This window comes from Eschscholzia californica, unplaced genomic scaffold (genome assembly GCF_041429995.1).
Source record: "Eschscholzia californica isolate CP2 unplaced genomic scaffold, dmEscCali1.0.p SCAF_1, whole genome shotgun sequence".
Taxonomy (NCBI): Eukaryota; Viridiplantae; Streptophyta; class Magnoliopsida; order Ranunculales; family Papaveraceae; genus Eschscholzia; species Eschscholzia californica.
Genome location: NW_028238198.1, coordinates 34,992,137 through 35,136,315, shown reverse-complemented (window position 1 = coordinate 35,136,315; position 144,179 = coordinate 34,992,137). Strand labels below are relative to the sequence as shown.

Genomic DNA, 144,179 nt, shown 5'->3' with positions numbered 1-144,179 from the left:
TATGGCCTTAAACAGGCTCCAAGAGCCTGGTTCACAAGGTTTGCTACATTTTTATTAGATTGGGGTTTTCAAAAGAGTGCCACAGATCACTCTATGTTTGTGTTTCAAGCTCATGGTCCTACTCTAGTATTACTCCTTTATGTTGATGATATTATCTTGACTGGCTCTTCCACTGATTTGATTCAATCATTAGTTAAGTCTCTTCAACAGGAGTTTGCTATGAAGGATTTGGGCTTCCTTCACTATTTTCTGGGCATTGAAGTGTCTCCTCTTACTTCAGATGGTCTTCTTCTCACTCAGAATAAGTATACATTGGAGTTGTTACAGAAGGCTGAGCTGCTTGATACTAAGCCTATTTCTACTCCTATTCCATTTGGTAAGAGGTTGTCTAAAGAAGATGGAATTTTGCTAAGTGATCCATCTCTTTACAGAAGTCTTGTGGGTGGACTTCAATACTTAACAATGACAAGGCCAGACATCTCTTTTGGTGTTAACTATGCTGCACAATTTATGCAAGCTCCAAGAGATTCACATTTTCAACTTGTCAAGAGAATTTTTCGATATCTCAAAGGGACTCTTGGTGCAGGTATTACTATTACTCCAGGGGATGTCTCTCAATTAACTGCTTATAGTGACTCTGATTGGGCTGGCTGCCCTGATTCGAGGAAATCCACCACTGGGTACTGTGTCTTCTTAGGATCAACCTTAGTGGCTTGGTGTTCAAAGAAGCAATCGACAGTAGCTAGGTCTAGTACAGAAGCAGAGTACAAGGCTCTAGCAATAGCCTCTTCTGAGCTTCTTTGGCTCTCTTATGTTCTCACTGAATTGGGGATTTCTACTCAATCTCCATTTATTCTCAAATGTGATAATGTGGGTGCTCGACAACTTGCAACTAATCCAGCCTTCCATGCTCGAACTAAGCATGTGGAGATTGATTATCACTTTGTGAGAGATCTTGTTGCCTCAGGGAGACTCATTCTTGAGTTTGTACCTTCTCTTCACCAACTTGCTGATGTGTTCACTAAAGGGTTATCCGATCCTCTTTATCATTCTCTTCTTATCAATCTGATGCAGTTTCTCCCTGCTTCAGCTTGAGGGGGAATGTTAGAGAAGAGAAGTGTAAAAGAAGTGTTAGAGAAGAGAAGTGTAAAAGAGGTGTAAACCGAGTTATTTCTAGTTAGTGTAATAGGAGTGTCATTTTAATATTTTCTGTTTAGGTAGTTATGAAAGTCTGTTACTTGATTCACAAGTAACGACTTCCTCTAACTAACCTCTCTCATTTCATGTATAAGTATGAGATTTCATCTCATTTACTAAATAACAGAAACTACACTTTCTCTCTCTTATTTCTTCTAAATTCACTAAAGCTAAGACTTGTTATCCTTATTTAGACATCTCTTAAATTGCTTTTCATAACAAGGTAACGAGGAATTAGGATTTGTTTCTATTTCATGAACAACAAGAAAAGCTATTCAAACTTTCTATTTTACACATCAAGGTGGACCCTTTTCTTCACTTTTTTTATTATCTCAACAAGAACAACAAAAGGTGATTTTGACTCGTTTGGTTTCACTCAACAACAAGGCCAATCTTGGTTCATTTATTTCATTTTTCAACGTCAACGCGTCTTAAGGAAGACAAATAAGAAGTAGGATAATCTCACATAAAAATAATATATCAGAAACCTTTTTCACTAAGCGTTAACCTCATATAATAGTTACACATTCAATGATATCGTCATTTCTTTAAATTATTGCAATTCTATAATAGTTACAAATACATATATCTTCGAAGATGAACATACACGTTCCAAGTATCTTGAGACGAGTAAAATGGAGTTGGGAAAAGCTTTCATTTTTATTTAGTTTGATAAACAACCAAACCACAAATTTTATTTAATATCTTTTATATATATGTGTTGTTGAGGGAAGAACTAAATCATACTTTAATCGTGTTAGATGGAATATTTCTTGATGGGATAGGATTACGGCTACCAGGAGATGGTGGTGGTTTTCTTGGGTCATACCAGAAGCGACCCTTGGTCTTCTCTGGTAGGGGTGGAGGAAATCCTGCACTGGAAGTCCTGCACAAAAAGAAACTTATATTCATGTCAGATGGCGGCAGGCAAGGATTCTCTTTCACATTACACATGAAATTGTGAGTTAGATAACGGTTGATCAAAAAAGAAAATTAATAGTAATAAATTATATACTTATATTTATAGTATACTACTTTGAGCTCAGAGATTTTATTAACTTTAAGGTACCTGGCCAAGACTAGAGGGATTAGGAGAAGGATGAAGCAGCAAAAACTCAATACTGAGGACAACCCCATTTCTAGTTTTGCTTTTCTTAGTGAGGATGCATACGTATATATATACATATCGTAATACCCTCGTGTATATACTATATAAGTAATATATAATGTCAAACATCAACTTGGTAATTGCATCACTCCAAATCTCCAATGACTTCTAACATCACGCCTGGGCCCGAACGCGCAAGTGACTTTTCAAAGTATAGTAATGACTTGAAGACGTTTTAGTTGAAATACCTAACAATTTGGGAAACTTCATTTGTGAAATTGGGTTTTCATTCTTCAAGTGTCACATTCATCTGGAATTTCTTTGGGGGATATTGAGTTACCTCAGAGCAAGGAATGAAATTTCGATTTCGGTGGAAATCTCGGTCGGTCCAAAAGTGGAAACGTTTCGTAGAAACGTTTCGGTCAGTGTGGAAATTTTACAAATTTACAGAAATGATAGAAATATGATACAATTATGTATAACAAGATTATTAAACCATAATGAAGCATAAAAATGATGTTTCTATTAGTTTGAGGGAGTATTAACAATTACACAGTTACTTCCGCGGGTAAATTAAATAAATTTTGGCTATAACACCTAAAAGCTAGCATTCTTATTTATAATAGTTAATAGTTAACAAACTATGTTAGTTTGAGAAGGTATCGTCAATTACACAATTATATCAGGTGTGGTACTAAGATAAAATCAATTTAGGCAGTTTAAGTCAAGGCGTAAATCATTCAAATAGATTTAGAAGCCATTAAAAACATAACATAAAAATCAAGAGAGCTCTAAGAGAAATGAAGATGAAAAAGGCGAAGGAAGGGATATGTTTCTAGTATTAGTTTCTCTGGTGTTTTTTGCTAGATTTCTACTATGTCGGTCGGAATTTCCATCATGTCGGTGGAAATTTCGATATTTCCAACAATTTCGGTGGAAATTTCGATCATGTTGGTGGAAATTATGCAGGAAACAATTGTAAGTGTTATTTCGTGCACCTAATCTCATTTTAGGAAACGTTTCGCGAAATTTCCGTGAAATTTCGGGAAGTTTCATTCCATGCCTTAGAGGGCTAATTGATAGTTGAATTTACTTGCAATTACTATCGCAAATTGAGTTTATAGAAAATTAGGAATCAACCCCAAAAAGTATAGTTTTAGTGTGAAATCAGTCCTAAGTTGAAAAAGAAATCAGCCGAAAAAAGTCAAGTTAGGGAGAAAAAAATATCTGATTTGTGCCTGACTCACGTTGCAAAAACCAAACTAATGTAAAATGCCATTGATATGTGAATGTCAGCTGCAAATGGATATGTGCGGCCGCATAATATCAAATGACACGGCACATTTTGAAAGATGAATTATGAAACAGTATTTTGTCCGATGCAATGACATTTGATGTTACGTCTACTTTTATACACAAGCACTGGAGTTTCACGAGCCGAAAATTGGAAATATCAATTACATTTCTGGTAGTGAACAACTGAGAGCCTGAGAATATGGTGATGAAGAGAAGACCGACAAAAAGAAAGTTCAAACTCAAATGATCATGTCATATCAGCAGCTCGAGATTGAGACTGAAGTGTGTTCAAACTTAATAGAATTGTCGGTAGAACAAGAAATATGTACAATCTTATCTTAGTATAGTAAATTAGTATAATATCATCCAACACATAGTATATATAACTTGTATTGCTTACAAATCAAATTGAACAAGTTTTTACAAGTCCTAAAATCAACAAGTAAAAGGGAGGAGAAGAAAGGGTTACTACTGGGATGGATTTTGGACCAGCTTTGGATGATTAGCTGCATAAACGGATGAATTAGGGTCAGTCCTTAAATGGGACAGAAGTAGTTGCACATCTGGTCTTAAATGTATCATTAGTTTCGCACATATAATTAGTATCTCTGGTCTTGGTTTGCTGCTATTTTGTACAGGTCCTCCTTGTCCTTCATATAGGACAACATGGTGGCTGAAAATACAGGAAAAGTGATTAGAGATGATGGGTTTGAATGAAGAGAGCAATTAGAACTAATGATATAAGCGAAAGGATCGAGAAGGATCATCTCACAGGAAATCAATAATATCTGTTATTTCTGAAGCTTCAGTTGGAGAAGACGCCTGTGAGTTCCTCCCGAAGACGTCAGCCATTACATTGAATAGCAACGCTATGAACTAAAATATGAAAAACAAATAATGAAAATCATTATCGTGAACAATATGGGGAAGATGGATTGTCCCTGCACACACATTTAGAACCGACTGATTGAAGGATTGAACAAGCAAATTTGGTCTTAACGGTGATAAATTTGATAGAGATCAATAACTCAATAGAAGAGAAGGAACCATAAATGTTGTCTGATTTATGTACCTTCATGAATGATTGGCGAGCAAAGGAGAGCCTAGGAAGCAATGGCCCCATTATGCGGAAAATTATTCTCAACATTGCCACGGAAGTTACGGGTCTAAGATGCTTAACGATTGCATGTGTCCCTTCAAGCCATTCATGGGGAAGGTTACTGAAGAAAGAATGCAGCAAAGCAACTATATTGCCTGGAAATAAGACAGTTACGTAATAAAGGTCAGACTGACTTCATATATATATATATATATATATATATATATATATATATATATATATATATATATATAAATATATATAGAACTAATACATAAAAACAACTGCAAGTTTTCTATCAGAATTTCAATATCAATTAGGCCTCATGGGGAAAACGCTAGAAAGGTTGAGAGCTCTAGTAGCGACAATGCACCTACTTCCTAATGTATTTTCTATTTTTTTCTTGTTCCGTTGAAGAAATCTATCTTAAAAGTACAGAACTTCATGGCACCAAGGTAAGAAATGGAAGATATTTTGCGTTTAAAGTCATAAACTGAGACACTGAAGGCCAACAATAAAAAAAATACTATATCACCTAAAAGTTTACCTATACGGAAAATACAAAATAAATCGAAGTGTTCAGTATATAATTAAGGTTTGAGAGAGAGAGAGACCTATGCCAGTCGATGTGTTATCTTGAGCAGCCCATGTTGGATCCAGCAAAGCATATCCAACAGCAGAGTTTAGCTCACTTAGTGATTGTTCTCCATCTGTGAGCCACCAACACTCTTTAATTACACGTGAAGCTTCTAAATAAAGCTGGATATGAAAATCTGGAGGAAGCTGAGCTAATAGAAGACCGCAAGCTTGGATCATCAAACAAGATAACTGTTGGCATGTATAACCACTTCTTGAAACAAAGTTGGACGCGTTAATCCCTGAAGTTGAGGGATTTGATCTACTTGTGTTCATTGAATCTGTGCTTCCACCAGAAGGGGAATTAGGTAAAACGGAACCTTGACTAACAGCACTCTGTGTTCCTTGGAAGCCATTGCTGGACTGAATCAGTGTCGACTGAACATGAACAACTATATTAACAAGTGCAGATACTATCTGAGAAGCGGGTACTGGAAGCGAAAGGATTTCTATGGCAGCGGTTTCCAGAACAAGCTGGGTATAAGTACCAGGATCCTGGATTTGATAAAATGGTTTCTGACCCTCCGAAGCATTTGTTGTATCTGACTGAGACGGTGTTGGTGTTTTGTTGTTTGAAGCACGAAGAGGAGTATTTGTAGCATCTCCCATTGGTCCGGATCTCGATTTGCAACTTAGAGGAGGTATAATTTTATTCACAAGACCCAATAAAAGAGTCGCAAAATAATCTGGAGGTGGGCATGTTGCAGGATTTGATGAACCGATGTGCTGAGGGAATGATTCCGAAAATGGGATCTGGACATAATTTGACAGTCAGAACAAGGCAGAAAAGAGAAGAGACGAATAAGCAGAGATAACAGTACTAATACCTTGGACAGATCAAGTACGTTTAGTATTCGTACAATCAACTTGCTTGGAAGATGACCATAAAAATATGCAAGAATATCCCGAACAAATGTGAATCTTAGGGGGTGGTATGAAAGAAATGCAGTATAAAGAGCCAAAACTTTGTCAGCTATATCTGTTGCATCATTCTCGATGAGCCTATAAACGATTAGAGGAACTACTGGAAGCAAACGAGCTGCAATATCATCAAAGAAGGGAGGGTACCTATTATGAACAATAAACACAAGTTAGTGATGTACTTATGCATGGTTGTATGTGTGCTTCATCTAAATCATAAAGGACCATACTGGTAGAGTTTAGACCAGAAATGCAAAATTGAATCAGTGAAAAGGCTGCATGAATAGAAAAGAAAATAGCATTAACTGCATGCACTTTAAAACTGAAGTAGAGTTAGTAAGTTGGATAGCTAAAAATGTCACTGACTAGTACCTCTATTGTTAGAGTTTCACAATTTTGAAGAAGGCGGTGAGAATAGACCACATGGACCAAGGGAAGTCTCGTGATCAAATAATTAGTGTATCTCCCATCTAACTGCATATTGGTTTTGGTTTGAGCGGTAACAAACTTAACATGGTACCAGATTTAAGCCCTACACATAATAAGCCTAATAGCTGTATGTCCTACAGGTAACATGCCCAATGCTTTTGATTTGGGTGTAACGACAAGACACGTGGGAATTGTCCCACATGGACTAAGGGAAGTTCCCTGGCCAACACTCAACAATAATCAATATATAAATATACAGGACCTCTCCCATTTATTACCAATTGGTTTTGAGTTGGATGTGTACAAACTCCACAAACACATCCTTCACAAGATCAGAGATTTTCTCCAATCAGCTTGATTGATGTTTTTAGTTTCAAATAACAAGTATAAAGATTGGTGCTTGACATATGTGTGCATGAAATAGATAGTAGTTTGTAAGTTATACCGCTCCTTCCAAGAAAGGTGATTCCCAAGAGCTTTTTGCAACTCAACACGCTTGTAAAGTCCTGTATGAAGCCAATGCTCGGGAAGCCCACGATTCATACAGAATAACTTGATTCTTTGTTGAAGTTCTTGCCTGTCAAGTAGACTTATCTACAAAATGCGTTGCCATAAATATAACTTTCTAAGTTTTCCATAACCATATATCTGAGTAGTGAGTAGATGAAAGCAAATATAGAGATTTGCACTTTGAAATAAAAACTGAAAATTTCAAGTAGAAACAACAAACAACTCCAAAACTAGCATTTAAAGGAGTCTCTAGATACATCGGAATTAAAATTGAAAAACAAACTTCAATAACTTGAACAACCCTAACGTAAATGCAACTCAAACTATATCCTAGAAATCATACTAAACCATAAGGAAATACTTGATTGAGAAAGTAGAACCGCGCTAATTGTAGCTAAACAAGCCTGTGACATGAATAAGACGAGGGGGGCTCCCCATGTGTTTGAAACCACTCCAATGCGTGCGGGTTTGCTGAAGCCTAATATGGAGGTTTACATGTGATAATAGTATCTACTTTTCAGAGTAGAACCAAAGAAACCTTCACATATAAATAATAACGTAAAAGTCGAACTCTAAAGAACTAATAACTAACTTAATTATAACTTACAACTAGAACCAAACAAACCATTAGTGGTATGAAACAAAAAATATTAACTTATAAGTTGAACCTAAACAAAATTCTCCCAACAGCTATTACGGAAAAAATTTGCATAAACTTTCTGAACTCAGAAGAACTAATAAATAACAAAGAAAGTAAATAAATTTTCTCCATGGGAATAATCATAAATAATTAGCATTCAGGATCACAGTTGGGTGCATTATAGGAGATCGGTTTACATCATGTTCCCCTACTTGACTAGGTTCCACCTCGAACTTAAACCACAAGGAAATATTTAATTGCCAAAGTTGACCATGCTAATAATTGTAGCTAAACAAGCCCTTGAGATGAATAAGATGAGGGTAGCACCTTGTGAGTTTAAAACCACTCCAATGTGAACGTGTTAACTGAATCTTAATACAAAGGTTCAAATGTGATAATATTATCTAGTTTTCTGGCTAGAACAGAGTACCAAATAAACCTTCAGTGGTATGAAACAGAGAAATAAAAACTTATAAGTCGAACTCTAACCTCAAATTACTAAGAGCTCTTCATATTGATTAGACTAATAAGACATTAAAAAAAATCAGATCTAGTAAACCTTGGCACCTTGTTACCTCAGATATGATGCGTTTTATCTTTTAGATTTAAATATACCGAAATATTTCTGTTTCCATGCCTACAGAAATTTCCATTGAAATCGATATTTAACCAAGTTTCTCTTAACAATGCCTTATCAAGGAATTAAATTTCGAAATATTTCGGTTGAAATGATCGAAATATTTCAATTTCCATGTCTACCAAGATTTCCACCACAAACCAAAATTTCATGCTTTGCTCTAAAGCAACATGTAAACAAACTAAAGTAATTTAAACATGGTTTAAAAGTAAATAATTGAATGCTTAAAGTGGAGTGCATCTAACGGAGTTAGTTAGGGTCATCCAACTTCCGACAAAGCTAACTAGGGTATATCGTAGGAAAACGATTTATATCAACGTCAGATTTTTCAGCTAACACATTTCAGTAGACATTACTCAACCACTTGTACAGCTTTAGCTATTCTTTTAATACAAAAGGACATATAAAAAGAAGCTTGGTCTTAGTTAACATACCCCAATTCGCAATGCATGAGGATCGTCATCACGGTCTATAAGTGCTAAAAGCAAAATATCTAGCGGAAGTAGCTCATGTGTCCAAATAAAGAAAGCAAGGTTCGCGCTAGCTTTCAATAGAAGGTCCTGAAAGGGAACCAGAAATGAAGCAAAATTAGTTGCGACTTGTGAAATTCATAATCTTCTGAAAGTTTGAGACTGGAACCATAATCTTCAGTCCCCTTCAAACCTCATGATTACCCCTAGTAGGTATCTACATATAATGGTCCCCTAGGACTCATTTACTTATCAACAATTGCAGTTAATAGACCTGTAGGAGATGCCCCTGCTGCATTTCCATATGAATATGATGAAGAAGAACATCCACCATCATGTAAATATTTGATGTCACTTCTTCAGGTGAAAATTCTCTCAAAACACGTCCCTGCAATTTAAGTACTTAACTAAGATATTAGTAGAAAGCAAAAGGATTAAGTTACAAAAGAACGTGTATGCAAAAGTGAGACAAGTCTGCAGAGTCATACAAGGTTTAAGCTATTAATGCTTTCAGGGTGCCCTTGCATAAGAATCCAAGCACCAGCACACAGATATTGTCGATGCTGAGGAAAACTACGATTAATATAGGTCACAACATATGTCGGATCAGCAGAGGGCGAAAGCAGCTGTGTACATTGGTTAATGACAGTTGTCTCGGCCTGCCAAAGTAACAAATGCATAATTGTGATGAAGTGGCATCTCCAAAAATTAAGATAAAAATCATTATCATAGCCTTAATCACAACCATTTGATCAATCTTAATGAGTCATGTTCATCTCAGATTTCTAAAATATGACAAGTACCAACTTTTTTAGTAGGATATGTTGATCTTTAAATGACTTCGAACCTGATAATTTCTCTAGAACAATGGGTTCAAAGATATTCATTGTTAACTTTATCCATACAAACCTGCTGCCAGGCTTGAATAGACTGTCCTCGTTTGTCCATACGTCCCTTTAAAGCATCGCGAATAAGAGATGGAAAATAACGCAATGTTTTCTCTGACCACGTGTGTTGACTAGTCGCCATTGCTTGCTCCAAAAGAGGTTGAAGGAAAACCATATGCTCAACCTCGGAAATGCCACGAGTCTTAATAGTGATGGCAAGACTCATTATTGTTATTCTATTTAATGTTTCTGTAAAATCAGTTGGACCCTACAAAAAACAAGCCAATTATTTTACCAAAATATAGAAGAGAACTACATAGATCGAAGTCCATAAAATATTTCACCTTCAAATCCTTTTTAACCAAAAAAACATCGCGTAGTGACAAGATGAGATTCATGCATAAATTTTCAGCCAATCTGAATACGCGGTGTTCTCCACGTTTCCCTTTTAGCATAGAAATTAGTTTTGCGACATCATACATTAACCCCTTGCTTCTTCCATGGTACCTACAAAAGAAAGGACCGCCTTAAGAAACAGCGCACGGAACAAGTTACAATCTTCACAAGATGGTTTTGTTGTCAATCCTTTACAGAAGCATGGAATAGGATAACCATAATTTTTAGTTAAAAGATCACCTGTAAAGAGGAAGTAAACGATAGTTAAGTATTTCCAGCAGGAGTAAAGATACTCCAGGCTTGCTCAGTATGGAGGGATTCCTCTGCGCCAAACTCTGCAAGATGAGTCTGTTGGATTAAACTGAATGAAACATAGTCAACGACTAATAAGGAAAAAACAAAATGTGTTGTGAAGGGAACTTGACAAGTGTATTTCCAATAGTACAAACAATAACATGATAAACTAACAAATTTTAAAAAGATTGATGTAGACTAGGAATATGATTTGCCACTTAGCATCGCACCTAAATTGTTAAAGAAGAAACTTTCTTCTCTTTCACTGCTAAAGAAAGTTGGCCATGTGTTCAACATGTTCTTATGAAATTGGCATTAGCAAACAAACAATCACTCATGTTTGCTTCAAAATACATAAATAATGATCATTCGCCAACTAAGAAATATCTCACTGGCCAACATAGAAGTAGATGAAATTACAGCGAAATGAGGCCGAAATAAAGATTGGGGGTGATTTAGCAACAATCTGACATATGTTTCCACCATTGAAATGCTCGGGATGACCTGCAAATAATTTAAAATGAACAAAAATTAGACGCTGAATGCTACGTGATACAAAATTAACACTAGAAAGAAAGAGTTTTGTTGAGAGACTAGAGCTTCACAACAAAATAAAGTTCAGTTGCCGCAAGGTAGTTGCATCACAACTGATTTCCCTTTCAAATAGAAAAATGAGAACATGTTATCGTTATCAGAAACCAGCATGTGATAGTACCAAGCAATGAAACTTCCCGAAATTTCGCGAAGCGTTTCCTAAATTTAGATTAGGTGCACGAAACAACACTTAACTATTTCCTGCATAGTTTCCACCGATATGATGGAAATTTCAACCGAAATTGTTGGAAATTTCGAAATTTCCACCGACATGATGGAAATTTCCACTGACATAATGGAAATCTAGCAAAAAACCCGGAGAAACTAAAAACATATTTATTCCTTCATCTTCATTTTCTTCTTCATTTCTCATAAATATCTCTTGATTTTTATGTTATGTTCTGAATTTTTTTAAACTATTTGAATGATTTACCCCCTCACTTAACTGCCCAAATTGACTTTATGCTTCATTATGGTTTAATAATATTGTTATAAACAATTGCATCGTATTTCTATCATTTCCATGGATTTGTAAAATTTCCACACTAATTGAAATATTTCTACGAAACGTTTCCATTTCGATACTGACCGAAATTTCCACCGAAACCGTAATTTTATTCCTTGGATAGTACTACTGGTTAAGAATACCCTTACAGCAGCCAGATTACTACAGAATTTACCGACAGTAAGTTCACCCACTCTAAGTTGTTAGTGAGTCACAACTGACTACTCTTCATAACTGCCATACTGGAGTTATGATTTTTCTCTTAGAACCCTAGAATGCTGAGCACAAATCAAATGCATATACCCAGCGTATTAGGGGAACAACTACAGAATTCCACAAACTAAATTATATGCAGTAGGGGTAGGCTAACAAATATTAGCTACCCGTTTACCAGAAACACTACTTACGAAACAAGAAGATATGAAGATAATCATTTCACAAAATCTGTACAAACTATGAACAATAGCTGAAAGAAGATGCAAAAGAGAAACCATTTGACGACTAGTCGGTATTTAAGAGAAAATAAAAGATGCTCTTCTTTCCAAATGGCTATGGAGGTCTGGCACTGAGAAAAAAGAATTTTGGAGATGAGTCGTCAAAGACAAATATGGAGAACACAAAGGTGGGTGGGAATCGCAGAAACCAAAAGAGAACTACGGCAGCAGAGTGTGTTGAGATATCCACACCAGACATCCAAAGGCGAAGCGCATCACCAAATGGAAGCTATGTAGAGGCAACACGATTTGTTTTTGGATAATATTTCGTGCATGGAGATTAGCCGAGAGGACAGATTTCCAGCGATTTACTCTATATCCAGCACAAGCAAGGGACAGTACACTAATTTATGTCGACATCCATACAGGGTCTCATTTGGAACCTGAATACCATGAGAAACCTTAAAGAAAGGAAACTCCAGTCATGGCTGCGCTTCTTACAGTTCTAGAGGGATCACTGTTGCAGAAGCAGAGGATATATTGGTCTGGAAAGAGAAAGAATAAGATGATCTTTCGTCTTCTGGTGAAAAACTGTTACAAGAGACTATACTCGGACACCTTAGGTAGAGACTTCCCCACCAATCATGTGAATTGGAGAAAGCCGATTCCCCCGAGGGTAAGTTTCACGCCATGGACAGCTGTGCATCAAAAACTTCAGACAGTTGACCAGCTTAGGAAACGGGGAGCAATCTAGATCAACAGATGTGATCTCTGCAGAGTGCGGGAGGAAAGAGTCGATCATCTCCTCATTAATTGCAATACTGCCTCGTACATCTGGAGCTACTTCACGCATTTCTCTGAATTTAAGCTGGTGCTACTCAAGAACCATTTCAGATATTCTTGAACAATGGAAGAACCTCAAGAAACCAAAGGTAGGGAGAAAAGTATGGAATCTGACCCCACGGCCATTATGTGGTGCCTCTGGAAAGAGAGGAACAAAAATATCTTCAAGGAAATATCCCTTCCTAAGACAGAAATCATAGATTGCACCAAGGGAACCTTATTCGAATGGGCTAGGAACATCCTGTGACCCACACGGACTTTTTTGTAACTGGGACTCCTAAGGTTTCACTTTCACACATTAACTTATATGTTATCAGAGTAGCCTGACCTACCAGTACCAGAATTTGTTTGTAGTCAGGCTCAACCGTGTGTACTATTCTTTACTTTGGATTTCTTATTGAATGTCTACCTCTTCCAAAAAGTATATCTTTTGTTAAACACAAGTACACAACCTTTAGAAGGTGCTTCTTAGATTAGATAATCATCATGAAATGAATTTAATGAACTTTTATCACAAAATATACATTGCATCATCCAAAAGTAATAATCTAACAGGCAAGAAAGGAAGCACAATGAACTACGACTGAGAATACCTGGTTAATAAATATAGATTCTTCAAGTTGCATACTCAGCTTTATACACAAATTGATTGAAAGGCCAGATAACAGTGACATTGGAATTGGGCAACATTCTCGCATTACCGTTACTCTCTCATTTGTCTGCACATTTGATCCTGGTAACAGTTCTGTAACTCCAGAAGAGTTCAGCCAATTCATAACAGCTTCACAGGCAGGCTGTGCCATTGTATATGAAAGAACCCAAAACATTCCAATTGATCTATCATCCAAATTCATGTAATCAAGCATACGCTCTCCTGCAATAGAAAACAAAAATGTCTTGAGTCTGATATAGCTGTAGAGTTAAGAAAGATTGTACAATTACGTCATGCTTCAACCCTGGCAAGAAGTTGATCCTCGAATAGGAATGTGATCATTCTTAAGAGGACTGCGAAAAAAATTTGTATTGAACAACTACACTTGTATTTTGCAAAGTCAAATATTTTGCAGAAATAAAAAGACAGGTACTTAGTGTTAGTTCCCAATATCCTGCCATAGACATTTCTTAAGCTCTGGTATGGAACGGAACCAATTCTCATTCATTGGGAATTGAGTATAAAAATACCAGTTATACACATTACATACAAGCATCAAAAACAGTAGCCAAGGATCATAGTTACTCAGGCTTGCAATGGAGTTCTGCACAACATAAAGATCGTGAGGAGTTTTTTCATGACATTTTATTTGACTTAGCTTTCTCTGGTTAAATGCAACCATAACAAGAGCAGTTTAGAACTATAAAGAGAGTGTCTTTTTCTATTTTCCAGCCGTATTCCAGTACAACAGCGTCAAGGTAACCACGATAAATAGCAGATCACTATTACGCATTTCTCAAAGTGGGAATGGTTTCAAGACGAGTTCAACCAGCCACGTGTCGCAAGACAGATTGTGAGATACCAGTACAAACCTGATTTGTTCCATTGTAGTCACCGTGAGAATGAAAGGGGTCGTAATTCATAATAATATGGTCTCAAGAAGTGAAGAACAAGCATGGGTCCCCAAACGAATTAAGATATTGGAACATAATGAGAACATGAGAAGACAAAATGCATGCAAAATACTGATTCAATTCACTCTTAAATTAACACATTAATAGCAGAGACAGGAATGGCACCAGATAGGCGAAGCCACAAGAAATATTCTGATTCAATTTTCACTCTTAAATTAACAAAATAGTGTCCCAGCACTTAACACAAGTATACCTTTAGTTACTTGCTTCCACCATTCATCTATCTGCTTGCCTTTCTGAAGCTGCTCATGATTTAAATATTCTCTAATTGAAGTATTGAACGACCAGATGCGAAGAGTCTGACTACTGCTTATAAAATCAAACAGTGTACTTTGAGGCGTAACATTATTTGGATCAGAGTTTCTATCTTCTTTATGAAAAGATAGGATCTTTCTTATACTTTCCACCTAACAAACAGAATTTCAACACACAGTTATATTGCATCAAATATAATAAATTGTGAAAGGGACAACGGCAATCCAAAGCATGTCGATGAGTAAGTTATTATACTTGGGCTTACTATGAAGAAAAATAGGAAGTCCTTGTAATTGTCTTCAGTCTTTGTTTTTGTTTCTATAACTCAATAAGTGACATTATTCTGAATAAGATTGTTATATACTCATTACAGCAGCAAAGTCAAGAAACAGGTAGAGGCCAAAAACGTACATGTCAAACCCATAAATCAGAAAGACAATGAGCAAGGGTATGTAATTAAAATAAGGTTGGTGTGAACCTTCCTGGGGTCGGTATTTAGGGCACTTGTGACGATCTCAATACGAATTATTTGTGTAAGCAGCCAAGTGACATGATTACTCCGAAGAATCTGAGGATCACTCTTTAGAATTCGAGATGCAAGCCTATCCACAAAATCTAGAAAATCAATACAACCGCTCTTCATGAGAAAGAAAAATGTGTCTGAAAATATAAGCCACTCTTGCCAGCATAATGTATCTGCAAAGAATCAATTGGGAAGAAACCAGACTAAAATTAGTGGTAACATGGAAGGGAGGCCTATGAAGTATTAGGGTGCATATGTTTCTGTTTTATCTATTTTCAGACAGACAGAATTAGAGGAAATTCTAACGTGCCAAGGATTTACATCATGTGGAAAATGCAAAAAATTATATAAAGTTAAACACTATTGCAAGGAATTGTCAACTTCAGCAATTCTCTGGTTATACCGATGGTTGCCACAGAAATCATTTCTCCTTTACAATGGCAGAAACTCACATATCAACACTTGCCTCAATTAAGGTATCAAACTTTGAGTTAGGTGTATCAGTAATTCAGTATATGTTCTGGTCTCGCTGGAAAGAGAAATATTTTGTGGTAATAGTTTGGTTACGAATGGTGAGGAAACCAGTAACAAAATTACATACATATTGGATATATTATACTCCGAGACCTCTGCATCATCTCATGGTAGGCCCATAAACAATGTAAGCAATTGCAAGATTAAAATTGTTTCTGTACTACGCAAAAAAATTAAGGATGAATATCTTCACTGTAACTATGGACTTGTATGTTATTGAAAAAGTTCACATCTGGGTTCTGCTATTAAGACTCAATTAGTGTGTTATCAATATTATAGGTAAAAAAAGATGTAGAAGATGAAGTGAATCAATTCTTCATGTCTTGTCCACAAACAAAAGAAGTTAAAGGATATATCCTTAACTAACCAACACATCAGAAAACAGTTTGTTCTTTAACGAATTAGATATGGAAGGTGATGCATAAAACTTGAGATGAGGATGGAGATAAAATTGAAAGATAGGAGTTTACGAGGCATTTTTTGTCTCTTTACAGGCTACTGTACATTTGGGTTATTTTGCATTTCTCTCTCTATATTATGTCAGAGAATGATTATTTAGTAACCGAACCTCTTCTCCATTGCAGCTTTTTGTAATTTTTTGCTCAAATTTGACATAGTATCCAATTTATTGAAGTTTTATACTCTTTTCTTCGACGATTTGTAAAAGTTATTATTCACTGAAATGTTCGATCGCTTCAGTCAGTCAGGGATCAAACAAATACAAAGGAAAATGGTAAGTGAAATTTCCTGTCAGTTGACCGGGAATATGGAAATATTTTGGTCAGTTTGGTGGAAATATGCCATACTCAATATAATAGCAGAAACGCCAAAATGTTTCATTTATATTCAAACAGAATTAGGAAATAATGTTAACTTCAAAATTTATGTCCAATGAACGCATCAGGTAGAAAGTGAGGAATTATTGCCTGAACTTGTCAACTTCAGCAGTTCCATTGTTCTGTCGATGGTTGCTTCGCAAATCATTTCGGAAGAGAAAACTGCACCAGGAGTTGGTCCTTGAGCATTATTTCGATAACTAGGGACCACAACAAGCACACGCCTCCACCAGTCAGGTGATGGGGTAGTACGAAGAGCATGTCTCACACAACGAAGAGCTCTTTCCCAGTCCAGACTCCCTCTTTGAATAGAAGACGCAAGGTCCTATATCAACATTGTAGAAAGGAAAACTACTCAATAAACAAGCCAGTCACAACTCACAGGCCTATCAAATGATTAAAAACTCGCCCTAAATCAAGCAGCAATAATTGACGTATTCCTAGTAAGTTCCTTCAAGAAAAACAAAAAAAAAAAAAGACAAATTACTATTAAATCTTACGAATTACCATCTGTTACCAAGAATCCACTCTCAAAATTGAGGGAATATAAATACTGTTGGTAGGTCATTTGAGTTGTCACCAGCAATTTCATCTCAATATATTAGTTTGAGCTTATTTTGGTGGATACACTTACATACAAATTTTTATTCTTCCAAACTCCAAAATGCAAATTAGCCTCTAAGGAAAGGTCTACCTCTCTCTCGTATTACCAAACATTTTTTTACGTATAATCAACGAAGCACACAATGCACAACCACATGAACAGTCTTATTAAGGGTAACTGATATTCTGGGGAGTTAGAAAACATAGATTTCAGTCTTCTTCCTAGAAAAATGAATTTCCAGGATATGCGCCTACTTATCAAAGAGATCTTAAATTCTGTCCATGCTACAACGATGCACCTGGATACCAAATTTCAAAATTATGGGATAAAGTTATTCCTTTCACTAAGCTCCTGCCATCCTGTGTATTGGACTCTAGTAGTCTAGTAATCCACGACACAACGTGATCGAGATGGATGGCAACACCAGCCATTAACGTTGACTTATGTGGGCCTAATCCACATGCGTCTTTGCGGAACTGCTGCTGCTTTCTAAATATTCCGGTATTGTTAGGTGTGGTCAAAAGTATTTAACGCCCTAACTCACAAGAGTTCATTGCCCAAGTGTAGTATTCAGCTTTCTAGTTTGTGTGATGCAAACCCGCCCTTAGGTGTGATATCTAAGGCATCAAGAAGTGATTTCTAGATTCTACTTGTGTGATACTAGTACTTATCTATCTTATTATATAAATGTTTTCTAGTCCTCAATCAATGCCTTTTCCCTTTTCTTGTCCTACATCACAATGACTTTCCCCGGAAAGTTATAGCAGTTGTTCTTGTTATTTGGAATAGTAATGGGACCAAACTAAAATAACGTCCTGAAAACCACTTGGTTTTTCACATAAAGAATCTACTACAGCATAATTTCTTCTCGATAGACATTTTAAACTAATAACCTAACTGTTATAAGAAATATAACCTACAGATAACTAAAAAAAAAATTATTTAGGGTGATATGAAAAAGAATAAAATGAAAAAGAAAAGGGAAAAAAGGAAAGTTCAAGAAAAAGGGCTACCACCTCTCCATGTAAGGGTTCTCCTAGAACACTGGGATATGTGATTGGTGAATATCGCAGGTTTGTCGATGGTTCCCCTGCAATACTTGGATAAGTTTGAGATAAAAATCGATATGTACCAAAAGTTGGGCAGTGAATGTGCTGATCTGACATTTGCATGTGCATAGCAACCATATCTCGTCTCCTGTGGATTTCCAAAATAAGAGTAAATAAGGCTTCATCATCAGGAATGTTTTCTATGAACTGCAAGCCACTGCGAAGTAATTCATAGAAAGGAACCCGGCATATATCTTCGTCAACCAACAGCCAAATGACATCAAGACAACTATGTAACCATTGCCTCAGAGATCTGTCGGGAGTCCGAACTCTTGCACCATCAAATTCGTCAACCCCTTGGTGTATACGATCCCAGTTAATCAGCCAATTTAGCATATGGGAAAATATGTCTGCATGAGTAACTGGCTTTAAGTTGGATTCAAGCCCAGCTAAAATAATCTTGCAAGACACCTGACGTAGATGGCTTATAGCAGTATCTCTAAGTGATGGATTGACCCTCTGTCCTGAGGATTTTACGGGCGATCCATTTGCACAAGCTGATGGTTCTGTGGCAGACTGAGCCGGAGATCCAATGCCATGCATCGAAGGCAAAGGGGATGCAGGATTTGAAGGATGAAAAGTAGAAGAATAAGGAACTGCGTTCGAAGACGGCATAATCAAAGATTGTGCTAAACCACTGGATGAAAGGGTAGCAGGTCCTTGTTGACTCCCTTCTCCAAATGAAGTCTCTGCTGAAGAGACAGAAGAAAGGAGAGAAGGCAAGAACGTATCCCAGTTTACATAATCTATGCTGTACAATCTACGTATCGCGAAAAGAAGAAACTCTGCTCTTGGTATGTGACTGCTATATTGCACAACTAAAGAAGTAAGAACCGACTCAGTCGCCACACGAAGTTGCTCCTGATCCTACAAAATATGCAAATATGGATATAGCAGTCAGAATCTTTCTTTTGTTTTCAATTGTTTCTCCTTTTGAGAAAAATCATAATTCATTGATAATTCAGGTTAGAGCTCCTGTTTTCAAGCACTTTAGAGCCAGTTAATACTAGAGTGGCCATCCCGCCTACACGTTGCTTAGATGGTGTTTCATTAGAAACTCTAATATTCTATTTTCCCTTCCATTATTAATATTATTATTAAGTTAAAGTGAGGAAGAAATTTCCTCAGACATTAACAACATAATAACGTATGAAAATCGTGTCTTGTCCTTGTGACTGCTTTACATTGTGAGTCATGACACACATGAAATGACTTCTCCTTCCTCTCACCAAAACAACTTAACAATGTTTATGGGAGAGTAGTCCCACCTTGACAAAGAAAATTCTCGTGACCAAGGAGTACTCATGGCCTAACGATACAATACGTACTGCCTCTCCACTCCTTGCAAATTGCTATTCAATTGAATGTGCAGTTGTGCACAAACTAATAGTTTCTCTAAATTTAGTAAAAGCTGGATTTCAATGTCTAATAGCATTTCTGTTAAATAGGAGAACTAATAAAACATGGAAATGGGGATTTCATGGACAAGATACAACATTAACAAATTCAAGACTTACTGGGAACTGGCTCTGAATTTGCTGAAAATCAAAAAGAAATTGCTCATCTGGTGGAGGAAGCTCTCTGTTAAGAGCAGTCACCCTCTTTTGATATTTGTTCCTAAAAGCAAATTTTTGTTCAGAAAAAATAAATTATCAATACATTCACTAAAGCAAGTAAATTTAAACAAGGTTCATAAACATCACAGTGATCAATTAAATTTTTGAGTTAAAGCAAACAACTTTTTCTCACTCAATCACTATTTCACTTGAAACTTATTGAAACCTAAACCCCCAAACTCAATAACAAAAACCCAAATCACCAAAATCAAATTAAAAATGGTTACTAAACAAATTAAACGATGAAAGAAACAGTAGAAGAGGGAATTAACAATACTTACGGTGTTTCACCGACTGAGTCTTCAGAAATTTGGCGCGAATTTCTCTGAAGACAAAATCAAATAAATACGAATAAATGATTCATCTTAGAGGTAGAGAGAGAGAGAGAGAGAGAGAGAGAGAGAGAGAGAGAGAGGAAGAAAAGTTGCATACCCCAAGGTAGAGGTTGAAGAGATCAATAATGGCAGTACGAGCAGGTTGGAACTGGTAAGTTCGAGGAGGAGCTGGTCTTTGCTTTTGATCCATAATTTGTTGTTCCCCACTTCAAGTTGGCGATGATGAAGAACTGATACAGTCCAAGTACTGAGAGAAAGAGAGAGGGAAAAGAGAACTGTTTATTGTTTACGTAAAAGAGAGAGAAGTGGAGAGATTACACGAGAAAAGGGTGTAAATTGATTTCCCTTGGGAAATATAGCCTAAAGGGGGATTCTCACCCTTCAAAATCAATAAAGTCAAGTATTGTGTTGAAAGTTCAACAATGACCCAATAAAGTCTAAGTATTGTGTTGAAAGTTCAACAATGACCCACTGTCTGGACTTTTTAAATCTTTTCGACATTGGTTCAGTAAGAAAGATTGAGAAATAGAACCATCTGGTTTGTTTCGTTCTTAATAACCATGAAATAATTATCTTAGGGTGATTTTTTGTCGATGGATGCTCCTCTCTTATTCGTACTCTATGACCAAATATAGCATCTACATCGAGAATTAAAGTATTGTATACATCATTAGTCTGATCCTAAACTACTGTTACTAACGAACTCATTCTCTCTCTAAAAAATAACGAACTCAAGAAAGGCATTTGTTTATCGTAAATGTTGGTGTTGGAAAGTAGCTTCCTGGATTTCCTAAAGAAATTCAACCTTGTAATGTTTTAATTGCACTTTGTTGCTGTTAGGATGACTTAACGGGAGATTTACAAAGACACTTTGAAGCTAAAGTTTGTTTTGAGCATTGGTTAAAAATTAAGAGGGTGCAGTCAATGATGACTTTGAATGACATTCCAAAGTCTGGGAATGTCGCGGCTTTCAATCACGGACATTTCAAAGTCTGCAATTGTTCGAGACATTCAATCACTGACATTTTAAAGTCTGAAAATGTTTGAGGCATTCAATCACGGACATTTCAAAATTCGCGAATGACAGTGGCATTTGCAAATTCATGGATGGTAGATTTGGACTTTCATCGACATTTTGGTGGATTCAAGTGCAAAAATAGAACCAAATTTATCAACAAAAAAAAATGAGAAACTTTCATTGACATTTTGATGATTTTTATTTTAATTAATACAATAAGGGTAATTAATAATAATAATTATTAGTATTCTTCCTATTATCACTTGAAATGACATATTTTTACTAATATTTCAAAAGTAGCTTGATATTTCAAAGGTATATAATGAACATTCTAACTCGTCTTGTTTATGCGGCGTGTGAGAGGCGGTTTAGGCTTTCCTAAACTGATTAGGTTTTCCTAATTGGGTCGGTTTAGGATTCCACAAATTAGAGGCGGTTTAGGCTTTCCTAAACAGTTTAGGATTTCCTATTATGAGGTTTAATATACTATATATATATATAGGAGGTTTGAGTGCTTGTAACAACAACACATACAGTAACTGTTCGAGAGAGAGAGAGAGAGAAAGAGAGAGAGAGAGAGAGAGAGAGAGAGAGAGTAGGTGAGAGAGATATAAGGTTATTTTCTATTCAGTACTGTCTTGGGGCGAACTTGTGGGTTGTGTGAGTCGTCTTTCGTCTATCCTTCAATAAAGTTTTCTTGGTCGCCCGAGGACGTAGGCTTTACGCCGAACCTCGTTAATTCTGTTTGCATATTTAGTTTTGGCGTAGCTTTTAGATTAATTTTCAGAAGCAGATCAATTTCTAGGAAAGGTTTGATAGCTTCCGCGAACTTTTAGTAGTAACAATTGGTACCAGAGCCGTGTTGAGATTGAACGAAGAAAAGATGGGATCGAGAAGTGGTACAGTCAAAGCAGGGAAATATGGGATAGAGAAGTTCAATGAGAAAAACGATTTCTTCTTATTGTTAGATGAAGAATCTGCTAATCTCGCAGAAATTACACAAGACGTTAATGGGAAAGAAACCAGGAGACATGTCAGATGAGGATTGGGAGGAGTTAGATCTCGAAGTACGGGCAACCATTATGTTGTGTCTTGAGAGGGACGTGGTGTTCCTAGTACACGGAGAAACAACGGCGGCGAGTGTGTGGTTAAAGCTAGAAAGCAATTTCATGACGAAAACTTTAACGAATCGGGTCTACTTAAAATCCAAATTATTCACGTGTAGAATGGAAGAGGGTTCTTCTATTCAAGAATATGTGAACAGGCCGGATTGACAGGATTATCTCAGATTTGAAGGATATTGATGTTAAGGTTGAGGATGAGGACCAAACCCTCATATTGTTACTTTGATTGCCTAAATCCAATGAGAACCTTGTTCAATCTTTGATGCTTGTTGGTGATAGATAGTCTAAGCATGGAAGAGACGAGAAATTCATTATTAGCGGATGACCTTCGTAAGGTTGCTACTAGCGGTATGACCTCGGGTGGAGTAAACAAAGATCAAGCACAAGGGTTGTTTGCAACGAGGGAAAGGAGTAATGAAAGAGGAAAGGGAAAAGGCGGGAAATCTAGATCCAAATCTAGGGGCTCTTTCAAGAAATCGTGCTTTAGTTGTGGTGAGCTTGACCACTTTAAAGCGGGATGTCCAAAGACAAAGTTGAAGCAAAAGAACGAAGGCTACAAGGAGAAACAAGAGACGCAAGAGGCGGGATATGTGTCAGGAGACTATGACGAATGTTTCTCGGTGAGTGGATGCTTGATTCAGGGGCGTCACACCGCATGTGTCCTAATAGGAAGTGGTTTTCTACCTATAGGAGTATAGATGGTTGTTGATGTCAAAAAATGACCTTCCGTTATATCAGTATGAAAAAAGGAGTTGATGCATGACAGCCTCCGTTACATATGATTGTTCTGTTAGGTTGAGTGTTGCTCAGCCTGATGTTCCTGCTTCCTACTCTGTTTCTCCTTATATCAACTCATCGTCCTTTCTTCTTACTCCCGCTCCTTGCTTCTGCTCCTTGCTTCTTGCTCTTTGCTCCCGCTCCTTCCTCTACTATTCCTGTTCGTTTGTTCCCGAGGGAGGAAAACCTGCAAAGGGTTCGAAAACCGCTCCGACGCTCAAGCTAGTCAGGATGCTCTTTGCAGTAAAAGAATGAATATTGATCAGAGGCGTGGAAAAGGGGGTGCGACTGGTGCCGTCGCACCGAGCCCCCCTCTTTCTAGGGCCCCATTTTCATGTTGTTACTATTACGAATTATTACATATAAGATAAATGTTGACGGATTAAACAAAAGAGCTAGCAGCTTAGTTGATCTTACACCTTGTCAAGTATTCAAAAAGTCTCGAGTTCGAGCTTCGGCCCCTGCAATAGAGAACTTTTTTAAATGTTGTATATAGGATTCAAATATCTAAGGGCGCTCTAGACAACTTATAAGACCCATATTCTTATGATTTCATGGTCTAATCCATATTTTAAAAGAATCTCTTTCTTTTGTTGCTTCTTTATATTTTTATTTTTTTTCGTTTCTACAATTTTCGTTTCTTTTCTCTCTTGCTCCCTTTCTCTCCATTTCTCTTTGATTCTCTCTTTATTTTCTTTTCTTTTCTTTTCTCTCTATCTCAGCTACTAAAACGCAATAGGATTATATGTCTTTTTTATTAAATGTGTATATTTTCTTTGTCTTCTAATTAATTTCTTGTGCAAAAAATTTTACTTTTTGTTGTTGAATTTGGATTGTCCGCTATAAGAATACTTCTTTCATTCATGTAATTGTGTGCTATAAATATTAAGTTACAATGTGTTCTTGGATATATTTAATTATATCAAATATACTTTACCTATTCTTATTGGCATTTTGTATGCATTGCATGCATTAATACTTTTGTATAAATATATTTTTGTCACTATAATATTGTTTTCAATTAAATTGTTTGAATATTTATCGAATACATTGCACGTAAATTTGTTTTTTCGTTCTCATTTCTTGAGAAGAGCCCCAGTTCTTTTCAGCAAAAAAAAAATGTAGGGTCCCGGTTAAAATTTCACACCGAACCCCCAAAATCTCAGCCACGCCACTAATATTGATTGATCCTTTTAGAGGGCGAGATATGGGAACTTTGAGTTTCTTGTGATCTTTTTAGGGTAAAGAGATCGTGTCTAGTATAAGACGATGTGGGGGGCCTTTTATAGGCGATGTTAGGCCGACTATGATTAGCAGCGGTGATGAGGCGGTTGCCGTCAATCCAAAGGGAAAGTTTCCTCCCTTGAGTATCTAGGGTTTCCCTTAGAGTCTATCTCGGATCTTGGATAAGTGGAAGTTCTTAAGTTCAAGGATCCTTCGTAGATATCGTGCCGGTGTGATAGATTCTAAAGGAGTTCAAGCTGGCTTAAACACTTCGAGATGTGTAGCCGACTGAGATTTTTCTGGAAGATTCGGGATTAAGTCAGTAGATCGCTTAGTGCTGTTGCCTCCCCAGTTCTGGGCGTAAGACATTGGTTGGACCTGTTTGGACCCCGTTTTCTCCTCTGAAGTCCCCAGGGCTGATCTGTCTGTGCCAAGGGCGTATTGCAGGGCTGGTTTCTTCTGGCCGACCTCCCAGTTAGGGGAATATTCGGTGGACCATCAGGGGCTCAGCTGTCATGCTACCTTCAGCCGGGTTGACCCAGTAAACTTCAGATCTGATCTTGACTCTTCAGACGTTAGTCAACGTCTGGGCATTTTATGCATCATCATAAGTCCCGCCACTCCTTAGCCGAAAGTAATGAGACTGAGGAGTAGAAGTAACTCGTGTGGTTTAAACATTGAAGACCTTGTAGTCGAGGATTTTACCTGGACCAGAGCTGTTTCGTGAAGCTTGGCCCTTTTTCCAGTTTCCCAAAGCTGCGTATTCCTGAGCTGATTTGTACTGAGCTAGTAAGGACTACTGGTAGTAAAACTTCTCCTCTCTGAGGCTGTATTTGCCAGAACTAATTCGGGTTGTGTTTGTCTTGGACTGATGGACACGTGGTTTGTTCTCCCGAGACACGTTTCGACTTTTGCTTGAGCAATTAATTTCCTTTCCATGCGTGATTTTGTGACGTCACGTTTTTGATCTTCTGATCACGCGTTTTCGACGCGGATCTTTTGGGTTGTTGTACACGGCAGTCCTTTCGGCATGCGTGGACACGTGATGCCTTGTCAGTGGTGAGACTATCACATCTCCTTGACATCCGCTGGTATCCTATCAGACCTGGTCAATCTCGAGCGATGTGTATCCCTTGGTCATCATTCCTTTGTGTGTTCCCTAGATGCGTTTGGTCTTCGTCTTTAATGACTGTTCGTCCGTTTTCAAGAAGTCTCTTGGCTATTCTTCTTCTAGTATAAATAGCCGGTTTTTGTTCTTCAACTCCCCATCATCGAAGGTCAGAGAAAAGAAAGTCTTTATTTTCCCAACTCTTTTTCCTGATTTCTTGTTTCCACCGTGGATCCAAGATGAGGCCTCTGTTTGATTTCATACTAGTTACCTGCTTGGGGGGTGTTTTTCTGACGATGGAGATAGTTAAGGGTGGACTTCTCCATAATGGCTGTGGTAACCCCATGTCCCATTTGGGTAGATTCCACAAGGAAGTAGGGTTACCAGTGTTGCCTCCAACTGGGATGCTCAGGGCAAGGTGATGACAACAAGAGGGTTATTTTTTCCTTGGTTGTCTTCTTGTCTTGGTTGCTCTTCTGGAAAGGGGTACCTGGTAACTGCTGCGTTTTTTCCAACAGAAATCCGTCTAAAAGCTAAATCTTGTGTAAAAGTGTTTTACGAGGATACAAAAACTAGCTAATATCTGACGCAATTTCTTTTAAAAGAAATTTTGGGCTTCTTCCACAACCAATCAAGAGAACAAACTGTTTGTTGCTCATGATAGTATTCTTATAGTAAGGAGCATTTCCCGAAGAAAAGTACTACAAGAATAAGTGGGAGAAAAGTACAAGTCGAATTAATTCGATCATAAGAAAAATCATGAAGAGTCATGAAGAACAATCATAAAACTTGTACAGGACGATTAAATTCGACCAAGAGCAACAAACTGCGGCTCCTCGGAAAAGGAAAGGTTAAAGATATGATCTTATAAACCCACCGCACAAAAGCGAATGTCGATCGCAGGAGAACTCTCAAGCGACTGAGAGTACACCAAATTGTTGTTCAAAACCCTTAAGGTCAAAAGTAATCTCAAAGACTAAAAAATAAAGGTTATTTCTGAAAAGATAAAAGACCTGCGCAGAGACGAAAACTGACTCTAGATTATGGCTAGAAGCCAAAATCATCATGGAATCAATATCTCATCAAAACATGAAGCTTGATCATTTAAGTTAACGGAAGACCTAAATTAGTTTTGCACAGTAGAAAACTGAGAAGGATGGAAACATTCATGTTTCCCGAAACTAGACAAGAAGAATAAGATTCTTCCAATTAAGTTATGTCCATAAGCATGCTCGAAGAATCCATCGTCGGATTAAGCACGCAAGAGTCAGAATCTTCGATTCACAGAGAAAATCAAAATGGTTTTGATTCCTGAGGAATGGAGAAATTCTTGAATCACGAATTTCAAGAAGGTAAGTGGGAGCAACAAGCCTCGTTAATAGTAAAAATCTAATTTAGACAGTGACCCTAGGGTATCAAGCTCATAGGACCTTCATAAACAACCGAGGAACTCGATTTTTATCTGGGCATTCTCAGAGGAAAGCGTGAGAGCAATTCTTGTCAAAAAGGCCGCCTCGAGAAGAGGAAACGTTTGTCAAAGGAAGACGGTTGTTACAACGTTCATCGTTGGTTGTCTTCCTGGAGAATTGTTTACCGTCTACTCTGATTGAGTAACCTTTATAACAGTCAGAGTTCAAGTGTTGTGGCGAATTAGGAGTTGTCTAGATTATTAGGCAAATCTGACAAGCCATTCACTAAATCTATATCTAATAACTTGTTGCTAGATTATGTTTAGGTTGCTTGGTGGAGTCAGCTTGATTGTGTTTGTTTCCTTAGGATCTTCGTAGTGATTCCGTGGTTTTCGAGAAAGAAAAAAAAAACAGTCTATTTGTTTCCGTGGTCATTGGTCTCTAGTTTATGCCCGATAGATATCGTGATCAGAGAGGTCGTTTCATTAGTAGAGAAACCCATTTAAGTCTTCTAGAAAAACCCTCTGTGAGTGACACTATGGGTGAGAATCTGAACCAAGAACGGGAAGGAACCCAACCTATGACACTCAAGGATTACATGAACCCCACTAGAACGTGTCAGCCATCATGTATACGGTTGCCTCAGGCTACAACTCACTTCGAGTTAAAGCCGAGCATAATCCAAATGCTCCCTATCTTCCATGGGGTTGAGAACGAGAATCCCTACTACCATATTGGAGATTTCGAAGAAATCTGTGGGACCATGAACTTCCCAAATATGTCTGCTGAAGTCCTGAGACTTAGGTTGTTCCCTTTCTCTTTGAAAGAGAAAGCAAAATCATGGTTATACGCCTTACAACCTCAGTCCATTATTACATGGGAAGAATTAAGCAGTTCGTTCCTTCTAAAATTCTTCCCTAAGCATAAAACTACTTTTTTAAGGCAAAGTCTTAATAATTTAATGCAACAAGAAGGAAAATCTCTCTATAAATATCTTGAGAGATTTAAAGAACTTGTACTTCAATGTCATCACCATGGGTTCGATCAAAGGAGGTTAGTCCAGATTCTTTATGACGGACTAAACTATCCCACTACATCCATGGTCGAGGCATTCTGTGGTGGTAGCTTTACCCATAAGTCTGCCGATGAGTGCATGGCGTTTCTAGAAGATGTAGCCAAGAAATCCCAGCAATGGGAAACTTCCAGAGGACCCCCCACTAGGACAAATCCTACTCCAAATCGAGGTGGCGTCTATAGAGTAGATGATTCAGAACTAAAACTGTCCACCCTAGCCAAAAGGATAGAAGCCCTAGAGCTTGGTCAGCCTAAAGCATTCAGGGAAGATCCCACTCAAGCCATGAGTGTTGGAAATGAACCCATTTCACATCTGTGCTCCGTATGTGAAGACCCATCTCATACAGGGGACAAGTGTCCCCTATTCTGTGGTTCTGATGACAGAGAACAAGCTAATGCTCTTTATCAAAACTTTAGGCAAGAAAATCGTCAGAAGTTTGACCCTTATTCGAACACTTACAATACGGGATGAAGAAATCACCCTAATTTCTCATGGTCCAAACATCAATATATATCAAGGTCAAAACCAAAGTCAGCCTAGCAGTTCTATGAACCCACCTGGTTTCAATGCTCCTAGGAATCCTTATGATCAAAATCAGGGCCAACCGAGTACCCAATACACTTCTCAGAATAAGGAATATGTAGAGGAGACCGTGAATAGACTAGCTAAGACCCAAATAGAATTTATGCAAAAGACCACCCAGTCTATAGCTATTTTAGAAACCCAGGTAGGCCAACTTTCAGAAGCCCTTAGCCAGAGGGAAAAAGGTATATTTCCCAGTCAGACTGAACAAAACCCAAAAAGTACTCTAGGAAAACAGTCAATGGGACAAGCTAATGCAGTAACCACCCTTAGAAGTGGTAGGGTAGTTGACAATAAGGTAGGAGCAGATCCTGAATCCTCCTCCTTACCAACCAACATCCCTAGGGGAGAACCTGAGAAGGTACCTGAGCCTGAAAACCCACCTGTGGTACCTGAGTCCTATGTCCCTAAATCCCCGTATCCTCAACGACTGGTAGAGCCAAAGAAGAAGTCTCAGTTTGAGGAAATAATGGAATTATTCAAACAGGTTAGCATTAACATTCCATTACTAGATGCAATTAAACAAGTCCCAGCTTACGCTAAGTTTCTAAAAGACTTATGCACTAGGAAGCGTAAGATGAATGTGCATAAAAAAGTGTTCCTCACTGAGAAGGTTAGTTCATCATCCAAGATAATATCCCACCAAAGTACAAGGACCCAGGAAGCCCTACACTACCTTGCACCATAGGAAATTTTAAAGTAGAACGTGCTTTACTGGATCTAGGTGCCAACGTCAACATTCTTCCTTACTCCGTGTATTTACAGTTGGGATTAGGGGAGATCAAACCAACCTCTATGGTTCTCCAGTTAGCAGATCGCTCTATTAGACACCCACGTGGCGTTGTTGAGGATGTTCTGATTAAGGTTGGGGAATTCATATTCCCTGTTGACTTCATTATCTTAGACACGGAACCTGTCCATAACTCTAATAGTCAAATCCCAGTGATACTAGGTCGACCATTTTTAGCTACATCAAATGTTGTCATCTATTGTAGAAGTGGTCTTCTAAGGTTGTCATTTGGAAATATGACTGTAGAGATGAATATTTTTAATGCTGGACTTCACCCTGATGATGTGAACGAGTTTAGTGAGTTGAACTTGATAGACTTACTAGTTCAAGATGCATTATCGACCACTCTGGTAAGGGACCCATTAGTGACTCTGATAGAGTTGTTGGGCTTAGATGTTGATGATGAGGGTAGTAGTAATGAGATAGATACTGCACTAGAGTCAGAGCCAATTGTTTGGCCAGCCACAGAGACACCACTTAAGTCTATTGCTGATTCTGAGATGACACTCGAGCCACTTCTAGAGGAACCAAGAGTTGAGTCTGTAGTATCTCATGTGCATAAATCTTCTGCTCAACTTACCCATGATATTATGTTGGAACAAAATGAATGGGAAGATGAACTATGGCTAAGGGAAATGAGTGACGACTCACTCAATGTAGGTGAAGCCCTAGAGTTCTTTAAGGACACTGATGACCCAATAATGAGAGAAATTTAGAAGGTTTGTCCGAATCTTTACCTGAGTTAAAACCTAAGGAGCATGAACCTAATGTAGTGGCTAGGCCCAATGCTCATATTTTAGAAACTCCCAGTTTGAATATAGATCCAAGTCTTATGAAGAGTCCTATAGGTTGTTTTGCAAACTTAGTGATTTTACAATCATCTAAGTTTGGGGATGGTATCTTCACCCTGAAAGTCTCTCTTGTTTTGTCATACTATTTCATAAAGGAGAATTTAGGTCTCACTGGTGATTTTGTATTCTGGGTTGATCCTCAAGTTTTTCGATTATTATTTTATGGAGAGTCAGTAGCCCCTCATCCAGTAGGTTTTCATGAGCTTTTCTTCAGAATCCTCATCGTCTGGTTGAAGACGTTAAACTTAGCGCTTTTTGGGAGATAACCCAAATATAGGACATTCGAATCTAGTAATATCTTTCCCTCATTCCATTATTTTTGCATAGTCTTCAGAACATTGAGGACAATGTTCAGTTTAAGTTTAGGGATGAGGATTGAATTTTTGTCCTTCATTTCAAAAATTAAAAAGGGTCAAATTTTTAATTTTCTAGATTTGTGAATCTAGTTATTTTTACTTGTTAATAGTTATAAAGTCTAGTTGGTTAAACTGCCTGCTTGCTAAGGGTTTGTTCATGAAAGTTGAGTCTTGAAATTGTTTGTGCACCAGCCATGTGAGTGTTAGATAGGTGAAGAGTAGACACTTCTGAGAGAACCTGATTAATCATTAGTGGAGACTTAACCCGTGTGAGAATCTGAGCCTTTCTTTTAGCTTTGAGTGATTTCTTCTGCATTAATTCCAAGTAGAATGAAGAGCTACTCAACCTCGCAATACTAAAGAGGACTCAGATGATCTCCTGAGTTTAAATTTCACAACCACTAGGGGTGTCATCAGGAATGCGGACCTTTCTCTTGTAGTCTGAGAAACTTGATAACTGTGTCAACTAGAGGAAAATAGGAACTCCATCCACCAGTTAGAATCCTGAGAATAAGGCATGAAAGTGAAAATAAAGAGAATTGAACTCAAGGAGGAAGCAATCAAGTCAAAATCAAAATCAAAGTCAAAGTCAAAGTCAAAAAAAAAAAAAAAAAAAAAGTGGTTATCCCTTGAAGAAAGAAAAAGAAGGGAAAAGTGTTTGTTTGATTTAAGTATTTATCCCTTGAAAAAGTTTTGAAGATTTGAAGAAATCGAGTTCTCAGGAGTTCTAGTTCATCTTTAGTGTCTATTGACCTCTAGGAAACACGGTTAGAAAGTAGATCAGGTGAGAAGAGTAGGTTAGCTTTTCCATCCCGTATTAGTGGTTGTTTCCTTTCTATGAGATCAGTCGTCCATCATAAATTCTAGTCCAGCTTTTGTAATGTGTTGAGTTTTCTTTCGTACTCATACTCACACATTGTGAACCAATTCTGAGTGATTTGAATTTTTGAGTGTATGACCGTGAGGCAACAGTCGAGGCGAAATGTATTAAGACGGTAATCGAGGTCTTGTCTGTTCAGAATCGGAATGATATTCACAATGGCTGGTCACGTGCACTTCGAGTCTTGATTAGTAGTGAATGGATTTTTAGCTTTTGGATGGTTTGATTAACTTAGATTGCATTTCTATTAGCCTCCAAAAATCTCTCGGATAAACAATTCTGGATCATGTGTTTTTGCACCCTTTTTTATTTTTGAAATATTGAATTTTGTGGGTGGTAGATTCACTGCAAACCCTCACGAGACCACACTCGTCCTCTAGGGGTAACTTAGGGGTTTAACGGCTTGTTGCACGTGCTAAGTGCAATCGTGATTCCCTACGAAAGTGGTGAATTAGGTTTAGTTTTATTTTTCTGTTTTGCTCGAGGACTAGCAAAATCTAAGTTTGGGGATGTTTGATGAGACATGAAAATGTCCCATCTGAGTCTCTTAATTTGGAAAGAAAAGTTAGTCTATCTAGGGCAATTACTCTCATGAATTACTCCTTTTTCTACTCAAGTACCTTTTTCAGAGTAATGTGTGCAAAACAGATAAAAGTCGGAGAAAATGCAGGCTAGGGGTATTTTGGTCATTTGTTAACTCTGATTTCATGGTCGAGATTATTGTTTGGATGGAAAGTAGAGTCCAAGACGAACCCGTAGGCGAAAACGGAAGTCAAATCGGAGTCCGGAAGAGTAAAATAGAGCGAGTCAAAGTTCGGGTCAAATTCAATGGACCAAAAGTCAAGGGAAACACGTGGCGCACATTCAGCAAATAATCGGATGGACCGGAGAAGTCGTGGGCCACTTTCGGTTACGCTAGAGGTACGCCAAGCTATTTGAGCGACCCGGGATGATCTAACGGTGGGGAGATTCGAGCAGCATGTGGCCACATCCAAGAACTTGAGCTGCAGTCCTTCTCGACTGGCCGCAAAGCACTGGAGTTGGAGCTTTTAAACTCCAACGGCCATCGTCTTCTTATTTCTTCCTCTTTCCCTATTTCTAAAAACATACACCGACTGAAACAAAAATAGAAAGAGAGAGAAAAGGAAATCGATGGAAAACCGACTCGAATGATTTAAGGAAAGAGAGCAAGATAGAAACCGACTCAATCAACCCTATATAAAGGAGAAGAAGCCGGATGGAGATGGCATCCTCGGCCATTGAAGCAAACCCGAGCTAGAGAGAGAAAGTGAGTTAGAGAGTTTTCTTCTTTTTTTTCTTCTTCTTCTGATTCTTCTCTTTGTGAGAGAGAAGGTTAGATTGAAAGAGTTAAGAGAGAGAGAGATACTGTAAAGAGAGAGAGAGAGAGAGATTTTGAATTAATAAAATCGAGCTTTTAAATCTTTTTTTTCTTCTTCTTTCTTTGTCTGGTTCGGTTAGAGAGAGAAAGAGAGAGTTATATTATTGTTATAGAGAGAGAAATAGAAAGTTTAGAGTGAGAAAGAAAGAGAAAACAGTAAAGAGAGAGAGAGAGAAATCAGTTGAGGAAAATAATTTTCCACAGAGAAATAGTTTTCGAGAAGACGAGAAAACTATTTTCTCTAAGGGTCTGTTTGGCTGCACAGAGTGAAATTTCGTGAAAAAAGGTGTTTTCTTCTCCGATTCTTTTTCTTTCTTTAATGTTATTATTTTTCTTCTCTTTAATCATTATTATGCTCCCATCCATCATGAGTAACTAACTTTCCCGATCTAGGGTTAGGGTTAAACTTTAGTTTTGTGCGATTATCTGACTTAATCACTTTTAAGTACTTAATACTTGATTTCTTCGCGTATCTTTCACGATAACCCCTTTCATTAGTTATGCTTATGTTTGATGTTTCATATTTAGGCTTTAGGTCTTTAATGTTTCATGCTTACGTTTGATATCTAATAATTAGAGTACCCGTGAGTTTACGTACCGAAATTGAAAGTGTAAAAGTAAGTGTTTTGAAAAGTCAAAATCATCCGAGGTTGGTTATTATTCCTTGAGTTATATAAGAAGAAGATCTGAATTGCATAAGTTAGATGTCATACTTGCTAAAGTGGATCCTGAAACCCTAGATTCTCCCTTCTCATAAGTTTCCCGATTATCAACTTTTTATTGTTTCTGTTTTAGTTATTTCACTTTAAAACAATCTTTAAAAGAGAAATCACCATAGATACAAGTTTTAGAATAGATTATACTTAGTCCATGAGGATTCGATCCCGGTCTTATCGGGTTTTACTACTTGAGACGCCCGTATACTTGCGGGTGTACCTTTTCGGACACATCAAAAGTCGTTAAGGGTTCTTTGGTGGTGATGAGAGGTACTCGTTATGGTAATTTATATTCACTTTTGAGGACAACAATTATGGGAGATGTAGCAGAAGGAATTAGTGGAAGGGATCCAACGGCTAGTACGAGGCTTTGGCATATGCGCCTTGGGCATATGTCAGAAAATGGTCTATCTTTGATATGCGGGAAAGGCTTATTGAAGGACATAAAGAAGCCTTGCATGGAGTTTTGTGAGCATTGTGTGTTCGGGAAGACACACAGGGTGATGTTCTCTTCAAGCAAGCACATAAGCAAAGAGGTATTAGACTACATACATACCGATGTCTGGGGGACCGGCAAAGTTAGCTTCCAAGGGTGGTTCCAAGTATTTTGTTACATTCCTTGATGATTATTCGATATTTGTCTGGCTTTATTTTCTAAAGCATAAAAATGAGGTATTCAGCACGTTCCTAGTGTGAAAAGCAATGGTTGAAAACAAAACTAGTCGAAAGTTGAAGACGTTAAGATCGGATAATGGGACCGAGTACACGGATGGGGCATTCAAGGAGTTTTGTAATCAGACAGGCATTGTCAGGCACTGGACAGTAGCAAACACACATCAGCAGAATGGAATCGCAGAGAGATTGAACCGTACACTACTTGAGAAGGCTAGATGTATGCGCTCCAAGTCGGGATTAGGCGTAGAATGGTGGGCAGAATCTGTTACTACAACGTGTTATATTGTGAACAGGTCTCCACATTCTTCTTTAGATGGCGGCATACCTTACGAGGTGTGATCAGGTGAACATGCAGATTACGGGAGACTTAGGGTTTTCGGTTGTACGACCTATTACCATGTTAAAGGTAATAAACTTGATAATAGAGCAAAGAAGACAATTTTCTTAGATATGCTACAGTAGTCAAGGGTTATCGGCTATGGTGTACGGAAGACAAGAAGTTTCAGCAGAGATGTGGTGTTTGATGAGTCATCTATTGTAGCTATGGCGAAAGCTACGGTGCCTAGTTGTGGTGATGTTGGGTCTACTAAAGCTCAAGTAGTGGAAGTAGAAGCCAGAGACCAACGAGCTTCTAAGAATCATGATCAGTTGGAGCATCAGGATAGTACATAGGATGAGGAAATTGATGAACACGGTCATAAGGAGGTTCAAGGAGTAGGTACACAAGCTTTACAACAAGAACAGCAGGCTGGTTTGGTACACACTAGGTTGAAACGGTTATATAAGCCGGTACAAAGGTTAGGGTCAGACAAACCTCTTAGGCATTACGGGCAAGCAAATGTGGTTGAATATGCACTCTTGGTGGAAGACGACGAGTCGGTCCCCTTCAAACAAGCTATTACCGCGGAGGAAAGAGAGAGTTGGTTGTTGCTATGCAAAAGGAGATGGAGTCTCTTCACAAGAACAAGACATGAGAGGTTGTCCCATTGCCCGAAGGTAAGTCTGTTATTGGTTGTAAATGGGTGTACAAGAAGAAAGTGGATTCTTCCGAGATCAAGGGTACAAGGTATAAGGCAAGACTAGTGGCCAAGGGTTATGCACAGAAAGAAAGGGTCGACTACAATGAGATTTTCTCCCTGGTCGTGAAACATACTTCTATTCGGGTCCTATTGAGTATTGTTGCTCACAATGGTCTTGAGTTGGAACAACTCGATGTTAAAACCGCCTTCTTGCACGGAGATTTGGAAGAAGAAATTTATATGGCTCAACCTGAGGGATACAAGGTTGAGGGTAAAGAAAATCAAGTATGTCGTTTGAGGAAGGCTCTTTACGGATTGAAACAATCCCCTCGTCAATGGTACAAACGATTTGATTTTTTCATGCTAAAACATAGTTTTCGCAGAAGTGACTATGATTGTTGTGTATACATTAAGAAGCTTCGCGAAGGTGACTTTATTTATCTCCTTTTGTATGTGGATGACATGCTTATTGCTTCTCGAAGCATGGTGGAGATAGATAAGTTGAAATCTCAACTCAGTCAAGAGTTTTAGATGAAAGACATGGGCGCTGCAAAGAAAATACTGGGAATGGAGATTAAGAGAGAGCGGTCAAGTAAGAAATTGTTCTTGAGTCAGAAAAGTTACATCGAACGAGTAGTTTCTCAGTTCGGGATGCAGAATGCGTAGGCGGTCTCAACACCTTTGGCACCACACTTCAGGCTCTCGGGAAGATAATCTCCCACTACTACGTTGGAGAAGGATCATATGGATCGTGTACCGTATGCTAGTGCAGGTGGCAGTTTGATGTACGCTATAGTGTGTACTCGTCCGGATATTTCACAGGCGGTTAGTAGGTTTATGGCAAACCCGGGGAAGACACATTGAGAAGCTATGAACTGGGTCTTGAGGTACTTGAAGGGTACCGTTGATACAGGTTTGTGCTTTGGTGGATACACATGTCAGGTAAGCGGTTATGTTGACTCGAATTATGCTGGCGATCTAGATAGAAGACGATCTAGTACGGTTATGTATTTAGGGTACATGGTGCTCCAGTTAGTTGGCGATCGATGTTACAATCTACCGTTGCGTTATCTACTACGGAGGCCGTGCATATGGCTATGGCCGAGGGTGTGACCGAAGCATTGTGGTTGTGGGGTCTTCTGGATGATCTAGGGTAAGCAGGAGTGTGTAGTTGTATGGTGTGATAGTCAAAGTACGATCCACTTGGCGAAGAATCAGGTTCATAATGCTCTAGTAAGCATATCGATGTCAGGTATCACTTCGTGCAAGATGTCGTAGAGCAAGGTGATGTTTCTCTCATGAAGGTTCACATAGATGAGAATCCCGCGGATATGTTGACTAAAGTGGTAACTTGTAGCAAGTTTCAGCATTGCTTGGAATTGCTACAAATCGGCTCGTGTTAAGTTGCCCGAAAGAGCGTAATGGCGACAAGGTAAATTTTATGTGAAGGGTTGGTAGAACTACGATAGGCTTGATCCTGTAAAAGGGTACGTAGGCAGCCATGGTCATATTGGTGCAGTCAGATGAAGTTACAAGAAGCAGATATATCTTACAAGGAGCTGGTGTTCGTCCAAAAATTTGAAGTATATCAAATTGTGTACGAGGTGGAGAATTGTGACAGGCGGTTTAGGCTTTCCTAAACTGATTAGGCTTTCCTAATTGGGGTCGGTTTAGGATTCCACAAATTAGAGGTGGTTTAGGCTTTCCTAAACTGTTTAGGATTTCCTATTATGAGGTTTAATATACTATCTATATATATATATATATATATATATATATATATATATATATATATATATATATATATATATATATATATATATATATATATATAGGAGGTTTGAGTGCTTGTAACAACAACACATACAACAACTGTTCGAGAGAGAGAGATCGAGAGTAGGTGAGAGAGATAGAAGGTTATTTTCTATTCAATACTGTCTTGGGATGAACTTGCGGGTTGTGTAAGTCGTCTTTCGTCTATCCTTCAATAAAGTTTTCTTGGTCGCCCGAGGACGGAGGTTTTACGCCGAACTTCGTTAATTTTGTTTGCATATTTAGTTTTGGCGTAGCTTTTAGATTAATTTTCATAATCGGATCAATTTCTAGGAAAGGTTTGATAGCTTCCGCGAACTTTTAATACTAACACGGCGGAAACCTAGTTATAGTAATATGCCAATAAATGTTCGCCAATTGGTTGCGCATCCACCCAGAAATTTGGTGGTCACAAGTTTGACTCACAGTGAAGATGGAATCCACTATTAATTGAATTGAGCGAAATGGCATAAACAAAATAAATAGTAGAAATGAGTGTTCATACAGCTAGAATGGTCTTGAGGGTATATGACTTTAAAATCCAAGATGTCTTTAGTGATAATAGTTAATTTATGTACTTATTCATTATATTTTCACACTATATTGAATGTAATGATTGTTGGGATCCATGACAAAAATTTGAAAAAAATATCATAGTAACATATTTTATATAATATAAGATATAATAATATCACATTAATTATTAATCTATTTATTATAATATATTTTACTTTCATTAACATGAAATCCATGAAGTCTATTATTGTCTATACAATGTCAATAGAGATTTCATTGAAATGATAAAGAAAAACTATGGACTCTCCATTGCCCGTCTTGATTGCCCCCCTGGTCCCCTCCCCTGTAAATGTATTTCAAAAATTAACGATAGAATCTCGTTTCGAAACAAACCTGCGACGTTTATATAAGTTTGAATGACGGTCATTAATCACATGCTACGATTTTGCGGTGGTCAAAACCGGCTTGATGATAGTCATGTGGCATGTCCATTAATAGACTGTGTTTGGCACGATCATATCTTCGTTTTGCTTGCATCTTCTAATATGGAAACCAAATTTCGACTCTATACATTCCGCGTAAATGCTATTTTTTCCGCGCAGAGCAGAGCTCAAGGTGTCAAGTTTACTTCTCTCATCAATTTTTTTTTTGTTGAGAGACTTCTCTCATCAATTGAGAAATTAGTATATAGCCAATACATGAAGCTAAGCTTGCAAATTGTGGTATGTCCCTATGTCGGGCCTAATCGGGCTTTATAACAAGACAGGCTCGGGCGGGTAGCCGGCACGAGGCTGCAATTCGAGCTCGCCCGTTTTTGCCTAACAGTACGGGCGGGTACTGCCCGTTAGCGGGCATCGGGTCCCGTTAACCATGGCGGGACACGGTAGCCGCAGGCGGATTCGGGGCCACGGGTCTTTCTCCCACCTCTAGAAATCACTCACCTAGCTAGAAGGTCTGGTAGTTTGGGGTACAAATACGAAATTATAAAATAAATAAAGCATCTACCGTATGATACAAGAGAACATGAAACAGATACTCTAAATCTTTTTGTTAAGCCATTTAAATGCGTTCTTCCATTTTTCGATCTTGGAACAAGTTCAGAGAAAATACAGTATGAAATTGAAAAAATAATCGGCAGAGCCAATAATATAAATTCTCGAGTTCAGAGAAAATACAGTATGAAATTGAAAAAAATCAGCAGAGCTAATAATATAAATTCTTGTACGATTGAAATATAAACGATGTAAGTATTTACTATATGAAGCAGATCAACCTTATATCAAAGCTCCAACTTGATTTGTGAGTTTGATGTGTCAGCATATGCCATTACTCTTTTCGGTAGACTATTTAAAACAAGAGAAATGTTGGTTGGAGCGACATTGGAATAACAAATGACTAGCGATTAGGGACTTAATACAAATCTTTGGAACTTAGCGGACTGAAAACAAAATATTTGGAAATCACTCTTTACAGCACGAGAGGGACACGCGTCACTCTTCTATTGAGTCGCTTTGGTGTCGCTAGAAACAGTCGCTCCATGTAGCATTACTCTTCATCTGGAATTTCATTGGGGGATATTGAGTTACCTCAGAGGGCTAATTGATAGTTGAGTTTACTTACAATTAACATCACAAATTGAGTTTATAGAAAATTAAGAATCAACCCCAAAAAGTATAGTTTTGGTGTGAAATCCGTCCTAAGTTGAAAAAGAAATCAGACGAAAAGTCAAGTTAGGGAGAAAAAAATATCTGAATTGTGCCTGACATGTCACATTGCAAAAACCAAACTAATGTAAAATGCCATTGATATGTGAATGTCAGCTGCAAATGGATATGTGCGGGCCACATAATATCAAATGACACGGCACATTTTGATAGTTCAATTACATTTCTGGTAGTGAACTGAGAGCCTGAGAATATGGTGATGAAGAGAGGACCGACAAAAAGAAAGTTCAAACTCAAATGATCATGTCATATATCAGCAGCTCGAGATTGAGACGGAAACTGAAGTGTGTTCAAACTTAATAGAATTGTCGGTAGAACAAGAAATATGTACAACCTTATCTTAGTATAGTAAATTAGGCCTTCTATTATCGATAAATATCATCCAACACATAGTATATATAACTTGTATTGCTAGTCCTAAAATCAACAAGTAAAAGGGAGGAGAAGAAAGGGTTACTACTGAGATGGATTTTGGACCAGCTTTGGATGAGTAGCTGCATAAACGGATGAGTTAGGGTCAGTCCTTAAATGGGACAGAAGTAGTTGCACATCTGGTCTTAAATGTTCCATTAGTTTCCCACATATAGTTAGTATCTCTGGTCTTGGTTTGCTGCTATTTTGTACAGGTCCTCCTTGTCCTTCATATAGGACAACATGGTGGCTGAAAAATACAGGAAAAGTGATTAGAGATGATGGGTTTGAATCGAAGAGAGCAATTAGAACTAATGATATAAGCGAAAGGATCGCGAAGGATCATCTCACAGGAAATCAATAATATCTGCTATTTCTGAAGCTTCAGCTGGAGAAGACGCCTGTGAGTTCCTCCCGAAGACGTCAGCCATTACATTGAATAGCAACGCTATGAACTAAAATATGAAAAACAAATAATGAAAATCATTATTGTAGACAATATGGGAAGGTAGATTGTTCCTTAAATATAAGACCACACACATATAGAACCGACTGATTGAAGGATTCAACAAGCAAAATTGGTCTTAACGGTGATATATTTGATAGAGATCAATATCTTGATAAAAGAGAGGGAACCATGAAATGTTGTCTGATTTATGTACCTTTATGAATGATTGGCGAGCAAAGGAGAGTCTAGGAAGCAATGGCCCCATTATGCGGAAAATTATTCTTAACATTGCCACGGAAGTTATGGGTCTAAGATGCTTAACGATTGCGTGTGTCCCTTCGAGCCATTCATGGGGAAGGTTACTGAAGAAAGAATGCAGCAAAGCAACTATATTGCCTGGAAATAAGACAGTTACATAATAAAGGTCAGCCTGACTTCATATATATATATAAAGAAATAATATATAAAAACAACTGCAAGTTTTCTATCAGAATTTCATTATCAATTAGGTCTCGTCGGGAAAACGCAAGAAAGGCTGAAAGCTCTAACAGCGACAACGTACCTACTTCCTAATGTATTTTCTATTTTTTTTTCTTGTTCTGTTGAAGAAAACTATCTTAAAAATACAGAACTTCATGGCACCAAGGTAAGAAATGGATGATATTTTGCGCTTAAAGTCATAAACTGAGACACTGAAGGCCAACAATAAAAAAATATTATATCACCTAAAAGTTTACCTATACCGAAAATACAAAATAAATCGAAGTGTTCAGTATCTAATTAAGATTTGAGAGACAGAGAGAGAGAAACCTATGCCAGTCGATGTGTTGTCTTGAGCAGCCCATGTTGGATCCAGCAAAGCATATCCAACAGCAGAGTTTAGCTCACTTAGTGATTGTTCTCCATCTGTGAGCCACCAACACTCTTTAATTACACGTGAAGCTTCTAAATAAAGCTGCATATGAAAATCTGGAGGAAGCTGAGCTAATAGAAGACCGCAAGCTTGGATCATCAAACAAGATAACTGTTGGCATGTATAACCACTTCTCGAAACAAAGTTGGAGGCATTAATCCCTGAACTTGAGGGATTTGATCTACTTGTGTTCATTGAATCTGTGCTTCCACCAGAAGGGGAATTAGGTAAAACGGAACCTTGACTAACAGCACTCTGTGCTCCTTGCAAGCCATTACTGGACTGAATCAGTGTCGATTGAACATGAACAACTATATTAACAAGTGCAGATACTATCTGAGAAGCGGGTACTGGGAGCGAAAGGATTTCAATGGCGGCGGTTTCCAGAACAAGCTGGGTATAAGTACCAGGATCCTGGATTTGATAAAATGGTTTCTGACCCTCCGAAGCATTTGTTGCACCTGACTGAGACGCTGCTGGTGTTTTGTTGTTTGAAGCACGAAGAGGAGTATTTGTAGAATCTCCCATTGGCCCGGATCTCGATTTGCAACTTAGAGGAGGTATAACTTTATTCACAATACCCAATAAGAGAGTCGCAAAATAATCTGGAGGTGGGCATGTTGCAGGATTTGATGAACCGATGTGCTGAGGGAATGATTCCGAAAATGGGATCTGGACAAAATCTGACAGTCAGAACAAGACAGAATAGAGAAGAGTCGAATAAGCAGAGATAAAAGTACTAATACCTTGGACAGATCAAGTACGCTTAGTATTCGTACAATCAACTTGCTTGGAAGATGACCATAAAAATATGCAAGAATATCGCGAACAAGTGTGAATCTTAGGGGGTGGTACGAGAGAAATTTAGAATAAACAACCAAAACTTCGTGAGCTATATCTGTTGCATCATTCTCGATAAGCCTATAAACGATTAAAGGAACTACTGGAAGCAAACGAGCTGCAATATCATCAAAGAAGGGAGGATACCTATTATGAACAATAAACAGAAGTCAGTGACGTACTTATACATGGTTGTATGTGTACTTCATCTAAATCATAAGGGACCATACTGGTAACTGTTCACACCAGAAATGCAAAATTGAATGAGTGAAAAGGCTGCATGAATATAAAACTAAATAGCATTATCTGCATGCACTTTAAAACTGAAGTAGAGTTAGTAAGTTTTGCATAGCTAAAAATGGCACTGACTAGTACCTCTATTGTCAGAGTTTCACAATTTTGAAGAAGACTGAGAATAGGCCCACATGGACCAAGGGAAGTCTCATGATCAAATAATAGTGTATCTCCCATCTAACTGCATATTTGTTTTGTTTGAGCGGTAACAAACTTAACATGGTATCGGATTTAAGCCCTACATGTAATAAGCCTAATAGCTGTATATCCTACAAGTAACATGCCCAATGCTTTTGATTTGGGCGCTAACGACAAGACACATGGGAATTGTCCCACATGGACTAAAGAAAGTTCCCGGGCCAACACTCAAAAATAATCAACATATAAATATACAGGACCTCTCCCATTTATTGCCATTTGGTTTTGAGTTGGATGTGTACCAACTCCACAAACACATCCTTCACAAGATCAGAGACTTTCTCCAATCAGCTTGATTGATGTTTTTGTTCTCAAATAACAAGTATAAAGATTGGTGCTTGACATATGTGTGCATGAAATAGATAGTAGTTTGTAAGTTATACCGCTCCTTCCAAGAAAGGTGATTCCCGAGAGCTTTCTGCAACTCAACACGCTTGTAAAGTCCTGCATGAAGCCAATGCTCGGGAAGCCCACGATTCATACAGAATAACTTGATTCTTTGTTGAAGTTCTTGCCTGTCAAGTAGACTTATCTACAAAATGGGTAAATATACTTCCCATAAATATAACTTTTTAAGTTTTCCATAACCATATATCTGAGTAGTGAGTAGATGAAAGCAAATATAGAGATTTGCACTTCGAAATAAAAACTGAGAATTTCAAGTAGAAACAACAAACAACTCCAAAACTAGCATTTAAAGGAATCTCCAGATACATCTGAATTCAATTTGAAAACCAACTCTAATAACTTGAGCATACCCAAAATTAAAATTGAAAACCAACTCTAGGATATAGTTTGAGCTGCTTTTACGTTAGGGTTGCTCAAGTTATTAGAGTTTTTTCCATTAAGAAGACTCAGAAACATACTAAGACCAGTAAACCTTACTACAGAAGTTACTTAGTACCCATAGATTGTTTTAGACACAAAGCATACCCAAAATAAAAAACATTATGGCCAAAACATTTCTCCTAACAGCTAGTACGAAAAAAAATACATAAGTTTGTTCTGAACTCTAAACAACTAAAAATAACAAAAAAGTAAATGAACTTTCTCCACGGCAATATTAGTAAAAGTATTGAGTGGATCAATGTGGGATGCATCATTGAAGATCAGTTTACATCATGACTAAGTAGTTGGTCTCGGTCCGGCCGAAGGCCAAAACCGACCGAGATTCTCGGCCTAGACAGCAGGTGTAGCTATTAGCTAATAGCCTACTACTAACACTGAGTAATAACTAATAACTAATAAGTACTAAATTTATTTATCTGGCTATTTATTACGTCATAATTCTCCGGATTATAAATATAAAATTACTTCAATCATTCATCTTCTTGTGTTCTTCACTTCTTCTTAGTTCTTAATTCAAGTTTGTACTATTTTTTCTAACTTAATAATTGTATTCCTAATCTACTAGAATAAAGTTTCTAAAGATTCATTGGGAATATAATAAGTAGTTAAGATATAAGAAGATAATAAATAGTAGTACACAATTAGGTTTAAGAGTTTCAAAAAAGAAGTTCCAAATAATTAGATATTGTTGTCTCGGCCGAGATAGCCGAGAAACTTGACCAAACCCTAACTCGGGGTCTCGGCCGAGTCTCGTCTCGGGAGAGGGCCGAGAGCGAGACGAGATCCAAGATTCTCGGCCCAGACCAACCACATAGCATCATGATCCCCTACTTGACGGAGTTCCAGCTCGAACTTAAACCATAAGGAAATACTTGATTGCCAAAGTAGAACCGCGCTAATTGTAGCTAAATAAGCCCGTGAGATGAATAAGACGAGGGGGCTCCCCATGTGTTTGAAACCACTCTAATGTGGACGTGTTTGCTGAAGCTTAATATGGAGGTTTACATGTGATAATAGTATCTACTTTCAGAGTAGAACCAAAGAACCCTTCACATATAAACAATAATGTAAAAGTCGACGTCTAAAGAACTAATAACTAACTTAATAATAACTTATAACTAGAACCAAACAAACCATCAGTGGTATGAAACAAAAAATATTAACTTATAAGTTGAACATAAACAAAATTCTCCCAACAGCTATTACGGAAAAATATGCATGAACATGTTCTGCACTCAGAAGAACTAATAAATAACAAAGAAAGTAAATGAATTTTCTCCATGGGAATAATCATAACTAATTAGCATTCAGGATCAGAATGGGGTTGCATTATAGGAGATCGGTTTACATCATGCTCCCCTACTTGACTAGGTTCCACCTCGAACTTAAACCACAAGGAAATATTTAATCGCAAAGTTAACCACGCTAATAATTGTAGCTAAACAAGCCCTTGAGATGAATAAGATGAGGGTAGCACCCTGTGAGTTTGAAACCACTACAATGTGAACGTGTTAACTGAATCTTAATATGAAGGTTCACATGTGATAATATTATCTAGTTTTCTGGCTAGAACAGAGTACCAAATAAACCTTAAGTGGTATGAAACAGAGAAATATAAACTTTTTAAGTCGAACTCTAAACTCAAATTACTAAAAGCTCTTCATATAGATTAGATTAATAACTAATAAGACATAAAAAGAAAATTAAAACTAGTAAACCTTGGCACCTTGCTACCTCAGATATGATGCCCTTTATCTTTTAGATTTAAATATACCGAAATATTTCTATTTCCATGCCTACAGAAATTTCTATTGATATCGAAATTTAACCAAGTTTCTCTCAACAATGCCTTTGACAAGGAAATAAATTTCGAAATATATCGGTCGAAATGATTGAAATATTTCAATTTCCATGTCTACCGAGATTTCCACCGAAAACCAAAATTTCATGCTTTGCTCTAAAGCAACATGTAAACAAACTAAAGTAACATTTAAACATGGTTTAAAAGTAAATAATTGGGTACATCGTAGGAAAACGATTTACATCAACGTCAGATTTTTCAGCTAACACATTTCAGTAGACACTACTCAACCACTTGTACAGCTTCAGCTATTCCTTTAATACAAAAAGTATATATAAAAGGAAGGTTGGTCTTAGTTAACATACCACAATTCGCAATGCGTGAGGATCGTCATCACGGTCTATAAGTGCTAAAAGCAAAATATCCAGCGGAAGTAGCTCATGTGTCCAAATAAAGAAAGCAAGGTTCGCGCTAGCTTTCACTAGAAGGTCCTGAAAGGGAACCAGAAATGAAGCAAAATTAGCCGCGACTTGTGAAATTCATAATCTTCCGAAAGTTTGAGACTGGAACCATAATCTTCAGTCCCCTTCAAACCCCATGATTACCCCTAGTAGGTATCTACATATAATGGTCCCCTGGGACTCGCATTTACTTATCAACAATTGCAATGAATAGACCTGTAGGAGATGTCCCTGCTGCATTTCCATATGAATATGATGAAGAAGAACATCAACCATCATGTAAATATTTGATGTCACTTCTTCAGGTGAAAATTCTCTCAAAACACGTCCCTGCAATTTAAGTACTTAACTAAGATATTAGTAGAAAGCAAAAGGATTAAGTTACAAAAGAACGTGTTTGCAAAAGTGAGACAAGTCAGCAGAGTCATACAAGGTTTAAGCTATTAATGCTTTCAGGGTGCCCTTGCATAAGAATCCAAGCACCAGCACACAGATATTGTCGATGCTGAGGAAAACTACGATTAATATAGGTCACAACATATGTCGGATCAGCTGAGGGCGAAAGCAGCTGTGTACATTGGTTAATGACAGTTGTCTCGGCCTGCCAAAGTAGGAAATGCATAATTGTGATGAAGTGGCATCTCCAAAAATTAAGATAAAAATCATTATCGTAACCTTAATCACAACCATTTGACCAATCTTAATGATTCATGTTCATCTCAGATTTCTGAAAAAGTGACAAGTACCAACATTTTTAGTAGGATATGTTGATCTTTAAATAACTTCTAACCTGATGTTTTCTCTAGAACAATGGGTTCAAAGATATTCATATTTAACTTTATCCATACAAACCTGCTGCCAGGCTTGAATGGACTGCCCTCGTTTGTCCATACGTCCCTTTAAAGCATCGCGAATAAGAGATGGAAAATAACGCAATGTCTTCTCTGACCACATGTGTTGACTAGTCGCCATTGCTTGCTCCAAAAGAGGTTGAAGGAAAACCATATGCTCGACCTCGCCAATGCCACGAGTCTTGATAGTGATGGCAAGACTGATTATTGTTACTCTATTTAATGTTTCTGTGAACTCAGTTGGACCCTACAAAAACAAGCCAATTATTTTACCAAAATATAGAAGAGAACTACATAGATTAAAGTCCACAACATATTTCACCTTCAAATCCTTTTTCACCAAAAAAACATCGCGTAGTGACAAGATGAGATTCATGCATAAATTTTCAGCCAATCTGAATACGCGGTGTTCTCCACGTTTCCCTTTTAGCATACAAATTAGTTTTGCAACATCATACATTAACCCCTTGCTTCTTCCATGGTACCTACAAAAGAAAGGACCGCCTTAAGAAAGAGCGCATGGAACAAGCTACAATCTTCAGAAGATGGTTTTGTTGGCAAGTACAGAAGCATTGAATAGGATAACAATAATTTTTAGTTAAGTGAAAGTGTAAATTCTAATTACACAGGGAAGTTTCATAAAAGAGAACACCTGTAAAGAGGAAGTAAACGATAGTTTAGTATTTCCAGCAGGAGTAAAGATACCCCAGGCTTGCTCAGTATGGAGGGATTCTTCTGTGCCAAACTCTGCAAGATAAGTCTGTTGGATGAAACTGAATGAAACATAGTCAACGACTAATAAGAAAAAAACAAAATGTGTTATGAAGGGAACTTCACAAGTGTATTTCCAACAAGGAATGAAATTTCGGTTTCGGTGGAAATTTCGGTCGGTCCAAAAGTGGAAGCGTTTCTTAGAAATGTTTCGGCCAGTGTGGAAATCTTACAAATCTACAGAAATGATAGAAATATGATGCAATTATGTATAACAAGATTATTAAACCATAATGAAGCATGAAAATGATGTTTAACTTTATCTATTAGTTTAAAGGAGTATTAACAATTACACAATTACTTCCGGGTGTAAATTGAATAACTTCTTGGCTATAACACCTAAACAATAACATTTTTACTGATAATAGTTAATAGTTAACAAACTGTGTTAGTTTGAGAATGTATCGTCAATTACACAGTTATATCATGGTGTTACTAAGATAAAATCAATTTAGGCAGTTAAGTCAAAGCGTAAATCATTCAAATAGATTTAAAAACCATGGAAAACATAACATAAAAAGCAAGAGAGATCTAAGAGAAATGAAGATAAAAAAGACGAAGGAAGGGATATGTTTCTAGTATTAGTCTCTCCGGTTTTTTTGCTAGATTTCTACTATGTCGGTCGAAATTTCCATCATTTCTGTGAAAATTTCGATCATGTCGGTGGAAACTATGCAGGAAATAGTTGTAAGTGTTATTTCGTGCACCTAATCTCATTTTAGGAAACGTTTCGCGAAATTTCGGTGAAATTTCGGGAAGTTTCATTCCTTGATTTCCAATAGTACAAACAATAACATGAAAACTAACAATAAGTAATTACAAATGGGATGTCCAAATTACTGATTAGAAATGGTTCATGGTTGATCTCCAAAATTTAAAAAATTGATGTAGACTAGGAATATAATTTGCCACTTAGCATCTCTGCACCTAAATTGTAAAAGAAGAAACTTTCTTCTCTTTCGCTGCTAAAGAAAGTGGGCCATGTGTTCAACATGTTCTCGTGAAATTGGCATTAGCAAACAAACAAGCACTCATGTTTGCTTGAAAATATATAAATAATGTGCATACACCAACTAAGAAATATCTCACTGGCCAACATAGAAGTAGATGAAATTACAGCGAAATGCGGCCGAAATAAAGATTGGGGGTGATTTAGCAACAATCTGACATATGTTTCCACCATTGAAATGCTCGGGATGACCTGCAAATAATTTAAAAGGAACAAAACTTAGAAGCTGGATATTACGTGATACAAAATTAACACTAGAAAGAAAGAGTTTCTTGCGAGACTAAAGCTTAACAACAAAATAAAGTTCATTTGCCCCAGGGTAGTTGCATCACAACTGATTTCCCTTTCAAAAAGAAAAATGAGAACATGTTATAGTTATCAGAAACCAGCATATGATAGTACTACTGGTTAAGAATACTCTTTCAGCAGCCAGATTACTACAGAATTTACCGACAGTAGGTTCACCCACTCTAAGTTGTTAGTGAGTCACGACTGACTACTCTTCATAACTGCCATACTGGAGAGAAGTCATAATTTTTCTCTTAGAACCATAGAATGCTGAGCACAAATCAAATGCATATACCCAATGTATTAGGGGGACACCTACAGAATTCCACAAAGTATATTATATGCAGTAGGGGTAGGCTAACAAATATTAGCTACCCGTCTACCAGATACAAAGTATCTCAAGGCAGATACTTATATACGTAGTTGACTACTTATGAAACAAGAAGATATGAAGATAATCAAAAAATCTGTACAAACTATGAAGTATGAACAGTAGCTGAAAGAAGAGGTAAAAGAGAAATCATTTGATGACTAGTCGGTATTTAACAGAATATAAAAGATGCTCTTTCTTCCAAATGGCTATGGAAGTCTGGCACTGAGAAAGAAGCATTTTGGAGATGAGCCATCAAAGACAAATATGGAGAACACAAATGTGGGTGAGAGTCGCAGAAACCAGAAGAGAAGTACGGCAGCAGAATGTGGAGAGGTATCCACACCAGACATCCAAGGGCGAAGCGCACCACTAAATGGAAGCTAGGTAGAGGCAACACGATTTGTTTTTGGATGATATTTCGTGCATGGAGATTAGCCGAGAAGACAGATTTCCAGTGATATACTCTATATCCAGCACAAGCAAGTGGCAGTACACTAATTTATGTCCACATCCATACAGGGTCTCATTTGGAACCTGAATATCATGAGAAACCTAAAAGAAAGGAAAATCCAGTCATGGCTGCGCTTCTTACAGTTCTAGAAGGATCACTGTTGCAGAAGCAGAGGATACATTGGTCTGGAAAGAGAAATAATAAAATGATGTTTCGACTCTTGGTGAAAAACTGTTACAAGATACTAAACTCGGACACCTTAGATAGAGACTTCCCCGTCAATCGTGTGAATTGGAGAAAGTCGATTCCCCCGAGGGTAAGTTTCACGCCATGGACAGCTGTGCATCAAAAACTTTAGACAGTTGACCAGCTTAGGAAACGGGGAGCAATCTAGATCAACAGATGTGATCTCTGCGGAGTGTGGGAGGAAAGAGTCAATCATCCCCTCATAAATTGCAATACTGCCTCGTACATTTGGAGCTACTACACGCATTCTCTGAATTTAAGCTGGTGCTACTCAAGAACCATTTGAGAGATTCTTGAACAATGGAAGAACCTCAAGAAACCAAAGGTGGGGGAGGGGGGGGGGGGGGGGGGGGGGGGGGGGGGGGGGTGGGGGGGAGTATGGAATCTGACCCCCCCACGGCCATTATGTGGTGCCTCTGGAAAGAGAGGACAAAAAAATCTTCAAGGAGAATCCCTTCCTAAGGCAGAAATCATAGATTGCACCAAGGGAACCTTATTCTATGGGGTAGGAACATCCTGTGAGTGAGATAAAAGGCCTACACGGATTTTTTTGTAACTGGGACTCCTAATTGGTTTCACTTTCACACATATATGTGGGATGTGGTCAAGGAATGAAACTTCCCGAAATTTCACCGAAATTTCGCGAAACGTTTCCTAAAATGAGATTAGGTGCACGAAATAACACTTACAACTATTTCCTGCATAGTTTCCACCGACATGATCGACATTTCCACCGAAGTTGTGAGAAATATCGAAATTTCCACCGACATGATGGAAATTTCGACCGACATAGTAGAAGTCTAGCAAAAAACCCGGAGAAACTAATACTAGAAACATATCCATTTCTTCGTCTTTTTCATCTTCATTTCTCTTAGATCTGTCTTGATTTTATGTTATGTTTTCCATGGTTTTTAAATCTATTTGAATGATTTACGCCTTGACTTAACTGCCTAAATTGATTTTATCTTAGTAACACCTTTAATATAACTGTGTAATTGACGATACCTTCTCAAACTAACATAGTTTGTCAATTATTATCAGTAAGAATGTTATCTTTTGGGTGTTATAGCCAAAAAATTATTCAGTTTACCCCCACAAGTAACTGTGTAATTGTTAATACTCCCTCAAACTAATAGATAATGTTAAACATCATTTTTATGCTTCATTATGGTTTAATAATCTTGTTATACATAATTGCATCATGTTTCTATCATTTCTGTAGATTTGTAAGATTTCCACACTGACCGAAACATTTCTACGAAACGTTTCCACTTTTGGACCGACCGAAATTTCCACCGAAACCGAAATTTCATTCCTTGGATGTGGTTCTAACTTAAGTTATTTGTTATCAGCCTACTAGTGTAGCCTGGCCTACCAGTACCAGAATTTGTTTGTAATCAGGCTCAACCATGTGTTTTATTCTTTACTTTGGATTTCTTATTAAATGTCTGCCTCTTTTAAAAACATATATCTTTTGTTAAACACAAGTACACAACCTTTAGAAGGTGCTTCTTAGATCAGATAATCATCATGAAATGAATTTAATGAAATTTTATCACAAAATATATATTGCATCATCCAAAAGTAATAATCTAACAGGCAAGAAATGAAGCACAATGAATTACTACTGAGAATACCTGGTTAATAAATATAGATTCTTCAAGTTGAATACTCAGCTTCATACACAAATTGATTGAAAGGCCAGATAACAGTGGCATTGGAATTGGGCAACATTCTCGCATTACCATTACTCTCTCATTTGTCTGCACATTTGATCCTGGTAACAGTTCTGTAACTCCAGAAGAGGTCAGCCAATTCATAACAGCTTCACAGGCAGGTTGTGCCATTGTATATGAAAGAACCCAAAACATTCCAATTGATCTATCATCCAAATTCATGTAATCAAGCATACGCTCTCCTACAATAAAAACAAAAATGTCTTGAGTCTGATATAGCTGTGGAGTTAGGAAAGATTGTACAATTACATCATGCTTCAACCGTGGCAAGAAGAAGTTGATCCTCGAATAGGATGTGATCAATTTTAAGAGGACTGCCCAAAAAAATTGTATTGAACAACTACACTTGTATAAAAATGCCAGTTATACGCGTTACATACAAGCATTATAAACAGTAGCCAAGGATCATAGTTACTCAGCCTCGCAATGGAGTTCCGCACGACATAAAGATCGTGAGAAGTTTTTTCATGACATTTTATGTGACTGAAGTTGCTCTGGTTAAATGCAACCATAACAAGAGCAGTTTAGACTTTAGAACTATAAATGTTGTCTTTTCTATTTGCCAGCCGTATGCTAATACAACAGCACCAGGGTACCACGATGAATAGCAGATCACTATTACGTATTTCTCAAAGTGGGAATGGTTTCAAGACGACTTCAACCAGCCACATGTCGCAAGACAGACTGTGAGATACCATCATACCAGTACAAACCTGATTTCTTCCATTCTAGTCACCCTGAGAAACAAAAGGGGTCTTGATTCATAATAATATGGTCTCAAGAAGTGAAGAACTAGCATGGGCCCCAAACGAATTAAGATATTGAAACATAATGAGAACATGAGAAGACAAAATGCATGCAATGAGTTACACATTAATAGCAGAGACAGGAATGGCACCAGATAGGCGAAGCGACAAGAAATATTCTGATTCAATTTCACTCTTAAATTAACAAAATACTGTCCCAGCACTTAACACAAATATACCTTTAGTCACTTGCTTCCACCATTCATCTATCTGCTTGCCTTTCTGAAGCTGCTCATGATTTAAATATTCTCTAATTGAAGTGTTGAACGACCAGATGCGAAGAGTCTGACTACTGCTTATAAAATCAAACAGTGTACTTTGAGGAGTAACATTATTTGGATCAGAGTTTCTATCTTCTTTATGAAAAGATAGGATCTTTCTTATACTTTCCACCTAACAAACAGAATTTCAACACAGAGTTATATTGCATCAAATGTAATAATTTGTGAAAGGGACAACGCCAATCCAAAGCATGTCGATGAGTAAGTTATTTTACTTGGGCTTACTATGAAGAAAAATAGGAAGACCTTGTAACTGTCTTCAGTCTTTGTTTTTATTTCTAGAACTCAATAAGTGGTATTATTCTGAATAAGATTGTTAAATAATCATTTACCGCAGCGAAGGGAATAAACAGGTAGCGGCCAAAAATGTACATGTCAAACCCATAAATCAGAAAGAGAATGAGCAAGGTATGTAATTAAAGTAAGGTTGGTGTGAACCTTCCTGGGGTCGGTATTTAGGGCACTCGTGACGATCTCAATACGAATTATTTGGGTAAGCAGCCAAGTGACATGATTACTCCGAAGAATCTGAGGATCACCCTTTAGAACTCGAGATGCAAGCCTATCCACAAAATCTAGAAAATCAATACAACCGCTCTTCATGAGAAAGAAAAATGTGTCTGAAAATATAAGCCACTCTTGCCAGCATAATGTATCTGCAAAGAATCAATTGAGAAGAAACCAGACTAAAATTAGTGGTAACATGGAAGGGAGGCCTATGAAGTATTAGGGTGCATATGTTTCTGTTTTATCTATTTTCAGACAGACGGAATTAGAGGAAATTCTAACGTGCCAAGGATTTACATCATGTGGAAAATGCAAAAAATTATATAAAGTTAAACTCTATTGCAAGGAATTGTCAACTTCAGCAATTCTCTGGTTATATCGATGGTTGCCACAGAAATCATTTCTCCTTTACAATGGCAGAAACTCACATATCAACGCTTGCCTCAATTAAGGTATCAAACTTTGAGTTAGGTATATCAGTATATGTTCTGGTCTCGCTGGAAAGAGAAATATTTTGTGGTAATAGTTTGGTTACGAATGGTGAGGAAACAAGTAAGAAAATAACATATATGTTGGATATATTATACTCCTTGACCTCTGCATCATCTCACGGTAGGCCCCATAAACAATGTAAGCAATTGCAAGATTAAAATAGTTTCTGTACTACGCAAGAAAATCAAGGATGAATATCTTCACTGTAACTATGGACTTGTATGTTATTGAAAAAGTTCACATCTGGGTTCTGCTATTAAAACTCTATTAGTGTGTGGTATCAATATTATAGGCAAAAAAAGATGAAGTGGTACTATTTAAAAGATGGAAGTGAATCAATTATTGATGTCTTGTCCACAAACAAAAGAAGTTAAAGGATATATCCTTAACTAACCAACACATCAGAAAACAGTTTGTTCTTTAACGAATTAGATAATGGAAGGTGATGCATAAAACTTGAAGATGAGGATGGAGATAAAATTGAATGATAGGAGTTTTACGAGGCATTTTTTGTCTCTTTACAGGCTACTATAAAATTGGGGTATTTTGCATTTCTCATTATATCAGAGAAGGATAGTTTAGTAACCGAACCTCTTTTCAATTGTAGTTTTTTGTAATTTTTTGCTGAAATTTGAAATAATATCCAATTTATTTAAGTTTTATACTCTTTTCTTCGACGGTTGGTAAAAGTTATTGTTCACTGAAGTGTTTGATCGCTTCAGTCAGTCAGGGATCAAATAAATACAAAGAAAAATTGGAAGTGAAATTTCCTGTCAGTTGACTGTGACTATGGAAATATTTTGGTCAGTTTGGTGGAAAACTGGAAATATGCCATATTCAATATAATAGCAGAAACGCCAAAATGTTTCATTCATATTTCAAACAGAATTAGGAAATAATGTTAACTTCAAATTTATGTCCAATTATATCAGGTAGAAAGTGAGGAATTATTGCCTGAACTTGTCAACTTCAGCAGTTCCATTGTTCTGTCGATGGTCCCTTCACAAATCATTTCGGAAGAGAAAACTGCACCAGGAGTTGGCCCTTGAGCATTATTTCGATAACTAGGGACCACAACAAGCACACGCCTCCACCAGTCAGGTGATGGGGTAGTACGAAGAGCATGTCTCACACAACGAAGAGCTCTTTCCCAGTCCAGGCTCCCTCTTTGAATAGAAGACGCAAGGTCCTATATCAACGTCGTAGAAAGGAAAACTACTCAATAAACAAGCCAGTCACAACTCACAGGCCTATCAAATGTTTATAAACTCGCCCTAAATCAAGCAGCAATAATTGACGTATTCCTAGTAAGTTCCTTCAAGAAAAAAAAAAAAGACAAATTACTATTAAATCTTACAAATTACCATCTGTTACCAAGTATCCATTCTCAAAATTGAGGCGAATATATATACTGTTGGTAGGTCGGCCGAGTTGTCACTGGCAATTTAATCTCAATATATTAGTTTGATCTTATTTTGGTAAATACACTTACATACTAACTTTTATTCTTACAAACTCCAAAATGCTAATTAGCCTCTAAGGAAAGTTCTACCTCTCTCTCGTACTACCAAATCTTTACGTATTATCAACGAAGCACACAATGAACAACCACAAGAACAGTCTTATTAAGGGTAACTTATATTCTGGGGAGTTAGAAAATATAGATTTCAGTCTTCTTCCTAGAAAAATCAATTTCCAGGCTATGCGCCTACTTATCAAAGACATCTTAAGGAGCTGAAATATTATCCATGTTACAACGATGCACATGGATACCAAATTTCAAAATTATGGGATAAAGTTATCCCTTTCATTAAGCTCATGTCTATTGGACTCTAGTCTAGTAATCCGCGACACAACGTGATCGAGATGGATGGCAACACCAGCCATTAAGGCATATGGATGGAATAGTCCCACATTGCTCGCAAGAGTGTCCAGAGACTGGGCTATAGATGTATGCTCAAGCTTAGTAAGTACCGAGGCCTTTTGGGTGGGCTCGTGGTGCCTTCGCCAAGAATAAAACCATGTACCGTGAGGTGGTCAAAGCGGGGACAATATCGATAACTCCTAAGGCTTGGGGCGTTACAATGGAAGACGTCAAAGAAGGATTCTAAGACCCAAATTCTGATGTAGCATGTTCTAGATGAAGGGTCCACCTTGGACCTTGAATTATGTGGGCCTAATCCACATGCGTCTTTGCGGAACTGCTGCTGCTTTCTAAATATTACGGTGGTCAAGTGTGGTCAAAAGTATTTAACGTCCTTTAGAGTCCTAACTCACAAGAGTTTAGTCATTGCCTAAGTGTAGTATTCAGCTTTCTAGTTTTTGTGATGCAAACCCGCCCTTAGGTGTGATATCTAAGGCATCAATAAGTGATTTCTAGATTCTACTTGTGTGCAAGGAATGAAACTTCCCGAAATTTCACCGAAATTTCGCGAAACGTTTCCTAAAATGAGATTAGGTGCACGAAATAACACTTACAACTATTTCCTGCATAGTTTCCACCGACATGATCGACATTTCCACCGAAGTTGTGAGAAATATCGAAATTTCCACCGACATGATGGAAATTTCGACCGACATAGTAGAAGTCTAGCAAAAAACCCGGAGAAACTAATACTAGAAACATATCCATTTCTTCGTCTTTTTCATCTTCATTTCTCTTAGATCTGTCTTGATTTTATGTTATGTTTTCCATGGTTTTTAAATCTATTTGAATGATTTACGCCTTGACTTAACTGCCTAAATTGATTTTATCTTAGTAACACCTTTAATATAACTGTGTAATTGACGATACCTTCTCAAACTAACATAGTTTGTCAATTATTATCAGTAAGAATGTTATCTTTTGGGTGTTATAGCCAAAAAATTATTCAGTTTACCCCCACAAGTAACTGTGTAATTGTTAATACTCCCTCAAACTAATAGATAATGTTAAACATCATTTTTATGCTTCATTATGGTTTAATAATCTTGTTATACATAATTGCATCATGTTTCTATCATTTCTGTAGATTTGTAAGATTTCCACACTGACCGAAACATTTCTACGAAACGTTTCCACTTTTGGACCGACCGAAATTTCCACCGAAACCGAAATTTCATTCCTTGCTTGTGTGACACTAGTACTTATCTATCTTATTATATAAATGTTTTCAAGTCCTTGATCAATCCCTTTTCCCTTTTCTTGTCCTAAACGACAATGACTTTCCCCGAAAAGTTACAGTAATTGTTCTTGTTATTTAGAATAGTGATGGGGGCAAAACTAAAATAACGTCCTTAAAACCACTTGTTTTTTCACATAAAGAATCTACTACAGCATAATTTCTTCTTGACAGACATTTTAAACTAATAACCTACCTGTTATAAGAAGTATAATCTACAGATAACTAAAATTTGTTGTTTTAGGGTGACACAAAAAAGAATAAAATGAAAAGAGAAGGGAAAAAAAAGGAAAGTTCATGAAAAAAGGCTACCACCTCTCCGTGTAAGGGTTCTCCTAGAACACTGGGATATGTAATTGGTGAATATCGCAGGTTTGTCGATGGTTCCCCTGCAATACTAGGATAAGTTTGAGATAAAACTCGATATGTACCAAAAGTTGGGCAGTGAATCTGCTGATCTGACATTTGCATATGCATAGCAACCATATCTCGTCTCCTGTGGATTTCCAAAATAAGAGTAAATAAGGCTTCATCATCAGGAATGTTTTCAATGAACTGCAAGCCACTGCGAAGTAATTCATAGAAAGGAACCCGACATATATCTTCGTCAACCAACAGCCAAATGACATCAAGACAACTATGTAACCATTGCCTCAGAGATCTGTCAGGATTCCGAACTCGTGCACCATCAAATTCGTCAACCCCTTGGTGTATACGATCCCAGTTGATCAACCAATTTAACATATGGGAAAATATGTCTGCATGAGTAACTGGCTTTAAGTTGGATTCAAGCCCAGCTAAAATAATCTTGCAGGATACCTGACGTAGATGGCTGATAGCAGTATCTCTAAGTGATGGATTAACCCTCTGTCCTGAGGAGGAAATAGAAGAAGATTTTACGGGCGATCCATTTGCACAAGCTGATGGTTCTGTGGCAGACTGAGCAGGAGATCCAATGCCGTGCATCGAAGGCAGAGGGGATGCAGGATTTGAAGGATGAAAAGTAGAAGAATAAGGAACTGCGTTCGAAGACGGCATAATCAAAGATTGTGCTAAACCACTGGATGAAAGGGCAGCAGGTCCTTGATGACTCCCTTCTCCAAATGAAGTCTCTGCTGAAGAGACGGAAGAAAGGAGAGAAGGCAAGAACGTGTCCCAGTTTACATAATCTATGCTGTACAATCTACGTACCGCGAAAAGAAGAAACTCTGCTCGTGGTATGTGACTGCTATATTGCACAACTAAAGAAGTAAGAACTGACTCAGTCGCCACACGAAGTTGCTCCTGATCCTGCAAAATATGCAAATATGGATATAGCAATGTAATCTTTCTTTTGTTTTCAATTGTTTCTCCTTTCGATAAAAATCATTATTCATTAATAATTCAAGCAGAAATAACCCCTTTAACTACCATGGAGCTTTGGAGCGTGGAGCCTGTGCTTGTTACCTAGTGCTCTGCCAATATGGTGTCCAGAGTTTTTCTCTAATATTCATCTTCATTCCTACTGGTTTATACAGTCTTTAGTCTCGGTTAGTATATCATGCCCCCTCTTCAACTTCAACTATTTATTTCTCCATATTTTCGTTAACAATTTACTATCAAAGAAACTCACATATATATATATATATATATATATATATATACACAATATATCAAGGATTGAAATCTCAGACCCATTCATCACATGCCCTCCCGATTGTTTGCTTCTTTATATTATAATTTATTGTGTGCCCAATAATCAGTGCATATGACATTAAAAGGTCCTCACTGTAAGTATCTCTATCAGATCATTTGAGACCCCTTCATCTTACTGCTCGACAATCCTAACAAGTCCAAAACCAGAGCTAGAAAACATTGTTCAAACTTCAAAAACAGAAAGAAGGTTAAAATCATCTTATACATTCACAACTAAGAGCGATAAAAACATTTAGAGAGTTAATAGCGAGCTCTTATCTATAAGCAAGAGTTACTTCAACAATTCAAATGGATGTAAAAATAGCTTTGTACTACTACACTCATGAATCTGAAGGAAAGGGTTTAACATCTAGTATAGAGTCACTAGGATCTAGAAGGATAGTTTGGTCTTTCTGAAAACGCAGTTACAAAATACTAATTTTAAGAATTAGATACAGTACTAATAGGGTGCAAACCCCAACATAAGGTAGTTTTGTTATTGTTAAAACTTCATTATCCATTAAATGCAAGACTTGTGATGTCTTTTTCCTGATTATTTTTTCTTTACAAATCAGTCATTTGTCATTCAAAGACCTCGTTCTAGTTACTAATTTAAACTTAGTTTACCTTATTACCTCTTAATCAGGTTAGAGTTCCCACTTTCAAGCACTTTAGAGCCAGTCAATACGAGTGGACATCCCGCCTACACTTTGCTTAGATGGTGTTTCATTAGAAACTCTAATATTCTATTTTTCCTTTCATTATTAATATTATTATTAAGTTAAAGTGAGGCAGAAATTCCCTCAGACATTAACAACATAATAACGTATGGAAATCGTGAACTGTCCTTGTGACTGTTTTTCGTTGTGAGTCATGACACACATGAAATTACTTCTCCTTCCTCTCACCCAAACAACTTCACGATGTTTATGGGAGAGTAGTCCCACCTTGACAAAGCAAATTCTCGTGACCAAGGATTAGTCATGGCCTAACAATACAATATCTACGGCCTCTCCACTCCTTGCCAATTGCTATTCAGTTGGATGTCCACAAACTAATAGTTTCTCTAAATTTAGTAAAAGCTGGATTTCGAAGTCTAATAGCGTTTCTGTTAAATAGGAGAACTAATAAAACATGGAAATGGGGATTTTCATGGACAAGATACAACATTAACAAATTCAAGACTTACTGGGAACTGGCTCTGAATTTGCTGAAAATCAAAAAGGAACTGCTCATCTGGTGGAGGAAGCTCTCTGTTAAGAGCAGTTACCCTCTTTTGATATTTGTTCCTAAAAGCAAATTTTTGTTCAGAAAGAATAAATGATCAGAATATTCACTAAAGCAAGTAAATTTAAACAAAGTTCATAGTGATCAATTGAATTTTTGACTTAAAGCAAACAACTTTTTCTCACTCAATCACTATTTCACTTGTTGAAACCTAAACCCCCAAACTCAAATTAAAAATGGTTACTGAGCAAATTAAACGATGAAAGAAACAGTAGAAGAGGGAAATAACAATACTTACGGAGTTTCACCAATTGAGTCTTCAGAAATTTGGCGCGAATTTCTCTGAAGACAAAATGAAGTAAATACAAATGATGATACATCTTATAGAGGTAGAGAGAGAGAGAATGAGGGTTTGGGAAAGTTGCATACCCCAAGGTAGAGGTTGAAGAGATCAATAATGGCAGTACGAGCAGGTTGGAACTGGTAAGTTCTAGGAGGAGCTGGTCTCTGATTTTGATCCATAATTTGTTGTTCCCCACTTCAAGTTGGCGATGATGAAGAACTGATACAGTCCAAGTACTGAGAGAGAAAAAGATGAAAGAAACAGTTTACATAGGAGAGAGAAGTTGCGAAAAGGGTGTAAATTGATTTCCTTTGGGGAAATGGCCTAATAGTGGAGGGAGGGGGGGCACCCTTCAAAATCTACATTGGTTATTTTTTTTTTTTTTTTTTAGCAATGTTGCTTCAAATTATTCAAAATCCTAAAATACATAAAGACAAGGAGATACTAATAACTAAAGAAGTGAAAGAAGTAAAAAAAGAAAAGAAAGAGATAGTGAGAGTTTCTTTAATGATATCCCCACATCTCAACTACAACTACTTTTGCCATTTCTAGTTATCTTCAATTGAGTTTCAAGTTTCCATTCATTCACTTTTTCTTCAATTGATTTCAGCATTGTCCAAGCATTAAAATTTGAAACTCTTATACTTTCTGTCCCATTGTTGAATACATAAAGATGAGCTTCATTATCAATAGCCAATTTTGGATACATTCTAGCACTTATACAAGCTTTTCCTTCCCCACCAAAACTCTCCACTACAGAGTGATCTATCAAGGTTCTAAGTGAAAGTTGTTCATGGAGAGGATCCACATTCACAAAAGCTCCATAGGTAGTTTTATCTAGTCCTTGATTCAAAGAAGACCTGCTTTGATCACTACACATGAGTACTATATATCTCTTATGACCTTTGAATACTCTAAAGAAGATAGCTGTCTGTTCTTCCAAGTTTTTCGATGCCAAGACTAAAAGACCAAATGGTACTAAACTTCCTTTAATTGATGCTTCTTTTTTACTGCATAGTAGTTGAGCATTTACCCAACTTGGGTTCAAATTTTCAGCTCTCTCCAAATTTGATAGTTCAAATTTTTACCTCTACATCTGCTTGGGAAGCCTTTACTCCAAGAACTTGAACTAATGATCCACCTTTAAGCTCTGTAATAGGCAAATGGACTTGGTTTTCTCGAAGCTTTTCGATCTCTACAATTGGCCATTGGACTAGTTGCTTTTGGGTTTTATCGAGCCAAAGACTCCGAGGAATTGCCTGAATTCCAGCCCATCCCTTCTTTATATCTTCGATAAAACTTTCGGATGATTCATTTAGCCAACCCCACAAGATTCTTCGGTTCTTTGAACTGTCAAAAAATGTTTTCGAAGCATAGAATTTTCCATAATCATATCCAAGTCCTGAATCATTATCTATAGACTCAATATCTGGGATATACTTATCCTTTTCATGATAATATTTTCCAACCGTGTAGTAGTCGTGTTTAGTATCGTCTAAGCTCAGTTTAAGCACATATTTAACATTTTAAGTCATTAGAGAAGTGTCGGCTCCATTTTTGCTGTTAAGAAAGACAGGAAAAAAGTCCGGACATTCCCACATTCCGGTTCTTGTTGCCGAATGGATTGGGTGTTGTGATTTGACCCAATGTACAAAATCTTTACTTCTATAGAGAAACGCTAATCCTCGACGTTTTCTTTTGCTTCCGACAAGTAATCTCCATCTTCCATCAAGACCTTTCCAAGCAGTAGTTGGATCTCTGAATGAAGTTGCATTGATTCCATTCATGGTTGTCCAAGCCATGACAGGATTTTGAGGTGATTTAATCCATTCTCTAAGGAAAATATCAGACAAGTTTTGCGGTACTGCTAAGTTTTGTGATTGACGGTTTTGCTCATCATTTCCGGTGTAAATAATGACGGGTTTACCCCCAGGAAGTATCGTAGCGGACCCAGACCAACACCCGTTTATGTCATATGGTTCATTTCGTTCTAAAGCAGGCTTATGGTGAACCCAATTTACAAGATCGGTTGAGGTAGCGTGAGCCCATATTATATTACCCGAAACTGCACCAAATGGATTGTACTGATAGAAGAAATGGTAAATTCCCTTATAAATCATTGGTCCATTAGGATCATTCATCCAATTTTTTGAAGGTTGGAAGTGAAAACCAGTTCTGTGAGGTTGATTTTTCATTGAAGTTGGATAAAGGTATTGAAATGATTCAAGATTAGAGTAAACAGGATGAGAAGATTCAACTTCCACACCATAACTAAGAAAAACAAAACAAAAACAAATGAAGAAAACAACAGAGTCAGCCATGACTAGAACTCACCCTTCGAAGATTCTAATGAGAACCCACAACACAATAAGGGTATTTATATTGATCGACTATCGAACTCTACTTGATCCGATAGGATATCCTGTGCACATCATAGAACAAAAATGTTTATAATGTCTACAATGACAAGAAAAGTAAAAGAAGTTTCAAACTTTCAATGTTATGGTAGTGGGGTAGTACTAACACTAAAAAACTAGACGACTAACACGCAAGATGCGCGTGATTCTTGATGTTTCACTATCAACTTTGTTCAACATAAGAGTTTAGTCATGGATGTAGAAAGTAGTGAAGTTCTTACTAAAGTGAAAAAAATGGAGAAACTAGAAAAAAGAACAAAGGGAAAAAAACATTCAACTTTAAAATCTACATTGGTTATGTAGGAAGAAAGTTGGTGAAATAGAAACATCTGCTTTGATTCCTTATTAATAACCATGAAATAATCATCTTAGGGTGATCTTTTTTTCGACGGATGCTACTCTTATACTCATACTACATGACCAATATAGCATCTAGATCGAGAATTCGATACATCATTATTCTGATCCTTCACACGAATTACTCTTAATAGCGAACTCGTGAAATGCATTTGTTTATCGTAAATGATGGTGTTGGAAATTAGCTTCCTGGATTTCCTAAAAAAAATTTACCTTGTAACGTTTTAATTGCGCCTTCTTGCTGTTACGATGACTTGGCGAGTCTGTTTTGAGCATTGGTTATAAATTAAGAGGGGGTAGCCAATGATGACTTTGAATGACATTCCAAAGTCTAAGAATGGAGCGGCATTCAATCACGGACATTTCAAAATCTGTAATTGTTCGAGACATTCAATCACAGACGTTTTAAAGTCTGGAAATGTTTGAGGCATTCAATCACAGACATTTCAAAGTCTGCGAAGGTCAGTGGCATTCGCAAATTCATGGATGGTGGATTTGGGCTTCCATTGACATCTTGGTAGATTCTAGTGCAAAACTAGAACCAAATTTATCAAGGGTTATTTAGACATTGACCCCAAGTTATTTCGCAATATTAAGACAATTTTAGGACTACACCCCCAAAATAAAAATATGTATGAAATTCACTTCCAATCTCGATTTTTCAGTCAAACATTAGTAAAGTGGGTCGTGTTTCAACCACATGCATGAGTTTTTATATATTTTTTTTTTTTTTTTTGAAATTAGAATCCATTACATGATACCGAATTACAAAGTTTAGAGCCCGTGAGGGGAAGGTTAAAATAACAATATCCACACAGGGACTAAATAGTAAAGAAAGTTAACAACAAAGATAAGAATCAACTCTAAATAATTTCGAGGACCTAGGGCGGATGAGCCAAAACATGGGCCTCTAAGTTAGCTTGTCTCAGACAGAAAGAAGTACGCACGTGCAGATCACATGAGCGTGATCTAAGACCGTCGATTAAATGACGGATTCTCCAAGGTGGATCAAGATCGATGGCTTCGATTAAGTTCAAAAGAACCCTAGCATCTCCTTCAACTATAAAACTAAGGAATAAATTTTATATTATAAGTAACAAATCTAAAACTAAGGACTAAATTTTATATATAACGAGTATATATCTGAGATCTTTTCTAATCACTCTAAACAACTTGACTTATTAGACGACTAAATATAGGGGTCACCTTTTTTATATGTTTTCCATCGTTAGCCTATCTACTATATCTAGCCAGACAGGTCGAACCCGTCTTTGACTTCGGGTGACATATTTTCCTTAATATTTCTAGCTTATTGAAATCAAGTTCTCGGAATAATTTCGAGTTCATGGACCAATCACTTTCTCTAGATTATGGAATTTGAGATCTTATATTCTTATAATGTCAGATTAGGATGAATTTTTCATCATAAAACTATCTTTGAACACCTATAAAAATAAGAGGGAAATGAAATTCCACGCAAACTACTTTATTGGTATTTGCGAAAGAACTGAGAATGTGAGTCAGCCCTAAACATATTTTTATTTTGGGAGTGTAGTCCTATTACCCGTAAATAGTTGGGGTTCAATGTCTAAATAACCTAAATATTTATTAAGGGTATTTTTGTCACAAGTCACGTATGTGGTTCACGTATGTGGTTCATTGACATTTTGATGGTTTCTATTTAAAATTAATAGTTTTTTTTTAATTATTTAGCGTGTCTTGAACCCCTGACCTCTAGGGTGGAAGACTTATTTAAATTAATAGTCAATACCAATAATGGTAATTAATAGTAATTATTAATAGTAGGATTATTTCTATTATCTAGGGGTGAGCAACGGTCGGTTTTTTTCGGTTTTGACTCGAGCCGAAGCCGAACCAATAAGTGGCGGTTTGACTAAATCATCGGTCGAAGTCGAGCCGATCATTTCACTGGCCGACAAGGTTCGACTCGGTTTGGTTCGGCTCGGTTGAGTTCGATTGATCGGTTTGGCCGAACACAATTGAGAGAAAATAGTAAACTAATGTTATTCATTTCATTGAATATACAAAAAAATAAAAAATTAAGAATCCGTCTTACTTTTCCACCATTACATATACGAAAATTAAAATTAAAATTCATCGTATGATTTCAATATTTTGACACTTGCAAGTGCATCTTATTTGAAAGGGACGGTGAAGATGATAGTAAAAGTGAGAAGAAAGGTTAACTTCTTTAAACATGAACTTATGTGATGCCTTGTTTATCTTATATTTCATCCAAACCACAAATAAAAGTGCCAACATTCTATATTACAAAACAGCTTGGTTGTGACTAGGACAAGCTGACTAGGACAAGAAAAAAAAAATTTCCAACTAGATTTTGAAGACATACCATGTATTTAACCCTCAAAATTTACTTTGTATTTAACCCTCCATAATTGCTTAGATGTAATGACATTTTATAACCTTCCCAACTAGTCACATTCCTGAACTCATTCCATATAATGAAATTCCAACCAACATTCTTCCTCCATAAACCCCCATAAGTACTCTCACAAAATTCTAATGGTTTTTTTTAAACCTCCTCTACTCCTCCAACAACAAATAAGTTACAAACAGCTTGGTTGTGACTAGGACAAGCTGACTAGGACAAGCTCACTAGGACAAGAAAAAAAAAATTTGCCAACTAGATTTTGAAGACATACCATGTATTTAACCCTCAAAATTTACTTTGTATTTAACCCTCCATAATTGCTTAGACGTAATGACATTTTATAACCCTCCCAACTAGTCACATTCCTGAACTCATTCCATATAATGAAATTCCAACCAACATTCTTCCTCCATAAACCCCCATAAGTACTCTCACAAAATTCTAATGGTTTTTTTTAAACCTCCTCAACTCCTCCAACAACAAATAAGTTACAAAGTGGTATGAAGAATATTTTTTTTTTTTTGTTGAAGCATATCACAAAATGGGAAATTTCACTTTCTGCACAAACAAAATTTCACTTTGTGCACAAACAAAATTTATGTTTGAAGTTACTTTCTAAAAACAAATTTTTGTTCGTTCAGAACTAATTAAGTTTTATTTCTCAATTAAACTTCCTGAAAAAAGACCATCAAAATATATTCTACCATCAAAAAATAAAAAAATTGCCAACTAGATCAATAACTCCATGATTGTTCATCATTTTCTTTTAATTAGTAGGAGCTCTGATATCAAATACTCACTATATTACAATACAACTTGGTTGTAACTAGGACTAAGACAAAAGATAGAAAAATTGTCTACTAGATCGACAACTCCATGATTATTCATCATTTTCTTTTAATTAGTAGGAGCCCTGATATCAAATACTCCATGATTGTTCACCATCCTTTTGAGTTAATCTCCCTCATTCATTGTACCATTCAAATTTCATCCCCAGAAACCTCTCTTTCTACCACCAAAATTTTTCATTAACTCTCCTTAAAATTTAATGTTCATCAATAGATTGGTTTTGGACTTTAGGCTACTCTAATTTCTCCATAAAAATCTGATTCATTCTCAACTTGAGCACACCAACTTAGTTCATTCGATTGTTAGTTAACGCAAGTGTTTCCTCCTCCATCATTGAACATTTTTTGTAAGTCAGTATAGAGTGGATTCGTAGCACTCTAGAAGCAAACCGTCGGTTTAACAACTCAATTTAGCCTAATATTGAAATTAAGATTGGGTGAAACTCTCTAAATCGTTGTAATATTTATAGGGATGGGAACACAATGTTATTATGGTACCATTACATTTCTTCCTTAATTGTTTATTATATGTTGTTTATGAATCTTATACAAATATTATATTATATGAATCGTACACAAATTATGAGGTGAATGTCGATCTAGGCCAACAGATATTTGGGCACATATATATAAGATATACCTAAATTCCAATAGTCGAGAAAGAACAACTATTGCTTCTTACATAAATTCGAGTTATGCACTAATAATATTAATACAAATTTCAATCGTGATTGCGGTCTGTCCTAATTCTAGCTATACTTTCTCTTTTCTTCTTCTTCTTTGACACTTCAGTAATATGAGTAAAATTTTTAATCTTGACTACAACCTGTTATAGTTATGGTTATACATTTTCTTTTCTCTTGCTTCTTTCACTCAAACAGGTAATAATGTTCATGCTGAAAGAGGAAATAGCATACCTGTGTTTCTGAGAGAATCTCCGTAAATAAGATGGAATGTTGCTTTAACATTATACATTATCTATGATAAAATAGATAAATAACAAGAACCGATAGAATTTAGCTCATATATGTTGTCTTCTTTGTAATAAAATTATTTATTATAAATTTCAATTTATGATAATTTTTTATTTTTATTTTTAATAAAATTATTTGGGTTCAATTTTTCCTAATTACTGAGCATATATGTTCTGTCTTACTCTTAAGAAACATGCCCGAAGCAAAAACAAATTAAATGCTTTACTCCATATGACACATTTTTTCTTCAAATTGTCGTCTTTAAAAATATCTCTACACATTTGCTCTCAATCCTCAAACACATTTGCTCTCAATCCTCAAACAATACATCTTCATATTAAACGATAATCAATTTATACATCTCCATATTATATGATTCTCATATGTTCATTCCCTTTAAAAAAAAATTGTCGAACTTAAGCTAGCAAAGATAGTAAATAATGCTTAACAAATAAATATATATATGATCGCACTATAATTAGGACTTTCACAGTGCCGGAGGCACAGGCTATGCCTAGTATATCTATAAAGGGAGTCAATTACTTTGATTACCTGTTCAAATGATTTTGAATTGATTGTGTTTGAATTTTGATGATGAAGACGGCTTGGACGAGAGGGGAATCGTGAAGACTAGGTTTTTTTTTCTTTTTCCTTTTTAGTTTAATACCTAATAGGCTAATACTTAAACTTTCTTAAATAAGTCCTTAAGTTTAGCATTTTTCAATCTCTACCCCTGTATAGGATATTGTATTGTGATATAACCCTCCTTGTTCGGTCGGTTCGGTTTGGGCGGTTTCTAGAAACTCCAAGCCGAAGCCAAACCAAGCCGGTTTGGGTTGATCGGTTTTTCGGCCGAACCGAGCCGAACAGTGAGCGGTTCGGCCTAAAAACCTATCGGTCCGGTCCGACTTGGTTTGGTTCGCCGATTGGTTCGGTTTTTGCTCACCCCTACTATTATCCTTTGAAATGACATATGTTTACTAATATTTCAAAAGTATTTTGATATTTCAAAGATATATAATGGACATTCTAACTCTTCTTGTTTATGCGGCGGAACCTAGTTACAGTAATATGCCAATAAATGTTCGGTCAATTGGTTGTGCATCCACTCTAAAAATCTAATGGTCACAAGTTTGATTCACAGTGGAGGTGGAATCCACTATTTATTGACTTGTGTGAAATGATATAAACAAAATAAATAGTAGTAATGAGTTTTCATGCCCCTAGGATGGTCTTGAGAGTCTTTATATGACATTTAAAGTCCAAGATGTCTTTAGTGATAATAATTGATTTATATATTTATTCATGATGTATACTCAATATGTTGAAACAAAATAACTCTTGGAGTCTATGACAAAAAACTAAAAAAAGATGGCATAGTAACATATTTTATAGGAGATTTAGTAAATGCCCCCCGTTTATTTAGTAATATTAGGACTACCCTAGGATGGTCTTGAGGGTCTTTATATGACATTTAAAATCCAAAATGTCTTTAGTGATAATAATTGATTTATATATTTATTCATGATGCATACACACTATGTTGAAACAATATAACTCTTGGAGTCTATGACAAAAAATTAAAAAAAGATAGCATAGTAACATATTTTATAGGGAGATTTAGTAAATGCCCCCCGTTTATTTAGTAATATTAGGACTACACCCCTAAAACGATAATCTTTCAGGCGATAACCCCCAATAGCCTATTTTCTGTCAAATATACGTTATATGAGGGTCGTGTGAATCACACGCTCTTTCTGTGACGAAACTACCCTTGTCTTAATCTGATGGTCATCACATGCCTTCGCGTTCCAACGGTCCAGATCTATTCCTACCATCCCCTTCTTCTTTTTCTCTCATCATGGAGCAAGAGTTATTAAACTAGAGAGAGAAAAAGCAAAAAAAAAAAACTTCTCTATCAAAACCGAAGTTGTGCAATGTCTTCTTCAAATGAAAATTATTGTCCTAAAAAACCTAGGGTTTCGAATAAGTGAAGCTTTCATCATCTTCATGGTTTGGACAACTAGTCAGTCAAGAAGGTATTCTTCTTTATTTCTTTCTTCATGAATTTGGTACCTTGTGATCTATACATGATGGTTTCAGCATCCTGAGACTGATTTCAAATTGCTTCTTTTCTTCCAAATACCTAATTTCACAATCAATTGGCATAACTGTAATTGATGGATCTTCAAAGCTTAAGTGACTAAAGATTTGGGGATTTCACCATTTGATTCGAGTTCATCAACAAGAGGGCTTTTAATTTGTCTGGTTAAACTACGGAGAACTTGTTATGATGAAATTGAAGACATTGATATTAGGGTTTTAATTGTTGAACCCATTAATACTTCACCAACGAAAACCTCTTTATCTAATTGAACTAAGGCACCACTGGTTGGGGGTGATTTTCTTGAATTCTCTTTGAAGATTTTGGATTTGGAAGAATAGTTTCTAGAGGATTAAAAACTTCTGTTTAAGAATTCAATTCATTAAATCACGATTGGATCCCTGTAAAATTTGATTTTCTAATTGATTAAGAAGTCTTACCTTTTCATCTTCATAAACTGATGACTTGGTTAGAACCCTAACGAGATTTTTTCAACAATTTCTCTATCAATCCATGCTTGAAACTTTGTTTCATTGATTTTGCAACTCAGAAATTTCATGTTTCTGAACCTCTACGGGTAAGGGATGATCGAACACTATGACCTTGTAAGTTTGGAAGATTCTTGAATGGGTTTTGAGTTCGGAGATATGATTAGAGAGTCGAGAGGTTCGGGTCGTTAGAAAGTAAAATTTTTTGCTTCAATTATGAGCTCTGACAGAGCTTTAATGGAGAATGAGTTTCTTGCATCTTCATGTGTGTAATTAGATTTTTTTGTTTTGAGATATTGGGAAGCTTTCTCTAGATCTTCTAATACATATTTGTTGGTTCCCTTTCTCTTTAAGCCTCTAGTAAAATAGATTTGGGTCGTTGATCTCCTTAGATATTTGTTGTCCCTCAGATTTCGAGGGGTAGTTTCGTCTGAAAAGAAGCATGTGAGTCGCACGTTCTTTATGTAACGAATATTTGACGGAAAATAAGCCTTTCGGGGTTAACGCCTAAACGATTATCGTTTTAGGGGTGTAGTCCTAATATAGCTAAATAAACGGGGGCTCCCTATTTTATATGATATAACATATAATAACATCATATTAATTATTAATCTATTTAGCATAATATATTATACTTCATTAACATGAAATCCATGAAACAATGTCAATTGAGATCTTAGATTCTTATAATGTCATATTAGGATGAATTTTTCATCATAAAGCTGATATTTGCGAAAGAACTGAGTATGTGAGTCAACTCTGAACATATTTTTGTTTTGGAACTGTAGTCTTATTATCAGTAAATAATTGGGGAACAATGTCTAAATAACCTGAATATTTATCAAGGGTATTTTTCACAAGTCAGGCATGTGGTTCACACGTGAACTTAACTGATACTGAAAAAATCGAGAATGGGGGTCAACGCCATAATATTATCATTTGGGGGCGTAGTCCTAATATCGCTAAATAACTGGGGATCAATGTCTAAATGATCAAAAAAATGAAACACTTTCATTGACATTTTGATGGTTTCTATATAAATTAATAGTCTTTTTTTTTTAATTATTCAGCGTGTTTCGAACCCCTGACCTCTAGGGTAGAAGATTTAAAATTATTACTCAATTATTAGTGATTAATAGTTATCATTATTAGTAGTATTTTTACTATTATCACTTGAAATGTCATATGTTTACTAATATTTCAAAAGTATCTTGATATTTCAAACGTATATAATGGGCATTCTAACTCTTCTTGTTTATGTTGTTCAACAAAAAAAAACTATTCTTGTTTATGCGGCGGAACCTAGTTACAGTAATATGGGAATAAATGTTCGGCCAGTTAGTTGCGCATCCACTCCAAAAATCAGGTGGTCACAAGTTTGATTCACAGTGGAGGGGAATCCACTATTTATTGACTTGTGTGAAATGGTATAAGCAAAATAAATAGTAAAAATGAGTTTTCATGCCACTATAATGATCGTGAGGGTCTTTATATGACCTTTAAAGTCCAAAATGTCTTTAGTGATAATAATTAATTTATACAGGAAATTGGGTCGGAGGCCCAATTTCATGTTTTTTTTGTCAAAAAGACAAGTTATCTTTTTGTCCTTTTAGGCCCCAAATATAGTTTGGAAATAGGCTTGAAGGACAATTCTAAAAGCACTCCCATTTCTAATGCCGAAATTGCCCTTGAAATCTTAGCTTACGAAGCTTTGCAAACTGGTTTGCAGTGCTTTGCAATCTGGTTTATAGAGCTTTGCAAACTGGTTTGCAATCTGATTTACAGAGCTTTGCAAGCTGGTTTGCAGAGCTTTGCAATCCCGTTTGCATTGCTTTGCAATCTGGTTTGCCTTGCAATGACTTTGCACACACTTTGCAATCTGGTTTGCAGAGCTTTGCAAACTAGTTTGCACTACTTTGCAATTTGATTTGTCTTAAAAAGCTTTGCAAACTGGTTTGCAATAAGGTCAGTTTCGTCTTTTCCCTATATTAAATTATTTACAAAAATGCCATAGGGAGCTGAAGCCTATAAAAAGTTGATAAATTTTTTTTAACCAAAACTCAACTTTTTTAGAGAGTTTTGACCAAATTTCCCTAATTTATATATTTATTCATGTTGTATACACACAATATTGAACGTAATAACTTTTGGAGTCCATGACAAAAAAAATTAAAAAAGATAGCATAATAACATATTTTATATGATATAACATATAATAACATCATATTAATATTAATTTATTTATCATAATATATTATAAATATATTATAGTTTATTGACATGAAATCCAGGAAACAATGTGAATAGAGATTTCATTGAAACCAAATTGGCCCAGCCCCTCTCATCAAAAAAAAAAAAAAAATTGACCCTCCCCCACCCACTAAAAATGTATTCCAAAGATTAAGGATGGAACACCCTTTGTTCAACAAAAAAAAAAGGATGGAATACCCTTTCCCTTTGGGAACAATCCTGTAACGTTATAAGTTTGAATGGTCGTTAATCACATGCTAATATGCTATGACTTTGCGGTGGTAAAAAATCGTTGATGATAGTGACCTGGCATGGTCATTAATAGAATGTATTTGGCACGGTCATAACTTCATTTTGCTTGCATCTTTTAATACGGGAACCAAATTTCGACCCTATGCATTCCGCGTAAATTCTAGTTTTTTTCCGGGCAAAGCAGAGCTCAAGGTGTCAAGTTCACCTCTCCTCAATTGAGAAATCACTCACCTAGCTAGAAGGTCTGGTAGTTTGGGGTACAAACACGAAATTATCAAATAAATAAAGCATCCACCATATGATACAAGAGAACATGAAACAGTTACTCTAGATCTTTTTGTTAAGCCATTTAAATGTGTGTTCCATTTTACGATCTTGGATCAAGTTCAGAGAAAGTACAGTATGAAATTGAAAAAAATCGGCAGAGCCAATAATATAAATTCTTGAACGACTGAAATATAAACGGTGTAAGTGTTTACTATGAAGTATATCAAAGCTCCAACTTGATTTGTGAGTTTGATGTGTCGGCATATGCCATTACTCTCTTCGGTAGACTATTTAAAACAATGTTTCCTCCTTTCAAGCCATCAACAAGTATCTTCCCAATCTTTGACCTCCATTCTGTGCCATCTCTTTCGTTGCTTTGGTCATGAACAACTCTATCACAGTAGTTGAGCATTGATCCTAACCCGGTGTTTGGTATCCAACCATATTCTTCCAATACTCGAGCTTCTCCCTCAGTTAGATCTTCCCCAATCTAAAATACCATAAAGTTATAAACGCAAAATTCAACAAAGAAATCAAATGTTTGTATAGAAAAATCAAATATTTAATACTATAAAAGCAAATCAATGGAAATTCAACACATTTGAATGAGTACTTGCATTGCAAGGAAAAAATAAGTGAGTGAAATACTGGACCCAAACAGGAAAAGATCCAGGACCCAACTTAGATCAATCAAGAAGAGAAATAAAAAATTATCGCACCAATCAGTAAATCTCTTCTGCAAAAGAAATCATGGAATCTCTTCTGCTGAGAGTGTTTTTATATCAATCTATCCGAGTGTACTGCTACCAGAGAATAGACTAAAATGGTTCCTGGATATTAGAACTGCTTTTCATGGGTCTTACTGAGTAAGGACCAACTCGACATCATCTAAAGGATGAAAATTCAGTAATTTAAGAAACATATAAAGTTCTAAAATCATCTTTTCACTAATATCGCTGCAAACTGGAAGGGCTAGGAGATGATTGTTTTTTTTTCTTATAGTCGGGAATCTAGCTCGACTGACTCTGACTAATATGAATCTGACTCAGACGAGTCTAACTAGTTTGGACAGGGTTCCCAGTAGTCATTTCAGATCAGATTCAGAAAGTGGTGTCCTTAGATGTCATTCTAGTGAGAAATCAAACCAGGAAAACAATTCAAGGATCTAGTCTAAACATCCCGTGGAAAACTACATTTTCCGTAGTGATGATACCTAAAGCCCCAAAACCGTATAAGCTAATCATACGATCAGCACGATGAACATCAAAGACAAACCAAACCATCCTCCAGAATGAAAGAGAAAGGAAAGGAACTTTATCTAACCAAAATCAGTTACAAGATAACAAGATATGTTCAAATGTATTACCAGCAATGCTCTGTTCTCAACAATGGTGGTCCTTCTACAGCTGGGAAGCTTCATTGCTGTCACCAACCTTTTAACCTGCCAATCAACAGGTAAAGAATCCACGAGCTCAAAGAAATAGGTAGCATAGCCATATTCCGGGCGCTCCAGAACTATTCTGCAGTTTGTCAAAATCACAAAAAGTTTAATATTCATGACGTAACTACTTATAGCAAAATAAATGTCCAAGAATCATTTCATCTCAGAAGTGTCTTGACCTGGACAGATGAGTCCTAGTGGTGACTGCAATTTGCAACTATTCATCTGGAGTTAGAACCGGCTTTTTTTCTACTTTTCGTTTCATGGTCTGAATCTACGAAGTTTTTCAACTGAGACAGTACATAGACTGAGAATTGAAGTAAGAACCTAGGCATCTGTTTTAAGTACTGGACACATGTCGGCGAAGGGATGATGAGTGATACATACACTCGTTGTGATCTATTGGACTATATATTTATACAAGCAGATGATGTAGAAGTTTAGTGCCTTTAAAAAGGAAAAATGTTTTTAAATTTTTGGCATTTAAACCTAATAGAACAAACTTGTTTCCTTCCCTGTTTTCAAATAAAAGCGAAGTTTATCAGCTCTATTGGGTTGGGTATAGCCTAATGTAATTGAGCACGTTATATGTCGATAAAAATCCATCACATCGTATTGCCCATCATCTGATTGGCAGTATATCGTGATATCTAATGTATAAACAAGTTTTCATGTAGCCATTATTTGCCTTTGGGCCTATCAATACGATGTAGCCTTTTCAGAAAATACAATATGTATATATATACATGTCTAATAAATAAGAAGACCTGTCTCCATGTCAACAATCATTTCAGGGCTTCGCCTTCTTATTCATGCTACCGAGTGAATAACAAAGAGAAGAATGTAGGTTACAACTTACAAATTAGGGAAATGGGAAAATACCAACTAATGTATATAGTATACCTGTTATGTCTTTTGAAAACAAATATAAATGACTGGAGATCTCTACACCATCCCCATTCAACAGGCCATTTCTTGGACTGAAGATAGCGCGACTGTGAATACACAGCAGATTCGAATCATAAATCAACTCTTAAGTCTTAATAGAACTAAAAGATAAGAAAATTGGCAAGTATTGCTGTTGCTGACTAACTTATACCATTACGATTCAGACAACACTTACCTGCTCAACCAATGAAATTAAACAAGCTAAGCAGTAACTAGCTTTGGATCCCTTTCCACCTCGTATTGGAGCAAATTTAAAGAGAGGTACACGCTCAGTGAATAGCTGAAAAGGTCCAAGATAAACAAAAATGCTTAATAGAGTTGGGAGAAAACGACAGAAACAATGGACCAATAGTAAAGATATTGGTCATAACGCAAGCACGTGAGCTTTTTTTCAGAAGTTACATTGATACTACTACTATGAAACTCTTGTTTTCCCCAAATCCTCATACTGTGAATCTTTTAACTACTAAAGGATGGACGAAACAGCCAGTTTTCTAACTTTCGAGCACTATGAAATGCATTCTGGATAAGCCAATTTGAATCATATGATAACTCATATTAGACTGATCTTCGCAATCCAAGTATAAGAAAGTGGAACGTGTGAAAATCAAATAGATACTGAAACATAATATCAATGCCTCAGGAAGACATAACACTAGTGGATACAAACCTTTGAAATGACAGCCTCAAGGTCTCCGAAGCTATCTTCCTCGAATAAGCTATCCAAAGGATCGTCACTCTCCATGTCACCATATAGCTTAATTTCATCAACTAATATGCCTTTATCAATTAAAACCTGCCAAAGAGATTGTCAGTGACTACTTCCTTATTATATTCCCATAAATACACAATCTGGAGCATGTTCATGATTTACCTGCAGAAGGCCAGGTGCATCTTCCTCCAGAGCTGTTTCCACCGAATCCCTAAAGTAAGCAGGATAATGATTGTACTTAATTTATCACGAAATGTGATGGTAATAAGAGAAAATAGCAAAAGCAGATATGGAGAATTACGTGGCAGTCCTTTTCCGCTTCCGTTGATGATGAATTGCTCTTGGCATAGCTTTCTTAGAATTTCCAGAATTGCACTTGCGCAGAGGAGGCACAACTTTTTGCAAGCATTTCTCATCTAAATTGGAAACCTTGCTCGAAATTAACAACTTTCTCCTCTCTCTAAGTGGCATGTGATCTAGCTCATCATCCCAAGAGACTCCACTTTCACCCTTGACATCTAACATTTTGTTAATAGATGAGATACCCTGCAAATAGCTGCATGGGCTCTCTAATTCGTTTTCCACTTCCTCCAACTTCACTTGGACAGCAAAGGATGTCAAAGATGAAAGAGCCATATTTATAGGGCCAGCAGGCAAGCCTTCTTGTTCGGTAGGTACTGGTAGATCAGTGGGGGTCATGTGAGACGAGCTATTATTTTCTTGAGTTCCACATAAATTGCTAGGAACTGGTAAAATATTATTTTTGGTATTAGTGGTTTCCAATGATGAACTTTCAGGAATTGTATGCGATAGCCCAGCTCCACTGTTCGGAAAATTCAATGTCGAAGTTTTGAAAAATTCAGAAATTAATGGATATTCTTCAACAGGATGACTCTCTTCCTCTGCTTTTGAAGCATTCTGATGAGAAATGCCAGCCACAGGATAAACAGATGACTCTCCAGGAGCTTCCTGCAAAACATAATTTAGAACAGCACAATTTGTATCAACAGACATACAAGGGCACAACTAGTAAGTACAGAAACTGGAGACTTAAGCCACATATAGCAGAAAGAAACTTGTCATCTTGTGGTTACTGATAGATGAAAATGAGAAGCAGAGTATATTGTAACTGCCAACTGGCACGATGAAAGACAGAAGTGAACGCAAATAGTTTAGAGTATTAAACTATATACTGAGGGAGCCACGAAATGCAAAATAAACATTCACGAAGATACATGACATCCATCAAACTGTATTTGTATACCAAAGCATCCCATCCTAATAGCAAAACATGTTAAAAGAAGCTAGTCCAAAAAGACTATCATACATTCATCATCTACATCATGGAAGTCCTGCATCTCAACCTTCTAAAGAAAACACAAATTATCCTTACTCTCGCGATGGAAACTCATATAGTTCTTGCCAGAATAAGCACAATTTAACACATTCATGTGCATTATCTCGAATAGCAGTAAACATAATACACAACTACACATGAACATATTGAGTCGTAAATATTTCATCATACTTGCATCTTCTTTAGCCAACATTGTTTGATAACTAAAACTTTTGCATATGAAATTGAGAGCAGAATTAGGTACAAAATAAACAATGGAAAGACATGTAGTTCAGCTTGACCTACCACGTTGGATTAAATTTACAGGTTTAGTGTAGCAATTAATTAATGTACAGCTTATTAAGCACTTCGCTGTTGTGTTTAATGAAAATGAAATCATCTGGAATCTGTAAAACGAGATCCTTCGACCTGCTGGATTCGAACCAGCACCTGCTACATCTGTTGGGCATTAGAATCCCTCTCTTTTGAAGATTATCAACCGTTGGGAGTTTTCCCAAAGCTGCCGCCCAAACCAAGAAGCTAACTCTAGGAGGGATGATGTTAACTTATTCCACAAAGACTTAAACTCGAAAGGGTCCCCAGGCTGAACATCATGCTTGGACAGCCGGGCGTAACAATGCTTAACTGAAAGGTCCTCCTATTCCTTTACTGGAGGGTTGGGATGTTAAGTTCACTGATTGGATGTTTCACTAGAAAGTGAAGTGATAGTGTTAAGTTCTTATGTTCATTTGCTTTACTGGTCAAACCAAGGCCCAGGGGGAAACAGCATTTGCAGGTAATCAGAAACCAGATATGAGAACTGTGTGACTAAGACAATACCTTTACATGCCCAAGTCCACTCTTGCTTATATTACTATTATATCATACAAGTTTAGAAAATACCGAGTTTGAGTCCTTCATAAGTCTATCACCTTCAGAAAGCGTCAAAATTCTTTTTTGCTAATGGTCTCTATTCAGAGTTATACCATACAACATAAATGAAGTAGAGCATATGCGTATTACCTCCAAACGCCTATAAGTGTGTAGTTGCAACAGAGTTTCGAAAGACTGTCTGCAAAAGATTATACAAGAATAGAGTGCATGAATCATGATTAAATACTTCGATTTAGTATAAAACATACACAAACTACGTTAGACAGTTGTTAATTAGTATCCCGGATTTTGATAAGTTTTTTTCTATAGTCTGGCAGTTCAGGTAGGGAATGAGGTGTTTTGTTTTTCACTTATTTAACGAATTAGTCTTGTAAATTACTTTAACAATGCTGACAGTCCTCTAGATCATGTGGGGCTGGGTCATCCTATTCTTTCTTTTAGTTGTAAAGTATGTTCGGTTTTTCAACTATTTGAGAATTCATATAACTAAAGTAAGAACGGAACCTTGACAGCAGCCGCCTCTGGCGTTGTTTCAATGGAATATGATCAAGTTCTTCAGTTCCAGGCTCATCATTGATTTCAGTCTTCACAGCAATCGGATTAAACACTGTACTCTTACTGTGTGGACTCGTCAGGTAATTATCAGAATGTTCAACCTTCACTTGAATAGGAATTGAAGAAGTTATTTGTTCAGATTGACAACAAATATTCCTATCCAATTGTTTCAATCCTGTAGTATCTTTCTCAACTTCAGGAGGAATTGCTGATTGAGTTTCTTGTGCACTGTAATTATTAGGTAAATCCTCACTCTGGTAGGTACTGCCCTTTTCTGAACAGATAAGATTATCAGCGTCAACATTACAGACTGCAAAAGGATTTCCTTCAAGTGTTCTATCAGATTTTTTCTTCTGTACTACTGACGATTTTCCGCTCTCCATTTCTCCGGCATAGCATGCAGCAGGGAGGGCCAATATTAGTTCCTGCATATCACGCAACATCAACAGGAAATGTTGAGAGGACAAAAAATGAATGGAAGTATATGGTCGATGAATTTAAAGACAAGGAATTACTGAATTAGTAAGGCTTCTTGACAATCAAAAAGAATAGATGTGGATGTATTTCCTAAGAGTTGACAAGGCGCATTAAGCAACACTCACAAAACCTGAAACCATGTTTGAATGCATGGAGCCATGACACCGACCATGTCAAGTCTATCAGCTTAGGATATGGCATATCTTGTTTAGGCAATCTCAAAATCTTACTAAAAGTAAGGAACCTTCTGACCAATGTTGTAAATCACAGAAGGCGTGGTGATCTGGACGAGACTGAAATTAGAGAATGGCCGAGGCGGGATACCATATTATATCATTAAGATATATATTCACTCATAGTGGTATTAAATTTCGATTTCGGTCTATATTTCGATAGGAAATAAAAATATTTCGTAAAATTGTGTAAGTCGATGTGGAAATAACTACAAAATTTATAAAATGATGAGCCTAAGCACATAATCAGAATATATGTAATTATTCGAGACAAGATTATTAAAACAATAAAAAAGAACAAAAAGTATGTTAATTAACTCACGACATATTGATTTTTTCTTACTCATTTTCTCTAAGTTTTAAGCTTTGGTGAAAACATATTGTTCATCGAAATATTTTGTGATTTCAGTAGAAATGAAAACATGCAAGTAAGATTTTGTTTCGGTTGGATCGGAAATGGAAACCGTTTGGTAATTCCAGTGGAAATTCCGGGAAATCTTAGCGTAGCTTACTATAAACTATAGCTATTTGATATACATTATGTATGACAATTATGAAGTTAAAACAGCTTATAAATTATATATATTAGTATATATAAACTAATTATATGCATGACCTTACACATAAAAAATTTGTCGCCTTATAGCCACTCAACAAGGCGCTAAATCTTAAAGGCATCACACAATATAGTTTTTTATTAGAGTAGCTAGAATTAGCAATTTCAATAGTTCTTATTGCTGAAGTAAGAACATTGTGGCAACAAGCGAATTTATAGTTGGTCTTTGAATTGAGTGTCTAACTAAAAAATTGGAGTAATAGGATTTTGTTTTTTCCACATATTGATAACACAGCAAAACATATAAAATTCACTTAGTTGTAACCTTTGAAACTGAATCAGCATTTCTTTCAGGCACTCTATCATGGATTGCAGAGCTTTGTTCTGATGAGAGTTTTCCATCCTTCACTTCTCCCACATGGAAGCTAGCAGATTGACCCTCGAATATTCTCTGCACCAATTATATGTCAACGGGATAAAGCAAAAAATGAAGGCAAAAACCCAATAGTGGTATTTCTAAGAATTGTCAAGTTTACGATATTCTTGTGCTCAAACTTTTCCACAAAATGTCAAACAATTACGTAACGATAATTAAGAGGCGTAAATGATTTCAGGAAGGTGTATTCATACCCTCTCTTTGATTTTACTTTTTCTTTTTGTTTGGGGTGTGCATTACAATTATTTATCAACAAGAAGAACTTGCAAAACGTAAGGATGGTTTTGCAGGGAATTAGGTGATCCGTGACAATCCAAAACGATCAAGTTACAGATGTCCTTAAATGCTGTATCAGTATTTCTTCTAGGCAATCTATCAGCAGATGCACTGATTTGTTCTCGTAAATATTTGTTATCCTTCACTCCAACAAAGAAAGAAGTAGACTGACCCAAATATATATATATATATATATATATATATATATATTGTTGCTTTTTTAAGGTTACAAAATTTGCAATAAATGTCAAGTACATAATGTAACACGTGCATTTGACTATCTATGATCGGTCTTTCAATATCACCCTAAGATTGCAAACCGTAACTGACTTCGGCTGATGATTACTGATGACCCTGCATGTCGAACAAGTCATGGATAGGCCAGTACCAAAATGTATCTTAAAGTCTTACAACTATGAGGCCATGAAATACCAGTAACACCACAACCATAACTGCCTTAACATCTCCATCCATAAGAACTTTAACAGTGCAAACAAGAAAGTAAGACCTTTGATTAGTGTACAAGTTAGTTTCATTTCTAAGAATTGAGTCAACGAAAATGTACTCTTTCTATTTCAATCTTTTGATTATTGTGGTATATTCTTAATGTTTTTTAAATCTATTTGAATTTTGAATGATTTACCCCCTTGACTTCTCTGCATAAATCGAGTTTACCTAAATAACACCCCTGATATAATGTGTTAATGACGATACCTTCTCAACTAACAGAGTTTATTAACTATTAAATATTATCAGTAAGAAACTCTAAACCAAGAAGTTCTCCCTCCAATGATATAAGTGAATCGTCTAAGGCCTTAATGTGTTCAAGACTTCAAATTTTGTTTTGACTGCATGAGTTATCACCTAAAAAAGGGCATTTCTAATCAAAACAGCTTATGAATTACACCCATAAAAAGGAAGGTCGGCAGAAAATGGTTTGTCTTTGTCACATCTTAAACCTGAAAAATGAAATTAAATCGGATTGATAAAGCCATCTTCCATACAAACTGAATGTATCTCCCCTTAGGTGTAAACTGGCTTTTGCGTTGTGGGATTGTTTCTCTAACTCTCTGAACATCAAGTGGTGTAAGCCTAATAGCATCAGTCTAATGTTGGCTCAGTGAGAAGGTCTCTCGAAAAGGAAAAACAGAAGGATGGCTTGGCATTTAATTCCGGCAGCTATTATACGGAACATTTGGAAGGATAGAAACAATAAGATTTTCAAGGAGAAAAACATATCGAGCAGAGTGGATATTGAAGATATAAAAGGAACGGTCTTCCTTTGGATAAGGAACTTAGAGTCTTTTAAATGTCTTCCTTTTACTGATGTAGTCGTGAATTAGGAAGCTTGGATGTCGTGAAATGTCTGTCCTTCCTTAGCTTCCATTTTTCCCCCTCTTTTCTTTCTTTTCTCTTCGCTTGTACAGTTTTTTCCCTCTTTTATATATTCATTCAAAATTTTTTTTAAAAAAAATGTATCTTTCTAACAAGTGATAAAATTAACACATCACTATCATTAATTTTTTTTTTGTCTTAGTTTTTATCAGTTTACAAGTCACATCACAATGAAGAAAATGTTCAGTAATGTTATTGATGTTACCTGAGGATCCGATTGTGTTTTTTCAGTTTTCACAGCCATAACAATAGGATATGGAAATCTACATGTAATTAAAGACAAAATATAAAACATTAGTAATTAGTAACTACTGGAATAACGAAAACGAACACAAAAATCATGAATCTCTAATTTTCAGTGGTAAAAGGTGCAAAATAACTCACATTTTAGGTCTCTTAATTTCAGTTTCAAGAGCATCACGTCCACGGCGAAGATTCATCATCCGTTCTTTAAGTGGAATGTGATCAAGCTCATCAAACTCGGATTTGATCGAGAACTGATCTTTTTTACTCAAGAGATCAGCCATTAGTTCCAAATTAAACTCTGTCTCGTTGTCGATAGCCATAATCGATTTTTTCACAGAATCCACCTCTCTAATCTAAAAACCGGAGTTGTGCAGAATTAGGGTTTTAGCATAACTTCAAGATCATTGGAGAAACTTACAGAGAGAGATGTTTATGCTTTCTAGGGTTCCAAGTAGAGTTTCCCGCTCTGAAAATTCCCGCCCTAAAAATTGTGTGAGATTCTATTATCTGTTTCTTCTCTACACGCAGTTTAGCATGGATGAGCCCCCTTCAGGTTTTTTTAATGCTTCTTTTCGTTTTCTTTTATACAAAAGATTAAAAGAACCTGGGGGGATTTCTATTCGCGCCCGGGGCTTACTAGCACCCAGTACAGGGAGGCAACCGAGGAATGAAATATTTTGCGACAAATTTAGATTGGGGCACGAAATCACACTTACAACTATTCTCGTCAAAGTTTCCATCAACAGGAGGGAAATTTTGACCGTAATTGTTAAAAATTTTGAAATTTCGACTGACATGACCAAAATCTAACAAAAACTCCGGAGAAACTAAAATTCAAACATATCTCTTCATCGTTATTTTCTTCTTCATTTTTCATATATATATATATATATATATATATATATATATATATATATATATATATATATATACTTATTTGGGTCGTGTTATAAATGCTCTGGCTAAACCTATTGATGGTAGGGGTGAAATTTCAGCTTCTGAATCTCGGTTAATTGAATCTCCCGCTCCAGGTATTATTTCGAGACGAGTATACTGCTATTGATAGTGCTGGTTCCAGATCAATAGATTCAACTGCAATTGCTGCTGACTTTGTCTTTGCTACTGATGCAGGGGATCCCGCTACTCAATCTGTAATGAAAGATGATTTTCCGCTGCCGCACATTGATTTGCTCGTGGACAAGACTATTGTGAAAGTCTGCCTACGATACTACTATTACTACTACGATTTGCCGACGATTAGAAATTCTCGTCGTCGGCTTCCTCGAGGTAGAGTTCGTTTTGTAACAGGAGCCCCGTTGGGCTTTTACGGAGCTTGGCCTGCTTTCGCATTAACTCACCATTTGGTGATTTGGTTCGTAGCAGCCCAAGTATATTATATCCAGGAGTTCCTTTTACACGCTACGCTATCCTCGCCCGACTGAACAGAGGCGGCTACGGCCAAAGCCAAGAGAGCCCTATGAGCCTCCTTTTCTGCTGAACAGCTGAACCGCGCCTTCAACTCTTAACTCTGAGTAGGGACTCGCCCTCCTGTTCGGAATGTGAGCCAATGAACTTAAATAGCTTTCGTCGAGCCTCTGTCTAATTTTTTTAATAAAGAAAAAAGAGAACAAGGTAGCTCGTTAGCTTTCGAAAGAAATGGCGTAAATAATAAAGGAGTGCCATTCCGATCCCTAGCTGCCGGTGAAGCGGAACCTTCCTCTCCTGCCTCCGGAGATTCGCAGAGGAGGGAGCCAAAGCCGTAGAGTACGTCGGGGAGGGGCTCGTCCGGGATTTGTCTGAACCTAGAAGTCCTTCTATTGGATTCGAAGTTGATCCTGAATCGGCAGGAAGGGCGCGGAAGCTACCGTTTCTAGAATGCAAGCAAGGTAGCTTGCTTACTCTCCGAGTAGCGTGCGTTGGCGGCGAGGAAGGAGGCATTGGAAAGACTAGACCATACTATAGTACAGAGGCATTCGGGAAGCGGCTAGTCGCTTCTGGCGAAGGGTCTGTTCCCACTATCCAAGGATTTACTTGGACCATCACAGAGAGAGGATAGGATTTTTTTACTTTGGTGTGTGTGTGTGTGTGGTCGTTCGACATGCTTTTGGCTGCTCGACTACTAGTTGCTTGGCATGCTTTTGTCCACTTGGTGTGCTTCCGTATGCTTTTGGGGCATGCTCGTCTAGGATTTCAGCAAGGAGCGGGATAAAACATTTCCTCGGAACATAAACATAAACTGAATGTGACCGCTTTATAGCCATCTATAGAAGAAAGAAGCCCGGTTCAATTCCGGGCATTTCCCACATCCCCCATGAGCGAATTGATATATATATATATATATATATATATATATATATATATATATATATATATATATATATATATATATCTTTTGATTATTATGTTATATTCTTAGTGTTTTTAGCCTGTTTAAATTTTGAAGGGCAAAAACTAAAAAAAATTGTCAAATTTGAGAGGCAAAAAAAAATTGAACCAAATTACTCGTAAAAATTAAAACAGAATGCAACAACGGAAAATTGACCATAGAATCACATAGGAATTGAACCCTTTGTAGCATGAAATGAGATTTTCACTATGTCACATTATACAATTGTACCTAAAGTGGGCCCTCGGCTAGAAGGGGGCCTTGTGCAGCGGCACAAGTCAGGGGCGAGTCTACATAGGGGGGGTCGTGGGGGCACGTGCCCCCACGGCTCTAATGTGACTCGTATTTGTTATATTGCACTTGCCACTATATTATGTATCTATAGTTCCAATTTTCACACAAAATTCTTCTCTAGCTCAAGTGGTGAAACACTTAGATTGCATTGTTGAGGTCTTAGGATCGGCCCATACACAACATTTTTTTTTCTTGAATTTCCACTACTTACACTTTTTTCCTAGGATGTCTACTATTTACTTTAGTTGAAAGTATTGTTTGGTGTAAGATGACTGCTTATTGAAAATACTTTATAAAGTGCATGTTTGGTCTAAATTAGTTCTAATTAATTAAACTAAATCAATTTTGGCCTCCTCAAAGTGACGAACTTAATAAAACGACTTCGTAAAGATGATGAATTTTCTAAATAACTCCCTTAATTTTGATTCTATCTGTTTTCAATGACTTGTATTTTGGACTTCAAGATTGTTTTTTTACACGTTTGTTATAGTAAACATGTTAGTAGAAAGAAAATTTGATCTTTATTTTTTTTCCATTACAATCACTTGCTTTTCATCATCTCCACCATCGTTTTCTTAATCTTCACAACTATCTCCTCATCCCTTCCTTTGTTTTTTATTTTAATATTTTTTTTGGAATGTAGTTGGGGGAAAGATCCCTAAACCAAAATGATGAGAAAATTAGAGATTACTTGTTGTACATTAAAATTACCATGGAATATCTAAACTATTAATAAAATTTTGTTGAAAGTTTGTTTTTTGATTCTAGTATGATCGTATACTATGGAATTCCTTCACTAGCCATAACAAAAAAGTGCCCCCACTCAGAAAATATTTTGTCCTCGCCACTGGCACAAGTGGCACCCCTCATCCACACCTCTGGTTATCATGATTCACTTTATCTCACAACTTTAATGCTATTAAACATAGGAAACAACCACCAGTATTCGCATTTACTAAATTTCAATAACTGGCCTAATTAAGTAACCCACAAGATTAGAAAAACTACTAAAAGTTGTGGCACCTTTAGGCTGTAGTTTCTGAAAAAAAAGAGACGTGTTCATCATTCTTCCACTTGACCCGCATAATAGGTATCATGCACTAATTGGTGATAAGTGATTTGTATGGTCATGTGAACTCTTAGTCGGAGATACCACTCATTCATAATTAAAGATCATATGACAAGAATCATAATAGTCACATTCCAATAAATGAATCGTTATTTGAATGTATTGCAATTTGTTTTCTTAATGAGTAATTTATGACAAAGTTACTAGCATCATTCTTTAGTATCACTTTGGATATAAATTTCTTATTCTTTACGTGTGCACAAAGATGACTGGTTATTCAATCACCAAAGAACCGAAATTTTTCAGATAAGGTACATAGTCAAGCATTATATAAGCGAGGCACACTCATACGATCCACATGATCTAAGAACACTTGTGCATGGGATTCTTCTTCTGGCAAATATTCTTCGGAAGGAGGTCTCGACAAGTGAGACTTAGTGCGGGTGTCAACCCGTCGATAGGAGATAGATAGTGAACCTCAATGCATGGGAATTTCCCGCAGTTTACCCAATCAATATATATTGCTTCCTTATTTGGCAATGTCTTAAAGTCCTTAACCATATTAGGGAAGACTCATTAAAACACCACTTCCCACGTTAGGAAAGTAGCTGAGGAAAACACATAATGCAATAAATAATTTGATGGAAGAATGAATTGGCCTTCATTTATACAGAACATTTGGAAGGATAGAAACGATAAGATTTTCAAGGAGGAAAACATATCGAGCACAGTGGATATTGAAGATATAAAAGGAACGGTCTTCCTTTAGATAAGGAAATTAGAGTCTTTTAAATGTCTTTCTTTTACTGATGTAGTAGTGAATTGGGAAGCTTCGAAGTCCTGAAATGTTTGTACTTCCTTAGCTTCCATTTTTCCTCCTTTTTTTTCTTTTCTCTTCGCTTGTACGTTTTTTTCCCCTCTTATATATATTCATTCAAATTAAAAAAAAATATATCTTTGTAACAAGTGATAAAATTAACACATAACTATCATTAATTTTTTTTTCTTAGTTTTTCTCAGCGATGAAGAAAATGTTCAGTTATGTTATTGATGTTACCTGAGAAGGGGATTGTTCGTCTTTAGTTTTCACAGACATAACAATAGGATATTAAACATTAGTAATTACTACTGGAATAATGAAAACGAACACAAAAATCATGAATCTTTAATTTTCAGTGGTAAAAGGTGCAAAATAACTCACATTTTAGGTCTTTTAATTTCTGTTTTAAGAGCATCACGTCCACGGCGAAGATTCATCATCCGTTCTTTAACTGGAATGTGACCAAGCTCATCAAACTCGGATTTGATCGAGAACTGATTTTTTTTACTCAAGAGATCAGCCATTAGTTCCAAATTAAACTCTGTCTCATTGTCGATAGACATGATCGATTTTTCACAGAATCCACCTCTCTAATCTAAAAACCTGAGTTGGTCAGAATTAGGTTTTTAGCATAACTTCAAGATCATTGGAGAAACTTACAGAGAGATTTTTATGCTTTCTAGGGTTCCAAGTAGCGTTTCCCGCTTTGAATAGAGGGAAGTATATGGAGCAGTGAAAATTCCCGCCCTAAATTGTGTGTGAGATTCTGTGCTTCTTCTCTACAGGCAGTTTAGCATAGATGAGCCCCCATCAGGTTTTTTTAATGCTTCTTTTCGTTTTTTAATGTTTCTTTTCGTTTTCTTTTACCCTAATAGGCCCCAACTTTGTGACCGGTTTCCTGCCTAGCCCCCTACTTTATCAAAAGTATTCAGATGGTCCTCTTTTTCAGATTCCGTTATAACACCGTTAACTATTCATCACCTCTCTCTCATCCAACGCAGCGCCTCTCTCTGCCACTTCATCTTCTCTCCACCTCATCATCTTCTCTCCACCTCATCATCTTCACCGGCGAAGGTCGCCGACCGACCAATTTTCCGGTCAGCGACCTTCAAACATTAAAAACTAAAAAAACAATTGTTTTTCTTTGCTCTTTCTCCTGTTCTCTCTCTTCTTTTCCTTTCTTTCTCTCTCTAAACACTCTTCATGATCTATAACTGAAAAACTTGAAATTTTGTCCTAAATCTCGACTGGAGACAAATCCAGTTGGTGCAAATCAATTACATACATGTTACCGAATCAGAGAGAAAAAACTAATAGGAAAATGAAATTTCAAGATTTTATCCAGCCGGAGGTGCTTCTTTATACACCCGAAACACTCCAAGAGCATTGGTGATTGAAGGGATATTGGATTCAATTTCAGCTGGAATTATGGTTTATATGGCTTTAGTGGATTTGATAGCAGTTGATTTTCTTAGTAAAAGAATGAGATTTAGGCTTCAGATTATGTTCTACTTGGCTCTTTTTCTCGGTGCTGGTTCTATGTCTTTGCTTGCAATTTAGGCTTGATTCTTTCATTTGATTGTAGTCTTTATTCAAGAAGAGAAGTAGAGAGAGAAACAGAGAATGAAGGAAGGAGGGAAGAAGGGAAGAAGAGAGAGAGATAAATAGGATTTGGAACAGTACTTGAAAATTAGATATTCAAAACCCTAACCCTAGATTTTATTTGAGAATTGAGAAACGCCAATTTCACCCGATTGTTTCTATTCAAAACCCTAACCCTATATTTTATTTCCCTTCTTCTGTTCCCGCTCAAGCTAATTTTTTTTCTTTCTGCAACACAAATTCGACCATTAATGGGTTCCTTCAACAGCAATAACTCTTCTCAGAGTTACGCTCCTTCGGCACCTTTTATGTACATGAATCTTACAGGGAAGACCACATCAGCAGCAACAATCGTCGTCTTCTTCTCACAATCACAGCGCGCAATATCAACCTGGGTATATGCAGTCTTCATCTTCTTCGCCCTGTGAGGGGTATCCACCGATAGATCAGGCTTCAAGTTCTCGTGGATATTTTCCACCGAGGACTCACCCGGAGATAATAGGAAGTTTTCAGATGGTGGATAAAGATAGATGTGGTTTTATTGATGAAGAAACCAAATGAGCTAAGAGCATCTCCAATGCAAAACTCAAAAAAATCTCTATTCATTCTACGTGTCAAGTTCCAATTGAGATTCTCACTCCTAAGTGGCGTAAATAGAGATCCTCAAATTTTTTTTGTCTCCAATGCAAAACTCGAAACTTATCTTATTTAGTTATGTGTAATAGTTATTTTTGTAAATAAATAATTAGTTATTTTAGAAAATATAGAAGACTCGATTTCTATTGGCTGAAAATCAAATATTGATGAGGTGGACAATTAGAGATATCGCAAGAGGACACTCTAGAAATAGAGTGTCCTCTTGAGATATCTCTATTCCACCCTCGACAAGTCATCTTAGAGATCCAAATAAAGTGTTGCATTGGAGATGGTTTTTAAGAAAAAATTCTAAAAATCCTAAGTGGCACTCGGAGTTTCTAAGATTGAGTGTTGCATTGAAGATGCTCTAAGTTGATGAGAATCGATCTTTTCAAATCTGGTTCGATTTTGTAGTGGTAAAATAAGAGGTAGAAGAATAGAGCAAAGAAAATAATGGAAATTGATGCGATTTGGGGAAGTTTTGATGGTTTGATCTAAGCTCGAAAATCGGAAATCGGGACTAGTCGGCAGACCCGGGCCTAGCTACTAGTCGGGACTACAACGAGACCAGTCGGATTTAATCGGTTATATATATATATTATATATATATATATATAATAATAATAATAACATTATATAATATAATAATAATAATAACATTAAACTAATATATAATATATATTATACAATAATACATAGGTTCCTCATTAGTCTAAAGTTCTAAACTATTTTTATTATTGATAAAAGAAAAGATTGAAGGAAGAACTTCTTTCATATAGTGCCAGCAGCCAAGAGAGAGAAAGAAGGGAGAGATAATCACGTGGTATCTTTTCACCTACTTTTGACAGACATAGAGAGAGAAAGATGAGGCAGGTAGTAAACACTAAACATGAGAGAAAGATAGAGAGAGAAACAAATCAATGTATAAGGAAGAAAAGAGATGAAATGATTGAGAAGGAAATCGAAGGTGACGGAGACTGTTATTGAACTTCTTACTCTTCTCCTCTAATTCTCTAATGTTTCTTCTTTTATCTTCAATGGTTGCTGCTATAGCCTATTAGGGCAAGAAGTAGTAGAGAGAGAGAGAGGGGGACGGCTGCATAAGGAAAGAACATTAAAACCCTAACTTTAAGTTGGGGTTTTGAAAAAAAAAAAAAAAATAGCTGCTGCCCGAGCCGAGTTAGTCGGCGCCTAGCCAGCCGGGTAGTCGGCTCTAGTCGGCTCCTGGGCGCCTGCTAACTCGGCTGCTGAAATCGACTAGCTGACCGAGTGCTAGCCGATTAGTGTGTAAGCGGCGCCTAGGCGCCGCTTTTTAAAGCATAGGGTTTGATTTTAGGGTTTTCATCATCAATTAAGATTGGTGAAGTAGTAGTAATTAGTTGTTCCTTGTGGTTTCTGGTAGTCGTATTTCTGATGTATTGTTGTTGTGAGATGAGTTTGATGTTGGATCTCGCTTCCGAGCAGCCATGTCTCTTTCCCTCTCTACAAATGAAGTTAAAGATGATTGATAATTGGAGCAAAGAAATTTAGGAGTCATAGCAAGATATTAGAGAGAGAGAGAAGAGAGAGGAGAGAGAAGAAAAGTTTTTTTTTTAATGTTTAAAGGTCGTCGCCCGGAAAATTGGTCGGCCGGCGACCTTTGCCGGTGAAGATGGCGAGAAGATGAAGTGGCATAGAGAGGTGATGAGTTGGATGAGAGAGAGGTGATGACTAGTTAACAGTGTTATAACGGAATCAGAAATTTGATAGAGTTGGATGAGAGAGATGATGATTAGACTTTGATAGATAGATTGTGAACTTTTCTCTAAAATCTTCTCTCTCCAATAGTTGTGTGACGAGAGGGATTTCTTTCTGAGAAATTTCCACACCTTTTCTGAACTCATAACTGGTTTTTATATAGGCATTACCTTAGTAGAGTTCTACTCAAATAAGGAATCCTACAAGTCCCTCAGAAAAGATAAGCATAAGTTAGAGTTTAATCTAACTGAAAAACCTAATTAGGGATAAAACCCTAATTAGGGTTTTCTTATGCTATGGCAGGCCAGACTTGCCCCTAATGGGCTTAGTCTGTCCGGCCCAACCCCATTAAGTGGCCGGTCAGGGATCTCCCTTTAAGGGAATCCCTTGTTTGCCCTTAAAAGTGGGTTTTGCTCTTTTCAGACTTCCTCTTCGAGCCCGATACTTTTCTATCTTTTGAGTATCATCAGACTGGATCATATCCATCTTTATACTAGTTCCCATCAGTCTATTCTCACTGTTCAAGTTACCATTCTTTATGTGTAACCCTTTGTAGGATCCGGTCTATCTTAGTCGCGGATAACCGAAGTGATCCGACAATCGTAAGAGGCTTCTAGCTAAGCATTACGAATCCTAATTGAACCATATTGATTGATCTTCCAAATAAGGTCATCATTATCCTATAAGCCAAATTGTAGGCATTGCCATCTTGGTCGAAGGACACTCCTTCGGAAGGTTATACCTTCAGACCTTTAGGATATATTTCTATCAGGAAGGTCATACTTTCAGACTTAGAATATATCTCTTTCAGTCTCCAACTTGTACTTATAACAAATGCAATACTCGATTCCCATGTCTTTTCATTTCTCATCTGATACGTCTCATTTTATCAGACTTTCTTGATCGGGAGGACAAACTGTTAAATCAAATAATTAGTCCATTTGAGCACGGCCATGCATTTCCAGTTGTCACTCCTCGTGCCCTAGAGATACTTTATCTTAACTCTCGTTTCCATTCTTGTACTCCCACTTAGCTTAATGTCTATCATGTCTTACCTGGCCTGCATCTTTATAACCTCCTTTTATGGCGCGGCGTTTGACGGGACCAAAGTTCGACATTCCTTACATAAGATGAGCGAGTACTCATGTTTCGAGGAATCTCTCCGATTTGCTAAATGAGAGTCATGACGTTGATATCTTCAACTCTTAAAGCACTCTCACTTGGTGGGTTTCCAGTGTATCTTTATACACCCATGAAGTTGACTTGAATACCCTTATTCCTATAGCCCAAGAAATAGCGCTATCTTGTCAATTACTCATGTTAGTCTTCTTAAGTCATTGTTGTCCAACCAATGACCTGGACTAGGGATGTAATATAATGGAAGGCTTTCATGTTCACTTAGCAGGATTTCTTTCATTAGACCACATATCTAATAAACCTACATGAAACTTTTCACTATTTTAGATTGTCGTCTAAATTCTAAACTACAATTTAGATGACGAAATAAACTAATTTATTTCGGACAACAAGAGTTTGTAAAAGTGGGTTCCCTACGTAAACTACTTTACGTGCCCAGTTTTACAAGTCTTTTAGGGCAGTCTTTCGTGACCCTAATTCCATAGATTCGCACATCTTCCATGTTCGATCTAGGGTGACAGTTTAGTTGTTGATTCAGTCCACGTTTTGTTTCACTTTTCTTTATTATTATCTTGGTGAAGAACGTCTACGATAATATCAGTTCTTAAACAGGGACTAAAACTTCCTAAGTACTAATTATAAATTTCGACACTAGTAGAGTTTGCAACGACTCCCACTGTAAAAAACCCTTTTCCACCTGGTTGTCCTTCCTAAAAGATTCTTATCTTCATATTCAGAAGATTGCTTTTATGACTTTCTTCAACTTCCACTTTCAGAGATTCTCTCCTAGATGTTCGAAGTATCTTAGGAATCTCTTGTTATTTATGGGTGACGACATTAAATACTTCTGTATTTCTGGATGTGCGGGTAAACATCGATCATCTTTATTGTCGATCTCATGTCTCGTGACGTCAGTGTTTCTCTCATGTGTGCCTTTGCTCATCAGAACTTCCAAATTCTGATTTTTTGTTAAGTAGTGTTCCATGAGAGATGGTAAAATCTCTTTCTAAGAGTATTTCTAGTTAGACCTTTTTAAAACTGCTTTTGAACGAGTCTTATCATCTGTTAATCTATAACTGTATAGATTTCAATGCCCATTTAATTTTATTTACCCTCGTCTGGTGTCCTATTAAGCTAGTTCCTTAACTTTTCTCACTTCTAGTATGTCTCATGACGTAACTCCCACTTACCCTCTTGTCTTGACAAGAGTCTAATTATTCTTATCAGAAAATCAACCCTCGAGTTTCTTTATGAATGTTAGATATCAACTCTAACTTTTGTTCCTTTTTGGCTCTTAGCCAATTTTCAGAGTCTGGTTCTGCTATAGTTTTTGTGGGTCTTTTGAAGGCTCACTGGGGTTTTGGACAATATTGTAGAACCTTCTGAACTCTTTTAAGAAGTTACTTGGTGAGTTTCTCTTACTCCCATTTAGTGTTCTTTTGTTGCTCGGTTCGAATCTGATTCGAATATTTCTCCCACTTGTCTTTTTGAATCACTCCTTTCAAGGAAGACACCATCGAGAGCAACAACCTAATTTTGTTTCGATGTTTGTGGGAAAGACATTTTAGAACTTCTTTTAAAAAATCCATTCACGTATGGAATTTTTTTGTTTCTTTATCGCAGTCTAAGGTTTAGTGGGTATGCAGCTTGTATTTAGACATTGTAGTTTCGGAAGACATGTTATGACTAGGACTCTTGATTTCATCAACATTTTTTTAGTCGTTTAGATTCATTACTTGATTTAGGTCAAGTTTCTAAAACCTTTTCCTAAATTCGAGTACTTAGTTTATTCTAGTCACATTAACCATAATCTTATGTCTAACATAATTATTAGTGATTAATTGACCTCTGTTTTGTCATGAGAGATCTTGTTAGACTAGTTAGGTTGAACCATGTTTATTCTTTCAAATTTCATGTTCATCCTAGTTGTCTGACTAAATTAGAATAACTAATTGAATCGATAGGTCTTTATGTTTCTAAGTTAAAATAGGCACCCTTCGGAGAACATCATAAAATATTAAAACTAAATACTTTATTTCTCATAAATCCAATTCTAGAGAAGATGTTCAAAGAAAAAGAAAATACTAAAATCTAATGAAATTAATGTCTATAGGAGGCTAAAATCCTTTTTGAGCCTTTTCAGCAACCATTGTTTTTTCTGCTCTTTGACAGGTTCGTCTCCTATCAGTTAAATACTCAGCTCCCACTTGCTCCTGTCATTCATATTGAAATGAGCATTAGGTATCCAATACCTTTAAGGGAAATGTGTTTAATTGAATCAACTTTTAATATTTTTATCTTTTGCGAAAACTACCGTTCCGTTTTTCTTGTCTTCCAGGAATTTGGGATAGTTTCCCTTCCAATGGCCTATGCCATCACAGTAGAAACATTTGGAGTCAGAAGAAGAGTTTTTGGTTTTGGAAACTTGTTTGCCCTTTGCTTTGCCGAATTTGCTTTTGTTCTTCTGTTTTCATTCCCTTTTAAATCCTTTGTCCTTCCGAACCATTAGAACTTCTTTCTTTGGTTCAACTACTACGATATTCTCCTCGGTTGTCTGGAGCATTGCGTGTAGTTCCTCCAAAGATTTGTCTCATCCATTTATATTGTAGTGCATTATGAATTGATTGAACGCATTATGAAGTGAATGCAGGATGATATCAGTGGCGAAATCCCGGCCATGATCGACTCCAAGTCGTGCTAGTTTCTCAAAAAGACTGATCATTTTGAAAACATGTGGCCCTACAGGCTTACCCTTTTCAAGGCGTCAATCTAGTATTGCCTTTGACGTCTCGTACTTCTCCATTCTGGACTTCTTTTGGAACAATTCCCTAAGTTGTCCTATCATGGTGTAAGCATCTATGTGTATGAACTTATCTTGAATATTGGGTTCCATGGTTCCTAACATTAAGCACGTTACGGGCTCCGATTTCCTCTGAAGTCTCTTTTCTTGCTCCTTTTCCTCATTAGTGGATTCTTCTATGATTATCGGAATAGGAGTGTCTAAAACAGCTGCATTGTTTTCGGATCTGAGGACGAGCCCCAAGTTCTGATCCCATACTTTAAAGTTATCCCCTTTCTCAATAAGCCAACAGATGTTGACATTTTCTATTTTTGTCATAATTAAACTACATGTAAAGAACGCAAAGTGACTTTAAGCTTGTTATCCTATCAAAATCCTAATTTTTCCATATTATTCAAGAATCTTTTTCCCTTGTTTGAATAATACGATTCCAAGATCCCAATTCTTCGAAGTTAAGCGTACTAGGGCACTGTCCTTAACTCCGTCGTCTTGGTGAGTAACATCTTTATTGATCATACTCCTATGACTCTTGGTTAATTAGTTTCACATTTGAGTGTCAAACTAATCATTTGCCTCGACATCCAAAATCTTTTTGCTGACTCGTTGAGTAAAACTAGTTTAGACGCGAAGAACTCTTCATAGATCTACCCGTATTGTCCCCAGGTAAAGATGGCACCCTGCGGAGGCAGACCCACCATCGATGAACAAGGGCTCAACAGGTATCTTATTTCTGGGTAGGCTTATACTCAAAATTTCTTTTAAGGGATTATTACGTATTTTATCAAGTTTGCGTTACTGTGAACTCTGTCGTAACCATTAGTGAGTTATACGTAAGTTTTTATGTGAATTTTCTTAAGGTTTTATCTTAAAACCCTAGTATAGCCTCCTAAAAGATCTTATCTTTTAGTTTAATTCTTGTTCGCTTAATGGTTCGTTTGGATTTTCGTCCTTGAACCACCATTGATTACGACCACTCGAATCATGATCTCATCATTCGATTCATCAATGGCTTCTATAGACCTTATACTCTAAGTATTATTCGGGCACATACTCGTTTGTGCTTAGAAACAAGAATCGTTAACTTAACTAAAGGTAATACTACACTACACATTCACATGTATATACATACAAATATATGACTTTCATAAAATAAAGTATGTATCCTAGATTCGTTTGTAGGTTTTGCTATGTTACGTATAGTTAATTGTGAGATATTGTGACATTCCTATGTCTAATGGGCTTTCTAAGCCTATTTTTGTAAAATTCAGACTAATGGCCCATTTAGTTTCTTCCATAATGATTTCTAAACTCAATTTTGAGAAAACTCCTTTTGAGCTCTCGGATGGCCCGGGTCAATGTCGAAAAAATTATGTTTTAGAATCGAAGAAAAACTAAGAAAATCTCTCACTCGAGTCAAGGCCCAATGGGCCCAAGTCAGACTCGAAAAGACTCAAGTCAAACTTGGTTCTTTGACTAGTCTCGGTCTAAGCTAGTCAATGGTCCGGACTTATAGGGACGGATGCCAAGACTATCTCGATTGGAACATGTTGGACGGTAGGCCGTCTCGGACTCCTAGTCCGAAACGTGCTTGGACATACCAGACGCGTCTGGACGTTCCAGTCACACTCTAAGTGCGTCTGGAAGCTTCCAGACGCATCTAGACGGGTCTGGACACGCGTCCTTGGTTTAGGTCTAGGACCGAGACCAATTAGGACTCCCAGACGCGTACGTCTCGGACAGTCCTAGTCCGTCTCGGATTGGGACTTCCCAGACGCTTCCAGGACGTGTCTGGGATGCCCGAGATTTAATCTCGGACTCCCAGTCCTGTTGGGAGTAGGAGTCCTGATCTTACTAGGACCGGGACTTCCTGTCCCGTGTTCCACGGTCTCGTGACGTTGTTCTGGCCGGTCCGACCTATAAGTTTTTGGATTTTTTAAAAAACTTCCAAACGACTGTCTTCTTCCTACTGTTTTTCATGGAAAAACTTTTGTTTTTCCATTATTCAACACCAAAACTTCATGATTTTGAAACCCGTTTTTCAAAATTTATAATCTGTTAGATCCATTTTCGAAAACTTTTTTCAAAAACATCAAAATCTAATGATTCTATGCATTGAAACTCTTTCAAATACGTATTTGATTATGTCTAAATCTAATTCAAAATAATCAAAGTTTTGTCCGAATCTCTATTCAAACAATTCTATCTATCAATCCCAAGTTTGAATCTAGTTCATTCTAGCCAGAGATAGTTTCATGCAAACGGCTCGTGATGCCACTGTTGGGAATTACATGTGTCTAATACATATCCTAATCATGTTACTAGTATTGTAAGCGAAATCTCAATCATCATATGATTAACACTATGTTGTCCAGGATCTATAAATGAACTAGAAGGAAGAAGAATACCTTTATTCGCTTTCCCACGAACTAAATTCCGACCAGTATTCAGAAGATATAGCGCTTCAAGTGTAACTCTTCTACTTGAGACACCGAGTGTATAACTTGAACTCCCTCCTTTCAGCCAGCTAGGACCTTCTTGAAGGTTGAGATGAAGAACTCCTTCTTCTAGACCTTGATAGATATATTGAGAACTTTTCTCTAAAATCTCCTCTCTTTAATAGTTGTGTGAAGAGAGGGATTTCTTTCTGAGAAATTTTCACACCTTTTCTGAACTCATTACTTGCCCTTATATAGGCATTACCTTAGTAGAGTTCTACTCAAATAAGGAATCCTACAAGTCCCTCAGAAAAAATAAGCATAAGTTAGAGTTTAATCTAACTGAAACTCCTAATTAGGGATAAAATCCTAATTAGGGTTTCTTTATGCTATGGTTGGCCAGACTATCCCCTAATGGGCTTAGTCTGTCCGACCTAACCCCATTAAGTGGCCGGCCAAGGATCTCCCTTTAAGGGAATCCCTTGTTTGCCCGTAAAAGTGGGTTTTGCTATTTTCGGACTTCCTCTTCGAGCCCGATTCTTTTCTATCTTTTGAATATCATCAGACTGGATCATATCCATCTATATACTAGTTCTCGTCAGTCTATTCTCACTGTTCAAGTTACCATTCTTTATACCAAACATTATTTTTCTCCACTTCTAAAATATTTCAATTGTCATGATCAAAACATTAATCACATTATTATTCAAATAAAATGATAGCTCGAGCACCTTCACTTAACAAAGTCCTTACTAATTGAACAGATGGAAAGAAATAAAACAAAAAAATTGCCCCGAAAAAAATTTCTCAATATCTATCATATTTCTCCTTGAAGTTAGTTGTATTCAAGCTATTCAGGTCAAATAAAGCTAACCGTACTTCCCACTTTACTTATTCACTATTCATACAACCACATACAATCGATCGCCTAAACTATAAAATACTATCGAATTTTCATTAGCCAACTACCTTTGAATCCTTTTATTGATAGAGAAAATATTTTTAAAGAGTCATAAAAACCTGAGTTAACTTGGTTCCATACAAATCGGTGGCATTAACGGGAGCATCCTCCTTAATTAAGAGTCAAAGAACTGCACCCCTCACATCATTCTTGTGTAATAACATACGCCCAATACAATCCGACGCATTCACACCACGTCCATGCTAATAAAATTGAAGTGAGAACCTCTACAATTTCATATTCTCTTGAAGTATTCAAAGAAATAGTAGCTTCTTCAACAATATTTGAAAGGGATTATTACCAATAATATAATATTTATTTGAATTACTATCTAGGAGAAACCTAGTTAAAAAAATTCAAGGCAAACAAATCGAAATAATTTTAGTCCTAAACTACAAATTCATTGAATTTTAGAAGGACGTCTTAAGTAAAGTTCAAAAAAGGTCCGTCCAATATAGATGCATCATTGATCTACATGCTACTCTACAATTTTAAAAGAAAACAGAAAATAAGTTTGATTTTATTGTTAAGAAAGTGTACCTGAAAATTTATTTTCGCAACCCGCTCGATAATTTCTCCTTCGAAGTACGGTGTTTGTAGTTCCCCTCATATGAGCAGGTTAAATTTGAAGCTACCTCTCTCCCTGTAACATCAGAATAGAAAATTTCATTTTGAATGCTAACAATCTAATATCGCCGCACCTTGAGATAGTTGGAAGTTACATCTAATACATTAACAAAATAAGTTTGCATTGGATGTAGTGAATAATCAAAGAGAATTCATCTGTAGATTAGATGAATGAGGAATTATAAATAGACCGCATTGAGATATCATCGTTATTCATGACGTGTGTACCTTCCGAGGCATTTCTAAGAACTTCCAAGAGAAAGATATAAAAGAAAAAATATTCACTAAATCGAAGCAACTAATGGTTAAGAAGGTAGAATCGAAGAACTCACCAATTGTAGTTGAAATAGAAGAATTAAGATTCTGAAGGTCGATGAAGTCCTGTTTTAGTGTAAGAATAAATAGTTAGTAAACCCCAAGTTGCATGCAATATTAATCTAGCATGCAATATTAATCTAGCACGAGTTTGTAAGGCATTTTTCTATACATATGACATTGAAAGATTGTTGAAAAAAAAATTCTGATGCGAGAAACTCTATTGTTTAAGTCAACATTCACTACGAAGAGTATTACAAAACTCTAATCAAAATGAAGAGTATCATGTAATAACAAACTTTTCATCAAAATAAAAGAAAAAGAAAGGGAGATGTGATTCTACAAGAGTATTACAAAACTTTAATCAAAACGAAGATAACAGAGCATCTAACACGAGTCTGTAAGCCATTTCTCCATACATATGACATTGAAAGACTGCTGAAAAAAAAAATCTTGATGCGAGAACTGCTATTACTTAAGTCAACATTCACTACAAAGAGTATTACACAACTCTAGTCAAAATGAAGAATACCGTAAAATAACAAACTTTTCATCAAAATAAAATAAAAGGAAAGGGAGATGTGATTGTTCAAGAGTATTATAGATCTTTAAGCAAAATGAAGATAACCTACTTTTTCATCTGGTTCTTTTCCCGTTGTCGATTTCTCACTTACCACTTTAATAATAGCACTAAAAGAACACTACCAAAAGAATACCTATAAAGATGATCTAAAAGATCGCACTTCAAAAGTCAAGTCTTCAAATAAATTATATGGAACGTATTAGAAAGCATCAAGTTGCCCACAAATTTCTCTGTAGTTTTTTTTTTAACCCGGATCCTTTTAATTTCATTCTAAAGTTTGATGGCAAACTTATAAAAAATCTCTTCTTTTGACTCTAAAACGAACACATTACATTCAGTCTGTGGATCTCAAATGCAACCTTAAAGTAACTAATCCAGACATTACATTCAGGCCACGAAATTCAACTTTATAGTTAGAAAACATAAACGTCAATGAACAGACTTACCACCATAAATTCAATAGTTACTTTCTCTGGTAGTTGGTATATTTTAACCAAAAGAAATGCTAATCAAGAGAACAGTTGATAGGACGTCACCATTAATTTTCACAGATTTTGGTGTCTCGTTCTTGTCACATTGGTGATCATATGCAACCCAAAAGGCATCTGGTAGACAACTAAGGATTGCACTACAAAATCACACATGGGCACTATATGTTTTAGCCACTATATACTACTATATACTACTATAGGATAGAGAGAGACACCAAAATTTTCACAGATTTTGGTGTCTCTCTCTATCCTCTCTCTCTCTATCTATATACTACTATTCTGGTTTAGCCACTATATGTTTTATACTTTGAGTATGCTTTTGAAACTAGTAAACTTTTAGAGAGGTACATCAGAAACAATATAGTTAGATATAAAAATGCTCAATAATCCCTGCCATAATCCCGACCAGTTACGTGGTCTAGCCAAATTTAGTGAGCGGATAGACAATTGCTTTTCTCGGCAAAGGATAGTTGTGAACAAAAAGTTGAGTGCGCTGAAGTTGCATCTTCCTTATTCCTGCTTCTTGTTAATGGATAAAGTAACCAACCAGGGAGAAGAAATATAATAAATTGGTTTAAAAGATTTAGATAACGGATAAGAATGAAGAATGTTTACAAAGTTGTGCGAACTCGAAGAAGGATTGCAAGAAACACGGGGAGAATTATGAGTTGAGAGATTCCTACAAGTTCTACCGTATGCAGTTTCATACACTGGGTGAGTTGGAAGACCGACATACAGATAATTTTTTGGCTGACTGCTTAACCCATTCAAGATTAAAAGTTGGTGGTGAAACAGATGTTCCTAGCTTATCATTATTATTTGAACTCCCCATCAGCCATCTATCATCATTATTTGAACTCCCCAAGATGTACAAATACGACGATCACAACCCACCATGTATTAAAGTTCGCATAGGCATTTCACCAAACATGTAGTGTGCACAAACATTTCATCATGAAAAACAAAATTTAAAAAGATCAAAATTCAAGGAAGCACAAACAAATTTTGAGAATTGATCGACTGAACTCAAAGAAAATTCAGAGAAGACAAAACCGAAATAAAAAAATTCAAGAGAACAGAAGAATGATTCAGATAAACAAAAATGGAATGTTAAGAAAATAAAAAAAACCTTGCCAGCGTCGATTGATTCCCTAGACGAAGAAGAGCAAACAGACTCTGAGAAGTGATCGACTGAATTCAAAGAAAATTCAGAGAACAGAAAACCGAAAAAAATTAAAAGAACATAAGAATGATTCAGAGAAACATAAATCGATTTAGAAGAAAAAATATTGACCTTGCCTGCGTCGACTACCAAACGAATGATGCAAAAAAAAATTCTAAAGTAGAGAATCGATCGTTTTTATGGAGGGAAGTGAGAAGTGGCATGTTCGAGAGAAGAGATGCGTCTGTCCGTGAGAAGTGAGAAGCTGAAAAGATACGTTTCTACAAGCGCTCGCGTGGTATGAGTGACTCAATCCAGCGATGGATGAGAGCGCTGATGTGGGACGGACGGTCGGATTTATCCAGGGGTTTGTCCCCGTCAGCACCCATCCACCTTTTTTATTACTAGGGTATAGCCTGTGCCCGTAGGGCACAAAAATTTCTATATTATGTTATACAAAATTATCGAATATTTTGGTCCTATACAAATATTCAAGTAATAAAAATATATTTTAAAAATAATAACAGAGATTATATTTAGTTGTTTGAAGGCAGAAAAGAGGAAAGAGAGAAAAATAGTTAGAGATTTTATAGGGAGTGGGTAGTTATTCTCACTTTTCCACCTTTATCCTTTAAAAACCCGTTAAAAAGAAGGGTCGTGATTTACAGAAAAGAATTGGACGACCCAGATTTATAGATGAAAGTTATGACATGGCATGAAAACCTATGTCATTTGTCATATAGATATATACATACTAGGCATAACCTCCCCCGTAGGGCGGGAGCTTGTCTCTTACGAAATGGAGATAGTGGACCAATGAAATTGATATCATTAGTACAATTGTCTACAATTTTTTTGCTTAACGCATTATATGTAACTACGGCTAGCTAGAACGCCTTATATCATACATGAATCGAAAACAATTAGTGTTGTGTTCCAATAAAACATCATTTATTATGACAAATCTTGTCGAAATGAAGTTGTTTTAGGTGATGAATGAGACAAAAAATTGGTCAAAAAAAAAAAGAATGAGATAAAAGTTTAAGCAACATAATACAAAAAATTAAGCAGCAAAATAATCATGAAAGAAATTGCATTACATAATTAGATAAAGGATTCCCTCTAACATGCCTTCATCTAGGAGGTTGAAAGTGGGTGTGTAAATTGATTTTGTGAATAGTGGTTTGAATTCTAAAATTATTAAGAACATAACTAAGAAGAATTTGAATTATATAAGGCGAAAAGACCCATATGGGAGAGTCCGCAGATGTACTCGAGACACAAACTTCTTCCGCTGGACTATGACAAATAGTGTTTTCATCATCATCGTCGTCATCATCTACCGAAAACATTTCCTTGAGTAAATCATGAGTAGAGGTGGGTTTTCTTATTTCCGCACGGATATTACCAACTGCATGGACATCATTGGAGATAATTTTTTATGAAAATGTAACTGAACAAAATAGCTCGACTTTTATTGTATCGTTAGAAGCTTATATCGACTTTCATAGTCAGCTTTCCTTGCTAAGAATTTGACATGATGAGAACTGTAGTACTATAAGGCTTGCCGCAAAAATCTTCTATGTACGTTTGATGAGACATGAAAATGTCCCATCTGAATCTCATAACTCGGGTTAGTTAGTCCATTTCGGACAGTTACTCTGATGAGTTGTGTGTTTTTCTTTCCAGGAGTCTTTTAAGGAGTCGAGCGCGAAAAACAGATAAAAACATGAGAAAGATACGCAAAAGGGCATTTTGGTCATTTGGAGATTCTGGTAATTTTGATCGAGGTTGACACTCCGATGAAAAGTAGAGTCCAAGACGAACTCATAGGTGAAAAATAGAAGTCAAACCGGAGTCCAGGCGAGCAAAATAGAGCAAGTCAAAGTTTGGGTCAGAGTCAATTGACTAAATTGAAGCAAATCATTCTTTATAGGCACGTGGCACAGATCGGGGACCAGATGTGACGGTACAGATTAGTCGTGGTAGACTGTTAGGCAACTGCGGTACGGCTATTGGGATTTGATTTATTACTGATTCAGCATTACGGAAGCCGACTTACTACTGTGGGCCAAGCGAATCTAACGGAATAGATAAGAGCTTACGGACCGGACGACTTTTCTACTACGTAGCAATTTAATAGAGGGGTTGGGCAAAAGGCCCAATCCTTAACCCAAAACAAGAAGCAGGTCCACTACAGGAAAAGAATAAGGGGCAGGTCCAATGGTCAGGAGGTGGGGGTAGAATTTCCAAAACACCCTTCTTCTTTTTGAAATTTACGAAACGGTCATCGAAAAATTCCCGGGAAACTCTAAAATTTCTAAGAAATAATCTGACACGCCTCCCATCATACAGTGTACTTTCCATAAATTTACAAAATTGCCACCGAAAAATTCCCAGGAAATGCGAAATTTTTTGAAAAATAGTCTGGCGCACCTGACATTAAACCTTGTACTGTCCACAAATTTACAGAATTGCCATTACAAAATTTACCAACTTGCCATTTTCGTTCTTTTTTCTAGATTTATTTCTTATTTCTTTTTTATTTTCTCCCACACATATTTCTCTCTCCAATCTTTTTAAATTTCTCTCTCCAATCTCAACAAATTTCGTTCTTTTTTCTAGATTTATTTCTTATCTCTTTCCAATCTCAACAAATTTCTTCATTTTTGGTAGTTTTTCTTGAATTTGTACAAGGAAATTTTCTTGTGTACCGGGAATTATTTAGTGTACTGGCCATTTTTTGGATGTGTACTATACATTTTTGTATTGGAAATTTGCTTGTGTACTGGGAATTGTTTTGTGTGCTGGCCATTTGGTTATGTACTAGACATTTCTGTTTTGGGAATTTTCTTGTGTACAGGGAATTGTTTTGTGTACAAGCCATTTGGTTATGTACTAGACATTTTTGTAGTGGGAATTTTCTTGTCTACCGGGAATTGTTCTGTGTACTCGCCATTCAGCTATGTACTAGACATTTTTGTACTGGGAATTTTCTTGTGCACCGGGAAGTGTTCCGTATACTGGCCATTTGGTTCAGTACTGGACACTTTTGAACTGGGAATTTTCTTCTGTACCGGGAATGGTTCTGTGCACTGGCCATTTGGTTATGTACTTTGATGTTTTTAGAGATGAAGAAGATAAAATGTGAAACAAATTAGAATGATGAAGAAGAAAAATAAGAACATAAAACTTTTAGAGAGAGAAAGACAGAAAACTTTGATGTTTTTAGAGATTGAAAGAGATGAAGAAGATAAAATGTGAAGCAAAATAAGAATGATGAACATCCAAAAATAAGAACATAAAACTTTTAGAGAGAGAAAGAACAGAAAATTTATGTTCTTGGAGATTGAAAGAGATGAAGAAGATAAAATGTGAATGTTTCCAAAAAAAATGAGAGAAAGAGCATAAAATATAATGGGCGGGATTCAAAAAAATTGCCTGAAATTTCGTCAAAAAATGGCGTCATTTTTGAATTTTCAAAAAATCTGAATGTTTCTCTGACATTACGTCATGTACGGGGAATTAATTGTTTCGCTGTCATCCGTCAGATTGTTAGAAAACACAGAAATTTCCCGTGAAGGGGTAAAAGAGGGATAAATAAAATAAAAACCAGAAAAGTGTGAGCTGTCCTGACAATTTGGATTGGGTTCTCATTTTTGTTTTGGGTTGGGGGTAATGCTTATTTACCCTCCATTTTTTGGGTCTCTCTTTTCAAAATTTTCTCTTCAATCTAAACAAATATTTCCAGATTGGTTCAAAATTCTTTCTTTTTTTCTAGATTTGTTTCTTATCTCAAATTTCGAATTTTTCAAGATTGGTTCAAATTTCGAATTTTTCTCTCTAACTTTCCAGATTTATTAATTTAACCAATTCCTAATTTCTCTCAAATTTTAACCAATTTCTAACTAATTTCGAATTTCTTTCTAAATAATTTCTCTCAATTTTTTTTCCAGATTGGTTCTTGTTTACGGAAATTGTTTAATTTACTGAGGATTTCTTGTGTACTAGACACTTTTGTGTTGGGAAATTTTCTGGTTTACCAGAAACTGTTTAATTTACTGGGGATTTCTTGTGTACTAGACACTTTAGTGTTGGGAAATTTTCTGGTTTACCGGAAACTATTTAATTTACTGGGGATTTCATGTGTACTAGACGCTTTAGTGTTGGGAAATTTTCTGGTTTACCGGAAACTGTTTAATTTACTGGGGATTTCTTGTGTACTAGACACTTTAGTGTTGGGAAATTTTCTGGTTTACCGGAAACTGTTTAATTTACTGGGGATTTCTTGTGTACTAGACACTTTTGTGTTAGGAAATTTTTTGATTTACCGGAAACTGTTTAATTTACTGGGGATTTCTTGTGTACTAGACACTTTTGTGTTGGGAAATTTTCTGGTTTACCGGAAACTGTTTAATTTACGGAAAATTTTCTTGTGTACTAGACACTTTTGTATTGGAAAGTTTCTTGTTTACCGAGAATTGTTTTATTTACTAAGAATTTTCTTGTGTACTAGACACTTTTGTACTCGAAATTGACTTGTTCACCGGGAATTGTTTTATTTACTAGGAATTTTGTTGGGTTATGTAATAGACACCGAATTTCTCTCTAGATTTTTCCTATTTTCCCTCTCTCTAAATTTTATTCCTTTTTCATATTTTCTCTCCAGATTTTTCTCTTCCCATATTTCCTATTTTTATTCGTTTTATTTCTGTTTAAACATGTTTTCTCTCTCCAATCTTACTACTTTCCTTTTCTCAAAAAGATAGAGATGATGGCAAGAATATAATCGATTTCGAAATATTTATATATAGATAGAAAATTTATATATCTTCTTCTTCTGTTTCTCTAAAAAATTTAGAGAGAGAAAGAAAAAAAATATTCCAGATTTTAAAAATCTTTCCAAAATCTGGGCGGGGGGCTTAATTACTTTAGATGGAATCTTTCAAAAATCTGGGCTGGAGTTTTAATTTTCGCCAAAACTTAATCCCAAATTTTGAAAATTTGAACGAAATAAGAAAGAATCAGCGTTTTTGAGAAGGTTTTAGAGAGAGAAACAAAAAAACAGAGTATTTTCGGGATTTAGATATATTTAGAGAGAAAGATGTTGTTTTTCGATAATCTAGAGAGAGAAAGAGTCAGTTAAGAGAAGGTTTAGAGATATTTAGGTGAGATTTTGCGGGATTTAGAGAGATGTATAAATAGAACAAGAGGATAGAAGAAAGAAAAAATCTTCCAAAAATCTGGGCGGGAGACTTAATTTTCGGCAAAAACTGCTCCAAAATTTCCAAATTTTGAATCCAAAAACTGGTTTTGAAAAGGTTTTAGAGAGAGAAACAAAAAAAGAGAAATTAAATGCTCCCTCACCATCAGTCACTGAACGCGTCAGGAAGGAAACAGCAAGAACCAGCTTTCCATGGGAGGGGCAAAACAGGTATAAAAAATTAAAAAAACCTGAAAACTCTTAGCTGTCCTGACATTTGGACTTAAAACGCATTTCGGTCCTTGTTTGGGCTGTAAGCGTATTGAAGGCTGAAAATTTGGACCATTCCCTCATTTTAGCATAATTTTATGTATTGAGAAATAAAGAGGTGGAAGTAATGTCGGGTTACATGGAAGAGTAAATGATTCAACCGTTGCAAGTGATACACATGTCATATTGATGTGTTTTGTATAATAGGTATACATAATATAGGAACTCGCACGGGTCAGGCACATCATCCCATTGGACGTCTAGACAGGTTAGACCCATCCTAACCCGAGACTGTGGCAGAAAATGGGTTCACCGGACCGCGTAGAATCTTGACCGTTTGATTCACTAAAGGATAGAGATTCATTCTATAGAAGGTCATTAGTATTGTCCCAGTCATATATCTATGTGGCAGTCCAATTAACATCGAAGATATTAATGATACGTTAAGGAAGACAAAAAGTGTTGAATCTGGACCGTTTGATTTAGTAAAGGATGGAGATTCATTCCATAGAAAGTCATTAATATTGTCTCAGTCACACATCTATGTGGCTGTTCAATCAACGTCTAAGACATTATTATTTCCCAAATGGCCCCCAACTTTGTGACCAGCTTCCTGCTTGACCCCCTAGATTAGCAAAAATACCCATATGGCCCCCTTTTTCAGTTATCTTTAACTTTCCGTTACTCTCTCTCCTCCATCTCTTTTTCTCTCGTTGCCACATCATTATCTTACGCCACCTCATCATCTTCTCCGGTGAAGATCATCGGCAGGCCAATTTTCCGGCCGGCGACCTTCAAACATTAGAAAAAAATAATCTTTTTTTTTTCTCTCTCCTCTCTTTCTCTCTAAATTTTTTTTTTTTAAATCTGTCCTCTCTCTCTCTAAAACTCCGGCGAAGGGCCTTCCCTTCGCCGGAGTTTAGAGAGAGATGACATATTTTTTTTTTTTAAATTTTTAGAGAGAGAGAGAAGAGAGAAATTTTTTTTATTTTTTTAATGTTTGACCGGAGAAGATGATGAGGTGGCGTAAGATAATGATGTGCGGAGAGAGAAAAATAGATGGAGGAAAGAGAGTAACGGAAAGTTAAAGATAAATGAAAAAATGGGCCATATGGGTATTTTTGCTAATCTAGGGGGCCAGGCAAGAAGCTGGTCACAAAGTTGGGGGCCATTTGAGAAATAACTAATTTTGTCCTAGATGCCCTTCTTTTTGTAGTAGTTACTCTAACTAATTTTAGTTGATTTACATAGATGCCCTTCTTTTTGTAGTCTATTTACGTAAAAAAAAAATTACATCATCCGTCGGATGTGTTCCCAACCAAATCTCTAAAATAAAATGGACAGTCAGACTTATCCCCTGGATAACCGACTGACCTGTTTTAATATAATAGATAGATTTTTAGTTTATTATCTTCAAGGTTTAGAAAACTGTAGGTTTTATTATTGGAATCAAAGTTGTAACTACTTTCCAAATTAGGGTTTAGTTCTACTCTTTCTGTATTTCTTTACTCTCTGACTAATCAAGTGAAAATGTCGTGGTTGTAGTGAAAGCCTTGAATGAAATAAAGACATCTCTTGGATGGAGGGTAGTTTATGCATGGGTAGGAGACGATTCATGTGGAGATCAAGGGTGTGGGTGAGGGTGGTGCGGGGCAACATGACTTTATATGGGCTATGATGTTATAAGGCCCAATGTCAATATTTTGTAGCCCCCAACACAGACATTTAGGTAGATACTGGGTAAGTTGGTTCCACCATGACTCTAAACGACATGTCATTATTATTTCGTAAACATGTTTATTTAGACAAGGACCCCTAAATCTTAAATTTTGTCTAATAACAACAAAGTGTAAAATGATTTAAAAAATGAATTGTAGCTTAGGTGGTAAATATTTTACTCAACAAGCATGAGGTCACAAGTTCGATACACTCCTCTCTATCAATATTTTTGTTTATTATCTCGATTCATTATTCTCTCGAACTATTAATAGTAACAGCAACTATTAATTATAGATAAATCACTAGTTTTAATTAAAGATTAATTGTGAAGAATTATTTTTTTCCATAGAATTAATTAGTTTGATGTGTGCGGGTTTTTGCGTAAACAAATTTTTCGGAGAAAAAAATACACAACTTAGATTCATCTGAGATAAAAAAATTCTAACTCAATTTATTTGAATTTTTGCTAAATGCATTTTATTTGGAAAAGAAAATTGTGTTTTAACGTTATCGGAGAAAGGGCACCCAATATTATTCCGCACCGGTCCCCCGAATTCTCAGCCACGCCACTGGTGGAGATGGTGATCAACCACCTTGGTCTGGAATGACTTGGTCTGTGCAAGGAGACTATAGGGTTGTAACAGAGTTGTAAGTAAAATATCGGTTTCATTACCCGTTTGTGTGTAGTTTCATTGAGCATTAATGGTTTAAGTCTATGATCTATTGAAATTTGAAGAGTCAATATCTCTAAAATAAATACAGAAAACACAAACTAATTTGTTCTTTATTTTGCATTTCCTTTTTTGTGTTTAGATGGTTAGAATTTTTGTTCAAGTCATATAGATAACTCATTTTGAATTTCGGGCGTTTTAGTTCAAGTGTGAGGGCAATCAAGTTAAATATGGATTGGTGTGAGATAAGAGCGAGTTTAGATTAATTTACTACAAATTTCTTTTTTATCGTCTTTCTTGATTGTGGTTGCTTTTTCACTTACAGGAAGTTCATAAAAAAACCCTGACACTCCTCTGGCTCAAATTCTCAAAGCTAAATATTTTCCTAGGGATATTAAACTTAGCTCAGCTAAGCCTAACCACTTCTGGCTTTGGAAGTCTCTTGCTAAACACTTTGATATGGTCTCCAGTCTGATTTTTTGGGATGTTAATAAAGGTACTAATATTAATATTTGACATGATTACTGGACCCCGAATCACCCCCCTCCCATTACTAACGATAGAAACCGTCTTCTTACCACCGTAGCTCAACTTATTAATAATAACATGTGGAATATGAATGTTATATTTCAATATTTTAATACTGATATATGCAATGTTATCCTTAGTATCAATCTGCACAGACTTCGAGAAGATTCAATGAGATGGGCCCTGACCAAATCAGGTAATTTCACAATACGATCTATGTATCAATAGTTGAGAACCCATAACTATTCATATGAAACGATCAAATGGAAATTTATCTGGAATATTAATACTACTCCTAGAAACAAATAATTCTTATGGAAATGCTGCACTAATAGCCTACCAGTTCGAGACAAAATTGGCAAATATATCGGTAATATCAACAACTGTACTTACTATGATAATACCGAAACTACTTTGCATGTTTTACTCCACTGCTACTATGCTCGCCCTATCTGGTTTCACTTTAATATTATGACAGAGAATATCACCAATCTAAGAGAATGGATTGTACAATGGAAGGATATGGAAGCGGAAAAGGTAACTTTGTTTGCCAAAATCTTATGGTTTATATGGAAAGCTAGATGCGACAAATTATTTTCCTCGAAAGATCAATCTCCCATGCAGGCTATAACTGGAATCACGGGAACCATGACAAACTCTACCCCAATTAAAATCGTTACAGGCACCAACAACAAGATCGAGTGGATACCACCTGAAGCCCATCCATCAAATTAATGTCGATGCTTCTTTTACAACTTTAGATGATCCAGTAGGCATCAGATGTATCATGTACGATAACCAAGCAGTTTTCATAGCAGCACTAGCAGACACCACCAGAGGCCAAAATACAGAAGAATGTGAATGTCAGGCTATTTATGAACTCTTCAGTCGGCCGCAGATCTCAAAATTCAGCTTATTCATATTGAAAGTGACAACCAGAACTTAATCCGCTACCTTCACAATAAAAACTCGTTGATCCAATGGGAATCAGGGAAACATATGGACAACATCTCTAGGCTAAGGAACGGATTCGATAGTCTGATCTTCTCTTACACCTCGAGGCACAACAATGAGAAAGCAGACAAACTAGCGAAATGGGGAAGAATCACCGCTGCAGACATACCTGACACTCCTTTCAGGACCTTACCTTTCTATTGTTTTTGTTTCTTAGTCTTTCGTATTTTGTTTGCTCAACAAAAAAAAGGCCGCGGCTTTGGGGAATAAAGAAAATTCTCCGGGGAATAAATTCTCGAGGGAATCCAGATTTTTTTGAAAATTCTCGGGGGAATACATTTGTATAGGGAATACATAATACATTTTTTTGAAAGTTCTCCTCCATCTCATCACCTCTCTCTGCCACTTCATCTTCTCGACACCTCATCATCTTCTCCGGCGAAAGTCGCCGGCCGGCCAATTTTCCGGCCGGCTACCTTCAAACATAAATTTTTTTTTATCTTTTTTAATTTTGTCTCTCCTCTCTATCTAATTTTTTTTTTTTAATTTTCTCTCTCTCTCTAGAACAGATCTAGAGAGAGAGAGAGAGAGAAGGAACAGACCACAAAGGTCATAAGCCGCCATTTAAACAATATGATAAGAAGCTAAAGGCCATTGAAACAAACCTTAAACACCGTAACAACAAATCTAAGGGACATGAAGAACTACCTGTATGCTCTGTTTGGGTGTAGATGCATGAATATTCAGATCTTGAATACTTAGGATTTTCCTAGGTCTATTTGGTAACCAATAAGCCATCCTAGGATTCATAAATACTCAGAATTTTGCTTGGTCTATTGGGTAACCAATAAGAAATTCCTAGGATTCATGAAAATCCATAATCTGTGGGTCTATTTGGGCAACCAAATGAGATCGTATGATTCCTAAAAGTCATTTGTCAGTCATCAAATTACATATACATTTATAAAATATCATACTGTACTTAAGAACAAGCTAATGGAACAAGAATTTATGTACGAAAAACGAAACTTCATCATTTTTATCACAGAGATCAAAGGAATTTGTTTCTTCTCTCATTGAGAAAATTTATCAAACACATTGAATGACAACATTTCGAAATGATCACTACATCACCCATAAATCGAGATAAGAGAAAGAATCTAGTGGCAAGTATGAATTCATAAAAGTATTGAATGAAGGAAATGGATTAATAGGAAGAAGCTTTTTTCAGTCTTCACCTTTACCTTGTTCAAAATGAGACTGTACAATTCACCAGCTTGAGGAGGATAATAAAACAGTCTGTTTTATTATCTGTTTTAATGGGGTCAAACACATTAAAACAGACTGTTCTCTCTCTCTCTAGATCTGTTCTAGAGAGAGAGAGAAAAGAAAAAAAAAGAATTTAGAGAGAGCGAGAGGAGAGAGAAAATTTTTTAAAAAAATTATGTTTGAAGGTCGCCGGCCGGAAAATTAGCCGGCCGGCGACTTTCGCCGGAGAAGATGATGAGGTGTCTAAAGAAGATGAAGTGGCAGAGAGAGGTGATGAGATGGAGGAGCTTTTTTTATAGCATCTTCTAAAATTAGAAGCCCCTTAGAAATAAAAAGAAACATAAAAAGTCAATCTTATTTGACTAGTTTTAAGAAAAGTCTTTATTCCCCGGAGAATTTTCTTTATTCCCCAAAGCCGCGGCAAAAAAAAAAACATGTTGTAGCCAATATATGGACAACTAAATTTCTTATATGGACAACAAAAGATAAGTGGAAATATAATTAATCACTTTTAATTGGGGGACAACCAAACACTTCAACTCTCTCTCTTCCATCTCCATCCCTACCGCTCTTCTTTCTGCTATCTTTCATCTACCCGTCTTTCTCTCTCTAACTAAACCAATTAATCACACTTTTTCAAACTCAAAGGTAAATCTGATCTTTCATTTCTCTTTCTCTCTATCCCATATCTTATCCCAAACAGATGTTCATATTTTTCATCTACTTTCTCTCTCTACAAAGAAGGGATGTGGATATGGGATGTTGGCCTGATATTGGAGAAGTTGAAGTTGTTAATGATTGTGATACTGAATTGAAATTTAGGGGTTTTTATCACTAAGATCTGCAAACTTTCTATTGAGTTTGAATTCTTGAAATGATACAAAGCTATTCATAAACCCTAGAAAAGGTAAAATCTACTAATCACCATGAAAACTTATTAGATTAAAAAAATAATGTCAGCTTCTTCTCTTTAAGAACATGTTCTTTTCTTGTTCTTTGAGTTTTGAAATTTTTGACTTGCTTGGTAGTGGTTAGAGAAGACTATGGCCTTGGGACAATGTGCCGGTGATAGTTATTTGGAGAAGATGGCGGTGAAAATTAGGAGACAATGAAATCTCTGATTGTTCACTTAATAATAGAAGTATCTAATTATATTTACACCCAACATGTTTGTCCATCTAAAAAATTTGGTTGTCCATATATTGGCAACCTTACTCTATTTTGGTATACATATAAGCATTACTTTCCTAAGGGCGCCCTTTTCCTAATTGCATTTTAATTAATTTTAGGGTTATTTTGATAGATCTCATTTAGTAAACTAGGGTATAGCCCGTGCCTAGGGCACGAACAGTTTTATCGATCACATTGAACGAAATTTATTTGAAGAACTTGATTTCTTGAACATTAAAAAAGAACATATAATTTGAAATTTAGAAAAATCAAATGTGATACATCAACGATGGTGCTAAGCAAGGGCGGATAGGGGTGTTCGTTGGTTCGGTATCCGGTATTTTGGTGTCATCCATTACCAAACCGCTCATGGTTTGGTTAGTGATTTTTCAAACCGTTACCAAACCGCTCAGGGTTTGGTTCGGTTAATAACCAAACCATCATAAGCGGTTTAGATACCACTGGATACCAAACCATCCATAAAAACAACATGTTCTCCATGAAAATCGACAAATCGAGTTACTTTCTTCATACATTGACGTATAAAATCAAGACAACACTCCTTAAAAATCTGGAGAAACAATTAAATTAACATAATACCTCGAAAAACATTTAAAACATTAAAGACATGTGCAGACCACCGACCGAAATATTTTATAGCAGCTAGTAACATTAATGATACATGAATTGTTTTTAATCTAATACTAGCTAGTAACATTATATTGTAGTAGTGTTGTTGTTTTGTATGGGTAGTAGTTATTCTTGTTTCTAGCAAGAACTTGATGAAAGATATGTATTTGTATGAAATTATAGAGATATGGTAGATATATTCTAGAAAAAATTAAGTAAACATGTAATTATATATATATTAATTTAACTTGACTGGTTCGGTTTGGTTTTAATGGTTCCTAAAAATTACATCCGCTTACCGAACCAAGCCAGTTGGTTTTTGAAAATGTACAACCATACCAAACCACTCGTTGTTTGGTTTGGTTTGAAAACCGAATGGACCGGTTTGGATCGGTTTGGTTTGATTGGTTCGGTCTACTTTTGCACACCCCTAAGGGCGGAACCATTAAGAGGCTAAACGGGCTGCTGGCCCGGTGGCAATTTTGTGATATTTGAAGAGAAGAGGGCTAAATAAGTATTTTTCATTTATTGTCTAATTTTTAGGGGTTAGAGTTTTAGTCGGTTAGGGGACTTTGATGGAGAATTTAGGAACTGCCGGGTTGGTATATATAGATGAAGAAACTTAATCGTGGGAAATTTTCATTGTTAAGTCTTCAAAGTTTTGGTATCAATCTTTGCTATTCATAAGCAATTGAAGGTTAGTATTTTGGTTGAATATACTTACCTATGTGAACAATAGTATGAAGGTTTCATGTTTTTTATTTTATTTTTAGGGTTTGGTAGTTCATATAATCTTGGGTTGCTGATTTCAACTTTGGGTTCAAAAAATTGGGGGTTTCAACTTCAAAATCAAATACTAATAAGTTATCACTTCGTTCTATGTAGTTTGAAGGCTTGATTTATTTGTATAGTTTGCTAATTTTATGTTCAAATTTGAAGAGTTCTTAGGGATTTCAAATTCAAAATCAAATTACTTACTAAGCTGACAAGCTGTTACTTACTAATTGTATATAAACTTGAATGTGGTTTATGTGTTATACGTTTTTGTATAAAGTATTGAGTTTAGGTATTCAAATTCATACAATAATTAGGTCAATTTACTTATGCACATGAAGTGTTTGATAATATGTCTAATAGACATCTATATAGTTAATTTTGTTTATTAGATTGTTTATAGTTTTAACTATGTTTGTAAATATCTAGATTTCATTAATTGCTTTCGGTATATAAGTAGATATGTCTTCGATTGTTTATAGTTTTGACTATGTTTGTAATATCTAGATTCAAGTCGTCTTTATTGAAGATATAGTGAATTTGGTTTACATAAAGACAATAGTGAATGCAAATGTTTGTTCGATTTTGCTTATTCTTATAAGATGATCTCAATTTAGTAAGTTATCTTCCTTTCCAATTTTACTTTTCCAAATCTAGCTTTAATTGGTTTATATCTTACGAAATATGTTATTTTGACAGGTAGTGAATTGGACAAATACCATAATTTAGTACGTGAGGATATAAGACAAAGGAGAAAACTATTGGTTCTCATCGGGTATTAATTTCTTTTATTTTCTGAATGAACATAAAATTTAAGAAGAAAACTATCAACAATGGCTTCAAATTTTTGTTTTCCAAGTAGTTGATGCATCTTTAGTAGAAGTTAAATACATAACAACTTTTTAAGCAAAAGATCTGCTAACTTCAATTCTGTGGTTAGTCCCCCGGGATTAAAATCCTGGTTCCGCCCTTGGTGCTAAGTTAATTAAGAAAAATAAATACACGTTCATTTCTCTTGCATAACTTTTTTAATATCCGAGAAACCATAGTTGTTTTCTCTTTGTAACACTTCTAAACTTGACAGTAGAAGCAACAAACATCAAATAAATATCGAGATAAAAAGAAATATCGAGATCATAGTACTAAAAATGAACAACTTCTGCTTTTTTAATCACAACCTCTTGTAGACTTCAACAACATTGAATAATTAAAACAATAACTTTTCTTATATCTCCCCTGGTGAACGACCAAAACATAAAAGATAAAATAAGATTAACTATGCACAAATGATGTCTATTTATCTTTTTATTAGAAATATAATGTACATTGGTGAAGAAAAGAAAATAAGCAAGAAGTATAATTTTCGACTAAGTCCAACACGAGGTATTTAATAGTATAAAACTTCAGAAATAGAATAAACATAAGAAAAAAAAAATCGAAATAGAGATACCTCACTATATTCACTCTTGTCCACTATGGAGTTATGATTTAAAGACCCCTTTCCAACTACAAATAATAACAGTAAAAGAATTAGATTATTAACGTTTTTGAACGATTTGGATTCAATAGTAGATATAACCAGCATAAGTTGCAACATAATGATCAAATAAAATTATAAATTAAAATACTAAACTGATTTAGTATTTTATAGCAAGAAAATGGTATGGAGAGGGAATGAGAAGTAGAATAACATAAAAGACCCCAATAATTCCTAAAACTGAAGAAAATTTCAAACGTAAATTCAATCAAGAATGAAAATACATACCACATTAGAACAAACTTTAAGCATTGAGATTTATTTCGACTCAAAATCGACAACAAAAGAATTTATTTTCATCGAACAATCAAATTAGCTTAAACTAATTCACGACCGACAAAATCAAGGGATCAAATAACATATAACTTGCATATCATATGAACCAACCCAAAGAAGCTATAACCTCTCTAGGATAAAATAATATGAACATACCCCATTGTTGCAGAAATTCAAGATCAACCACTTCTCGACACTGAATTTATTGGAAAAAGTAGTTCTCGATCTTGTCCCAAATATGAATTGAGCAAAAACCTAAAGAGGGAAGGTATTATACTGTATGATACTAAAGCTTAACACACCAAAACAAATTTAATGAATTGGACATTAAAATAGCAATCTTGAATCAACACCGAATAAAATCATGGATATTCAAATAAATTAAGAGATGTAATCTTACCTCATAGGGAATCCCATCTTCCTTCGACAACTTCGACAACAATTCATTGTGCTTAAGATTACTTTGTTTATTCATCCTAGAACGTTAGACTCATCCTAATATGGAGTAAAAATACGACGTATGTTATATCACAGAATGTTGAATAAAAACGACCACTTAACTATGCTAGAAAGATCCTTAACAACTTTTCTAGTCCGTAAGAGAAGGAAAGAAGAAGTCTAAATCATACCTCCTTTATTACGGGATTGTTTGTAAGAACAATTATTACTTTCAGTTGTTGCAGTTCCACTCATCCCACAAAGCTTGGGAAACTACATCATCAACAAAACAAATATAGGAATTTCAGAATCAACTAAAAAGGATAGCTTAAAGACTACAGTAGAACGTTGCCGGAAAAATATTCTCATGCAATCAAAGAGTCTATAATATAGAATGGTCGGATGTTGTCAGAATGATATGAGATCTTTTACCTCAAGGAATAAATAAATAAATAAGAGATCGATATCACAATAACCTTTGAACAATATGGCATCTTATATGAAATCTGATCTAATATGAATATTCTATTAAGGGGTTAAATTATATTTCTATAGAGAGTTTTTTTCTAAAACTATTATGAAGGGGTCACTACATGGGAATGTAACTCCTGAGAAAAAACAAAGAGACATTGGGTTTGCTGGATAGGGGTATCATATGTGTTGTTGCTCAAAGTGTGCTTACTTAATAGCTTTATAAACATAGTATGTTGCTATGTTTGAACTTCTTTAATGGGAGAAGTTGTTTCATATGATATATACTGGTGTAATTTTGTCTCCGGAAGTCACAACTAACAGTCACCGATAAAAACATAAGACTACCTCGATGTTGTCACTTAAGCTTTCTTTTCTAAAGCCCACTTGGTTGAATATGAAAAAACACTGTCTTTGTTCCACTTATGCTTTACATAATTTGATATTCTGCCTCTGCTAGTAATTGTTCTGTCTTTGTTTTCCAATAATCATATTTAATCAACATTAGTGCTAGTTGCTGCAATGTTTATTTGAGAAGGTGGCTAAACTGATCTTATGAACAGGCAAGGAGGTTATTACTCGATCCGGTTATACACGAGGAATTTAGGCGGTTAAAGGTATAGCGGTCTTTCACTTTCCATTCAACTACTGTAGGTTGTTTGAGAGCTACTGTGATGTAATTCAGGTTTCTGATCAGAAACCAAAAGACCGATGAAAATCAAAGAATTGATTGACAGTTATAATGGAGCACTCTGAGTTGGCTTAATCAAATCCTAACACAGAAGTTGTGACATAGGTACAGGGCTGGGAAGCTCTCCAAAATACGTCTCTAACTCTATGCTGGGTCAGGCAACAAATTAGAGGATACGTTTTTTAGGTCAGTAAATGATGAAGATCATCCAACCCTACAAATAAGATATTTCATCAGAACCTAATCAAACAAAAAATAAAATTAGGGCAGAAGGATAATTTTCTTTTGACACCATATTCAAGTTACGAACCATAAGGTACTAAATTCGGGCAGAAATTGAATAAATTCATATAAATAAGAACCCTAAAAGGCCAATATTTCACTGCAAAATCCCTACAAAAGAGAAAGTTATATCTCTTGTCGGAGGCTCCACCTTTCTGACTGAGGAAAGATCGGAAACTTACTTGAGAGAAACTTCCTTGCCATCAATTATAAATTATTAAAAGTTAAAAGGAAGATACACTTGCCATCAATTATAAGTTTCTTTTTTTTAAGATAGAAACTTACTCAAATAGAAACTTCCTTTAACACAAGACTCGGGCAGAACGAATTTTAATCCGTTTGGGTGTTAAGGAAAATATAATTAAATTAAAATTTAGTCCCTCAACATCCCTGAACAATATACATAATTGAAAAAAAGTGCTTGTCCCAGTCAGCATCTTCCCTCGACATCCCTGAACAATATACTATTCCTTTAATATAACGGTTATTAGTACTCTCAAAATTGTGCACAAAAAAACCCTAATTTACTCTTCTTTGATTCTTAAGAATATATACACTACCCTACAAGCCTTGCCTCGGCGGAAAAAATCAAGAAGAGGAGCGAGCGACAAGGGGAGAGGTAACCTAATTTACTCTTCTTCGATTCTTAATCTTGTTTATTGATCTATAACTAGGATATAGCCAGTTATATCAATCAATGTTCAACCAAATTACTGAAGGAATCAAATGAACATTAAGTTGTCATAATTACATATTACCAAGAGATGTAATAATGAAGAAATCAAACTGAACAATATGAGTACTAAATCCTAAGGGGAGATTCACATTAACACATGAAGTTCTTGTAGATCCTTTAAAATTCACAAGTTCTTGATTTAGCTTTTAGGATAAGGATAGTTATTGTTAAGCTAATTGGAAAGGCTCACTGAATTTGCTTAGATAAGTGATTTGTTAAGGCATCACACATTAATAACTAGTATTAACACAAGAGTTACCTTTAGGATTATAATCTGTTTATTATATTTTAATGAACCCCAATTATAGAAAAGGTAAATTATCCTACTTTTTGATTGAATTTTTTCGTAGTACATGATAACCCGATTTTTTATTTCATTATGTCGGTTTCAGTTTCTAGTATAATTATTCATTGTTCAAGTCTGAAAGGTGCTTCGTATCGTTATTTCAGTATGTTAACATGTTCCTTTTATGGTTTTTTGTCGGATAAATTAAAGTATTTGTTTTGTATCACTTGACATTAATAGCGTGGATTTGGTGTATATTTGATTGCTAGGTCTGTGATACTTATTCTTCTTTTACGGACTAGTTGCTTTTTACGAGTCTTACAATGTCGGACAGCCACGAAACTGACAAGGACATTGAGATCTGGAAGATCAAGAAACGGATCAAGGCATTGGAAGCTGCTAGAGGAAATGGAACAAGCATGATTTCGCTTATCATGCCTCCTCGTGATCAGATTGCGCGGGTGACTAAGATGTTGGGTGATGAATTTGGTACTGCATCTAACATCAAAAGTAGGATAAACCGTCAGTCTGTTTTGGGTGCTATTACTTCTGCCCAGCAGAAGCTGAAGCTTTACAACAAGGTTCCTCCGAATGGTTTGGTTTTGTACACAGGAACCATTGTTACTGATGATGGGAAGGAGAAGAAGGTAACCATTGACTTTGAACCTTTTAAGCCTATCAATGCATCTCTTTATCTATGTGATAACAAGTTCCACACAGACGCTCTGAACGAACTTCTTGAATCCGACGATAAGTTTGGGTTCATCGTGATGGATGGAAATGGAACTCTTTTTGGAACTTTAAGTGGTAATACTCGTGAAATCCTTCACAAATTCAGTGTTGATCTCCCAAAGAAGCATGGACGAGGAGGTCAATCAGCTTTGCGTTTTGCTCGTCTTCGAATGGAGAAGCGTCACAATTACGTGAGAAAGACAGCTGAGCTAGCAACACAATTCTACATTAATCCAGCTACTAATCAGCCCAATGTTTCAGGACTCATCCTTGCTGGATCTGCTGATTTTAAGACGGAGTTAAGCCAATCTGATATGTTTGATTCTCGTCTTCAGACCAAAATATTGAATGTTGTGGATGTTTCTTATGGTGGTGAAAACGGGTTCAACCAGGCAATCGAGCTCTCTGCGGATATTCTCTCAAATGTGAAATTTGTCCAAGAGAAACGTTTAATTACGAAGTACTTAGACGAGATAAGCCAGGACACAGGAAAGTACGTATCTGGGGTAGATGACACGCTGAAAGCATTAGAGGTGGGTTCTGTTGAAACCCTAATTGTATGGGAAAATCTGGATCTTAACAGATATGTGCTGAAAAACAGTGTGACAGGTGAAGTTGTAATAAAGCACTACAACAAAGATCAGGAAACCACTCAAAGCAACTTCCGTGATCCGTCTAACAACGCAGAATGGGAAGTTCAGGAAAAACTATCTCTTTTGGAATGGTTTGCTAATGAGTATAGGCAATTTGGTTGTACTCTTGAATATGTCACTAACAAATCACCAGAGGGTTCTCAGTTTTGCAGAGGATTTGGTGGTATTGGAGGAATTCTTCGGTACCAGCTCGATATGAGGACATTCGACGAGTTGTCTGATGGTGAATTTGATGATGATTATGAATAGCTATCAATCAACAAATCTCAATGCCGGTCCAGGATGAGGTGCTTCCTGCTCCGGTTGGGCTTGCTGCACCAAGTTTGCTGCCAAAGATTTCATCGAAGATAAGGTTTGCTGCTTATTTATTTCTATCTTCAACTGTTGGTATCTGAGGGTGTGTTTGTTTTCATCTGTTCTCCAAAACAGATCCGTTTAAGTCAGACTTGTTTGAATACGAGTATTCGGAGTTTGAAATGGACTCTCTATTCGGACTTGTTCTACGTCCGAGTCATAATTTCACAAAAAAGTAGCCCTAATTAGTCATGAAGAGACGAGATATACGACAACCAACATGCCATTTAATCTGACACGAGTCAATAAAGATCTTGAGTCAAATTTCAGATCGGAATCTCAAAACAAAAAGTTCATCCTTATTAGTTTTGCTCTCGGAGCTTTAAAGCATAATCTTCCGTTAAATTCTAATTTTCTTGTATTGACTTTATCAGGATCAGCATGGTACTGCTGGTATCAAGGAGGTTTCTGCATCAACCATCTTGATCTGCAAATAGGTTTCATACAGAAGGACAGTAGAAAAACCTAATGGATGGATGCATCTGATGAGAGGAGAATGAGTTAGTAGCTTGAAGTTTTAGCTGCAAGAGAACCTTGAGGGTCTTTTATTTTATTTCAGTTGGATATTGGAGGTGGTTTGTTAAATTTTAGATGAACATTTAGTCATCTTTCTCTATTAATATTGTTGTTGGCTTAGTATTGCCATTAGACTACAATGATTTGTGTTTTTTGTTGGTTTTTTAGTCTACTCGAATTTAGCCGCAGATGTTGAATGTGTTCTAATTGGGTTTAGTTTATGTTTGTCCGAAAGGTTATCTATATCCATGATGATATTTTGATCACCTTGTGAGATGTCAACAGGGATAATTTTCGAGGCATCGAAACGGTAGAACTCCACAACTAGCCAAATTTTCCGACCATAAAGATATAACTTAAAGAACAGATACTCCATAAATTATAGACACCTTGGAGGTATATACCTCAAAACTAATACTACATAATAATGACAATAAAAGTATGTCCCACATTCATCAAAGAGAGACTGAATTGTACTTCCATTAACAAAAGAGGAGTGATTGTGTGAGCTCGAGCTCATACCTTGGTGTATGAGCTCGAGTCATCTAACGGTGGGAATTGATTTTAACACACGAGATCTTTCTCAAACTTGAAGGCATAAAATCCAATGACAGCTCCTATCCAATCACTTTTTAAAATAATCCATTAAAACACCAGTATTTACAGAATTGTTACACCACGTCTTATTTCCCTTTTTTTGATTAAAATACATCCTATTTCCTTACAACTCATTTTTATTTTGTAAGCTTACCACCCGTTTGTTTTTTATTGTTTTGACTTTATACCCAATTCAATAATGTAATCAGTTAAGACGTATAATTCTCAAACAAGTAATTTTATGTCTTATTTTTGTTTCTATTTTGCAAAAGAACTAGTATAGTCTTTTACGAAATTTTGAAATTTTTATTTAGTGCAAAATCCTTATATACCTCAATAGCAAAGAGTAGATGGGGATGAAGATTTTAAGTTGATTACTATTTGTAAATGGTTGGCAGCCTGGCAGGTGATGAAGAACATGAGGTTACTGAAGTAAGAGTCTATGTTTCTTGGTGCTTGTGGAAGGGGAGAATTAACTGTACATTCAATAGTGTTCAACCAAATATATATAGGATTATCCAAGAAGCACAATTACTACAACAAGATTTTTCGGGTATTGAACACACTGCAAATAATACCGAAATCCTAAATCCTATTGTGAAGTCTCGATTCTGGGCAGCACCACAGGAGGATAAACTGAAGATTAATTTTGATGCTTCATTACTTCATGGACGGACAGTGGGGCAGCAATATGTCGAAATAGTGATGGGGTATTCGTAATGGCTATGGTCCAAACCTGGTCAGCGACTTCAACCATGGAAGCAGAAGCACGAGCTGCAAAATTGGCGACATACTTGGCATTAAACCTCCAGGAGTACGAGTGTATAATTGAAGGTGATGTGAAGACTGTGATTGATGCTTGCTCGATGAATTTGAAGGAGACTCCTTGAAAAATTAGACCTATCATTATGGAGATTCAAGGTAATGTGGATAACATTGGAAATATTGAATTCAAATTTTCTTCTCGTGGACCTAATATGGTAGCACACCTACTAGCAAAAAAATTGTTTAATGTTGATTTGAAGCAAACTTTGGAGATATATGATATTCCCAGGTACAATATAAGTCAATTGGCGACTGATGTAACCACAATGAATTATTGCTCTGGTAGCTAATAAATTAGGACGATTGCCTAGTTTCATAAAAAAAAGACTATCCTTACTTTTCAGTAAAATAAAAATAAAAATAAAAATAAAAACATAGAATTACGTTTTTTTTTGTTAAGAAAGACATAAAATTACTTGGATAAGAATTGTATAGATAATTTGATAGATTTTTTTTTGGTTGTTGAAAAGTTTGATAATGTCTTTAATTTGACAACAAAATCGAAACATAGAGTTACTTTTTTTTTGTCAAGAAAGACATAAAATTACTTGGATAAGAATTGTATAAATAATTTGATAGTTTTTTTTCGGTTGTTGAAAAGTTTGATAATGTCTTTAATTTGACAACAAAGTTGGAAAAACAAGGAAGAAAGTTCGATCAGATCTATGTATAACTACTTGAGAACAGGCAGTAACGAACCAATGCATGACGCAACAGAATCTTTAGACCATGTGATGTTACATTGTGACTACGCTAGAACTATTTGGTTTCAGTTCCAGATACGATCGGAACACTTAACCACAGTTTCACAATGGATCCAACATGGAAACTATTAGATGAGGAACATACTACTCTATATGCAAAAATACTTTGGTTTATATGGAAAGCAAGATGCGAAAATTACTTTCAATCTACTAAGCAAACCCATTTTCAGATCATTGAAAGAATCAAGCAAACATCTACCACACCACTGAAAATTGAATCTATACTAACAAACAAATGCAGGGAAAAACCAAAGCAACAACAATGGAGACCTCCATCGACACCATTCCTCAAGATTAACATAGATGCTTCCTTTCTGAAACTTACAGAACCGGCTGGAATTGGATGTATCATTCATGATGAGAAAACAAATTTTGTAGCAGCAGCAGATACAGTTCGTGGCCAAAATGCAGAAGAATGCGAATGTTTAGCTCTTCACTTCAGTCTCATGTGGGCAATTCAACTTCATATCAAATACGTTTACATCGAAAGTGATAATCTTAACCTAATCAACTTCGCCAATAACCAAAGTGATGGTCTTCATTGGCAATCGAGACGAATCATTTCTACGTCGCTGGCACTCAGGAATCAATTTACAGAAATCGTCTTCAGTCACGTACCCAGAGAATGTAATTCTAAAGCAGATGCACTGACAAAATGGGGTAGAACCAATGATTAGAAGAAAATTTGGAATGTAGCTCCACCGTTTATTTCTGCTTTAAATTAGTGTGCTTTGTAAGAATGGTTATTTTTAGTTTAATATCCTCATAAAACAAAAAGGAAGAAAGGAGTTGTAAGGAAATCAAACGTGTTCCAACAAACGAAAAGGAAACCAGGCGTCATGTTCTTTAATTAGTGGCAATTCTGTAAATACTGGTGTTTTAATGGATTATATTTGGGTTATTTCCCAAATAGCCCCCAACTTTGTGACCCGTTTCCTGCTTAGCCCCCTACTTTAGTAAAAATACCCAGATGGCCCCCTTTTTAAGATTCCGTTATAACACCGTTAACTAGTCATCATTTCTCTCTCCTCCATCTCTTCACCTCTCTCTGCCATCTCATCGTCTTCTCCGGCAAAAGTCGTCGGCCGCAAATTTTCCGGCCGGTGATGTGACACGAAAATGTCACGTTTGGAGAGCCTAACTTAGACTAATTAGTCCTTATCGAGTGTTATCAATAATATTTTATGTGTTTTTCTTGTTAGGTATCATTTTTGGAGATAAACATGAAAACCGGAATAAAAGGAACGAATTGTCACTATCATTTCATGTGCCGAAAACAAGAGAAAAAGATTTCAAGCAAATCATATGACAAGTGGAGTCAATGACGAGTCCGACGGTGAAAACGGAATTCAATTCGGAGTTCGGACGGGGAAGATATGAAAGAGAGAAGCCAAAGTCTTTTCTTGAAGGCACTCTCCTTTGTTTCTAGTTGGGAATCAAAGTCAAACCCAAAGAAAAACCAAAAGCGCACAAAGAAAAGGATTAGAGATGTTAGAGGCACCTCTTTAGGGTCCAAGGTGAAATGGTCTAAAGACTTAGTCAAACTTTGACTAAGTCTAGGGTTTGACTCAAGTTAGAGAAGAGGGGGTCAAAGACACTATTCATCATCTTCTTGAGCAAGAACTAACCAAGGAAGGGAGAGAGAAAGGGCTAGGGTTCTTGGGGTGTTTTTTGAAGTTTTTTAGGGTTTGGTAGTGAGAGAAAGAGAGAAGAAGGAGAAGGAGGAGTGCCGGCCAAAGCAAGGCCGGCCAAGCTCAAGGCTGGCCTAGCCTTGGCCGGCAGCAGCTCGGCCTGCTCGGGATGGTAATGGAGGACGCTTCCACGGAAAGCTGCAGCACGTTCTACGGGACTCATCTGCAACACGGGAGATTCTCGCGGACGCGTACAGCAGCAATGGAGGACGAGACCGGAAGCTTCCACGGGATGCGGCTGCTGCAGCTAGGGCCTGCACTCCGGGACGCATCTGCAGCACGATTGTCTTCACGGGACGCGGCTGCAGGTCGGACATGCTCGGGACAGAAGCTACCGGCTCGGATCTAAGCTATTTTGGCCGGAAACTTCATACTTTGGCCGGAACTTGTTTTGTCGGAATTCTAGGGTTCCGACAACCTTCTTGATCCGAAACCATGGGGCTTTTACTTCTCACGTCCTTGGCTAACTTCCCATGTGGTTTGATTTGGTTTTGGACTACAAATTTCTAGAGAGAGAAAGCTAGGGTTAGCTTTAATGGAGGTTGTGTTCTAAATGGAGAAGATGATGGTGGTCGCTATGGGGAACCCAGAAATTTGCTAAGGGGAGATCGGCTGCAACAAAAAAAACTCATATTTTCCGACGATCTTAGCCTCGAACCACATCGAAAAAGGGGGATTCTCTCATCATTTTCTTTCCTATTTCTTATTCAATCACCATGTTTAGCTAACTTTAGTGTCTTGATTATATGAGATGAAATGTGATGAATTCGTGATTATGTTTAATATGATTTGATGTTTTGATTATAAATTGATGTTCATTTATTTCGATTATTGTTTTGATCGTATTTTCATGTGTCTTGTCAAGCACTTCGCATAGTTAATAGACGAAACGAAGTATTCGATATCGATCGTAGTCTAAGTCATATTTTCATGTGTCTTGTCATGCACTTCACATAGTTAGGCGACTAGACAACACTTTCGTTGACTCGGGATTAACCGATTAAGGCGTTTGTTTGACTAAGTATGATCTCCGGATATACGTAGTGCTTATAGACATCACCTTAGGAGTCGAACATCGGTTATACTTTGAACATTAGATCGGATCATACTTAGTTGTAGGTTTATCATTATCGGATTCTCGGTTCGGCACCTCACTCACTTATTTATCTCCCGACTCTTGTTGCCTCCCGACTCTTGTTCCTCCGACACTTCTCTTGAATCTCTCTCGCCCATTTTACTTTGCTAATTTATTTTAGTTTTACTTGTTTTAATCTCTTAGTGCTTACTCAATCATAAACCTCCCACTTTAATCTTGTTCTTTCCTTTTTAGTCTAAGTTAGTGAGTGACTCGTAGACCGGTGGGCTAGACTCTCCCGATAACAGGACTACCAACCTATCCTTGGATCGACTCCGGTTTTCCCGATAATCCCGGCAACGGAACCATTTTTTTTTTATTTTTTTATTTATTTTATATATATATATATATATTTTTTATCGAAATAAATGAACATTAATTTGTAATCAAAACATCAAATCATATTAAACATAATCACGAATTCATCACATTTCATCTCATATATTCGACACACTAAAGTTAGCTAAACATGATGATTGAATAAGAAATGGAAAGAAAATGATGAGAGAATCCCCCTTTTTCGTTGTGGTTCGAGGCTAAGATCGTCGGAAAATATGAGTCTTTAAGGTGCAGCCGATCTCCCCTTAGCAAAATTCTGGGTTCCCCATAGCGACCGTGATCATCTTCTCCATTTAGAACTCAACCTCCATTAAAGCTAAACCCTTGCTTTCTCTCTCTACAATTTCTAACCCAAAATGAAATTAAACCACATGAGAAGCTAGATCAAGACATGGGGAATAAAAGCCCTAAGGTTCCGGATCAAGAAGGTTGCCGGAACCCAAGAAAATTCCGGCCAAAGGATGGTCAAAATCCGACCAAAATGGTGAGTTCCGGCCAAGAAGCCACTATCCCGAGCCATCCCGTGCTTGTTCCGAGCTGCCGCGCACGTCCCACAGCCGTCCCGTGCTCCATGACGTGAAACCCGAGCCCTCCATGAAGATCCGAGTTGCTGGTCGCGTGCAAGAATCTCCTGCCCGAGCAGTGAAGAAGCTGTTGTTCTTCCCGTGCCGTGCAACTGCTGTTCCGGTCTGTTGTGCGTCTCCCGTGCAGCTCCCGAGCAGCTCTCGAGCAGCTGCTTGTGCTGCAGCCCGAGCTGTTGCTCGGCCGGCCAAAGCTAGGCCGGCCTAGTGTGCTGGCCGGCCCTAGCTTTGGCCGGATTCTCCTTCCTCTCTCTTGTCTTTCTCTTCAAACCCTCTCTTTCAAGCTCTCTATCTAGCAACCAAGAACTTCCAAACTTGAAACCCTAGATCTCTTCTTTCTCTCTTTTTCTTCTTTTCTTGCTTGGTTTCCTAGGTTGAAGATGATGAATAGTGTCTTTGACCCCCAACTTGTGTTTACTACTCAAACCCTAGGGTCCCTTGACTTAGTCAAACCCATAAGGCTATTTTGACTTGGACCATAAAGAAGGGTGCCCATAAAATTTCTACATCTTTCTTTCTTCTTCTTTTTCTTTGTGGGCTTTTGGCTTGTCTTTGGGCTTGACTTGACTTCAAATTAGAAACAAAGGAGAGTGCCTTCAAATAAAGACCTTGGCTTCTTTCTTTCATTTCTTTTCCGTCCGAACTCGGAATTATTTGATCCTGGTGCCATGGGTACATTTATTTCTACTTCTTTTGTACGCACTTTGCCTATTGTGTTAGATCGATGTGTGAGCCCTTTTATTGTGTCGTCACTATGGGGTGGGTCTATAGTGATAGACCACATTTGTCGGGGGTGCATTATTAAGTTAGGTGAACGAGAGTTTGATTCAGACCTCTTTGTACTTCAGTTAGTTTACTACGATGTCATCCTAGGCATGGATTGGCTTGCTTTATATCATGCACTTGTGGACTGTTTTTCCAAGACGGTCACATTTTCTCTTCCGAGTGAAGAGGTGTTGGTTGTGTCTGGACTTACGAGACAGATGAGGGAGATGCACTTGGGTAACGTGGAACTGATAGAGCATCCGGTGATGGGTAAGACGCTAGAGATGATTGATGTGGTATGTGAGTATCATGGGGTGTTCAGCGATATACCAGGGTTGCCACCACGCAGAGAGGTTGACTTCTGCATAGAGTTGGAAACGGGTACTGCACCGATAGCTAGAACTCATTACCGAATGACTCCAGTTGAACTACGTGAGCTCAAGGACCAGATTCAACGGTTACTTGACTTGGGTTTCATATGCCAGAGTAGCTCCCCGTGGGGTCCACCTGTTGTTTTTGTTAAACAGAAAGACGGGTCGATGAGGTTGTGTATTGATTATAGGGAGTTGAATAAGGTTACTGTGAGGAAATCTGGATTTGGGGTGTTACATAAGATAACAATATAAGTTATATTGCAGATAATAAACTTATAGTCCAGATTTATTTTATGTTTGACTCAAATAGAATAAAAATCAGTTCGGTACAAAACTGACATACAAATCAGATACAAAATAAAGCGTCTGAAATTTGAGTGGTAGGGTTTATTTAAGATTTTCCACTCAAAACTTGGATTATCTTGATACAAAATTTTATTCTCCAAGTCATCGTCGTAAATTTAACATTCTTTTGTAACAACACTAAGCTACTAGAATATTGATAAAGCTTATTTAATTAAAAGCCACGGCTTCTATTACAGCTTTTAAAAAGCTCTATTGTGGCTTCTGCTATTTCTTCGGAGTTTAGTAAGGTATAATACTGCTCAAAAATTTCGTAATTTATCAATAATTAGATAAGTTCGATAGACTATTCCACTAATATAAAACACAAATTATGCAATAATTAGATAAAATCTCTATTAGCTTATATTTACCAAATAGTTCATTGTAGCTTTTGAATATATGAAAACGCTTCTGTAAGGTTGTACCAAACAACTTAAATAGCTTATCATAAAACACTTGTGTTAAAGTGCCAAAGAAGCTATTGAAATCAGCTATACGCGTAACCAACCAACAAAAATAGTCAACCTGACTTGTCTCTGTCATAAGTGACTGACCTGTTTCATTATAATAGATTTGTGAGAGAGACTAAGATTACCAATGGCAAATTAAACACTAATTGACAGTTAATATATATTTAACAAATTCACTCGCAGTTGTGATTGAAGTTAATGGGCAGTAAAAATTTATGACCATATTCCTACTTAATCAAAAGATTACCTCTCTTTCACAAAAAAGAGAAATTATCCACGCCTCTTACGAAAAAAGTGAAAATCTTGCTTTATGAGTGCATCTTATTAACTTCTTTTTCTGGGTTTTTTTTGAATGATATGAAAATTTTACATTTTAACAAAAGGAAATGAATTTAAGAGTTTTCCATTAAGTAAGATTCTTGAACCACAAGGAATGGAGAATTATTTTTAAAATTGCGACCTTGAAGTCACGTGAGATAAAAAGCGGTATTTGTAAAATTAGAGACTCGCAAAGTGACATGAAAAGCAGTATTTTAGAAAAAAGAGACGTATTGAGTAAGAAAGGTATATCTAGAAACTATAACCTTGGGATCCACGTCAGACAGAAAAAGTATTTCTTGAAAATCATGGTTTTTCAAAACTAGGGACTCATCGCCGCAGTTTGGAGAAATAACTATGGGCTTTAGCTCTATATAAAAAGATATACCATAGACACTTTCTCTACCATCTTTAGAAAATTTCTATCTGAAATGATAGATAGGGCGTTTGAGATAGACAAAGAGGTGGCCAAAGGGATCGAAAATGATGGTAAATTTATTTGATTTTGATTATGTCCAATTTATTTTACTTTGAATAAATTCTATCTCTGAGTTGTGTTTTGATCTAAGTTTCTTTTAAAATTTCTTTCACATTTTTGTATAGAATTGAAAGATGTTGGTGCAGTGAAACGACCTAGGAATGTGTGGTATGGGAAAACAAGGAACTACCATTGTAAAGTGACGGATTGGTGGGAGAAAACCCCTTTTTCCCCCTTAACATGGTAATTAAATCACTCAGTATATTGTGAATATTTTTAGCAGAGCTACCCTGTCTATTTCTTTTCTTGATTGTCAAGATGTAGGTAGCGAAATTCATAAAAAAAAAGATGTAGGTAACGTTTGTTTTTTCAAAATTAGATCAGAAGTCTAATTCGATGTCTGAATCGATCGATTGACTCGGGTGGATTTCAGGTTGTTTGATTTTCTATTTGACTCATGTGTCAGATTCATTTGAATGGTTAATTCAGAATAATTTTGGTTTTATTCGAACCAGACATAAATAAGTCTGAATTAAGAACTCATTCATTTGGAATGACTATTTAAACTATGACCGTAATAAGTTCCTTCTAGATGATTAAAATTCAGATAATCTCGACTCAGATGCATCAGATTCAAAGAATAAAACTACAACTACTATATAAAGTTGTTTGCAAATTGAATGCCTTAACACGATCTTTCATTTATTGGACTTTTCTTTGGATAAAAAGAATAGAGTTATTTCCCGTCTCCTAGTGAAGCACGAAATGTCAAAGACAAATGAAGTTCAAAGTAACCATGAATCCAATGTAGAGAGCTTCTACGACAATACTCAATATATATAATACATAATAATTTACTTAACTATCGTATGTACAAAAAAAGATTAATAAAAAGTTATTTAATTTTCACCGAAATATGGTAGTGATGAAAGGTTTGATGGGCTTAGACGAGTTTTGGATATTATAATTTTGTCATAAAAAATATTAACCAATTAGGCCTAATTGCTAAGAATCAATTTTCATAAACTTTTTTCTTACTAAGGATCAATTGTTCAATTAGTGGATGTGAAGTAATCAACTATTTTTTAGTCTTAGCAAGATACGCACGCGGCTGTGAAGCTCACTCAAGTACTTAACCTGATGACTAAGACTAATTAAGGTAGAAGATGTGGAGATTTTGTTAATACAGAGTAATCATGACAAAACTACATTGGAAATTATAGATAATAAAAAATTGAAGAGTTTTACTAACATGTGGCACAAAAACATATATCAAAACATTAATTCTTTTTTACTTCGAACGAGAAATACTAGAACAAGATTATCTATAAAAAGAGTGAAATCTGTACTCGTGGAACGTGAAAATAAATTGTGAAGTTACATTTATATTTTGGCACATAATTGAATACAATATCTTTTCACTCACAAAAGCCAAATATTAGAGATCCTGTCATAATTTTAAGTTTTAAACTATATAATTATACATGTTTGTTTCATATGTCAATATTTTACTTATGCTCGTGTTCCTACTGCAGCTGGTAGCAATGCTCGTGTTCCTACTGCAGTTGGTAGCAATGCTCGTCTCGTGCTCCTACTCATGCTCTTGCTCCTACTGCAGCTGCTACTAAGGCTCGTGTTCCTACTCATGTTTGTGCTCCTACTTTTGTTTATATTCATGCTCGTTCTCCTATTCCAGCTGTTACTAATGCTCGTGCTCCTACTCCAGGTGTGCTCCTACTTTGGTTGTTCCTCAGGCTCGTGCTCCTAATCCAGCTTCTACTCATGTTCTCCGAGTATCAACCAACGCCACGAGTTAGAAGGTAAATTTCGTAATGCATTTTTAGGAATTCTTTTAAGATTATTTATCTTTACGTGTTCTTTTGCAGTTCAAAAGAGAAGAAACGCCCCAATGTCTCTAGCAATTGGATGTGCAGGAGGAGAATACTCCGTATTTCAAATGTAGAAGTTCGTTATGTTGGTAAAAAAACAATAAAGTTGAACTTCACCAGCGGATCCTCATTATTCCCTGGTTTGTTTATCCCTAAGCATAAAACACTTAAATGTCTTAGATTCTTGGGTTTGGTTTTGTTTTTTTTTTTCTGTGTAAACTTACTTTCTGAAGGAAATACAGTAACGCTACTTGGCCCAACTATGGGCCCGAAAAGACCAAAACTTCAATTTTCATATCAACGCTTAAATTGAAGTTTGGCCATTTCAGGTCATGGTCGAGCCAAGTAACATTTTCCAGAAAAATAACATTTGAAAAAATGTTGTCTTTTAGAGAATTCCACGTCAACTGGGCACCCTTTTGGGCACCGAGCTGGGCTCTTTAGCATCTTTTGTGCACAATTACGAAGAAGAAATTGAACAAGTCAACGATTTTACTGTTAAGACTAGGTAATGCAAATTTATATCTTAAAGGATATCAGGTTTCGACTAAGTTTTCAGTATTAACCGAAATATGTATTATTCATAATTTGTTTACAATATAGGGATTTTGCTCAATATTTAAAGGATAAGGTTCGACAAGCCACAACCTTAGATCGTCAAATAGGTAATCTTTCGCTGAACGAGATTCTACAACGGAAAATCAGAGAGCAGAGCACTCGTATGTTCTATGAAACACTGTAGGTTTTCTATCTACGTTTATTCTTTTGAAGTTTCTTCGGTAATCTTTGAAATGCATGTTTTTGGCATATACTCCTAGAGAAAATGTGTCATTTTTTGCACTACAACTCTTTTTTTCCCAAGAGTTGAGTTTTGTGTTGTATTGCAGGTTTGAAGAATCACAAAATGATCGACGTGAAACAATAGGAAGCTTACGGTGGCATCACTTTATCGGTGGACACAAAATTAGAATGATTTATAAGTTTAATTAGTTGAGTGGTCTAAATTACTTTGAGTTTAAGAAGACTTTTTGTGTCGTGTGGTTTATTTATTTGTGATAGTCATGAATGATTTGCTAACTCATATTACAATTTTTATTTGTTTTGAAGATTTTAAGATATAAGATTCGTTTATCGAACTACAAAATTTTGTAAATATTAAACGGGAATTTGGTCAAAACTAAGCATCTTAGAGCAATTCTTGTAGTACTCTAGACTATCTAGAAATTAGTAGTTGCATATATCAAGATAATAATCTTGATTGTCTGAATCTAGTTTTGTATTATATACGTTGCATAACTTTTGGTAATTCGTCGACCACAAACTCTATCCTAAAATATTATAACTTTTAATTGCAAATTATTTCTCTCTAATCACTAACTAGATAATACTAATAATTTTTGGGCTTATAGTCCAAAAAACAACACCTAAACTCATATTTAGTCCACCATTTAAGCCAAAACTATACCTATAAAAGAAATTTAGCCCAAATGTTCCCATCTTGATCGAAACCACAAATCTCTACGATTTTATGTTATCATAATACCCTTTATAATCTTATGTATAATTCCTCAATAAAAAAAACTTATGTATAAGATAAAACCCACTTTTGAAAATCAATCCCAAAATTTTTGTTTCATTTTCTTTCTCTGGTTTTCTCTCTACATTCTTCTCTTCGATAACCGAACCCTCTTACTTTCTCTATCTAAAACCAAAACCCTCTCTGATATAGCTCCACTAAATCTAAACCCCGATTACAACGAGTAAGCATCATCATCTTCATCTTCTTACAAAATCATCTTCATCACATAACGGTTCTCATATTTTTCTATTTATTATCAACGTTTTCATACTTTGTCTCTCTATTATATTGAGTTTTCACATCACCGTTTCACCATCGTCCAAATCATCATGTAAGGTTTTGGAATCATTTTGCCTTGTTTATTATCCATTTTCATTATACTAGTTATCATACTTTCTCTCCCTATTATCATTATCAGTTTTCATCATCTTCTGACATAAATCTTAAATTTTTTTTAGTTTAAAATCTCTCACTAAATAAAAATGTTTTCGTCGTCGTGTTCAAAACCTCTTACCATCTTACCCCAAATATCTTTGTTAAGATATCATTTCATATTTACTAGGTACTAACAGATTCCAAATATTAACATATTTATTACACACAACGTGTTTTGTATTATACAAAACACACGTTTTTCTGTTAAGATATATTTCGGCTTTTTTTTGTGACTAACAGATTTTGAATACTAAGTTACGTTGTATAACATGTTTTAATTTTTTGTATATCTATATAACAAAACACAATGTTTTGTGCTGACTGGGACAAGTCGAAACACAAATCTAATCGTTGGTTGTGAATTTGATATGATCCCCACCCTTTGATCCATTACCCTCCCTAAACTTGACTGGTTCAACATTCCGATTAAAATAACCTTCCCTCTGTAGAAAGTAAATAAGAAATTTGTCCCATTAACTCTCCGTTAAACGCCCAAACCCCTTGATGAGATTTCATTCTCATTCTCTCTCTCAGTTCAAGTTTTTCCCATTAATCTCTGAAACGCCCGAACCCCTTAATGAGATTGCATTCCCATTTTCTCTCTCTCACTTCAAATTTGCCTGCTTCCTTTCCCCTACCAAATCGATCCACTTTCTGATCCAAAAAACGTTGAGAAGACAACCCTCCACCTTCTCTCATTAACACTTCGTGGCTTATAAATTTCTTCAGGCAGAACAGATGTTAGATAATCCAGTTTTTTCAGTTTCTTCATCTTCACATGCTACCTCTCAAGGTAAACCGTAAAATGTTGTTCATCTTCATCTTCACAATTATATCTCAGATTTTCCCAAATAATCTAAAAATCTAAATCTGTGATCTTTTGCAAATAGTTTACTTGTATATATCAAAACACGATTTCTTGAGTTGAGATAAAACCTTGTGAGTGTTTCAAATCGTTTCTGAATATTATCAAATGTACTATACAAACCCTATTTTTAATACATCAATACACATTTTGTTCCCTATTTTTCATTTTGTTTCATAAATAACCGTTTATTTATCATTATCATTTCTTATCTTACATACATTTTATTGTATGTTTTATTCATAACACATTTTTATTGGTTGTATTACATCATTGATTCATTTCATTAACACATTTTGTATTGTCTGCTTTATACGTAAACTTTATAATTCATTTTATTAACCCAACATATTATGTGATGTCGAAAGCATCATATTTACTATAAACATTATACAAGCATTAAATATTTCATATAATTTACGAAACATTATGCATTTTACATTATTCACAATACATAATGTTCCCCACATAATGAATTTTTGTATTTGCGGTTACGTAATTAGTCATGGATTTTCAAACTGCTTCATCAAACGCAGTAGAGGAGCCGCCTCTGAATTCCGATGGTTGGAATAAAATCTTCACTCACGTTGGTCACCTGTTTCCTAGAGGTGCTAAAGAATTTAAATTCACCCTTCGCCAATATAGTATAAGCACAGGCACAATTTCAAGTTTGTCAAAAACGATTTAAAGCGTGTCACTGTAGTTTGTCAATATAGTGTAAACACGGATCACGATTTCAAGTTTGTGAAGAATGACAAGTCTGTCACTGCAGTTTTCCCTATAGAAGACTCAAATTGGCGAGTTCATGGTTGGGCACTCGTTGAAACGAAAATTCATGGTTGGGCACTCGTTGAAACGAAAATTCATGGTTGGGCAACATTAAATGCAAAGGATTTTTTTATTATTGTTATAGTAAAACACATTATTGTTCTGACTTATTCTAATTACTGTGTATGTTTTATATAACTTTCAGTAATCAATATATAATCTAGTTATAGTAAAACACATTATGTTCTGACTTATTATAATTATCGGATTCTCAAATTTCAGATCGGAACCTTTGACAACCAACATGCCATATAATCTGACACGAGTCAATAAAGATCTTGAGTCAAATTTCAGATCGGAATCTCAAAACAAAAAGTTCATCCTTATTAGTTTTGCTCTCGGAGCTTTAAAGCATAATCTTCCGTTAAATTCTAATTTTCTTGTATTGACTTAATCAGGATCAGCATGGTACTGCTGGTATCAAGGAGGTTTCTGCATCAACCATCTTGATCTGCAAATAGGTTTCATATATGGATACAGAAGGACAGTAGAAAAACCTAATGGATGGATACATGGGATGAGAGGAGAATGAATATATATATAAATATATATACATAAATACATACATACAATTAGGGGTGGGAATCGGGCGGGTATGGGCACCCGCGGGTAATTCTGAGTCGGGCTCGGGCGGGTCGGGTAAGTTTCTCCTCTGCCCACTCGGGTTCTCGGGCGGATTCGGGCGGGCTTTTCTGAAATCTCCTATGATCAAAGCCCGCCCAAGCCCACTAAAGCATCGGGCAAGTCGGGCTTCGGGCAAATCGGGCATCGGGTTTCTTTATCTGATATTTTTCTACCAGATCAGGAAACTCTAGAAATTTGATATTGTTCAAATAAGCTTCTCTAAACAAATTGATACCAAATCTTTACAAAACTTATAAATCAAGAATAAAAGAAATACTCAGATTCCGTAACATAAGAAATCAACAACTTATATAGATCTATATATGCAAACATGAGACTTGGTTGTCTTCCACTTTTTTTCTTGTCTTTGTATGTTCCATTAGTTCTTCATTGTTCTTCCTTCACATCAAAATAATCTTAAAATTTGACCATTACATAGAGATGGAAGATGATCCCAATAACTTATTTAATAGAGAAGAAGGTTGGCACAAGAAGGTCTAGTAAATAAGAGAGAAACGGCTAGAGAGACAACGTAGATTCTTTTTCTCTCTTTATGCTACCAAATTTTTCAGATTCAATGTGGTAAACTATTAGGGTTGCTTCAATGTGTAGTTTATATATCTTGGGAGAAACCTTAAATCTAGTTTGGGCTTTATAGTGAAGTATAATCGACACTCAAAGTGATTGGCATCTATAGGCACCCGTCGGGTGAGCATATCGGGCTCGGGTATGGGCGGGGTGGCGGGCATAGCTTTTCACCCAAGCCCGCCCACGAAAAATCATCGGGTTGGGCGGGTAGTACCCATCTTCGGGCGCGGGCGTCCATGGACATTATCGGGCGCGGGTAAAACGTGACGGGTATCGGGCTTTCGGGTAGAATTCCCACCCCTACATACAATAAGTAGCTTGAAGTTTTAGCTGCAAGAGAACCTTGAGGGTCTTATATTTCATTTCAGTTGGATATTGGAGGTGGTTTGTTAAATTTTAGATGAACATTTAGTCATCTTTCTCTATTAATATTGTTGGCTTAGTATTACCATTAGACTACAATGATTTGTGTTTTTTGTTGGTTTTTTAGTCCAAACTCTAAGTTAGCCGCAGATGTTGAATGTGTTCTAATTGGTAATCTTTAGTTTATGTTTGTGCGAACGGTTATCTATATCCATGATGATATTTTGATCACCTTGTGAGATGTCAACAGGGATAATTTTCGAGGCATCGAAATGGTACAAGTCCACAACTAGCCAATATTCCGACCATAAAGATATGGATTTTTGAGTCAAAGGTCCAAAATCTGGGGGGTAAACCCAAAAAAAATCCACTCTTGCCCAAAAATTAGTTGCAGGTCCAAATGTCAGTTTTTTTATTTTTATCCCCCTCTTGCCCTTGGACGGGACATGCTGACGTTTTCCTGAAAAAAAACTGACTGGTAAATAAAATAATTTACCATTACACGAAAAATTCAAATTTTCAAAATTTTTTGAAAATTTCAAACGAAATTTCAAATTCCCGTCCAGCAAACCATCTCTTCCCGGTAAATAAAATAATTTCCCGTACACAAAAAAATCCAATTTTCAAATTTTTTTGAAATTTCAAATTTCCGTCTAAAAATTTCAAAATTTTTTGGACGAAATTTCAAATTCCCGCCCAAATTTCCAGTAAATAAAATAATTTCCCGGTAACAAAATCTTTTTTCCAAAATTTTGAAATTTTCAAACGAAATTTCAAATTCCCGCCCAAATTTTCAAATTTTTTTACGAAATTTCAAATTCCCGCCCAGCAAAAGTGTCTAGTACAGAAAAAATTTTCCAGTAAATAAAATAATTTCCCGAAAAAAATTTCATTTCTCGGGAATTTTTCGGTGGCAATTCCGTAAATTTCTGAACAATACAGATTCTGATGGACGGGTTGTCAGATTCTTTTTCAGAAAAAAAATCGTTTCCCGAGAAATTTCGATGGCAATTTTGTAATTTTCGATGGCATGAACCGTAAATACTTTGTTTTCCAAGGGCCATTTCGTCATTTTTTTTCCCAACCTGACACTTTGGACCTGCTTTTTCTTTTTTGCCTACTTAGGATGGGAATCCTATTAAGGGCCTCCTTTTGGACCCTTCACCCAATCCCCCATTTAATAACTTAAAGAACAGATACTCCATAAATTATACACACCTTGGAGGTATATACCTCAAAACTAATACTACATAATAATAATCTATATAAAAATTGATAAATATCCCATTCATAATATATGGGTTCGTTAATCTTTTTTGACTTTTTTGCTCCCGGGTGGTGATTTCAGTTTGGGTATCGGCTCCTCCACTTTGGGTGGTGATTTCGGTTATTTCGGCAGTTTAATTTTGACTTTTTGCCGTTATTTTTCAAATTTAACGGTTACTGGCAGTTCTCAGACAAATATAGTGTTAATTTTCTCGATTCAGACTTGTTTTTGAGTCTGGAATCCTTCTTTGTCGCTCTATAGGGGTGTTTTGTGAGATACAGTCTCTCCTTTGTTTCCAATTTCCGTTCAGTGTTACTTCTTGTGTATTATGGATCCTACAAACGACCAATTTATCGAGCAATTTGAGGCTCTTACTACCGAAGAACAAACTCCCATTACAGTTGAAGGGGAAGATATCACTAATTGTATAATAGATACTAGCAAACATGGGGTCCTATGGTTTCAATGTTCAAAGAAAATTGAAATTGGTCAGGCTCTGGTTCGCTTATCACATGTTATACATGGGCCAAATAAATTTTCTCTGAATGAAATCAAGAATAATCTCTTTCTCATTAAGTTTAGTACGGCGACAGAAATGGATATTGCTATAGAGAGCTCTCCTTGGGTCATACAGGAGGAACTTATCATATTACAGAGATGTAAACCAGATATTGCTCCAGGGGATCACGTTTTTGAGACGACATGGTTTTGGGTACAATTCCATGGTGTTCCAATAGGCTTTCTAACAAGTACAACTATCAACAGACTTGCTTCATCTATAGGGAACTTCGTGCCTACTACTAGCGAGGAAGCGACTAAATGGAGTTTATTTGGGCGAGCCAAAATTGAACTCTGCATTACAAAGCCACTGAGGCCGAGAGTAAATCTTAAAATTTCCAACAATAAACTTATCTCCATAGAGATTCGGGTGGAAAAACTTCCACGATTCTGCTTTTTATGCGGTCTTGTGGGACATTCCATAAAATTCTGTTCTACCATGATCACTTTTAATGATTTACTTAAACAAAATTTATCGGATTTTCATAAGAACCGATTACTTAAGGCCATGACTCCTAAGTTTCCAGAGACATTTAAAGTCCCATTTTCTACTAGAAACCCAATTAGGGAATTGGATTCTCTGCGAAAGGACCTTATTCCTCAATTTAACAATCTCAATTTGGACTCAGAGGGTAGAAATGGTTTTGAAAATGTTTGTGCAAACAACCCCAATATCCGTTCTAACTATGGTAACTTTATTTCTAGTTTATGCCAGGCAAAGCGAAGTAAGGTGCAGACCGAAGCAGGCGTTACCACCATATACTCGAATTTTTTCTACAACAACGACCAAGATCGGTTCAACTCAGAAAAAGGATAAACATCAAATCAGGGCGGTTATAATGATGAAGATATGCCACTCGCAGAAGTCCGAGTCAAAAAACAAAGTAAAAGGAAGCAACAATTGACAGACTTAGATGAAAGGGTACCGGCAACCCAAATGCCGGCGAAGCAGTGAATCTTTTTGCTTGGAATTGTCGTGGGCTTGGGAACACCCCGACAAAAGATACTCTATTTCAGTTCCTAGGCTCCACCAAGCCTTCTCTTATTTTTCTCTCGGAAACGAGACTTTCTTCTTATGTTCCTCTTACTAAGTTTAATAATATGAATCTAGTTAATTATTTTGGCGTTCCCTCTAATGGTAGAAGTGGAGGATTACTTCTCCACTGGTCGAATGACATTCAATTGAATATTCATTTTTCTTCGGCTAATTTAATACACGCCACTGTTATAGGCCCAACCTTCCCAAATGCTTGGGATATTTTTTGTGTTTATGGACCCCCTCAGGTCCAACATAGACAGACTTTTTGGAATTCTATCCGGTTAAGAATGTCATCGATCACTAATCCCTATTGCTGCCTGGGAGATCTTAATGCCCTTTCCAACAAATCAGAAAAGTGGGGTGGTTCGTCTAACGTGCCTTTTATGACTCATTTTCAGACATTTATTCGTGAAGCGAAGTTGATCGATCTGAGATTTAATGGTCCGGCTTACACCTGGACAAACAGTAAATCAATCCATCATCTTACTAAGAACGGTTGGATAAAGTACTCTGCAATTCAGAATGGTTGATGCAATTTCCAGAAGCAGGTGTATTCCATCTGCCTAGATACAATAGTGACCACGCTCCAATTCTACTTAAACTTACGGTACAGGGGTCACCCAATCAATATTATATCGAAATTCGAGGTTTATTGGACAGATCATAGAGACTATACTACAGAATTCCAACAAATTTGGCAAAATAGTGAAGGCACTCTTACGGAAAAACTTCAAACAGTTAAACAAGGAATCAAAGGTTGGAGTAGAAGAGCTTTTGGCATTATCAAAAACAGATTATCTATCCTTCATAAGCGTCTTCTAGACATTCAGATGCAGATGCCATCAAATGAAGTTTTAGATATCGAAAGTACAATACAAGAGGAAATAATGTACCTGGAAAATCTACAGCGATGTAAAGCAGAACAAAGAGCTAAGTCGAAATGGGTCCAAAATGGAGATAGAAATACCAAAGCATTTCATGTAGCCATGTCGACCCGAAAAAAGAAAAACACAATCCATCAATTGACCATATCAAATGGTCAAACAACTAATGAGTTCATCTTGTTTTTTTCATAATTTATTTACTGTGGAGGAGGTAACTCAACCACCGACCGAAATACTGGCAGCATATAAAGTTTTCTCGGCCACAGATCTGGGCTACATCTCTAGGGTTCCATCGCCGGAAGAAATTGAAGGAGTAGTCAAAGAAATGGGATCGATAAAGAGTCCTGGACCAGATGGACTACCCTGTTTTTTCTATCAACATCATTGGGACGTAATTGGGACAGAATTGATTCAATACATACAGGGAGCTTTCAAATCAGGTTCTATCGATCCACCTATTAATCTGACCACTATCGCTTTAATTCCGAAACTCAGAAACCCGAGTATGGCCTCGGATTTTAGACTGATATCTCTATGCAATACGGTCTATAAATTCATCACTAAAATTATTGCTAACAGGATTAGACCTTATTTAGATCAGAGCATCTCGTGGGCCCAAAATGCTTTTGTTCCAAATCGACAAATAGTGGATAACATTGTCATTACTAAGGAACTACTTCATTCTATGAACAAGTCTGTATCTAAACAGGGACAATTCTCCTTAAAGATGGATATGTCAAAGGCGTACGATATAGTCAATTGGGACTTTCTTCGTGTAGTCCTTCAGGCGACAGGAATAAATGGTCCAATGCTAAATCTTATCATGTCATGTATCTCTTCTGCTAGATTTAATATTCAACTAAATGGTAATGTCATCGGAGATTTCACGACCTCTAGAGGCCTTAGGCAAGGATGCCCATTATCTCCGTACCTTTTTATACTTACCTCACAGTCTCTCTCACTCTTATTTGATTATTATGAATCAAAAGGTTGGTTTACAGGTTACAAAATCAATCCATCGAGCCCCAGCATAACACACTTGCTGTTTGCTGATGATTTGATTGTGTTTGGAAAAGCAAATTCAGATAATTTACATTCGCTTATACAACTTATGAACCACTATTCAGCTTTTTCAGGGCAACAAGTGAATTTCGCCAAATCTTTTCTCTTCTTTAGTAAAGGTGTTCCACATGTCGAACAAAATCTCTTTATCAATCAACTTTCAGCTCCCTTAATGAAGGACCAAGAGAAGTACCTGGGAGCACTCATTCTCAAAAAAGACAACAGGATTCAAAGTTATCAATGGCTCTTGGAGAAATTCAATATTTCACTTAATGGTTGGAAGCAGAAATACACAACTCAAGCTGGGAGAACTGTTCTAATTAAATCTATTCTGGCTTCATATTGTACTTATCCATGCAGCTTCCAATTACTACCAAAGAAAGTTATAGAAGACCTAGAAAGAATAGAGAGGAACTTCTGGTGGGGTCACATTGAGGATGAAAGCAAACTACATTTTATTAAATGGGAAATTCTAACTAGTCCAAAGTATGCAGGAGGGCTAGGAATTCGATCTATAGAGCAAGTTAATCAATCACTAATAGCCAAAATGACTTGGCGATTGCTTACTAATCAAAGTTCAATATGGGTCAAGTTACTTAAAGCAAAATACTTGAAGAAGGATGAGTTTTGGTTGGAAAATTGCTCAACAGGTGCTTCACACTTCTGGAAAGCTATAAATAAGACCAAAGAGACAATGATAAAGAATGTGATATGGTTTATTGGTGATGGTACAAAAGTTAAAATTAAATCAGATCCCTGGATTCAAAGTACCCAAGATAGATTACCAGTTATCATACACCTACTACCAAGTCGCATATTCTGGGTTTCGGACCTCATGATTCCAAATCAATTTAGTTGGAATTGGGATGTTATTAACACGTATTTTGACTCTCAAACAGTGGCAGCCATTACTAACATACATTTATCTCCTAATTGTCAGGTGGATCAACTAATGTGGTGTCCAACAACAAATGGTAAGTTCAATACTAAATCATATTATTGGGAAATTAAAACTTTACCTATACTGTCTGAGCTTGCTTCTAACTTCCCTTGGAAGTTATTCTGGAAAAAGAAGAACATGGATCCAAAAATACAAATTTTTATTTGGAAGCTTATTCACAATGGATTGCCTACTCTAGAAAATATTAGCAAGAGAGTACCTTCCATTGATAATTTATGCAAGCTTTGTGGACTAGAGGAGCAGGAAACTTTAATCCATCTTTTTGGAGAATGCCCCAAATACAGAGAATTGCTCCAGATATCTGACTCTGTTCATTTACACCATATTGAAGTAGATCCCATAAGATCCCTAGCAGATCTACTAAATACAGAAGCTAAAGAAGGCAAAGATTGGTATAAATTGACTTACTTGATGTGGGGATGGTGGAAATCCAGGAACGAGAACCATTTTCAACATAAACAATTGGATTTAACTCGTTGTTGGTGGTCGATCAGAGAATCACTAAGGTATGTCACTGAACCCCTAGATCACGCTGCTTCTAACCCACTTTTGCAGGTAGATGACTGGTGCCCACCACCGTTTGGCAAAATCAAGATCAACTTCGATGGTTCGTATAGAGAATCAATGGCTTCATGTGCGGCTTTGGCAAGGAACTGGAAAGGTGAAATTCTAGGAACAAAAACAAAGATCATCGAACCAAGATCAGCCATGTTTAGTGAAATAGAAGGAATATTTTGTGGGTTAGAGCTTGGAAGAGAACTCGGCTTGGCAGACTATTTATTGGAGGGTGATGCTAGGGTTTTGATCACCCTCATCACAACCGTCGATTTAGATCTGCCGTGGAGATACTTGCGCGAGATTGAGGCAATACGTGAGATCATTGGGGGGGAGCCAGCTAGAAATAGATTATTGTAACCGTAATTTCAATAAAGAGGCACATATTCTGGCTGCGTCCGTTTTACCCCCCGAAAGTTAAAGTGGTGTTGTTTCACCCCAAGTTTGTTAATCTTTTGTAAAGTTAGTCCTCGGACGTGTCTGTAAGGTCTACTTTATATTTATGTTTAACTTGTTTTCAAAAAAATAAAATAATAATAATCTATATAACAAAACAGAATGGGTTAGTGCTGACTAGGACAAAAAAAAATTACCTAACACTTAATTTAGACCGTTGCATAAGACTTAATCTAGACCATTGAGTAAGATGAATAACTCCTAATACCAAAACCCTTCGTCTCCTACCCAGTCTCTTTTTCTCTCTCTCCATCTTTAATCTTCTTCGAAACTTAAAACCTAGACAGAGGAAGAAAACGAGAGAGTGAGATAGAAGAGACTTGATTTTTCCTCCACAGAAATTGGTTCATCTTCCAAGGCAACACATAAGACAGAAAATCACATAAGGGCTTCATAAATCAAAGAAGAAGGTCGAGGTTACTGTAGATTCTTAATCTTGGACGGTTTTCGACCTAATCCTGATCCAATGAAGTTATTTGATTATTTTAGACTCTTTGATTTAGTAAATGTCATTCTCTATGCAGTTCTTTCTTAAGTTTGTTCACTGATTTGCAGATTGATTCATTACATGATCATACTTGTAATGTTGGTGCTAATTGAAAGTCCTTACTCAAAGCGATTTTCTGATAAATGT

General features: G+C 36.3%; 4 protein-coding genes, 2 long non-coding RNA genes and 3 pseudogenes across 21 annotated transcripts; 4 read left to right on the top strand and 5 right to left on the bottom strand.

Moving 5' to 3' along the window:
- Positions 1-3,925: 3,925 nt before the first annotated feature.
- On the bottom strand, positions 3,926-20,841 carry LOC147566373 (mediator of RNA polymerase II transcription subunit 23-like). Its single transcript, XM_086652867.1, has 22 exons — positions 20,807-20,841; positions 20,432-20,771; positions 20,281-20,324; positions 19,901-20,000; positions 18,291-19,250; positions 16,761-16,995; positions 15,256-15,473; positions 14,716-14,929; positions 13,490-13,770; positions 10,941-11,024; positions 10,467-10,561; positions 10,175-10,337; positions 9,853-10,098; positions 9,432-9,602; positions 9,218-9,331; positions 8,908-9,033; positions 7,132-7,280; positions 6,164-6,404; positions 5,315-6,089; positions 4,674-4,855; positions 4,374-4,477; positions 3,926-4,274 (listed from the first exon to the last, which is right to left on the bottom strand). The coding sequence occupies exons 2-22, from the start codon at positions 20,522-20,524 to the stop codon at positions 4,070-4,072; spliced, it is 4,800 nt and encodes a 1,599-aa protein (XP_086508993.1). The 5' UTR covers positions 20,525-20,771; positions 20,807-20,841; the 3' UTR covers positions 3,926-4,069.
- Positions 20,842-27,532: 6,691 nt separating this feature from the next.
- Positions 27,533-30,157, top strand: LOC147566372 (uncharacterized; annotated as a pseudogene).
- A 9,458-nt stretch (positions 30,158-39,615) lies between these two features.
- LOC147566371 (mediator of RNA polymerase II transcription subunit 23-like) lies at positions 39,616-60,782 on the bottom strand. Of its 2 annotated transcripts, XM_086652866.1 has the most exons (22): positions 59,907-60,213; positions 59,776-59,819; positions 59,440-59,539; positions 57,768-57,866; positions 56,892-57,595; positions 54,370-54,604; positions 52,855-53,072; positions 52,315-52,528; positions 51,231-51,511; positions 48,344-48,427; positions 47,108-47,202; positions 46,778-46,940; positions 46,457-46,702; positions 46,035-46,205; positions 45,821-45,934; positions 45,509-45,634; positions 42,877-43,025; positions 41,908-42,148; positions 41,059-41,833; positions 40,463-40,644; positions 40,152-40,255; positions 39,616-40,050 (listed from the first exon to the last, which is right to left on the bottom strand). In XM_086652866.1, exons 5-22 carry the CDS (start codon positions 57,540-57,542, stop codon positions 39,846-39,848), a joined length of 4,254 nt encoding a protein of 1,417 aa, XP_086508992.1. In that variant the 5' UTR covers positions 57,543-57,595; positions 57,768-57,866; positions 59,440-59,539; positions 59,776-59,819; positions 59,907-60,213; the 3' UTR covers positions 39,616-39,845. The 2 variants fall into 2 exon arrangements, with proteins under 2 accessions (XP_086508992.1, XP_086508991.1); XM_086652865.1 differs by having other exon boundaries at positions 56,892-57,866; positions 59,907-60,782.
- Positions 60,344-62,230, bottom strand: LOC147566370 (beta-fructofuranosidase, insoluble isoenzyme CWINV1 pseudogene; annotated as a pseudogene).
- A 10,007-nt stretch (positions 62,231-72,237) lies between these two features.
- LOC147566369 (uncharacterized) lies at positions 72,238-82,385 on the bottom strand. Its single transcript, XM_086652864.1, has 12 exons — positions 81,834-82,385; positions 81,655-81,712; positions 79,668-79,793; positions 78,026-78,501; positions 77,651-77,699; positions 75,593-76,260; positions 75,454-75,502; positions 75,250-75,375; positions 74,755-74,859; positions 74,535-74,626; positions 73,557-73,710; positions 72,238-72,680 (listed from the first exon to the last, which is right to left on the bottom strand). Exons 1-12 carry the CDS (start codon positions 82,013-82,015, stop codon positions 72,414-72,416), a joined length of 2,352 nt encoding a protein of 783 aa, XP_086508990.1. The 5' UTR covers positions 82,016-82,385; the 3' UTR covers positions 72,238-72,413.
- Positions 82,386-97,406: 15,021 nt separating this feature from the next.
- Positions 97,407-101,002, bottom strand: LOC147566368 (uncharacterized). The gene is made up of 3 exons (XR_015237415.1): positions 98,532-101,002; positions 98,113-98,215; positions 97,407-97,775 (listed from the first exon to the last, which is right to left on the bottom strand). It is a non-coding gene; the product is annotated as an uncharacterized LOC147566368 (long non-coding RNA).
- Positions 101,003-112,746: 11,744 nt separating this feature from the next.
- LOC147566367 (eukaryotic peptide chain release factor subunit 1-3 pseudogene) lies at positions 112,747-121,098 on the top strand (annotated as a pseudogene). 14 transcript variants are annotated; one of them, XR_015230426.1, is made up of 7 exons: positions 112,747-112,833; positions 113,615-113,861; positions 114,638-114,713; positions 117,224-117,277; positions 118,180-118,252; positions 118,925-120,392; positions 120,769-121,098. The product of XR_015230426.1 is annotated as a eukaryotic peptide chain release factor subunit 1-3 pseudogene, transcript variant X1 (transcript). The 14 variants fall into 14 exon arrangements; XR_015230435.1 differs by lacking the exon at positions 112,747-112,833 and adding an exon at positions 117,457-117,537 and having other exon boundaries at positions 113,725-113,822; XR_015230430.1 differs by lacking the exon at positions 112,747-112,833 and adding an exon at positions 117,457-117,537 and having other exon boundaries at positions 113,725-113,861.
- Positions 121,099-122,226: 1,128 nt separating this feature from the next.
- Positions 122,227-123,773, top strand: LOC147566366 (uncharacterized). Its single transcript, XM_086654350.1, has 2 exons — positions 122,227-122,341; positions 123,106-123,773. The coding sequence occupies exons 1-2, from the start codon at positions 122,227-122,229 to the stop codon at positions 123,771-123,773; spliced, it is 783 nt and encodes a 260-aa protein (XP_086510476.1).
- Positions 123,774-129,559: 5,786 nt separating this feature from the next.
- On the top strand, positions 129,560-132,658 carry LOC147566365 (uncharacterized). The gene is made up of 8 exons (XR_015237413.1): positions 129,560-129,603; positions 129,718-129,835; positions 131,128-131,239; positions 131,319-131,412; positions 131,479-131,621; positions 131,874-131,989; positions 132,085-132,219; positions 132,369-132,658. It is a non-coding gene; the product is annotated as an uncharacterized LOC147566365 (long non-coding RNA).
- The last annotated feature ends 11,521 nt before the right edge of the window (positions 132,659-144,179 follow it).

What these genes read in the sequence shown, in the direction of transcription:
- LOC147566373 (XM_086652867.1), bottom strand. Translation starts at nt 20,524, where the DNA reads ATGGATCAAAAGCAAAGACCAGCTCCTCCTCGAACTTACCAGTTCCAA. An exon ending in TCTTCAACCTCTACCTTGGG is followed by an intron (nt 20,325 to 20,431) that starts GTATGCAACTTT and finishes TTTTGTCTTCAG; the next exon opens with AGAAATTCGCGCCAAATTTC. An exon ending in ACGTACTTGATCTGTCCAAG is followed by an intron (nt 6,090 to 6,163) that starts GTATTAGTACTG and finishes AATTATGTCCAG; the next exon opens with ATCCCATTTTCGGAATCATT.
- LOC147566371 (XM_086652865.1), bottom strand. Translation starts at nt 59,999, where the DNA reads ATGGATCAAAATCAGAGACCAGCTCCTCCTAGAACTTACCAGTTCCAA. An exon ending in CGTTTACTTCCTCTTTACAG is followed by an intron (nt 46,941 to 47,107) that starts GTGTTCTCTTTT and finishes TTTCTTTTGTAG; the next exon opens with GTACCATGGAAGAAGCAAGG. An exon ending in CCATTCAAGCCTGGCAGCAG is followed by an intron (nt 46,206 to 46,456) that starts GTTTGTATGGAT and finishes CTACTTTGGCAG; the next exon opens with GCCGAGACAACTGTCATTAA.
- LOC147566369 (XM_086652864.1), bottom strand. Translation starts at nt 82,015, where the DNA reads ATGGCTATCGACAACGAGACAGAGTTTAATTTGGAACTAATGGCTGAT. An exon ending in AAGCGGAAAAGGACTGCCAC is followed by an intron (nt 75,503 to 75,592) that starts GTAATTCTCCAT and finishes TGCTTACTTTAG; the next exon opens with GGATTCGGTGGAAACAGCTC. An exon ending in TTGAGAACAGAGCATTGCTG is followed by an intron (nt 72,681 to 73,556) that starts GTAATACATTTG and finishes ATGGTATTTTAG; the next exon opens with ATTGGGGAAGATCTAACTGA.
- LOC147566366 (XM_086654350.1), top strand. Translation starts at nt 122,227, where the DNA reads ATGGCTATGGTCCAAACCTGGTCAGCGACTTCAACCATGGAAGCAGAA. An exon ending in GTACGAGTGTATAATTGAAG is followed by an intron (nt 122,342 to 123,105) that starts GTGATGTGAAGA and finishes ATTTGGTTTCAG; the next exon opens with TTCCAGATACGATCGGAACA.